We start from the raw sequence: 144,179 nt of genomic DNA, 5'->3' as shown, positions 1-144,179 counted from the left end.
GCACCTAGCAATCCCAAGAGCCTTTTCACCAACCTTTGAGGCCTGTGGAGAATAGAGTTTGAGAAAGGAGGTTTGGAGGAAGTGATTGTGGTAAAGTTTGGTGGTCTGGTAAAAAAAAAAAAAAATCAAAGGGTTTCTCAAGGGTTCCCACAGTTTTTTAGAGAGTGTTTGCAGGCTTTTCCAGTGGTGTTTCAAATATTCATGGTTTCATATAAATTGGAAGTTGCCTGTATATAGAAATTCCTCTTCTGTGCCCACCACATGTCCATTTTGTGTGACTTCACAGAGAGCTGAACTAGAGAGACTCATGCTCAAGATGGAGGCCACCTGTGCACAATATCGAACTGTTATTGTCAATCATGGTAGGAAGAGAACTAGGAGGAAGGGGACACTGCTAATGGTGGAAAGTCCAATCAGCTCAAAAGGACAAAGCTGCCTCAAAGCTCTAGACGGCAGCGAGAGGCTAACTGCATCTGAAACACAAAATGGAGGTCACTGTTCTCTGCCCTCTCTCCTAGTCACATGGGACACAGCGTTCTACCTCAGCAGGTTCCACACATTGAGACTGCATCCTACGCTCCTCCAGACCACAGCTGACAGTCAGCTGCCGATGTTGTAGTTTGTTTTTGACAAGCCCCAGACCACGCATAAGTGATTTTTCCATCATTGAATTCATTGGAAAGAGGGATTCATAAAATCTGCATAGCCCACAGCCTTCGCCACATTGGCACAATAACAGGAAGGATCACAGGATATTATGGAACTTCCTCCCTTCTTAAAACATTGCTCTGGGCAAGAGAGGCAAAAAGCAGTCGTCACAGTCAGAATTTGCTTCTGGTCTATCAGGAAGTCCCCATTGAACCCAATTCTTTGATCAAAGTTGTATGTCTGAATAAAAAAGGGTGTGTGAGATCCTCAACAGGCTCATCACATAATGCCCCCAGTCGCCCTGAAGTCAACAGGGGGATTAAATTGTTAAATTGTTTTACAATTAAATTGTTTACCAGAGCTGAGTTAAAATTTGTATTATAGTATGCCAATCCAGTGAGATAGATATATATATATATATATATATATATATATATATATATATATATATATATTGCAGCCAAGGAAATCCAAACATACACAGAGATTTACATCATTTGCAAGGGCTTCCAGTTTCACTTCAGTACAGGATCTGGGCGCTTATCTCTGTATATTGACTTAGCAAATCTTCTAGTGGAGGTAGTCTGGATCAGAGCACATATCTACCTATACTAGACTTGAACATAGTATCACATGCTAATAGAAATGAAGATGATTTTCATCAGTTGCCCCTCTCTCCTCCAGCCTTTTCCGCCCTTAATAATCCAGATGGAGTCCAGAGAGAATGAAGACTGATGATACTTTACTGGGTAAATTGAACAAAAACAGTACACAATATGAGGAGAGCCTAGTTCATAGAAAGAGGACACTACACTTAAAACGGGAGAAACTCCCTCAAACTATACAGCCAGTCAGAGCACAGGTTACCTAAGCATGCCACTCTGATTGGTAGCTAGGCAACACCTCCACCACCCTTCTTGATTGGCTGACTGTTAACAGAGTTAACCCTTAGGTTGCTGATTGAATAGTCCCTGCTGTTCTACTTCCAACATGGAAAACCTCTGGAATAGAAGGAAAGGAAAGAAAATTTGTAAAAAAAAAAAAAAAAGTCCTTTTGTTAAGCAGGAGCCTGCACTAGGTCAAAGGTCCTTCCATGAAAAGAAAAAGAAGGCATATGTCAATCCAACCAATTTATATTAAGTTTCTCTTCTTTTTTACACCATACTTCTTCCCATCCCAAAGACTGCCGTGTCTACTTTCAATGTCTTAGGCAACTACAGAGGCAAACAACAAGAACAATAAATTGTCCACACAAGAAACAAAGAGAAAACACCAGCTCTTGCCTGCTGTTGCCAAGAAAATATTGAAAGCAGAGCGACAGCACAAACTAAGGGCTCTGGGAATCAAAATAGAAAAAGACTAAAAATCACGATACTTTTTGAACATCTCATATTTTAAAAATATGTGGAGCTGGTAATTCTACTTATCTTCAGTTCCATATGTAGGCCTGTCTGCACTTCACTGGCTCTTTACTTTAAATGTATAATCCAGTATCTGGCACAGAATTTGGCATTTTGAGAATTTTATCACCCTACCCCTTTTCTCTTTTATAAAATCAAAATAAAATGTTGATTAAAGTGTTGGCTCTGTTTTCTGTTGAAAGCTCATAAGCCAGCAGAGGTTTGGGGCAGATAATTCAGCTGTCAGGTGAGTTGTTGTCTGGCCTGTAACAACATTTTCTTCTTTTCCCCAAGACAACAAGCTTTTATCTTCTATCTCCCTCTATCCATTTGCAACCCATCTTTCTTCTCTTTCCCTCTCGCATCATGGATTCTGAGAGGAGAATGTGAACTTCCTTTATCAATGTTGCCAATGTTTGCAACTCACTGTTTCAGAATAATAATCACAGCCACCTATAATGGCTGTCTCCCAGCTTAGTAATAATTACGATAGTATAGGGTACCACCCCATTTTTGGGTTGCTATTTTTGTGCTGCTTTTCTCAATATATAAAATAAAGTACCCAGACATGTACGATGCTGCTGTATGCGTTAATCTGTTTTTATATCTGATATTAATATTTTTTAAAAAAAATATTTCAAATAGTTGTTTTTAACAATCTTTAACAATTTTTTGGGTTGCTTTATACTTTTTGTAAACTACTTTAAGGGTTGTTGGTTTTTTACAGTCAAGCAGTGTATAAATTTTCTTAAATAAGAAAGAGATGACTACTGGAACCTCAATTTTTAAGCAACCCTCTCAAACAAATCAAAACAATGATAATAATTATGAATTAAGATCCCATTACACTTCCCTAATAAAGCTCCTTTTTTATATTCTGGATTTATTGTTCATTCCTAACAGAAAAGCATTCACAGGTGTGTATTCTCTTATTATTTTCTTCCCACCCCCTGCCCCCACTGGTCCATTTTCTCACCAGAAAAGTGTTTCTGGTTTGTTTGTTTGTTTGTTTGTTTGTTTGTTTGTTTGTTTGTTTGTTTACAGATCTCATTAGTTTCAACAGGATATTCCAGTCTTACAAGAGATTATGTCTATGACAGCCATATGCCAAGTATGGTGGGAAACCTTCACTGATGTGAAGAAATTGGATGCTTGGCACTCTTGCTCTCTTCTTACCCATGAAACAGATTTAAAAGATTTCTATCTCCCTGTAAATGGCAAAGAAAGCAGAAGGAGCAAAGAGTGTTGATAAACTATGGGTAACAAAAAAACAGCCAATATACCACTAGATAGATCTACTATCACATATTTTTTAAGGATCCAAGAGAAAACATCGGCAATTTGAAATAACTGGGCCTTGCTATAACTCACTGTCGCCAATAATTGATTTTACACTTGCCAATTTTGCCTGCAGACAGAGGTGGAGCAGGGAAGGAAGCCACAATGATGGAATAATAATAATAATAATAATAATAATAATAATAATAATAATAATAATATAATTTATTATTTATACCCTGCCCATCTGGCCGGACCTCCCCAGCCACTCTGGACAGCTCCCAACAAAATATTAAAATACAGTAATGCATCAAACATTAAAAGCTTCCCTAAACAGGGCTGCCTTCAGATGTCTTCTAAAAGTCTGGTAGTTGTTGTTCTCTTTGAAATCTGGTGGGAGGGCTATATTGGGTACAGCTTGCAAGTAGCATGGTGCGGCATTCAAGCAAGAGAGTCCTGTTTCTGCCAACCCAAATGCTGTCAGAATGGCATTGCTCAGCCTGCCTGCTGGGTGTGTGTTGGAAGATGGGAAGAAGCAGCCACTGACTGCTGGAGCCCTGGACCCAGTCATGCATTGCTTGGAGGATGGAATACTGGCACTCTTACCAAAAAAAATATATAATAGTGGGGAACACATGACCCTCATTCCCATCAGCCCCAGCCAGCATACCCAAAGATCAGGAATGATGACTGAGCAACATCTGTAGGGCCACACATTCCCCACTCCTCCAACTCTACTTGAATACCTCCAAACTTACTCAAAGAAGAACTGTGCATTTACTCAACAGCCTCATAATTGTTAGGTTGTGGGTGAACATATCAGACGACACAGCGATTCTTCAAACAGCTCTTGTTTATTCACAGGCCAGAACAGAACAGAACTGAAGGGTTCAGCCAGCCTGCTTATATAGAGCTCCAGTACAACGTAACTGTAACAACTTTCTGAAACTATCCAATCACTGAATGTCACTTTCAATCCTTTATTTGCATATGTGGACCTGAGTGAAAACTATCTACAGTATCCCCCTGCGGGCCCAGGGTGAGAACTTCAGTACATAACAATAATTATCTTGCACTGTCTCTGATATAACAGGTTTCTGGCAAGCTCAGCACAATGACCAGGCAACATTGCCTTTCCCTGTGATGGAGGAAACTGATAGGACCATTTCATACGTACCTAAAGTATGGAGTTTTATTGTGTGCACCCAGAAATGTAAAGTGAGGCATGCTCAGCCAGGAGAAGTGACTGGCAGCAGAGCCCAACAGAATGTGCACTCAGAGGCAAACTTATGTTTACCTCTGTGCCATGTGTGAAATAGCTCCTAGGGTCTGCCAGATCAAGTGAAGACCATCTGTGCACTTTCCTGTGGATTCAGAGCAAAGATGGAGTCTGTACCAAACTGCCTTAAGAATCCTGTTTTGAGAAACTGTGCTATTTATCAAATTAATTAACGTGTTTTGAAGCCTCATAATCAGCAAACAATGTTTATTCAGCAGACAGATAATGAGAACAGAGAAAGATTTCAATTAACTTAGAGACATTAATGCTATCTCTGTTGTTCCTTCCTCTCACCTCATTTTCCAGAGTAGTTCTTTAGAAAGAAACATTCTGCCACTTTTGGAACCTGATAAAACTCTCTCGTTCCTTTAACATATCTGACATATTTTGCAATTGCTTCCTCTGAAGCAGATTCTCAATCCATTTGTCCCCTGGCTAGTTGTTAAAATTATGTAAACTTCAGTAGCTTCTAATACTAGCTGGCTGGCTGAGGCTACAATGCAAGTTAGAGCATTGGAAAAAGAACAAAAATGCTCCAGTTCTTCAACAGTTGCATTCGATTCACTTATTCAAGAACTGTTTCATTTGATTCCCTGGGAAGGCTTTTCTAATCTGCAGGGAGACTAGCAAACTCTTTGAAATGCCAGAAGGCCTATCAGTCCCTTCCCTTCCCTGACATTCTAAGTCTAAAATAATAATAAAGTACCATAGCAGTAAAAGCTGACATAACATTTCCCCAGCTCTTTTTTTTTTTTAAAGACAGTATTCCAATACTCAAATGATTCAGAAAGTGAGAGAAGGCTGTTCTTAATGATATGAACCTTGTCCATGCCAAGCAGCACTCAATAAATGCTCTCGCCATGCTACATTATGAACCCTTTGAAGACTGGTATCCTAAACCCACTGGCAGGGTTTGGTAATTTACAAACTTACGCAGAGGTAATAGTTGAATACAGCATTCCTCACTTCTAGTCAGGCAAGCTGTGTATCAAAATGTTCATACACTGACAGGCATGGTCAACGTAGGGTAATAAGATGATTGTCTATAGCAGGGGTGCTAGTTTCATGATAGCTTTATGGAATGCTTATGTGGAATGTTCTTATGTGATTTGATGGTATATGTAAGTAATGTGCTCCATTATAAATCTAATCGGTCAATCAATGTGTGCAGTGGAACTACCAGGACCAGGCAAGTGGGTGCAGTTCCAGAGCTCTACAGCACCCAGAAGGCCCTGAGAAACCCAGCACCATGGGACACTCTCCTTCAGTGTCAACACCCTCTGCCCTCTCACACGTTTATAGTAAGGGGTGAGTGGAGAACACCAGGAAGGTCACAGGTTCCTCACCCCGGCTTCATAATGTTGACCTTTATAAGGCAGAGGGTGGAGCAGAAGGTCTCAAACTGGGTCTTCCAGTCGTCTCCTGCCCCAACCAACACCTTCATATCTACCACAAGTCCTGTCAGACTGAACTCTGTGGTTCAAGGCTGAACTTCCCTGAGCATTAACAGCTGGTCCCAAAGGCCAATCTTTGCCCACCAGGTGCTATGAAGCCCTACCATCGGTCTTGCCAGTTTCTCTTGGGTGTGAGGATGCTCCAGTTTCCTAATCATTGGCTGACATCTTGATCTCTACTGGGTTTTGACCAAATCTGTCCCCTTTGATCCTTGTTTGCTGTTCGGATGTTCTTCAGAAGATGCTCCTGTCCATACACTCAGTCTATAGCACTGAGGGTTGTTCCTCTACACTTCCTATGGTATTTTGCTTTCCTCTTGCACTTCTTTGCTGAACAACTGAATTCAATAACTGTCCTACTAATTAAGAGTCCTTGCCCATTCTTTTCTTTTTCTCTTCAGTCCTTTAATAACTATACATTGTCTTAAGAAATGCTCTCTTTTGTGGCAGAGTGTGAGCTCTTGATCATATGGTGACTCACCGCAGGATGAACTAATGATTCACTACCAGGCATTCTAGGAGCTAAAAGTGAAAGAAAGAAAAAGCGAGGTTTGCCAGCTCCCTGGCAGTGTAGGGTAGCATTCATGTCGTGATAATTACTGCCTTCAATATAAGCAGACATTCTCTTGGAAATGAAAGAAGCCCAGCTTCCGTTTTCATCTCAGAATAATTCATATTGTTCCAGGTTTTGTGCTTGTTGAACAAGCTCCTTTCTGTTTTTAATTGGACTGTAATAAAGTGAGTTCCCAGGAAAACAAAATGATTTTGGGTGTATTGTCTTTACAGAGTTACCATTGCAATGCTCATTAGCTCTGCCATGCTAAATGCATAGTGTTACAGGTTACTTTAAAACATGAGGGAGTGAAAGAATGTTTCAGGCTCGTCCTAATTCTGTCACCACCAGGATGACAAACTTTTTTTATTTTTATTACCGCCAGTCAAAACTTTTTAACCAAGCATGTCTCTTAGAATAAGATACTATTTATTGGCCCTACCATTTGGTAAAGTGGGTGTCATAAAAGTGAGGCAAATTGCTTGCTATTCAATTTATTTGTGCTGTGTTTTTCCTTCCAGCAAGAGGCAGAGGCACTTGTGGGATTTTCTCCCTGTTGCCAAAATAACTTGATCAGCCTTACATAATCATCACCTTACCTGGGAAGGGGATGCCTTTTGTTCCTATGCCTCAGACAACAAAATGTCTTAGGCCAACGCTGACTGTTTATTAACCCAAATTACAAGCCATAGAAGACAACCAAGAACCGTAATCAAAGAGACACACAGAATCCAGTTTTAGAAGTGATGTGGATGTGATGAAATACTGATCTATAAAACTAAACAGGAACTAGAAAACAGTTGAAAGGATGCTGAAAAAATGACTTAGGCCCAGCATCATATCATAACCCAATTTCATTTTGGGCAACAACAATGACAACACATTATTGTTCTTACGGGTTGGTTGGTTGGTTGGTTGGTTGGTTAGTTGGCTTGCTTGCATGCAGCATTATTATTATTATTATTATTATTATTATTATTATTCTCATCATCATCATCATCATCATCATCATCATCATCATCATTTTACTCATCGGCCAAAACTGGCTCCCAGAATGGTTTGCAAATATCAATACTAAGACAGGCCCTGCCTTCAGGCTTACAATCCAAAAGATACAACAAAAGAGGAAAGGGGATTGGAAGGAAGAGGGTGGAGAGAAGTAAACTCAGATGCTAGTTCCTAGTTACATATTTGGTTAGCTCCCAAACTTGAGGAACCATCTCAAAAGTCACTGCAATGCAGCTAGATGCTGATGTTAAGGTGTAGATCCTCAGCCTTCTTGGGTTTATCGGACAAGTACAGCCATCTTTTCAGTTCCTCCAAGGAAAATAAGAGAGGGTTCAGGTGAAACTGCCACTCCAGAGCAGATGGCACCAACTGAAGCTTTCCTCCAATACACATAACGGTATTGGGAGCATGGGGGGAGGGTTAGACTTCTCTTCCCTATCTACTGTATTGCCAATCCTGCATAGGTTCTGTCATCAAGGCTATTTGCATTTCACAAAACATCCATGCAACAAATGCATTTAATGTCTTGTTTAGTTTGACCTTCAGGTCCTTGATGCATGGTTGATATGCAGAGGTGATAAAAAAAAATAACCGATCAAAATCAACAGACCTAAGTTTGGCTGGGTTGTGCCTTGCCTGTTTTTCTTTCATAGCAAATGTTTTGATTTGTGAATTAGAATGCTTGTGGTGTATAAAGCTGAATCTACTGTAGCAAATGTCAAGCAGTAGGAGCTAACAACATTTTGGGAAGCAAGAGTATGCCAACATATTGACAGGTTCTCACTTTTTCTTCCCCTCAGTATCTCTGAATATCTTCCCCCCCCCCCCAAACACACAAAAATCCCAGACAGATCTGCTACATACTAATATGCCAAGTCACTTTCAGAGAAGCAGACAGATAGATAATCTGCAGACAGAATGCATGTAGAGTTCTTCAAATATATCACACCCTGATTCATAGCACCAGAAGCCTGCATTATTTGCTTGTTGCAAAAACCCATGACTTCATAAACCACCCCTGTGACAGTAAAGGTTATTTACCATAGTACGGAATACTATGTACACCCCACAAAGACATAACATATGAGCAGATTGTTTGATTATCTTTCACTGCAGATGGGTGTTCTTTCATTTTAGGCTGAAGAACTGGAATTATGCTCACCCCAGCTTTAAATACTTGAAGCTCTGACTGACTCAGGTTTTTATAAGTCAATCACTTCTGCATGAACATTCCAAGGTAACGGCATGCACTCTGAATATATGTCTTTCCCCTCTCTCCTGCAGTTAATTATAGTGAAAATATTGATAGGAAAGCAACTTCCGACACCTAATTATATTTTTCATTTTATAACTGTATGTTAACTTTGCTGGCTTTCATTCGCTGGTCATTTATCTAGATAGCAGTTTTACTGTTCTTGTGTTGATAGATAGATAGATAGATAGATAGATAGATAGATAGATGATAGATAGATAGATATAGATGATAGATAGATGATAGATAGATAGATAGATATAGATAGATGATAGACAGACAGATAGATGACAGACAGGCGATAGAGGATAGATGATGAATAGATAGACAGATAGATAGACAGATAGATTAGATAGATAGATAGATAGATAGATAGATAGATAGATAGATAGATAGATATAGATGATAGATAGATAGATAGATGATAGATGATAGATGATAGATAGATAGATAGATAGAGATGATAGATAGATGATAGATAGATTAGATAGATGATAGATATAGATAGATGATAGATAGATAGATAGATAGATAGATAGATAGATAGATAGATAGATAGATAGATATAGATAGATAGATGATACATAGATAGATGGATAGATGATAGATAGATAGATGATAGATAGATAGATAGATAGATAGATAGATAGATAGATAGATAGAGATAGATAGATGATAGATATAGATGATAGATATAGATAGATAGACAGACAGACAGACAGATAAATAGATGATAGACAAACAGACAGATGACAGACGAAAGATGATAGATAGATAGATAGATAGATAGATAGATAGATAGATAGATAGATGATAGATAGATGATAGATAGATAGATGATAGATAGATATAGATAGATAGATAGATAGATATAGATATAGATAGATGATAGATAGATATAGATGATGATTGATTGATTGATAGATAGATGATAGATTAGATAGATAGATAGATAGATAGATATAGATAGATAGATGATAGATAGATAGATATAGACAGACAGATAGATGACAGACAGATGATAGATGATGATGATAGATAGATGATAGATAGATAGATAGATAGATAGATAGATGATAGATATAGATAGATTGACGATGATGATGATAGATGATAGATAGATAGATAGATAGATAGATAGATAGATATAGATAGATAGATATAGATGATAGATAGATAGATAGATGATAGATAGATAGATAGATAGATAGATAGATAGATAGATGATATAGATGATAGATAGATAGATAGATAGATATAGATAGATAAAGATAGATAGAATCCTTATTGTCGTTAACTTCCTTGGGGAGCCTTTGGAGAGGATAGTCCAAAAGGCAGCAAATACACATTTCTTTAAATGACTAAAACAGTTGCAGCAGCAGCAACAGCTCTTCCTACACCAAGAAATAATAGAACATTCATAATTCCCAGATTTCACTGTGTTGGTAGGTAAGGAAAATGGGACATATAGAATCCCGTCCGGTGAGTCTTCTGCAGCATTTCACTATCCACTTATATTCAGAACAGCAGCAAATTCAATAAGAAGCAAATGTTCTATGAAAAACAAATGTCACTGGCTACATATAAATTAATATACTCACTTGGAGTCCTATAATGCTTAATGCCAGAGAAGATGCAGTTAGTGGTAAGGTACAGAAGGATGATGACAGCTGGGAGTAAAGAGATTTTGTACCTTATGTTCTCAGGAAGATAAGTGAGGCAATGGGGATGAAAACAGGGCATGTGAAACCCTTGAGTGAAATTATAAATCTATACAGCAAGCAGGTAGGGAGGTAATGGAGTGTTACATTTTATTTTGCATCCTGCTCCTAAATGGGGCAATTTATTTAAGGGAGTATAATACAATATTATAGCCAAATAGAAATGTAGAGAGAAAATCCAAGGAATTGTTATTTAAAGCCACACACCTCACGTTCTGAAGTGTCCATTCTCCATAGATTCAGGTTGTTTTCAGCTCATCCCCTATTCATAGTTGTTTAAAAAAAGTAAAGGCACCAAATTTGTCTTTTTCCATAGATATGGGTATGCTAAACTGCTTTTGTGTGATATCCTCTATACAAAAATCACAACATCCTTTTCAAACAGCTCTTTTCTCCAGACTACAATGGGTCACAAATCTGAAGGTGTGTTGAACCATTTGCAGAACAAGTTCAGCGCAACCAAATCACCATCACTTTAAACTATGTTGATGTTATGTACTGAAGTTCTCACCCTGGGCCAGCAGGGGGATACTGTAGATAGTTATGCAAATGAAGGATCGAAAGTGACGTTCAGTGATTGGATAGTTTTAGAAAGTTGCAACAGTTACATTGTTCTGGAGCTCTATATAAGCAGGCTGACTGAGCTCCTCAGTTCAGTTCTGTTCCAGCTTACAAATAAAGAGCTGCTTTGGAAGAATCGCTGTGTCGTCTGATATGTTCGCCCACAACTTAACAGTTGACTTCCTCACAAATATACACTGGCAAGTGTACGGGTTGTTGCAGTGCTGTGAAAGCCATATAGTGTCGAAGGAGATAACATTTGGGGTTCAGCCAGGGTGGCATTTGTGGCCTCATCCAAAACTAAGAGAGTTGAAAGTGTTAAATATCATGCTTCACATTGCATGAAGCATCCACATAATATTATTATGGATATTATTTCAGTTAACTGAATTTGCAGTGTGAAATGGAGATGGGGGGATCTCTTAAAGTATGCCCTAAAGTGACTTTTCTAGAAAGAAGAATTTTCCTTTGAAGTTACCTTCTCTGGCTCATTTCATTCCATGCAACTTGTGGCCAATGAAGGTTTGTGAGTTTTTGTTTTTTGTTGCTCATCACTGCTAGTGATATCCAATGGATAGAGCAATTTTGGAAGGACAAAATTGCTGCTGTTGCATCTTGGCACAGCTACACTCCCTAATCACCCACATTATGTGGCTAATTGTCCTTATTAGTTAATTTCCTCTGTGAATTCTGCTATGCCAAACACACCAACTAAGCCCAATAGCTTAGAGCCATACAGAGCAATCCTAACAGTGTCTACTCAGAAGTAAGTCTTATTGAATTCAATGCAATTTACTATCAGGTAAGTGGAGTTAGGATTGTAGTCATAATTGATAACTACAGATTATTAAAAAATATTATGAAATGCAATTAAATGAAAAGTTACGTTTTGTGCAAGTTTGTCATGAAGCACCACTTCCTGAACAGAAAAGCAGCTTTAGGAGAGATCAGTTTTAAGTGCAGAAGAAACAGAGGGGGGTGCTTTCCCTGTTGACAGCTTTTCTGTTCAAAATAATAATAATTTAATAATAATTTATTTTTATACCCCACCCATCTGGCTGGGTTTCCCTAGGCACTCTGGGCAGCTCCCAACAGAATATAAAAAATATGGTCAAACATTCAAAAACTTCCCTAAACAGGGCTGCCTTCAGGTGTCTTCTAAAAGTCAGATAGTTTATTTCCATGACATCTGATGGGAGGGCGTTTCACAGGGTGGGTGCCACCACCAAGAAGCCCCTCTGCCTGGTTCCCTATAACCTCTCTTCTTGTAGTGAGGGGACCGCCAGAAGGCCCTCCACGCTGAACCTCACTTTGATTTGTTTTCAAAAATGTACTGTAAATCTCCCCTCCCATTGCTTTTCTCCAATGGGCAAGAAAATGGCAATGTTCCGCTGCAATTTCCACTACAGTGGTACCTTGGGTTACGAACTTAAATTCGCTCCAGAGATCCGTTCTTAACCTGAAACCGTTCTTAATCTGAGGTGCACTTTCGCTAATGGGGCCTCCCACTGTTGCCACGCGATTTCCATTCTCATCCTGGGGCAAAGTTCTCAACCAAAGGTACTATTTCCGGGTTAGTGGAGTTTGTAACCCAAAGCATTTGTAATCCAAGGTACCACTGTACTCCCTGGACGATTGTACAATCTAGTCAGGATTTTGTGCTGCCCATTTCCCCAACAGCCTCTGGAGTACTGGAGTTGTGGGACCAAACTAGATGCCATGTCGGAAATCTTTGAATGGTATCTTACATTAACAACAACAATCAATTCCAGAGGCATTTGAATTATGACCACAGAGTTTAAAGGAGGGAGGTTAACTTCCCCGCCTCCACCCAGTCATGTTCCTAACTTAAATCCACCCCCAAGCCACTGGTTTCCCCTCTTGTTGGAAATGAGACATAGGTCACTGTTAACCAGGAATCAGGTGTTTTGCTTGGGTGAAGCCAGGAGACAGAGCCAAGTATCAGGAGGCCAGACATAACGCAACAGAGCCAGAAAGACCACTGTGGCCCAGGCAAGGTCCCAGACTAAGCAGGAATACTTTTATAGTTCTCCCTACTAAGGAAACCAACTTGCTAGCCTGGATGGTAAGAGCCCCTCTAATATATGGGAACTTTTTTTCACTGGCCTGCCTGTATGAACAAAGACCATATACAGAGATCTTTTTTTGCCCAAATACTGTCCTGATGGCTCACCAGCTGTCTATGGGTTCTACATACCCTCCAACATTTCTCTGATGAAAATGGGGACGTCCTATTCAGTTAATAAATTATTATTATTATTATTATTAGCCAAAATCAAGCACCCTGACATTTTGCAGAATTTGCACTGCCTTTAAAATTCTTGCTTCTTAATCATTTCACTACCAATGAATTATAAGCAATTATAAACACTGCTGTGTTTACACAGCAGTAGATTTATAGCATGTTATCCCCAGGCTGTGTTGACATGGTTTTCTAACAGTATTTAAAGTCTTGTGGGTGCTGTTCAGCAGCACTGTATTGAACAAATTTTTACACAATGATACACACACACATTCATAGAAACCAGGTGGCAAATGGGCATATCTGGTTTGTGATCACTTTTCTGCTGCTTAATTATATAAATCAATTAAAGGGAAAATTCTACAGCTGGAGCAATGGAGGCTTAGTAAACAATTTTAAACACAGCAAACAGGACTTTTATTCACTGGGGACACCAAACTGAGAAGGTAGAACACATATATGCATCGGTTTTCAGCGAATGTAATTTTTGTTACCTGATTGAAACTCTCCACATGTATTTGTGTGAAGAAGTGTCATCCATCAACTCTAAAACTCATCTCTAGCATCTCTCTCTCTCTCTCTCTCTCTCTCTCTCTCTCTCTCTCTGGAAAATATATTTGGTCAGATCAGATATCAACCATAATTTCTTACGTTAATAATACTGGTGATGTTTTGAGCAAATATAGCCTGTCCACCAACCTTGCTGCTGTTGACAGCTGTACCATCTATAAAAATTTCAGGTGGGAATGGAGAGGAACAAATGTTAATGTCCTACAACCAGAGCCTTGACTTAGTTCAGAAAATCCCAGCTTCCACCAACCTGTTGTCCTCAAGATGTTGTGGACTGCAACCCCAGTCAGCAGATTGGCGAAGGCTGGATCAGCCCTTTCATTCTCGCCATCTGGGTTCACATCCCCCCAAACTTTCCTTCTCTTACTGCAACTCAATGCCTCTCCTAATGTGAGGTTTTCTTCAGGGCTCCTTTCTCTTTAGCTCAGCTCATTTTCTGATTCTGTGCCTCCTCTGTCCTTTTGTCCTTAGGACAACTGCCCTCCTCTTTTCTTGCATACTTCACTTCACAATGAAAAAGCACTGTAGGGCTAAAATGAGAGGTTTGATGGTGTTACTACTCAGCCGTGGAAGCTGTTGCAGAAGAACCAGAGGAAAGGGGAGTGTTTAGGTGGAGAAGACCTCAGTCAGCAGCATACAGGTGCTCAATTCCTGACTAGTCACCCCTGCTGTCATCAGAAGCTGCACACAATCCCCTTTTTACCCATCACAGACTCTCCTTGTGTCCCTGTTTTCCAGGGACAGTTCCAGATTAACAGACGCCATCCCAGTTTCTGATTTGATCCTGAAATGTCCCATTTTCCCCTAGGATATCCCTATTTTCATCGGAGAAATGTTGGAGGGTATAGAGTTATGTGGTGCCTGAGCTAAAGAGATAATTAACTATACAACCTTTAGAAGACATTTGAAGGCCTGCACAGGAAGGATTTGTATTAATGTTTAATGTTTAATGTTTTATTATGTTTTTATGTAAGTTGGGAGCTGTCAAAGTGGCTGGGGCAACCCAGTCAGATGGGTGGGATATAAATAAATTATTATTATTATTATTATTATTATTATTATTATTATTATTATTGAATAGGACATCCCTACTTGCATTGGCGAAATGTTGAAGGGTAGGCCATCATGCCAGTGATTCATTCTAGTGAACCACAGTTCCCTTTGTTATGGGGCTAAGACAAGAGCTTTAAAGGTTCCTTGTTGCTTATCATCAGAATGAAATACTCATTCGTTCCCACTTTGACCCATAGAGTTTAATGGGGCCGATGAGAGCTGATCCAACAAAGAAAATGAGGGGTGGAAATCTGACGCCTCTCCCAACTCAAATGGCACCCCTCAGTTCATGACACCCCTCATTTTAACCTTCTTTGCTTTCTCCCATACGAGTGACTCCCTGCTATTCACCTCTGTGGAGGAAAGCAAACTGCACATGAAGGGACATGTTGATATTTTGTTGTGTTATGAAAGCAAAAAATATACTCCATCAGTGATACTGTGCAACCTGGCCTCCACTGACAGGAATTCTGCATTGGGTTTAGGTGTTTGGGTAAGCGTGCAGAGATCCACTAAATCTGCACACACTCATAACTGGTCTTTCTCCGGTTACTCATAAAAGGAATTACAGTGATTTGCTTTTTCAGCTTTTCCCACAAACACTCCTATCTGAATTGCTTTTTTGTGCACATACAACAAAAAACTGTGAAACCTCACACCAGATGGCCTAACCTTTCCCCTCATACACCTTCCTGAGGGATTTCAGTTCAGACCAATGGAAGTTCAGCAGAGATGGGGATCTAAGAGAGGTGAAGTTGAGACAACTCAACAGCCTCTGAGCTTTGACCTACTCTTGCTACAGCTCGTGTTGTCATGTCTGAAGTAGGGAACAGAAGATGAATGGCAGAGCTGAGTGAATGACAGGCATATGGCAAAGTAGTGCTCCTATTTCCGGAAGTCAGCTCAAACCCTAAAGCAGGCATTTGACTCTATCTGCCCTTGACAATTTCCAGCATTACCTTCTACCTTCAGGTATATTTGACAGGAGGAAATGATGAAGTGGAGTCTGAGTGTGTGAGGAGATGCACAGGCAAATTCTCGAGCTCCATCTCTTCCCACAGCAGTTGTCAACTATAGACAGACTGTCCTCCGCAGGACAAGTATGCTGGCTGTCACCAGTCACTTCAGGCTAACAACAAGGCTGGCTGAACTGTGCGTAAAATGTTCTATTAATTCTTTGCCCGTGGCTCTATAAATCCTGCTGCACTGGTAAATCTGCCAAGGCATTTCTAAAGATTAGGCACTTTGTAGAATTTCCTTTTGATGACTGGCATCTGGGGAAAAAAAGTCTTATGAAGTAAGGTGGAATCATTACTCTTTGTTTGAAAGCCAACGTATATTTGTTCCTAAATATACCTCTCCATTTTGACTTTCATCTGTACTGAGGAATTGAGGAGGTTGCTACATCAGCCTCGGCCCAGTATACCTGAAGGAGTGTCTCCACCCCCATTGTTCTGCCCGGACACTGAGGTCCAGCTCCGAGGGCCATCTGGTGGTTCCCTCCCTGCAAGAAGTGAGGTTACAGGGAACCAGGCAGAGGGCCTTCTTGGTAGTGGTGCCCACCCTGTGGAACGCCCTTCCTTCAGATGTCAAGGAAATAGGACTTCCGGTCGGCGCCAGCGATTAATGGCGGACTTCTCCCGGAGCTCCGAGAGAAGTCTGCTCCGCGGGTTCGGGTCCGGCCGCTACGGCAAAGCGGGGACCCTCAGAAATCGCAGGCAGTGAAGCCTGCGAACAAGGAGGCTCGGCGGGTGCCTTAGGGGTCTCCCCAAACCGCGAAGGAGCCTTTTTAAAGGCTTCGGAACGGCGCGGGGGGAGCGCGGCACTGAGAGCTGTCACCCAGTCCGTGGAGCGAAGCCGCATCACCATTATCGGAGAGCGCTGATTTCTTCCTGCAAACTGGATCTAAAAACAACTACTCGTGAGTAGGACTAAAAAGCTTAGTTGGACTTAAGAACTTTATAAATTCCGTCACGGGAAAAGGTACAAAAAGGAAGTCTGCCTTTTCCGATCTGTAGATACAGCAAAGCAAAGAGACTGCTAAACTGTAACCTTTGAAGACTGCTTTCGGTTAAGTGTAACCCATTGATAAAAAATAAGAACCAACCCCCCACCTAGCCAGCAGGAGCGGTGGGGAGAATTTCCATTGACAGTTTATTTCCTGCATGAAGGGAGAAAAGAAATTACATCCATTGTCTTTGCATCCTGAGGGAGGACTGCCCTGAAAGAAACAAAGACCTCTTAATTTTGGAAGAAGTTTAGGAACTTTACTGAACTTTATTGAACTTTATTGTAAGTTACTGTATCTGAGACTGTTTCTTAAAAACTGTTACATATCTGCAACAAAAGGTGGAATTAAGGCTTTTCTCTTTCCATTAAGAAGAATTAGGGGGGGACCTATAAAAAGTATCTTTATTTTAAAAGACTCTGTAACTAAGCTGAGAACTTCCCCCCCTAGAGGAGACTTTGTTACTTCTGAAATAACTAAACTACTAGAAGCCCAGCCAGTGGAAATTTCCTACTCAAAACAAACTACTAAGTGTGGGACTGACCTTGACTGGGCATGATAGTGGCATGGCAGATGGTAAAGAAAAGATAGAATCACTTCAGGAGAAAAGCCTAAGATCCGGTAAACATTACAGAAGGGCCTCATTGTCAGGAACAGCTGTAGCCTCACAAAAAAAATCTAAAGCTATGTCATCAGAAGATGTTTTGGCCAAAGCACTGGAAAAAATAAATCAGTCTTTGGAACTTCTCACGAAGCAAGGGAATGATACAAGCAAACAAGTTGCAGAGACAAATAAAAATGTAGCTGAGATCTCAGCAAAACTTGATTTGAATACTTCAAGTATAAAAGAATTGGGAACACAAGTTAACGCAAATGCTCAAAATATAGAGAAACTTTTAGAGGAATCAGCAACTACTAGGAAAATTGCCGAGGAGGCAAAGGAGCTTGCAACTGCAACACAAGAGAGAATACCACCAGTTGTTAAGAAACTGGCGGACCATGACTTGTCCTTTGCTATGTTGGATTTACAAAGGAAAGAACGCAATTTAAGATTGAGACTTGTACCAGAAAAAGAACAGGACAATTTGGTGGACTTCCTTACTAAAGAATTTCATGATTTCTGGCAAGAGGGCCTAGAAGAGGGTGAAGTAAAGATTGTGAGTGCATTTAGACTTGGAATAAGACAAAAAAGGAATAAGGCAAGAGACTGTTTGATTACTTTGAGATCAAAGGAAGAAATAAACAAAATTTTGAATTTGCACTATCAAAAAACACCGGAAATTGAAGATTCTTTTGTGGAGATTTATAAAGATATCCCTAAGCCTATTTTAGATGCAAGAGGTGACTATAGAGAGTTAGTCATACTATTGAAGAAAAGCAGAATCTTCTTTAGATGGGAATTTCCTCAAGGCCTGTCTTTTAAATACAGAGGGAAAAAAATAAGAATTAAGACACCGAGCGACAAAGACAATTTTTTGAGAGACCACAAAGAAGACCTTGTGAAGGAGGCGGAAGCTGGAGAGGAACCAACACCATCGGGAAAAGGAATCTTGGGCTTAGCAAACTTATCGTTTGGATTGCAGCTACCAACAGAAGAGGAACAACAAGTAGGAGCTATTGGAGGAGTAAGTAAATAACCCCATCATGGCTTTGCGACTTCTGAGTTGGAACTGTAATGGTTTGAACATCCCTCGGAAGAGAAAGAATGTATTTCATATACTAAACAAGCAACAATTGGACTTGATTTGTTTACAAGAGACACATGTGATGAGAACTCATAGAAGATTACTTATTAACAAAAAATTAGGACAAGAATTTGTCTCACCTGATAGAGTGAAAAAAAGAGGAGTTGTTATATATGCAAAAGACAAATTGATGCCGAAATTGATCTTTAAAGATGAACAAGGAAGATATTTGGCAATTGAAATTCAAATTCAAGGACAGAAATTCTTGATTGTAGGGGTTTATGCACCGAATGAAGGTAAATCTGAATTCTTTAAGAAGTTGCTCGAAATCTTATTGGACTTTTTAGAATGGAATGTAATTTTGATGGGAGATATGAATGGAGTTGTTTCCACAAACATGGATAAAGCGCAAAGACAAGTAATATCGAAGGATGGAAGACTCCCCAAAACTTTTTTTGAATTGACTGACAATATGGATTTGGTTGACATTTGGAGAACAAAGAATCCCCTTGAAAGAGAGGGAACCTTCTTTTCTGAAGCCAAGATGACCTGGACTAGGATTGACCAAATATGGGTTACTAGAGGACTGGCACCAAAGATAAAAAAAGCGGAAATCTGCCCAAAAACATGCTCTGACCATAACGCCGTGAAGATGGAAATGAACCAAACAACAGCTGGCACCTTCAGATGGAGAATGAATGACACCCTATTCAGAGACAAAGAATTCTGCAAAAAGGCCCAAAAAATATTGAGAGACTATTTTGAGATTAACCTGAAGACTAATGTTGAAAAAAGAGTAATCTGGGACGCAAGCAAAGCTGTTATGAGAGGGTTTTTGATACAACAAAATGCAATAAAAAAGAGAAGCCAGAATGCGAAAAAGGATAAGATTTTGGAAAAGATAAAAGAAGGAGAAAAGAAATTAAGATTAAAACCAAAGTCTCAGGAGATCTTGAGAGAAATTAAATTATATCAGGTTCAATACATGGAATTGATGAACCAAGAAATAGAATGGAAAATTAAACAAATGAGACAGAAGACCTTTGAATCCGCCGATAAATGTGGTAAATTTCTGGCTTGGCAATTGAAGAAGAGACAAAAACTGAATACAGTGACAAATTTGGAAGTGGATGGAAAGAACATCTATAACCCAACTGAAATCAGAAGCTGTTTCCAGAGATATTTTAAACAATTGTATTCACAAGGGCCACAAAAAGACTCCGATATAGAACAATTCTTGGAGAAAAATGGATTGAAGGAAATTTCGAGTGAAGGTAAAGTACTTTTGAATCAGAAAATAACAGAACAAGAAATAGAGAGTGCCATTCAAAGTATGCAACTGGGCAAATCTCCGGGGCCTGATGGACTGACTTCCAAATATTACAAAGTTTTAAAGGAATGGATACTACAACCTTTAAAGGAAGTCTGTAATGAGATCCTTGAGGGGAAAAAGGCACCTGATACGTGGAAAGAGGCCTACATCACGCTTATACCGAAGACAGAGACTGAGAAGACCCAACTTAAGAACTACCGCCCAATTTCTTTACCAAACGTGGATTACAAAATCTTTGCTGACATTTTAGCTAGAAGATTGAAAAAGGTATTGATGGGGGAGATTCATAGTGACCAAGCAGGCTTTCTCCCGAGAAGACATTTATCAGATAATGTAAGGAATATTATAGACATTTTGGAGATGTTAGAAGTTAATATAAATACAAAAGCTGTTTTGATATTTGTGGACGCAGAGAAAGCCTTTGACAATATTTCTTGGACCTTTATGAAGAAGAATCTCCATGGTATGGGGGTAGGCCAAGGGTTTGAAAACGGTATAGGCGCAATATATTCTGAACAAAAGGCTAAGCTTATAGTGAACAATGTGATTACGGAAGAACTGATGCAAGAATTTGGTCAAATGGCAGGGTTTAAATTAAATAAGTTAAAAACTAAGGTATTAGAGAAAAATTTAACAGATATTGAAAAAGAGAAGTTTCAGAATGAGACAGGTTTAACTGTGGTTAAGAGTGTAAAATATTTGGGGATCAACATGACAGCTAAAAATATGAATTTATTTAAAGATAACTATGAGAAATGTTGGAAACAAGTGAAAAAAGATTTAGAAATCTGGTCAAACTTAAAGCTTTCCTTGTCTGGTCGAATAGCAATTATAAAGATGAATGTATTGCCTAGAATGTGGTTTTTGTTTCAAACTTTGCAAATTGTGGACAAAATGGACTGTTTCAAGGGTTGGCAGCAAGACATTTCTAAATTTATCTGGCAGGGCAAAAAACCCAGGATAAAATTTAAGATTTTAACTGATGCAAAGGAAAGAGGGGGATTTGCCCTGCCGGATTTGAAACTTTATTATGAATCAGCAGCTTTCTGCTGGTTAAAGGACTGGCTGCTTCTCGAGAATACAGACACTTTGGACTTGGAAGGATTTAATAATTTTTTTGGTTGGCATGCATATTTGTGGTATGACAAGGTTAAGGTGCATAAGGGTTTTAAAAACCACATTGTCAGGAAAGCATTATACAATGTCTGGATGAAATATAAAGATTTGCTGGAGAACAAAACTCCAAGGTGGCTGTCACCAATGGAGGCAAAAGCTTTGAAAAAACTTAATATGGAGGCTAAATGGCCAAAATATTGTGAAATTCTAGAACAGGAGGGTGATAAATGGAAGCTGCAGAGTTTTGAAAATCTAAAAGATAAAGTCCGAGACTGGCTTCATTATTACCAAATATTGGAGGTCTATAAGTTGGACAGGAAAATGGGCTTTCAGGTGGAAAAATCAAAATTGGAAAAAGAGTTGCTAGAATCCAATACCAAGAATTTGTCAAAAATGTATAACTTGCTGTTGAAATGGAATACACAGGATGAAACAGTAAAATCAGTTATGATTAAGTGGGCTCAAGATATTGGTCATAACATTATGTTTGCTGACTGGGAAAGGTTGTGGACCACCGGCATGAAATTCACGGCATGTAATGCCTTGAGAGAGAATATTATGAAAATGATCTATAGGTGGTACATGACCCCAGTCAAGCTTGCAAAAATTTACCACTTACCAGATAACAAATGTTGGAAATGTAAAGAAAATGAAGGTATTGGAAGACACCAGATCTACCCACTCTGGAAGAATGGCAGATGAAGATGACAGAATACATGGGACTGGCAGAGATGACGGGCAGAATCCGAGATCAGGACATAGAGACAGTGGAAGAAGATTGGAAGAAGTTTAAAGACTATCTTAATAAATATTATAAAATTAATGAAGGCTAAAAAGATATGGGTTTAAAAATTAGTGGTTTACAGGGGAATTGATCTAAGGAAAAAGAATAGAATTAATAAAAACTACGGGAAATGTGGGAATGGATTTGCTGATAAGATAAATGAGATTAGAATACAGAAGGGGGAGGTGTGAGGAGGTCGGTGAAACTAGGATCAGAAATTATGGTTTGAACTTATACCTGTTTTTTATTTGTTTGTTTGTTTGTTCGTGTATTTATTGTTTTTTGTGTTTATATGTGTTATTTGAAACTTTAATATCATTTAAAAAAAAAACAGATGTCAAGGAAATAAACAACTATCTGACTTTTAGAAGACATCTGAAGGCAGCCCTGTTTAGGGAAGTTTTTTATGTTTGATTTTTTATTGTGTTTTTAATATCCTGTTGGAAGCCACTCAGAGTGGGGGTAGAGGCCCAGCCAGATGGGTGGGGTATAATAAGTAATAAATTATTATTATTATTATTATTATTATTATTATTATTATTATTATTATTATTAATAATCTTCAACCCCCAATAAAACATCTGCCCTGGCCAGAGCAAACAGCAGGACTTGGGATACAGTACAATGGTTGCTTCTCCGCTCTCAAAGTGGAGTTTAGGATTGCTCCACTATGGTCCTAGTTGTTGAGCATAGATTTCAGGAAATCTAGCAGATAATATTAGAGTAGAGGATATAGTATAACCCAGGGATCAGCAAACTTTTCAGCAGGGAGCCAGTCCACTGTCCCTCAGACCTTGTGGGGGGCTGGACTATATTCTGGGGGGAAAGAAATGAACGAATTCCTATGCCCTACAAATAACCCAGAGATGCATTTTAAATAAAAGCACACATTCTACTCATGTAAAAACATGCTTATTCCTGGACTGTCCATGGGCCGGGTTTAGAAAGCGATTGGGCCGAATCCGGCCCCTGGGCCTTAGTTTGCCTACCCATGGTATAATCTGAAGATTTAATTTTATTAATGATACTCAAATGCATTTGTTGTAGGCAAAACCATTTACTGCCTGAACCCATTGACCCAATATGGTCTACCTGTAAAACGTTCTAAACTGCATTGTGATTTGTTATTGTGAAAAATTTAATCAGAGAGTTAGGTTTGCATACCTCAAAGTATTGGACAGCACGGTGGCGTTGTGGGTAAAACCTCCGTGCCTAGGACTTGCCAATCGTATGGTCGGCGGTTCGAATCCCCGCGGCGGGGTGAGCTCCCATCTTTCGGTCCCAGCTCCTGCCCACCTAGCAGTTCAAAAGCACCCCTGGGTGCAAGTAGATAAATAGGTACCACTTTATAGTGGGAAGGTAAACAGCGTTTCCGTGTGCTGCGCTGGTGCTGGCTCACCAAAGCAGCTTCGTCACGCTGGCCACATGACCCGGAAGTGTCTCTGGACAGCGCTGGCTCCTGGCCTCTTAAGTGAGATGGGCGCACAACCCTAGAGTCAGACACGACTGGACCGTACAGGCAGGGGTACCTTTACCTTTTACCTCAAAGTATTATTATTATTATTATTATTATTATTATTATTATTATTATTATTATTAAATCTGCTTAGAACCTCTTTAATTAATGTTGACAAACTTGCTGATGCATCAAAAGACATCTCATTCTCTACCTCTAGCAGAAATGCCAAAATGATTTTTCAATTTATATGCGCTGTTACTTCTGCAGAATAATGTCTTCTTCGTTAATAACATGCGTACATTAGATACCAATCGTTTAAGCGCTCATTCTCAGGTGCTCTATAGGCACTTTGATCTGCTGCAGAGAATACTAAGTGTTGCCAGCTAACAGGTTTTGAAGTTTTGCTGTTGTTCATAGCCTTTTAAAATATACACAAGGGAATGACCCCTTCTATTTCCACCCCCCGGAAGAAAGATTGTTTCTCATTTAAGAGTTGTAACCCAGCCTTCAAATGCCTGGTTAGAAGCCACATCCTTTTCCTTCACTAAACTCTTGAGAAAAGAATCCAGAGAATACCTAAAGCTAAACTCGAATCTGAATGAAAAAACTGACAACCTTATTACCAAACCCCGCTCAATCTAACACCCATAATTCCAGAAAGGATGCAGCACATGTGTACAGAGAACAAAAATATTTGCTCTGAGTCAACACAAAACAAAAATGGAATGAAATAGAAATGTGGTTCAAAGCCTGATAAATAATAAGATTGCAGTCCCAGCCACAGTGCTTCGCCCAGCTTAATACTATGTAAGGTGTGACAGTGCAAACTCAGGTGGAAAACAATCTGTATTGAAAATAGCCACATTTATTGATTACAGGTGTAGGTGGAACTTTGGCGTAGGCATTGGGTGTATATCTAGTCCAGCCTCCTGGTGGAGGGCTAGAATCACTTTAGAGTCAAGCCAAAGATTTGGCCTCCCCAAGATGCCAATCTACTGGGTGGCTGTCCTAAGACTGCCACTGGAAGCCCTATGACCCGTCGGCACCCATGCTTGGCATATGGATAGGGATAACCCTCTGAGACCTCTCTAAAGGGATACCCAGAATACACCACTGCTTCAGTACTGGTTGTTGCGCCAGGGATAAGGGTGGTGCTTTGTTCTAAACCACTGAGCCTCTTGAGCTTGCCAATTGGAAGGTCGGCGGTTCGAATCCCCGTGACCGAGTGAGCTCCCATTGCTCTGTCCCTAGCAGTTCGAAAGCACTCCAGTACAAGTAGATAAATAGATACCACTGTGGCAGGAAGGTAAAACAGAATTTCCATGTGCTCCATCATGATGCTCCATTGTGCCAGAAGCGGTTTAGTCATGCTGGCTATATGACCTGGAAAGCTATCTGTGGACAAACGCCAGCTCCCTTGGCCTGAGAGCGAGATGAGCGCTGCAACCCTACAGTCACCTTTGACTGGACTTAACTCTCCAGGGGTCCTTTAGTTTTACCTTTTTACTGGTTGATGCACCACTTCACCCAACACCTGAAGACTAGGATTCCACCCAGTGCCTTAACCACCAAAAGTTGTGGCATTTTGCTATGGAAAAAGCAAAACCTCTAGACCAGCCAATTTGTCTGTAGGGAAATTCCTTCCTGGCTCTGAATATGGCAACCATAGCAAGGTGAAGAACCACTGAGTGTTTTTACTGAATAAAACCTAGGGAGGAAAGGAAGGTTAGAGAATAACCTGAAAAGAAAAGAAAAATCTAACTTCAGGAGGGAAAGAAGCCAGCAAGCTACCTTCCTTTTTCCTATGACATCCTTTCCCATTCCACTTTACTATGAAGTGGCTTCTGCAATGGGCATACAGAGTGATATTTCCCATAAGGCACCATAAGAATTCCCACAGCCCTACTAGTACATCTGCCATTCAACAGTAAGCATCTTGGGAGTCCACTTTTAAACCTAGACAACCTTGTCAGAAGAAGAGACAAAAACAGAGCGGCTTTTTCCTCCACAGAACTTCAGCTAGATATGTAGGTATAGGTGAGAAAAACGAGATATCATAACTGTCAATACAATACATTTGTATAGGGAAGGTTTTTGATGTGTAAAGATTTATTATGTTTTTATATATGTTGGAAGCCACCCATAGTGGCTGGGGCAACCCAGTCAGGTGAGCAGGGTACAAATGACAAAATGATTATTATTAAATTATTATTTGAAGTAATATAACTCATGGTATTAGGGTAAGCCCACCCCACTAGAATGAGGTGGCTGCCTCAGGTAGCTAATTCCATACCCCACAAGAATCCTGGGAAAATCAGAGCATGGAGACCATTTTGGGTGCTGTGATCTCATGCTGAGACCTCACACACACCCCAAGTGCTTTTTGGGGATGCAATCTCATTGTTGTTGTTGTTTAGTCATTTAGGTCCGACTCTTCGTGACCCCATGGACCACAGCACACCAGGCACTCCTGTCTTCCACTGCCTCCCACAGTTTGGTCAAGCTCATGTGGGCAGCTTTGAGAACACTGTCCAACCATCTCGTCCTCTGTCGTCCCCTTCTCCTTGTGCCCTCCATCTTTCCCAACATCAGGGTCTTGTCCAGGGAGTCTTCTCTTCTCATGAGGTGGCCAAAGTATTGGAGCCTCAGCTTCAGGATCTGTCCTTCCAGTGAGCACTCAGGGCTGGTTTCCTTAAGAATGAATAGGTTGGATCTTCTTGCAGTCCATGGGACTCTCAAGAGTCTCCTCCAACACCATAATTCAAAAGCATCAATTCTTTGGCGATCAGCCTTCTTTATGGCCCAGCTCTCACTTCCATACATCACTACTGGGAAAACCATAGCTTTAATTATATGGACCTTTGTTGGCAAGGTGATGTCTCTGTTTTTTAAGATCACTGCCTTGCCGTGGCGAAGGGGCTTGAATAACTCAGAGAAGCTATGAGTTATGCCGTGCAGGGACACCCAAGATGGACAGGTAACAGTGGAGAGTTTTGACCAAATGTGATCCATCTGGAGCAGGAACCGGCAAGCCATTCCAGTATCCCTGCCAAGAAAGCTCCATGGACAAAGACAACAGGCATGCAATATCATACGGTGCCCCAAAACACATATTTTTTTCAGCACTGTGAGAGCACATTCCCAATAAAACTGTCTTTCGGGCCCCATAAGCTCACATGGATCATGTAACTTCTGCAGAAGCACAGATAGGAAGGCACACGTCCCAGTTTTGGGACCCAACATGTTGATGGGTATGTAATTTTGGGTGTCACGAAAGGACAATGAATTTTAGAAGTACAAAATTATTTTCTCAGCTGCTCCAAAACAGCAGAATGATGACCGAGTTTGCTCAGAAGCCACAGAATGTAGAGTGACTATTGGAAAAGGAAAATGGAAACTCAGCAATGGGGAAAATGGGATGCCCTGTTCAAAAGGGATGAGTGGCTGGCTGGAACCTTGAAAAGGAACATTCCTTTTACAAGGGAGGATGTATTGCAACAATTTGTTCCCCAGTCCTTTGTTACAGGACTGTTTGAAGTTCAGGAGTCTCTTTTATTACACTAATGCTAGACCTACAAAGGGGGCAAACGACAAGTATGAAGTGCCCAACTATGTTTCCCAAACTTGGGTTGCCACCTGTTTTCTGGACTACAACTCCCATCATCCCTAGCTAGCAAGACCAGTGGTCATGGATGATGGGAACTGCAGTCCAAAAACAGCTGGAGACCAAGTTTGGGAAACAATGGCCCAACTCTATGGGATTCCCTCTCAATAGATACCAAGCAGGCTTTATCCCTGGCAAGTGCTTTTTCCTAGAAAAATAGGTACTGGTACCCACCATGAAGTTGTTAAAGTAAGTGCCACACTTTTTAACAACAAAAAGAGGTGCCGGTACTGAGTACCCATGAGTACCCCTTAAAACCTGCACTGGTCAAAACCATTTTATTTTAGGAGGCCTTTGCACCGTGAATGCTGCCCTTATTGTTCTTATTTTCTGATGTTTTAATCTATGTTTTAAATTTTTTTCTTTGTAAGAATCTTTGAGACACATGTAGAAATAAAATATTAAGTTTCCCACGCATCTTTCACAGAATGATTATTTTTTTAAAAAAAGCTTTCCAACGTCTTCCATTTGTCATGTACTCCAACAAAATAATGAAGGCCAGTCAATAGCAATCATCGGCAACATATGCAGAATCATTCCAAGCTGATTCTGCCCCTTCTTGTGGCTAATGGTAGCTGATCCAGAAACAGCGAATTCATTGTGTACACAGTCCAGGTCTGGCTATGGCTGATACATTTGATAAACAGCTTCAGCTGCAGGACTGCCAGTTACAGCCAGGAAGGCAGATGTTGTCACTGAAATTGCCAGTTAATAAGGTGCAAGCCAGGCTGAGAAGCCAGATAGCCTTTACTCTCAGAGCACCGGCCAGCGGCAGGCGAGAAACGATAGCATGAATCACCAGCCACAGAAACAAACATTATCTGTAGAAAGCGAGGCACTAAGCTTCAACTCTGATTAGAAACTACATTTTCCGACCTGGAAGCTCTACTGCCAAATCCTAGGTGATTGAGGACCAAACGAGCCACAATATTAAACACATCACCTGAAGTGCTGCATTGGCTTATTATTAGCTGCCACAGAGACAGGAGAGGGCAAGGCTCTTTGGGACAAAGGCATGGAAGGAGGAACACGGAAGCGTTGCCTCCTGGCGCAGCCCCAACAAAAACCACCCATCCCCTGTTATGTACTAAGCTTGGATCCTAGAACAATAGGCAGGTAGGATCCTAGAATGCAACAACTGATTGGCTTGCAGGAGAAGACCAATCAGGTGCCAGGAGGAAGTTAATCGCCTATTAGGCTGGTAGGTTCGTAGAATGCAACAACTGATTGGCCTGCAGGAGAAGACCAATCAGGCTCTAGGATGGAAGCAGAATCAGCCAATCAGACGGGACTCATTGTGTAAATAATGTATATAAAAGCCTGAGGTTTGGGGGGAAATATGATCACTGTTTCACAAGCTGCAATAAAGAGCATGAAATCACTGCAGGACTCTGAGTATATTTCACTCCCCATCCCCTGTGGCAACTAATAGCATTATAAGCTCAGGGATATCTCAGATGGTAGAGCATGAGACTCCTAATCTCAGTAGTGTGGGTTCAAGCCCCACATTGGGCAAAAGATTCCTGCATTGCAGGCAGTTGGGCTAGATCAGGGGTCACCAACCTAAGGCCTGAGGACTGGATCTGGCCCAATCGCCTTCTCAGTCCGGCCCGCAGACGGTCCAGGAATCAGCGTGTTTTTACATGAGTAGAATGTGTGCTTTTATTTAAAATGCATCTCTGGGTTAGTTGTGGGGCCTGCCTGGTGTTTTTACATGAGTAGAATGTGTGCTTTTATTTAAAATGCATCTCTGGGTTATTTGTGGGGCATAGGAATTTGTTCATTTCCCCCTGCAAAATATAGTCCGGCCCCACCACATGATCTGAGGGACAGTGGACTGGCCCATGGCTGAAAAAGGCTGCTGACCCCCAGACTAGATGATCCTTGTGGTCCCTTCCAACTCTATGATTATACAATAAAGTAAACTTTCATAGGTGCCTATGGAAGCTTCTAGGATTTATTATAGCCACCATAGTGGCAGACTGACATTCATCAATGGCATGTGATGGACAGCTGGTGGGGTGGGTCAGCACAGTATACTTGGTCTCCCATCAGCCACGTCATTGTGCTTGCTGCATACCCTTTCAAGTGTCCCTATTTTCCAGGGACAGTCCTGGAATTACAAAAGCCATTGTGAATTCTGATTTGATCCCGGAATGTCCCTGTTTGCTGCTGCCAAGTTCAGGGAAGAGGATGAGCCACTGCCTGTCCTTGGCAGTGGCGGCAGCGAAGGAGCATCTCATTGCCTCTCCATGGCTGCCATTGCCAGCCTCCTCCCTCCGGCAGCTCATAGCAGCTGCTGGAGAGTGGGCAAGGTGGATGAGAGGGTGTCGCTGCCAAGACCCAGGCTCGTGTGACATGTTGATTCTGAGGTGCAGACTGAGGGCAGGGCCACCATGGGCAGGAAGAAAGGGGGAGCGGAGTACAATGTTTAATCCATTTATTCTAGCAGTTCACTCATCGTAGCCTTCCCCAACACCTCCAGGTGTTGTTAGACAATAATGTCCATCAGCCCAAGCCACCGTGAAGGCCATTTGATCTTCTGTGGCAGAAGTGGCTAATCTGGGTCCATGCAGATTTTCTTAGACTCCAACTTCCATCAGTCCCAGTCAGTGTGGCCAACGGTCAAGAGATGATGGAGTTGTAATCCGACAGGTTTGCCACTTCTACTCCATGGTGAAGGAATGATCGCCAGGTGTTGAGCACACTACCACCCGTTGGGTGTGGAGCACACTTCCACCTGCAGACAGGCCTCAGCTGTCTGAACATCACGCCATCTATCTAACCTTTGCTCACTTAGTGGTCTGCTGTGCCCTGTCTGTGACCTTTGTCTCTTTCGTCATACATTGTTCAAGGGGAAAATGACGTGGTAGAAACAGGTGCCAAAATAACTATGTACCACCCCACGATCGCGGGATTGGAAGATGTGTAAAGATCACAGTCCAAAATATATCTGACTGGTTTTGCATATTGTGCTAATAAAAAGAGCCTCTACAGAGCTAGCAGGCAGCTTGTCTTGGAGCATGCTTGCCAGCGTGCTTCTGCACAGCTCACCTGCATCCAACCCCCTGTCGTCCTCTGTTATTCCTACACCACGGAGTACTCAAAGTACAAAAGCCCTCTAAGAATTTACATTCTCAGGCAACCACTGAGAAATGGTGAAAAACTAGGAAGTAATATGGAAGGGGTGGGAGGAGAGACTGTAGAGTTTGAAATTTTACGTAAATAATGTGAGGAAAGAAGGGCGCACTATGTGTGAGGAGCATCGCAAGTGAAGAAAGAGAAGGGGGAGCACCTGGGAAATAGAAAAGTTTTTGACAAAGTGCACAAGTTTGCTAATAAGCCACAAATAAAAGCAAAAGGCTAGGCAATCCTTGGAAAGTGCGTGCCCCACTGCTGAGGCTACAGCAGCCACACGGCGCCAAAGTTCATTCGAGATGCTCGCCTTTAAATTAAATGTGCCACAAAATTCCCTTGCTCACCCAACTTCACTCGAGTCATTATTCTTGGATGTCAGCTACATATCAAATTGAATGCTGAATACATCTGTAGAGATTCAGGCAAGATGAGGGAGGTTTGCTCTTTCTGTTGCCCTTTTTTCGTTCTTTTTTTTTATAGATGAGCAAAGGAAGCTTCAGTTTAATTCCTCTTCTTTCCCCCATGGAGCTCTGGAGAATGAGACAAGCTGGATACCTGGCTTCTCACTTGATGCAATTTGAAGTTTCTCTGTAGACCAACGAACCGTTGAGAAAAGTTGTGGGGCAGAACCTTTTTCTAAAAAGGGGTTAGTTCAAATTAATATTGAGGATTTCTGCTGACCACACTCAGGGGAGCTAACACTTCCAATACCTTTGTGATTCTGTTAAGATTCTCTGAAGAATTTCAATAGATGCAAGTTGAGAAGGGAAAGGATACACAAAAACATACTGAAACTGAAAATGAGCTGGAATGTGGGGAGAGGGAGGACAGTAAATAGGAAGCAGCTGTAGGAGAGAAATTTGATTCAGTGGGTATTTAAGTCTCTTTAGGTATCTAAGTCTCTTTAGGTTGCCTTGGGCTAGATAATGCAACTAACAAATTTACTAATAATAATGGTGAACCCTCATTCACACTTTCCTAAATGATATGCAAACCAAAACAGCTATCCTTCTTTGTGCTGCAGTTTGTCAGAAAAGTAATAAAGGAAGCTGCCTGGGAGGTGGGAGGTAAAAGCACATGGATCCACAGGATTTTTGCATTGGGTCACTCCAAATTCACCATCAGATCATATAGCATGTCCATGGCTATAGTCTGCATCAAAAAACCCTACATCCACTGTTTCGTGGGGCCGCAATGGCACAAAAACGTAGTTACAAAGCACAGATCCACATGGATCCTCAGGATTTTTGCTACCCCAAACTCACCATCAAATCACATATCATGTCTGTGGCCACAGCATGAACCACAAAAATAATACATCCACTGTTTCATTCAGAATATTATTATTATTTTATTTTATTTTTGCTTCCCTCCTCTAAAAACTAGGTGCGTCTTGTGGTCAGGTGCGTCTTATGGAGCGAAAAATATGGGTGTGTACAAAAATGCATATAGTACTGACAATAACATCCAAAATATATGTTTTATTAGGGGATTTGCATTGCAAAAATATGTATCTTAGGTGTGTATCCTCTATCAACCAACCTGCTGCAGGTTTATAATTATTTGGCAGGGTTAACCATGGTTAAGAATCTCACATCAAATCAGGGTGACCCCTCCAAGATCACCATTTTGGGTGTGCTACGGCTCATCAGCCCTGTCTGGGCATCCGGACAGAAGTACCTCCCCCTGAATCGTTTGAACAGAATATCCTGGTTCCTTGGACTGGGTGGTAGGGGCTTCTGCCTCCTGCCTCCCCCCGCAATTCCATGTTGACTAAGAATCCAACCCAATGCCTTAACTGCTATCAAGTTGCAAAAATTGCTACGAAGTACGCAAAACCCCTAGACAGGCCCAATCTTGTCTGAAGGATAATTCTCTCTGGCCCTGAATACTGCACCCAAAGATTCCCAAATAGAAGATATTTGGCAAGACCTGCCTAATTACCTCTGGGCAGGTCTTCAGCATAATGCTTAGGGTAGGTGGGTGGAGAATCCAGTGCCAACTGAGGCCAAGTGCAGGGTGCAGCTGGCATAAATAGTCATGGAGTGGACCAGAGGGAAGACGTTTTCCCTCTGGTCTGGTCCCAGAGCCATGCCCTCCTCCAACTTGCCCACAATTTGCTGTAATCACAGGTGAGCCCCAGCAGGCAGTGTGGTCTGTAAGGAGGAAGTAGCATCTTCCCCCAGCCTGTGCCAAAACCAGAAATCTGCCTGGCACCACCATGGCCATGGCAGACCACAACCACCAGTCACCTCTAGCAGCCACTGAGTGGTCCTTTCCTTTTATATTCCAAATGTACCGTTAAAGGATTGTTGCGACTGTCTTTCAGGCCACCCATATCTGTGGAATTGTACAGTCATTCCTCTTTCTATTCTTTTATCATTTCATTTTTTTAAATGATTTATTATTCTTTCTGAATCCTCGCAAGACCCTTCAACTTCCAGTCATATTTCTGTTAGATTTAACAGGACCCTCTTTCTGAAGCGGGAATGTTTTCCGCTAATTACAAAGCCTTCATTCTTGTAACAGTACAGGATATATATATATATATATATATATATATATATATATATATATATATAATATCAACATGTGTATTACATTACAACAGATTTTCCTCAGTACTTCACTATGAATGTGGCAGCATTCTTGTCAGCTAACGGCTCCTGTGAAGAACAATGGCAGGCTATCAATGACAAAGAAGAACTGTCTAATTAGTCTACATTTTTCAAAGAATAATTGCCTGTCAAGTGGTTAAACCATCTTTCTGGAAACACATTTCCCAAAGCTGCAATTGAAATTACAGGTATGCTCATGTGGATCCTTGGTAATATAAATCTTTCTAAAGAAGCTGTCCCACTTCTATTGTTTCATACAAAAATATATTTCCACTGTTATTTTATGTTGGAACTACAGACCATAAAATTAAGCGGGGGCAGGGGGGGTATATTTAAAGGGCATTCAGATCTCCAGAAGCTGTTCCATGCAAACAGTGTGCAGTAGCTCATTCCAAATAACAAGGCCAACAACTTGTTTTACGTTTCATGGCAAGCATTCCCCATTTAGAATGGTCTAAAACACAGCTATTAGAGCCCACCTCCCTTTCCCCCAGCCCCACTAGATGCCATTGGCATGAATACAATACAGTCGGGTTGAAGACTAAGGCTCTGAATATTAATACTGACACACAAGGTAAAATGGGAGCTATTTTTAGCGTCTCCTGTTCAGTTGTGCTCAGAACAGTAATTTATTCATTATCAGCCTCCGTAGGGAATTTTGCTCAGTAAAACTTACTCAATCTGCAGTGTAACAGGGTTTTTTTTTAAAAAAAAAAAAAGACTACCCCGGAAATCATAAAGCACATTTCAATAAATATTAGTATCTTTAGCAACACTCAAAGGAGATATTTTCCAATACCTCATTATGTCTGGTGCCTGCTGGTTCTAATGGTAATTACACACTAGGGGAGGGCCAGATCTGAAATCAGGATAAACAACTAAATTAGAGTTGCTATTTGCCTATTGTGTTCCACCTGTATCGCTGCCCCAGAAACTGAAGCTGAAAGAGATAAAACAAATAAAACACTTACTGTGGAACGCTCTGCAGACATTCCTGGCGACTTTCTTTTTGCTTCTTCTTTTTCAAACTGCAATAAGAAGAATTTGTCAAATCAGCTAATATCCTGTATTCAAAAGCAAGAGGTTTCACAATGCAGAACACCTTAATGCAAGTATATATTTATTAGATCAAAAATATAATTTATGTATCATCTCAACATTCATCCACTATATAGTGCAATATTATGTATATTATTTCATGTTGAGAGTATATAAGTATATTTACATGCTCAGTACAAGAAACATAAACAGCATCTAGAATAACTAAAAACCTAGGAACTGATAAAATGCATAACCAGTATTCTTGTTTATTCTTTTTCTCCCCTCCCAGGACAGATATGTCTGTGGCATAATTTAGCCAAGCATCGACACCAGTTCCTCTTGTTATTCACATTATATTGCTCATCTTGTGTTTGGGAGCTTCAATATTTATTTGATCGGGGTGATGAATGATGATTTATTCATAAACCTTTGCAAAGAATTAGGGATTTTTTTTGTGGAAAGAAGTTCTGTTCTCAAGAAAGGATTGCAGCCAGGTATTCATTCATTGTGCCTGAATAAGACTCCGGCAGGGAGCAGCCATCCAGGCACCGAAGCAAGCACCCAGCACCCTGAAGATGCTGTGGTCAGGAGGGAGGACGGAGACAAGACAGCCAAGCATTGGACCCAGCTCCACCTGAGATCCCTTCCACCCCACCCCAAAATTCACCAGCCACACCTAGCATTCAACGTAATGAAGGCAACTACCCATTCATTACGCCCAGGTAGATGTTGTCCTTTCAGATGCAGTTTGGGACCATTGGCCATGTTGCCTGTGGCTAAAAGGAGGAGGCATCAAAGAAGATCTGAAAGGCCACAGGTTTCCTGAAATATACCCAGAGTCGAGTGTGGATTTCATGCACTTTATTCAGCTCATAGTAGGGAGGAATGAAAGTTCCCCCAGAATGTCTGCTTTATATACAGTGGTGCCCCGCAAGACGAACGCCTCGCAAGACGGAAAACTCGCTAGATGAAAGGGTTTTCCGTTTTGGAGGCGCTTCGCAAAACGAATTTCCCTATGGGCTTGCTTCGCAAGACGAAATGTCTTGCGAGTTCCTGCGGGTTCCCCCCCCCTTTTTCCCCCTTTTCCTAAGCCGCTAAGCTGCTTATCAGCTGATCCACTGATAAGCCGCTAAACCGCTAATCCGCTAAGCTGTCAATGGGCTTGCTTCGCAAGACGAAAAAACCGCTATACGAAGAGCCTCACGGAACGGATTAATTTCGTCTTGCGAGGCACCACTGTACATTATTTACGCAATGGGCCGTACGTGATTGCCTAATTCCAGGATTCTCCTGTAGGCCAATCAGGTTGTGGATTCACTTCCACCTGGAGCTGGATTGAGTGGCTCCTGTGGACCAATCAGACTGCTGCATTCTGAATCCTATTGTTCTAGGACCAATCCGACTGCTGCATTTTGGATCCTATTCAACTCAGTACATAACATTTCTCATCCCTGCTTCACAGCAACAAATGATTACTCTGGATGAGGCCCGTACATGACCTCCCAACAGACTGCGGTACGCCAGCCATACATGGGAGCCTAGCTTTTCCACTACCTACTTTTGACTGCACAAACCAATGACCTACCGGGTATTTGTTAGGCCACAATACATGAGTGGTGTTCAGCTCTGTGGATAATAAGCATGCAAGGCCGTGGCACACCACACAATAAAATGATGCACCCTGAGCACACCGTGGAAGGGCTCACAGCATTAATACTCTGGCAGATCTGAGCTCCTGGAGGCCTCAACCTGCCCAACCACCACTGCTGGGTCTGATTTTCATCATCCCTGAACACTGGCCATACTGACTGAGGTGGATGCAAGTTGGAACCCAACAACTACTTGAGAGCCACAGGTTTCTCACAAAAAATGAGTTCTAGAAATGATAGCTTACGCCTCACAGAACTGTGGTTCACTGCACACTGACTCATTGTGTCTTCTCTTCCCTGTGGAACAGTCAAGGCTACCTATAAATTATTCTTCCTGTACAGTGGTACCTCAGGTTAAGTATTTAATTCGTTCTGGAGGTCCGTTCTTAACCTGAAACTGTTCTTAACCTGAAGCACCACTTTAGCTAATGGGGCCTCCTGCTGCTGTCGTGCCGCCGGAGCACAATTTCTGTTATCATCTTGAAGCAAAGTTCTTAACCCGAGGTACTATTTCTGGGTTAGTGGCGTCTGTAACCTGAAGCGTATGTAACCTGAAGCATATGTAACCCGAGGTACCACTGTATTAACTCCCCAAAGAAAGAAGCCCCTGAGCCTCTAAAAGTAGCTTGTTTCCTGGTGACTCTACATCTGATCATTGGCTTTTGCTTCATTACATAGCTTAATTCAGGGAAAGCTACACCATGGACCCCAATTTAGACCTGATTGTGTGAGTTACGACTACAGTGGTCATGTTGTTGTATCATGATTTAAAGTACACAGACGGAAACAGTGGTACACTATGTGGCATTCCCAGCCTCTCACGGCATGATGCTGATATATTATTCAGTTTCTGTACGTTTTGACATATTTACAATATTCAGCTGCCAATAAAAGCAAATGCAATTCAACAGAAGCAAGGCCCCCTTCCAGCTCCTTACATTTTAATGTGTCCTTGAAGAATAAAATTCTCTCCCACAATCGAGCAGCAGAAGCCCAGTCAAAAATCCATGCCTTTTTGCATGCCACATTATAGACTTCAAAAACAATAAAACTGCAGCCTACATATCTCACAGTAACCATGCTAATGTTAATTAAGAGTAAAGGCAGAAGTGCACACATTATGCAGTATGTAGTTTCTGCAATTCTCTCCTCTGCTCCAATCTGTATTTTATTAGCTGCAGGTGACTTCATGTGGAGAAAAAGATTGGAGATGGGAGGAGTTAAATTTTAACCCTTTCTTTTCTAGCTTTTTTTAAAAAAAAATTATTCAGACAAGGATTTATCCATATTAGGAAAATAAGAAGGATAAAGAGTTTGAAATTTATAAGGAAATATCAGCAGCAGAGGCAGCAACCTGAGAAAAATAACATTAGAGGAAGGGACAAGGCACAGGACATGGGTAGGCAACCTAAGGCCCAAGGGCCGGATCCGGCCCAATCGCCTTCCAAATCCAGCCCACGGACAATCCGGGAATCAGCGTGTTTTTACATGAGTAGAATGTGTGCTTTTATTTAAAATGCATCTCTGGATTATTTGTGGGGCATAGGAATTCGTTCAATTTTTTTTCCCCAAAATATAGTCCCGGCCCCCTACAAGGTATGAGGAACAGTGGACCAGCACCATGCTGAAAAAGTTTGCTGGACCCTGGCACAGGAGGTTCCTCTGGCAATACAGCAAGACTCATATGCTTCACAGGGGGATACAAGAAAACGTCGCTGTTTTTAAAAAGTGTTTTGTGTCATTTTAACATGCAAACAAATAAGCAAAGTGCATATACATAGTACATATACATCCATTTCCAGTAGTGCAGGGCCATGCATCAGTTACAAGCCATGTGAGTACTATTTCAACCCTTGCCACATAGTTTTTGGGAAGAAGGTCTTCCCAGAAGACTATAATGGTAGGCCAGCCCTACTGTTAGGCAGAGAGAGGTGACCGTCTCAGGTGCTTCTCCAGAGCCCAATAGTCATACGTGTATTGGAGAATAGAGTTGTGTGCCGTGTGACCTGCCCCCCATCCCCCACAGTTAGCTGGCTTCCCACTGCCATTACTGAAATAAGATTCAGTTTTTAGTTCAGTTGGCTTCTGCACATAGAATGGTGAGAGAACCTTGTTCTTCACCTCAGGCATTTATGGTATCTGTGAGAGCTATGAAGGGAAACTAAACACCTACAAAACAACCTGGCTTCACCAGTGCTCAGTATACCTGAAATATACAGTGGTACCTTGGGTTAAGTACTTAATTCGTTCTGGAGGTCCGTACTTAACCTGAAACTGTTCTTAACCTGAAGCACCACTTTAGCTAATGGGGCCTCCTGCTGCTGCCGCGCCACAGGAGCACAATTTCTGTTCTCATCCTGAAGCAAAGTTCTTAACCTGAAGCACTATTTCTGGGTTAGCAGAGTCTGTAACCTGAAGCGTATGTAACCTGAAGCGTATGTAACCCAAGGTACCACTGTACTTGGAGTCGAGTGTGAATTTCATGCTCTTTATTCAGCTCGTAGTAGCACTGAATGAAACTTTCCCCAAAATGTCTACCTATATATACATTATTTACACAATGGGCCCCGCGTGATTGGCTAATTCCGGGCTGCTCCTGCAGGCCAATCAGGTCACTGACTCACTTCCACCTGGAGCTGGATTGGGTGGCTCCTGCGGACCAATCAGACTGCTGCATTCTGGATCCTATTGTTCTAGGATTCAGCTCAGTACATAACAATACCCTATTTGGCTGCGTTCACTTCACTGGCAAGGCCAATTTCCACACTTTATCAAGCCAGTCTCCTTGCATAAAAGAGGATGAGGATCTCCAAAACTGTGTTCTCTACATCCATGCTGCTACACACATAATACAGTGGTACCTCGGGTTAAGTACTTAATTCGTTCCGGAGGTCCATTCTTAATCTGAAACTGTTCTTAACCTGAAGCACCACTTTAGCTAATGGGGCCTCCTGCTGCTGCCGCACAGCCGGAGCACGATTTCTGTTCTCATCCTGAAGCAAAGTTCTTAACCCGAGGTACTATTTCTGGGCTAGCGGAGTCTGTGACCTGAAGTGTATGTAACCTGAAGCATATGTAACCCGAGGTACCACTGTAAAGGTAAATGTAAAGGACCCCTGGATGGTTAAGCCCAGTCAAAGGCAACTATGGAGTTTCGGCACTGAACTCGCTTTCAAGGCTGAGGGAGCCAGCATTTGTCCACAGACAGCTTTCTGGGTCATGTGGCCAGCATGACTAAACCGCTTCTGGCACAATGGAACAGAAACGCCATTTACCTTCCTGCCACAGTGGTACCTATTTATCTACTTGCATGGGCATGCTTTCGAACTGCTAGGTTGACAGGAGCTGGGACAGAGCAATGAGAGCTCACCCCATCGTGGGGATTCGAACTGCTGACCTTCCAATCGGCAAGCCCAAGAAGCTCAGTGGTTTAGACCACAGTGCCACCCATGCTGCCCACATAATAAACCCCGTTTGGCCACTCAGTCTCCTTCCCCACCCCCATCACTTTCTCCAGAAGAGATCCCAAGATTCATTTCTCAAGAAGATTGAGGTAAGAATGCAATTTCGAGTGGACATTTGGAAGGAAAGTTTTAAACCTCTCTGCCCCCACCCACCCACCTGCTCTTCCAATGGATAATCAGTTGCTTCGCCTTATTTTCTTCAAAAACCTCGGAAAGAGGAGACAGAACTTCTCATAACATACGGTATTTCCCATCCAATGAGTCTGGAAAATTGCTGTCTGCAAATGAAAAAAACAACTACTGTATTTATCATTTTATTACGTTTGGGATAGAAAAAGCAAAAATTTACCTAGGTGTTTTAGTAATCACTCTTTTCCTTTAGGTGATAGCATAAAATGCCTTTCTTGGCTGCTTCTTTATTTTGTGATACCCATAAACTCCCAATAATACCTCATCTCACAAATGGACCAAAGAAGGTGCACAGCTAGAGGCATTAGGAAAATGGTTACTTTCCAAAACACATCAAGTGATTAATAATTGAGGGGTGAACACTTAACATTACTTTCTACCTGTTAGCAAAACATGTATGGTGGGATTTTTTAGCTGCTTCCAAATCAACATATTGCAAGAATTGTTGCTACTGAACCATCTGCCAAAGGGAGCTGTCTTTTGCCAGAGTGTGGTCTATTCTACATTAATGAATAGTGTTTCATTAATACAACTTACGTACTAAAAACCAGTGTGATGTAGTTGTGAATGGGGTCGTGAATGCTTCTCATTATGAGGAAGCCTTCCCAGACCTGCTGAAAGAGGCCGTTATCAAACCGCTTCTTTAAAAAACCATCTTTAGATGCGGCCAATATGACCAACTGTTGCTCAGTCTCAAATCTTCCATTCTTGGGCAAGGTGATTAAGTGAGTGGTTGCTGAACAACTCCAGGCACACCTGGAAGAAGCGGACCATTTGGATCCCTTCCAGTCGGGATTCAGGCCTCATCATGGGACTGAAAGTGCCTTGGTCGCACTGGTTGATGATCTCCAGCAGGCTAGGGACAAAGGTGAGAGCTGTCATTTTGGACTCACAGCTGTCCATGGAGGTGCAGGTCAATTCTATGTCCAGGGCAGCTGTTTACCAGTTCCATCTGGTATGCAGGCTGAGATCCTATCTGCCTGCGGACTGTCTCACCAGAGTGGTGCATGCTCTAGTTATCTCTCGCTTGGACTACTGCAATGCGCTCTACGTGGGGCTACCTTTGAAGATGACCCGGAAAGTACAACTAATACAGAATGCGACAGCTAGACTGGTGACTGGGAGTGGCCGCCGAGACCACATAACAGCGGTCTTGAAAGACCTACATTGGCTCCCAGTACGTTTCCAAGCATAATTCAAAGTGTTGGTGCTGACCTTTAAAGCCCTAAACGGCCTTAGTCCAGTATACCTGAAGGAGCGTCTCCACCCCCATCATTCTGCCTGGACACTGAGGCCCAGTGCCAAGGGCCTTCTGGCGGTTCCCTTGCTGCAAGAAGCCAAGTTACAGGGAACCAGGCAGAGCGCCTTCTCAGTAGTGGCACCCGCCCTGTGGAAGGCCCTCCCAACAGATGTCAAAGAGAAAAACAACTACAAGACATCTGAAGGCAGCCCTGTTTAGGGAAGACATCTGAAGGCAGCCCTGTTTAGGGAAGCTTTTAATGTTTAACAAACTATTGTATTTTAATATTTTGTTGGAAGCTGCCCAGAGTGGCTGGGGAAGCCCAGCCAGATGGGCGGGGTATTAATTAATTAATTATTATTATCTGCACAACCAGTTCTATTTTTCCAGAAAAAGTGGTGCCAGAACTCACCATGAACTCTTCCTTCATTCTCTTATAATGGCAATGGTATCCATGGTGCTGAAAATGAGTTCCGGCTGGAAAAAAAAAGCCCTGGGCACAACCCAGATGAAAGTTCCCATTTATTTCAAGGGGAGAGCTAAACACACACTTAGGCCTGTCCAGTGAAATCAATGGATCTCAGAAGTGATTCACTTTCTCTAGATTATATCCAGGTTTCTTGGGCTATGGATGTTAAGCAGTTTTTAGACTGAAACCTATTTGGAAGTAAGGTTCATAGAGATCAACTGAGCTTTCGTCTGATCCTAAGCTCATTAGCCCTGAGAGCCACACTTTCATGTGTCACGCAGCCTTTCCTATCTTTCTGTTCTTGACAACTGTTGCCAAGGGCCTCATGCCATGGCTGAGGAGAGGTTGTCATTCTGACAGGGTGGACTTATCTCAGGCATTCTATCTGACCCAGCTAATTCATAATAAAATGAGCTTTCAAGTTTTTAGGTTGTTCGTCTGCATTCCCTATTAGAAAATATAGTTAATTGGCTCTTATGGTATTGACATGAATGTCATAATTTCAGGAAATTTCTTCATGCCCGATAGCATGACTTTTAATGCAACCAAAATACTTCCAACCTTTCTTACCTGTTTGTGTTAAGGATAAGTTTATACAATCAATTCTGAAGAAAAAGCATCAACCTGAGGTGACATTTTCCTTTCCTTTTCCATAAGTCATCAGTTCTTTTTAAAAATGCTCTTATCAGCCTCATAGATCCTCGGGACTTGAGGGTGAATTGAGACGCAATAAAAATGCAAGGGTTGTGTTTTTGTTGCATTTATGTGGTTGTAAATGTGCTGTTTGTACATCTGCAATTATAACTAACGAAGATAAATAGGAATGCCCTTCACATTGTAAAGGTCTTTGTCCATAAAATCTAACTTTTCCAACCCTGCCTCTTTCTTCTCATGCCTTATATTTATGCTTTCCTGATTGGAAGTGTTCTCTAATCCAAATTCTTATTGTAGAACACATGTCACTGAAGTTTTAACATGCTTTGACATTATTTTTGAGGACAGACCCTAGGTATCATTAGACGCTTTGTTCTAATGTAGATTCTCTGGCTCTTCTATCCAATACTAAAGAGCCCATGTCATGCAACTCCAGCTGAATTCAATATATGTGGAATCTACTTTGTCAAAGTGAAGTGCTCATTACTATAGTGAAGTTAGCAATCCATATTCTCAACAAAGACATTATAAATCCTCAGATAATGCCAAATCTTAAAGGTCACCCAGGGTTTCTTTGAGGAATCAATTCAGACCCTCACAGAGTCACCATCAGAGTTTAATTTCTAATAATAATCCTTCAGGCAACTGGAGACTACAGTGAAAAACAAGAAGCCACTAAACAGATTTCAAGTGACAGAAGAAGAAAAGCACTCAGAAAGTATATGAAGCACTGCAGCCATCCACTTTTCTATGGCAGAACCCCATAGAGCTATTTTATGTAATAGCTGAGTGGTGGTGGGTGGTGTTTTTTAAAAAATGCAGCCAAGTTTCCCCAAAGGGAGTGACTATTCATTACATATACAGATAGGTAGCCGTGTTGGTCTGCCATAGTCAAAACAAAACAAATTCCTTCCAGTAGCACCTTAAAGACCAACTAAGTCAGTTCTTGGTATGAGCTTTCGTGTGCATGCACACTTCTTCAGATACGGACTTCCATTTCATGCGGCTCAATGTGGTGCCTTCCATAGTTCCAGTTACATTACATTTGGTGACTATTCATTACATAGTCACCAAACAGAAATGTTTTTGTGGGCTGAAGTGGTTATATCTACAGGATTTTTTTATTCCTTGCTGATATTGTTGCACGCCACCTGTAATGATCTCCGGCAGGGAAGCAAGCTCTGATAGCAATGTGTCTCTGGCAGTTTTTATGTACATTTCTTTACAATTTACATCCAGAGAGTGGCTCCGGCTCTGCCGCCATCAGCTATGTGTTGGTCACTCTGAGTCTCCACCCCTCTCACAGCATGAAGGGCATCAAAGTCCCACCCTTCCTCTTTTACTCTTCCATTGCATTTTATCCCTTTCAGCTCTTCTGGTTCAAGGAGAAGGTGGGTGAACTCCACCCCGCCCCCTTTATCAAATGAAAATTCCTCTAAACGCTGCCTGCCTCCCTGTTGCGTAGCAACCCCCTCAATGTCATCTCAATGTCCCTCTGCCTGTGAGCTTTCTGAGTCTGGGAACCCTTGGTGAAGGGGGGCCAGACTTGCACACTCCTGATCTGGCTGTGGCTGCCAATTCCTTGTCTCCTGGGTCAGCCTCTGTCTCCCTTTGTACCTTCATCTCCAGAGTCTGACCCTTCCCAGGCATTCTATTCAGCCACGTCCCGGACACGACCCCAATCTCCAAGTGGTGCAAGATTGGGGAGTTCCAGACACTTACTCAGGGTCCATGTTTCCTTTTGGAAATGAGGCATGGCAGAGACTGTGATGTCTTTATGGCATATGGTTTACTGTCAAATATATATGTAGTATGCTGGCTTAACAGCCACGGACAGAAATGTTGGTTTCTATTTCCCTCACTGAGCAGCAACTACAGTCACAAGACATTGTTTTGCATTCCACAGTCAGAGTTACTGTTGGATTCCCACGGGAATGGGAGACTGGATGTGACGTTCACTGGTTTCCTGTTTTTCACTGTTCTCTCAGTGTTCTTTGTTTTCCGAGAGGTGTTGCTTCTCTGCTCTCACAGAGGCAAGATGCATGTTTGTACTCTCTCAGCATAGAGTGTAAATAAAAATTAAGAATGTAGCACATACTGCTTATCCTTCTGCTGTGTGACGACGCTCTGCTTGGGCTCAAGATAAGACGAGCCTATATCAGCTTAAGATGGGCTGAAGCTGGTCAAAATCTCACAAGAAAGTCTCTACAGAGGGTGGTGAATACAGCACATGATATCATGGGCTGTCCCTTGACTCCGCTAGATGACATCGCAAGGGATCGTTGTCTTAGGAGAGCGAGAAAAATTCTCAGGGATGACTCACACCCCGGCCATCACCTCTTTAATCTTCTACCCTCGGGCAGGGGATATAGAAGTATAATCAGCCGTAACAACAGGCTAAAAAATAGCTTCTATCCATGGGCTGTTAGGCTGTTGAATGGAAAATAACACAGCGCAACTGACTTGTGAGGTGGTGTGTTGTGCGATAAGCACAGAGAGTGCAATGAGATTGAGTGTTTGGGTGGTGGGGGAGGGAGGCTCATTTAATTTCATTGTACACAGGTTGTACATTGACAAGGTATTATTATTATTATTATTATTATTATTATTATTTACAACCCGAGCTTGCAATGGGGGGGGGCTCACAGCATCAACACTCCAAGTGGGTCTTGTTTCTCCTTTAGTGGCAGCCTTGGATTTAAACAAATCCAAAACTGAGCCCTGCCTCTCTGCCATTCCAGCCTGCCAGTGTTCTGCTAGGTGACATTACACAAATTCTGCCCTGTCTGAACTCAGGCCTTGTCTTAACTAAGAGCTGGAGGATAAGCTGCATCCATAGGGCAACTGGCACAGAGCCCCCCTCTCCTTTGTTGTCTTAATGACCCATCACGTTTCCTTTGTTCTCTTAATGGCACATTACCCCAAGCAATTACCTTAACAAAGGAAGTTAGCCTGGCTTCTATTTTAACACTTGCTAGAATTATAGGTGTCTAGCAACCCACAAACTCATAACAATATCCTTATGTCCTGGTGTTGAGATCAGTGTTGTGCAAGGTGCAAATGGAACCACAGGGTTCATCACATTTGTTTCAAGGTAGTTGGTGGTGAGGGAAACAAATCCATTTGTTCATTGAAAAATAAAAATTCTAAGCAAAATAAGAAAACAGAAAAACTCTCCTGGAAATAGGAACATCTGTGTAGTACTGAGCGCTGAATCTATTATGCCTCCACTGAGGCCACATGTTAAACACTTATAGCTCCCAGAACTAATTGAAAATGTTTATCTTCCCAGAAAGAACTTAGGCAGTCTTCGCTGAATGACTCTGTAGAGCACTTCCAGCCATTTTCTCCTCTACTCATTCTTGGCAGCTGTCCAATAGATCATATATAAGTGAAGTACTGTAGGCCATTCACTGGAACTGGAGAGCTTACCACTTTTGCACGAAACAGATGATGTAATGGAAAGGCTAAGGCACACCCAAACACTTCCTGCTCTGAGCCTGCTCAAGCTGAGGAATCACAACCCTCCTCCCAGAGCTAGCGAGCCCCACTTGGCCAGCTAGGGAACTGGGCTGTGGGCCCTTGCCTGTTTCAGCCTCCTGGAGCACCCTTCCTGCTCCCTGCGCCTCAGAGCCCATCGTGTTTGTGGAGACAGGGGCTCCTCTCTCTGGTGATGGGTCCTGCTGCTCTGGTTCCCATGCACTGACCCTCATTACCACTCACCATCCTCCGTCACCCTGTGAGTACTTCCTGTTAGGATATTTCCGTTCCACCTTAAAAGGGAGCAGGATGTTTGTGTCACAGCCTGCGTATTTCCTGTTCACAGGTTGTTTCTGTTGTGTCTCTGCTTTCGTTTTTCTCTCTCTGTGCCTGAACATGCAAACAGGCAGTCATGTTTTTTCCTTTGTTCTGACCAACGCTGAATAAACTTCTAAATAATGCTCTCCTGCGTGCATCTTTCGCTGTACGAATTCTGCTGATAGAGCGTGCATCAGCTCTGGAATGTGGCAAGCTATTTTCTGGAGCTTGTGTCGCTAATTGTTGATACTGTATCTACAGGAGATCGATGGATCGTCCGGCGGCGATGTGGGGGCCATGATGGGCTTTATCTCCCTGGCAGTATCCCAACACTTCCTTCCTCGTCCCCAGCTTGCCCTGCTGTGTCCCAGTCCCGGCTACACCCCGCAATGGGATCCTCTTCCTCCTCTCCGTCATCCTGCCCATTCATGACAGAGAGGGAAACTGCTGACTATGGAAGGAAATATTTTTTAAAAAATTATCTGAAAGTAAGGTAAGGTAAAGGTAAAGTACCCATGGATGGTTAAGTCCAGTCAAAGGTGACTGTAGCGTTGCAGCGCTCATCTCACTTTCAGGCCAAGAGAACCGGCTTTTGTCCAGAGACAGCTTTCTGGGTCATGTGGCTAACATGAGTAAACCACTTCTGGCACAATGGGACACCGTGACGGAAACCAGAACACATGGAAATGCCGTTTACCTTCCTGCCACAGTGGTACCTATTTATTTACTTACACTGGTGTGCTTTTGAACTGCTAGGTTGGCAGGAGTTGGGACAGAGCAACAGGAGCTCACTCCGTCACGGGGATTCAAACCGCCGACCTTCTAATTGGCCAGCCCAAGAGGCTCAGTGGTTTAGACCAAAGCTCCACCCTTATCTGAAAGTAACCATCTTGTGACTGAGTGGAATCCAATGAAATTCCCAGGCCTCGCTTGAATCAGAGTTTATCTAAGTATGTCTTCATTTGTTCTTCTAGAAGTACAAGTGGGAAAGATACATAGGAGGGGGAAGAGAATAACACCCTCTCAGACCAAAAAGTGCAGCCAGGCCAAATAATAGGAAATTGCATGATTCCCTCTTCCTCCTCCACCCCACATGTCCTTGTCAAGATCTGTGTGTGAAGCTATCACTACCTTTCATTACCTTAACGAACACTGACAGGTCCAGTTATGATGCTGTGTACTGTAATATGAAACAGAGTGTACTTGCAGCACAGACTATGATAGTCAATAACCTTCCCTGTGGTAATCTGAGAAAATCAAAAACATCATAGAAGGCGGATCAGCAAAATCCATAAATCTAACCAAGATATCTGCATTAGTCTTTTCTCATGTAGGAGAGACAAGGCAGGCTGCAGCCAGCAGTTGTCATATATTTAATTTCTGGCAGTTTTCCTGTTAGAGTACATCAAGTAGTAGATAGTAGCCACTAAACCCTCAGTTTTGTAAGGTAATAAAAGTGAGTAAGAATGAATGTTCAGGATAAAAATAGAAGCATCAGAGCTGGACATAATACAAGAAGCAAAATCTCTCAAAATCACTTGGAAATGTATGGCCATCTAATATAATCAAAGATGTTTTTATGGTGCTTCACTTATCAAATAAATTGACTGCCTGCAGTATAGCATAGTGCAATATGACTCAAAGAAGCACATGCACAATAATCTGGCTGCCCTTCTAGTGAACCTTTCCTCTTGGAATCAACATATGTTTCTTGAGCTTTAACAACAACTTGCAGTATTTAACCTTGTTTACTGGGGACAGAACATGTTCCGCTTAGTTCTTCCTCTTGGTTTTGAACCGTTTAGAAAGGATGTGCAGTGCTTCTAAAACTCAGGTCCTTGTCAAACCTAATTTATTACTGATTTATTTCATTCCATCGCTTCTCGTGAAATATCTCAAAGTGATTTCACAGTAATTTCACCAGCAATAAAAACAAGTTCATATGTAAAAAAAATCCCAAACAACTAAAATCATTCCATATATAAACAATTTAGAACAGTGTTTCCCAACCTTGGGTCTCCAGCTGCTGTTGGACTACAATTCCCATCATCCCTGACTATTGGTCTTGCTAGCAAGGGATGACGGGAGTTGTAGTCCAAAAACAGCTGGAAACCCAAGGTTGGGAAACACTGATTTAAAAGAATCTCATATATGAGAACAATACTGAATCCAATACACATAGGTGTAAGGACCTTCTGCCATCCCAGCAAATGGAGAAAGATGATAAACCAAAGGTCCCAGAGCTTACCAAGGTGACACCAATCAAAATTCAGTCTGTTGGATCCAATGGAAAACTAACATCTCACCCTGATTTCAGTGAGTCTACGCTGTATAACTGACACCGTCTCGTTCCAGTCTGCTAAACTGAATTAACTTGCTTTTGCCAGCTTTATACTATATTAACTATCCTGGTTTTATCAAAGAATCCTGTAGGAAACTGGTGTCAGGGAGCTGTTTAGAATTATTTCCCACAGAACTACAATTCCCACAGTTCCCAAGAAAAAGAGAATTAGAGTTAGAGCGGTTGAGATCAGCAGCATGGACATTCCACAGTTATTTAACTATGGAAACAAAGACTTTGCCTGCTCCCAAACCTACCAGGACGCAGGTGGCTCTGTGGGTTAAACCACAAAGCCTAGGGCTTGCTGATCAGAAGATTGGTGGTTCAAATCCCCACGACGGGGTGAGCTCCCGTTGCTCGGTCCCTGCTCCTGCCAACCTAGCAGTTCGAAAGCACGTCAAAGTGCAAGTAGATAAATAGGTACCGCTCCGGCAAGAAGGTAAACGGCGTTTCCGTGCACTGCTCTGGTTCACCAGAAGTGGCTTAGTCACGCTGGCCACATGACCCAGAAGCAGTATGCTGGCTCTCTCGGCCAATAAAGCAAGATGAGTGCCGCAACCCCAGAGTCGGCCACGACTGGACCTAATGGTCAGGGGTGCCTTTACCTTTAAACCTACCAGGACACAACTTCTGGGGAACGGAAGTTTTATTAGGAATACCATGTGTCCTCCTTTACAGAGGACTTCAACAAATAAAAATGTCCCACCATTTGTGGCAAGCACAAAATGCAAAGTACCCCCCCCCAAAAAAAATTAAAACTGCATCACTGAAGGCTCAGGCCAGCAAATCCTTGTTAATTAACAGCCTCCAGAGAGTTTGGACACTGACGTATGTGGAGTGAGAATTCAGACTGGTAAGGAAAGCCGTAGTTTGAAGACACAAGACTACAGTGCAGCAGTGTTTCAAAAAGTAGATCTTGCTTGGAGCAACTCAGTGGCAAAGTACTCCTCTCCAAGCCGGCAGGCAACCATCCAATAAGAAGTGCTGAGGACTACTTAAACACTCCCCCCCTCCCGCATATTGATTCATTCAACACAACATCATACAAGTCAGCACAAATATTTGCATCAGCTATGATAATGTGATATTATTGGTACAAATTGAGCAAGCGCAGACAGATGAGAAGTTACATTTACATTTTTGCTGCTTCGGCAGATTCAACCAATATTTACTTCGCTGTGCCTTAGCATTAATATGAACTGCAAAGAGATTTCAGTTCCTCAAAATGCTTTGTCTCTTTCGGAAACCAGAATGATGGATGTAAGATGACAACACTGCAATTAATCCAGAATAGGGCAGCTAGACTGGTGACCGCCGAGTGGCCGCCGAGACCATATAACACTGGACGTGAAAGATCTTCATTGGCTTCCAGTACGTTTCCAAGCACAATTCAAACTTTGGTGCTGACCTTTAAAGCCCTAAACGGCCTCAGTCCTGTATACCTGAAGGAGCATCTCCACCCCCATCACCCAGCCCTGAGGTCCAGCACCAAGGGCCTTCTGGCAGTTCCCTCGCTGCAAGAAGTGAGGTTACAGGGAACCAGGGAAAGGGCCTTCTCGGTAGTGGCACCTGCCCTGTGGAAGGCCCTCCAAACAGATGTCAAAGAGAAAAACAACTACCAGACTTTTAGAAGACAACTGAAGGCAGCCCTGTTTAGGGAAGTTTTTAATGTCTGATGCTGTATTGTTTTTAATATTCAGTAGGAAGCCGCCCAGAGTGGCCGGAGAAACCCAGGCAGAAGGGTGGGGTATAAATAATAAATTATATTATTATTATTACTATGCACCAGTGTCTACGAAGAGCCAGAGGCAGAGCAGAGCAGTGAAAGCATGGGGAAGTAGCAATGTGAGCCCATTCTCTCAACCATGGAGAAAGCCTGTCATGTGAACTAGGCCCTTCACACGACTGCCCATTTAAAATTATCTACATCTGCTTTTTTTAGTAGAAAGGATGGCATGAGCCAGCCCTCCATACAGTTGGGCATTCGTGTGGCCCTTCTCACTCCACAGGCTGGCTGCATTGTAGAGGCTCACAACATCCCTCTTGCAATAAACTGCAGCCTTTCCTCACTAAATGTATAAACCAGAGCTGAGAGGAAGGGGCATGTAATGCAATTACAAGTAATTTTGCCATTTTCATGCCTCTTAGTAGTGCACCTGCTGGATTTTCTTTAGAAGCAGCAATTATTCTCCAGCAATAATGTGTTTAGATCTTGCCCAATCGCGTTTTTCAAAAGGGAACAAACAGGAGGAGAGGCCCAACTTCAACAATTCCGTCCCCTTGCTGGAAGAAAAAGTTAAGAGCTTAACCATTATTTCTGAAGCAAGCAGTATACTGTATTTTTCTGTGTATAAGACTAGCTTTTCCCCCTTTAAAATAATGTAAAAAATCTGGGGGCATCTTATACACAGATATAATTCCCCCCCTCATGGGGGCATCTTATAGACAGAAAAATACAGTAATTTCTTTCTTTCTTTCTTTCTTTCTTTCTTTCTTTCTTTCTTTCTTTCTTTCTTTCTGCAATATGGATACATGTCATAGCAGGGCATCATCCTAGAAAAGACATTCCTCCATGAGAGAAAAGTGGGGGAATATGTCTTTTTAAGACACTGCTTGGTACATGCAGTTTTTATAAACACATATATTGCACCAGGGGCTATGGCCACTGCTTGCTCTGCTCGCCAATCTCACTGCTGCCAATTCCCTTTGCCCCCTTTTCTCCCCACCTGTTCACCTCCTTCCTTTAACACATGGCCAGCCCTGCCACCCCTCACTCATCCCAACCTGTGCAGCTTGCTCCAACTGCTCCTCTGCTCCACATACCCCAGCCCCACTGTTCTCTCCCAGCTCACCCAAACCCCCACTCCATTCCCACACATCTTGCCCCAAGTACACAACCCCATCCCTCACAGCTTGCCCCCAACCCATTCCTCACAGCTCATTAAATGCCGCTCTCTGAAGCACCTCTTATCTTCCTTTAAATGTTGCGCCTTCCTCAACAGCTTGCCAGGGCTGCCTGCCACCTGCACCTCTTGCTCGCTTGTTGTTCTGTTGTCACACTGCAGTCAGCATGGCCACCTAATGGTGTGAACTGCAGAACAATGACAATTATGCCTATATAGAGAAATATAAGGTAAAGGTAAAGGGACCCCTGACCGTTAGGTCCAGTCGTGGACGACTCTGGGGTTGCAGCGCTCATCTCACTTTATTGGCCAAGGGAGCCGGCGTACAGCTTCTGGGTCATGTCGCCAGCATGACTAAGCTGCTTCTGGCGAACCATAGCAGTGCACGGAAACGCCGTTTACCTTCCTGTCGGAGCAGTACCTATTTATCTACTTGCACTTTGACATGCTTTCAAACTGCTAGGTTGGCAGGAGCAGGGACCGAGCAACGGGAGCTCACCCCGTCACAGGGATTCGAACTGCTGACCTTCTGATCGTCAAGCCCTAGGCTCTGTGGTTTAACCCACAGCACCACCTGTGTCCCATAGAGAAATATAGTATAGAGCAATATCCATATAATAAAGATACATGACTGTTGCCATGATGTAGTTTTTGTGCTGGCAGACAGATGGCGCTGCAAACTACTATATCAGGCTTCCTCAAACTCGGCCCGCCAGATGTTTTGAGACTACAATTCCCATCATCCCTGACCACTGGTCCTGTTAGCTAGGGATCATGGGAGTTGTAGGCCAAAAACATCTGAAGGGCTGAGTTTGAGGAAGCCTGCCATATGTTATGACAGGCACTGGATGGGGGGCCCTGGTGAGCTGCAGAGGGACAGCCAGGACAGGCTGCAGCAGCCTGGTTCCTCCCCATGCCAACCCTAGGCCTTAATCCTCTGGCAACGGAGGAGGAAATGAGAAGCTCCCACTGGGAGCTGAGCTGAGTTGTAGGGACAAAGGTGATGGGATGCGGTTGATGAGCAGAAGCAGGAAGGGCTCTGCCGTTACATACAAACATATGTATTATGCATACACATGCATATATGTATTTAAATGCTACCCAAATAATTGGTGGCACCAATTTGAATTTGTTCGTCTTATTGTTTAATCTATCAAACACTACCGCAGCAGTATCCCACAACTTGAAGTTTCTGTTCTAAGGTAGTACGACTGGAGTAACATGAACCTCTACACCATGCCATAACATAGGTATAATTAGAATTGGTGTCCTGGGCAAGAAACATCTGATGCCTTCTTCTCTGCTTTCAACAGTTTTTTCTTGTAGAGCAAGAATCTGTTCCATCATACCTTTCTTTCCAACATGCACAGATGCAAATTTCTTGCTCTACTTTTGCAAAGTTTCCAGTAACCCAGTTCCATAAGTTTAATCCTGAGCTATGATGGGATTTTGACCTCAACAATTCATGTCTTCCAAATTACGACTGTGTGTGGTCCAGACACATATGTTGAAAGTGCATGATTTTGCATATTCTTGAGAATGCATGACTATTAAATTTATATATGGGTTGAAATTGGCTGTATCAGCTCTCCATTCATCAAAAGCAGGTATATTTTGCATGTACATAGATAAAATCTATAGAGGCAGCTAAATGCCCCTGAAAGAACTCAATTCAATCCCAGCTAACATACCAAATGATAGACTGCTATTGAGCTTTAGCTATTGAGAAGGTGCGCTATGTCATAATTATTGAAGTATGTTTGTTTGGAGTTGGGCAGCTCAGACTTATTAGCCATTTCCAAGATTGTGTATTGCTTGTTGTGGGTTTCTCTCCGAGGTTGTGCCAAAATTATGCCAAGCTAAGCAACCTAATTAATCTTGCTTTATGATTGGTTAGTTTGGTTTACTGTAATTATTTACATATGCTTGGCAGTATGACTGGTATATATATAAACTTTAAACATGGAAAAAATAGCCATTAGTCTGCCCCTTGATTAATATGTAGTCCTAGTTATAATGGCACAATGTCTTCGGTTCCCAGCAATCCTTTAGCTTGTCGGTCAGGTGCAAATAATTCCTGCATATTTTTGAGTTAAGATTCCTGCCGAGGTTCAAATGAAGTATGGGGGAGAACTGTTCAGAACAAACAGCATGGCTGCTGAGCATGCATAATGTAATAGCTCCTAATAAGGCAAAACAAGCAGGCTAATGGGAACTTCTGTAGTGCAATATTATATATCTAATAGGTGTGTTCAGCCTGAATAATGAGGCAAATAGGGGTGATTTGAGTGAGTTTTTCGGATGAGCAAATTGGATTGTGTCATTAACAAGCCATATCAACTTGGAACAGTGACTCCCTAAAGTCCCAAGTCACACCCTTAAAAAAAAAATGGCATTAAAGATAAAGTGACCAGTGTGGTGTAGGGGTTAGTGTCAGACTAAGACCTGGGTTCAAATCACCATTTGGCCATGAATCTCACTGAGTGACCTTGGGCCAGTCACTCACTCTTAGCCCAAACTAACTAAAATGTGATTTTAGGTTGTGAACCACCCTGAGACCTATGGGTATAGGGCGGTATGCAAATTTTAATACTACTACTACTACTACTAATAATAATAATAATAATAATAATAAGGTAAAGGTAAGGTGAAGGATCCCTGGATGATTAAGTCCAGTCAAAGGCGACTATGGGGTTGCAGCGCTCATCTCGCTTTCAGGCTGAGGGAGCCGGCGTTTGTCCACAAACAGCTTGTGGTCAGCATGAATAACCGTCTTCTGGCGCAACAGGACACCATGACGGAAATCAGCACACAGAAACTCCATTTACCTTCCTGCCACAGTGGTACCTATTTATCTACTTGCACTGGCATGCTTTCGAACTGCTAGGTTGGCAGAAACTGGGACAGAGCAATGGGAGCTCACCCCGTCACGGGGATTTGAACTGCTGACCTTCTGATCGGCAAGCCCAAGAGGCTCAGTGGGTTAGACAACAGCGCCATCCATGTCCCCTGAATAATAATAATAAGAGGAGGAGAACCATGTTTGCTACCTTGAGCTCCTTAGAGGAACAGTGGTATATAAGTGGGGAGGGGGGAACCAATTGCCTTTCCACGGAAAACAAGGGTTTTCCTGGAGAAATCACCAAGACCAAAGAAAGAAAGAAAGAAAGAAAGAAAGAAAGAAAGAAAGAAAGAAAGAACTGCTTGGACACAGATCTGGAAAGCCCAGACCTGTGCCTAGAAGCACAGATCAAATGTGGGTGAGCCCTAAGTCTCAATGAAATTTTCAGTGTCATCCAGTGGGGCAGAACTTGGATGGGTTCTTCGCAGATTTGCAAATTCAGATCTCCCACTCTAACTATTATTATTATTATCACCATCAGGAATTCATTTACCCTATGAGAACTTATTTATTCAATGCTACTCATACGACTTGGGACTTACTCATCAAGCCGTCCGGGCACATAGTGGTTATAGGTAAAGAATTTGCTTGAAACTGCCTGCCAGCGAATTGGCTGGGAGTTGTGCATCTCAAGCACTGCTTGGCAGGGTTTGAGTTTTGGCACACCTTTTCTATGAAAGAAAAAGCACAAAAGAAACGTTTTAAAGAAGAAGAAGAGTTTGGATTTGATATCCTGCTTTATCACTACCCGAAGGAGTCTCAAAGCGGCTAACATTCTCCTTTCCCTTCCTCCCCCACAACAAACATTCTGTGAGGTGAGTGGGGCTGGGAGACTTCAGAGAAGTGTGACTAGCCCAAGGTCACCCAGCAGCTGCATGTGGAGGAGCAGAGACGCGAACCCGGTTCCCCAGATTACAAATCTACCACTCTTAACCACTACACCACACTCCATCTCTGCATGACCATTAACTGATCTCATTCACGGCCGCCTCCCTAATGTTTTAAAGACCATTGTCTACTGAAGTCATAACACAGTAATCAACACTTTTTTAAAAAAACACAACTTTAGAAGAACTCACCTTTAAAGGAAGCCTCCTTTAATCCATTTTCCTGTATCCATAACTTGATTAATGATGCCATGTCTTAACAGAGCATTTGGTTAAATGGCAAAAATACTGCTGAGTCCAGGAATTGTCCCTAATTTTGATCAGCTGTTCTGTTACCATCATCAGAACATTTAAATATCTTACTGTTCATTCCCTCATTTTCTGTCACTTATGATAGATAAGGCACTCTAATAGTGTTAAAGATGTTCCCAATGGTTTCTTCACTAATGGCCGTCTACCAGCATGAATATCTGCCATAAATAACGCTCTTTTATACTCTCTTGCTAATTTTAATATACTGTTTCTTTTCATGCAGTCCCAGCAACTACATTTTACAAGAAAATAGTTTATGTAACTTTTTAAATGAAATAGCCTTCATTTATCTTTTATCAGCTCAAACAGAAAATGTGTTTTCACAAATCTTTTCATCCAATCAAGGATATCAATGTAGCTTCTGATCTCACGGTCGGCTGTGTAGATGATGCTCAGTTATTGACATCATACTGAGACTGGGGGCAGATAGCCCAATTTCATGAATCATAGAATTGTTGAGTTGGAAGAAACCCCAAGGATCATAGAGTCCAACCTCCCACAATGCAGGAATATGCAGCTGTCCCATACAGAGATCGAACCTGCAACCTTGGCATCATTAGCACCATGCTCTAGCCAACTGAGCTATCCAGGCTGAAGTTATGGATCATCTGTGTCATGGTTCGGTTCACGGGCGATTGAAGTCCTGGCTGGGGACGTCGGGACCGGGGGCAAGATGGCGGAGTGGGAGCAGGAATGGAAGTCCAGAAGCCAGGAGTCAGGAAGCCAAGAGTCTGAGGGTCAGGAAACCAGGAGTCAAGAAGTCCAGGGTCCGAGGATCAAGAAGCAAGGAGTCGCGAAGTCAAGGATACGAGGATCAAGAAGCAAGGAGTCATGAAGTCAAGGATCCGAGGATCAGGAAGCAAGGAGTCAAGGAGCCCAAGGCAGGAAACGTGTTGCTGTGGCAAAGAGCCAAGGGGAAATGCTGACCTTATATCCCTTATATCTTCTTGCCACCAGGTGCTGGGAGTTACCATTCGGCCTCACCTGTGAGGCCTTGCCTTGCCTCTTCAGAACAAACTTAGGAAGGCCCCAGTCCTGCAGCCCTTCAAACAGAGCAGACATTCCAAGTGTCCCTGTTTTCCAGGTACAGTCCTGGATTTACAGAAGCCCTCCCATGAGTCCCTCTAATGAGTCCCATTAGTTATCATGGATAAATATGTTACCTCAAAATTCCTCAAAGGTTTCAAATCCAGACAACACCCACTTAATGGAAACTACGATTGCTCCTATCCTTTTTCATTTCTTATTCTGCATTTCCAACCCCACCACCTACCCATGCTGCTTTCTTTCTCAAACAGTAATTTAAAATAATAATAATAATAATGGCTGCATTTTGCTTACAGAATGCGACTAGAGCTATTTAAATAAGAGCTGATGTGTAATTTTTCATGAAAGGGTGGCATGATGAAAGTAGCATTTTATGCATAGACTCAAGAGACTATAAACACAATAAGAAAAATTGCATGCCACGTTGAAAGTGTAAGCACCAGCAATATTTGAATTTTATTAACAAAGAGCCATTTTAATAAATACAATAGCAAATAATTAATAATTAAACTGGAAAAAAGTTGTTATTGCGTTCAGCACAATGGTGCATTTGAAGGAGACGATATGAATGTAGCCAAATCCAAATGGGTTTAGGTTAAATGCCAACAGAAATGTCAGCACTACCTAACAGTATGTACGTGGTGTTTCAAAGACTCCATAATACACCAGAGATACAGTCTTTTTACTTTCAAAGTTCCCAGTGGGGAACTTAATCCTGTCTTCTTACACAATGACTGTTTTCTCTTAGGAAAATAGTAAAAAAATAACTTCAGCTATATGGGAATGCTATCACTGAACAAGTTGTTTGCAGCCAAATCCTGCTCAGAGACCATTGACATAGTTTGCGATGTTTATTCACTTCAGTGAGTATACTCAGAGTAGGACTAAACTGAATACCACCCATTGGGACAAAACAAAAAGCTTTTTTATATGACACCTTTCTCTTCAGGGAACACATGGAGAGGGGAGGCAGGATCATGCCCAGTAGATTCTCCCCAGCCTCCACACAGGCAGCTGAATGCCTTCATAGATCACACACACACATATACACATACAGAACTTTCTGCACAGTCACAAACCCTGGAAAAGCCAAGATTCCAGTTGCATAAACACCCCATGTGGGTATTAAATGTGGGCATTCGAAAGAAGTTAAGAGCAGGATGTTGAAAAGGTCTATATTTCCACATTTTACATTTCTGCATGTTTTGTGATTTTTAATCTCTCCTGGGGCTTTCTCGCCAAAGAGTACTTGCCCCCAAACCTGGATCTAGGCACTGAGGGAATCCTCCATTCCTTTTACCATATTTAGTATTTCCCCCTCTAATCCAACCAACCAACCAACCAAACAAACAAACAAACAAAAAAACCCCAAACACTTACAATGAGCATGCTAGAGACCATATGAAGCTTCTGGGTTTAACCTGAAAACCTTAATTTCACACAGTCTCATATCTTGCTTCTTTGCCTTTGCTAGTACCTCAGTGTTGTGAATTGAAGTTAATATATAGCTGTTTTTACTTTAAGACAGAAGAATATACTTGCCTTCTGCAGATAACTATAGAGCTATTTTTCCTCATACATTTGTTTGCCATGCATAATAATGCAAAAACTTTTGACACGCTTTCTTTGACAGCTTCTTTCCATAAATAATAGCAATCCGATCCCTGTGAAGCAGCCCATGGTGATCAGTGTTTTTTGTTCTGTTTAATCTTTCTAGCTCTCCTTCTTACATTCTCTCTTCTCACATTATTGGATACCTCTGTGCTCTCCCTTTCCTCTCACCAGCTGCTCTGAGTGCAGTTTCTTACATTCCTGCATTGTTTTCCACCTCCCTAACTATGATGGTCTTTCAGCCTTTTTTTCCTAGTAGACCGTGCCTGTCAAGCGCTGGCAAAAACAAAATCAACATTCTCCTCAAACTGACATGTTCATAGTGTCAACAAGATAAATTGAATCATTTATAACCTGTATTTTCCCTACATTCTCATTTATGGTCTAGGACATTTGCATAATTTCTGTTCACATCATAGTAATATTAGTTTATCTCTTTTGTTCTACCCGTAATGCCAATCACAGAGTTTTGAATTCTGAATTGCCTTCTGTCCTCATAAAAACATTAACAGAGAAGGAATTAATTGTTTATCTTGTGTCTCCACCCAGTAAAACCCTCGCTGGGAAATGAACTCATTTCTTCATACTTTAAATAAAACACACACACCCTGAAAAAAACCCCACACACCTCCTTTTCTGCCATCACTACAGATTTCAGAGACCATCAGTGATTTTCTTCCTAGTCTACAAAGTGAAGCATACTCTGTGGACATTTTGTATCGGGCGATCTCAGTCAACATGATGTACGCTATAATAACGAGAACTGATCTAAGCAGTTTGTCTGTGATGTTAAGATTAGCCAGTCATTTTGGCAGGACATAGTACACACGTAATACATTTTGTGCTCAAAATGTAAGCTAAAAATGTACATCCCTTGTTCTTAACTGATTGGGGTTTTTTAAAACAAACAGTGATGGACTGTATAGATAGGAAAAACTGCACCACTTCTGATTTGAGAAGCTAGATTTCAACAAGACACATTAAAATCTGGTCCATCCCAGACACCAATATTTACAACATGGTTCAAGGGATGCATCACTGCCACCATTTCTCTAAAGTATTTTTCTATCATTTAAAAACCGGCAATCCAGCTGCCCATAGCCTCAAGCAGCTGGTGCCCAGGGCTTCTTCATGTCACATGTGAATACAGCAGGTCCCTCTGGGAGCAATGACACTTGATGTTGCTTCTGTAGCTGAAGAAAAGCCACAGTTGCCACCATGTAAACCACAAATGCATAGTAAACCCATACAGAGATGAAGCTAATCCAAGCACTCCTCTACTCCTCTTGCTGAATACTCCAGGGGCTAATGGGAGTTGTAGTCCTAAACATCTGGAGGGCATCAGGTGGCAAAGGCTGCTTTAGGGAATCTCACCCAAATCTACTTTTCAAACAGCACACCTCTCCACAGCCTGTCATATTGTGGATAGAGATGGGCACACCCATTGCATTCTGGTCTGCCCCAATTCTGCAGGGGGCGGGGCTGTTTCTGTGTGAATTTTAAAATAAAAGTACTTATGAGGTCTAAGGGACATGGGTGCTGTGAGTTAAACCACAGAGCCTAGGACTTGATGATCAGAAGGTTGGCAGTTCGAATCCCCGCGACAGGGTGAGCTCCCATTGCTCGGTCCCAGCTCCTGCCAACCTAGCAGTTCGAAAGCATGTCAAAGTGCAAGTAGATAAATAGGTACTGCTCCGACAGGAAGGTAAACGGCGTTTCCGTGTGCTGCTCTGGTTCACCAGAAGTGGCTTAGTCATGCTGGCCACATGACCCGGAAGCTGTACGCCGGCTCCCTTGGCCAATAAAGCAAGATGAGCACCGCAACCCCAGAGTTGGTCACGACTGGACCTAATGGTCAGGGGTCCCTTTACATTTTTACTTATGAGGTAGTGCAAGGACTCCAGTGTTGCCTTTTTGATTTTTGTTTTACAAAGCTCCAAAAAGAGTCACCCAGCCATTCACAACCTAGAGTGGCCAGTGCCCAGGTCTTCTTGCCACGAATACTTTTAATAGACAAGAGTACAAAGGCCTCTGTATGTTGGGTTTGTTGCTTTTTATGCTTTCTCCACTAACCGGAGTCCTCACAACTGGATCTGTGGGACTGCAGATTCTAAAATGGTGTCATTATCCAATAAGGTCTGCCTAGTTTGAATCAGATGAGTCCAGTTTGGAACCCAAGTTCTGCAGATACCTCCTCCTTTACTGTGGATGATCTCATGCCATTCAATGCCCATCTAAGAACTGAACTCCCCTTTTCCTTTCAGCATCCTGAGAAACAGGAGTGAGAGCCAGGGACCTCACAGGAACACACCAAAGCCCAGAAAACCTTTGCTTGAAGCCCAGCCCAAATAGCAAGTCCTTTATAGCCCTTTCTGTCTTGGGCAACCCAATCTCAGCCTAGGTAGCTGGAACCAGACTAAAGCCTTGACGGTGTTTCACTTTCAAGAAGTTCCAAGGCAGCTGGACACAGACCCAAAGTTTGCTGCCTCTGGCCCTTGCAGCTTCTAGTGGTAAAACGCAGAAATAACCAGCATGTGTCACAGTGATATAGGGCATAGTCTTGCACAGTCTGTTTTGAGGACCACATCCTTAATCCTGCTCATGTTTGTGATGCCTGTGCTCCTAAAGAAACCTCTTTTATAACACTGTATAGATAATGTTTGTGTGAGCAAGAATTCCTCAATGAAGAAACAACCGCAAGCACCATAAATCTTCCCCGTAATAACAAGCACATCTTCGAAAGGAAGTCCTTGCCCTCACTCACAGTTGGTTTAAAATAAACAAAAAGCTGTGACTACATATAAGTACCTACAGAATCACGAAATAAAAACAAACTTTTAAAAATGGAAATTGCTTTTTTTATATGCAGTCAGAAGTAATTGTAGCGGAGCATTTTTCTGATGAATATAAGAGGTTTGTCATGGAGGGGGCAATAAGATGAACACAAGAGTAAAATTAGTATACTTTTTCGGGGACTTTCAGGGATATGACTTATCACATATGAAGCGACTGGTGAGGAAGAAGAAAACATTCAGGAAATTATACTGTGTTTCATTTGCTATCCATCAGTACTGGGCACATGTTCATGCTATGCTCTGGTATTTTTAAGTAAAATGAGCTGGGTTGTTCTTTACAACTCCATTAAGAGTTTCAGAATACTTAACAACTTCCACTGAGACAATCTGAACAAAAATTTGTTCATCTAAATGAATAGCCTGAATCCCCACCAATATTGGCAACTCTTTATTTGCTTAGATCATGGGTAGGCAAACTAAGGCCTGGAGGCCGGATCTAGCCCAATCGCCTTCTAAATCCAGCCCACACACAGCCGGTCCAGGAATCAGCATGTTTTTACATGAGTAGAATGTGTCCTTTTATTTAAAATGCATCTCTGGGTTATTTGTGGGGCATAGGAATTCATTCATTTATTTTTTTTCAAGATATAGTCCGGCCCCCCAACAAGGTCTGTGGGACAGTGGACCGGCCCCCTGCTGAAAAGGTTTGCTGACCCCTGGCTTAGATCTTTTTTGTTTTAACAGTGCTTGTGTTACTGCAATCTTTGAACACATTATCTCTTGCAGGAAGACCACCATCTTTTAGATATCAATGTCTCTTGATTTCATAGCTGCTAAAATGCTTTTGGGCACATCTCCATAGCATCGAACCAAAGGCATTCCTCATCACTGATTCTTGCTAACTCCTCTTGTGTTAGGATTTTTAATGCTCAAATGCGTCAGTGACTGTAATGGTTCTAGGGGTTGCTCGTGCGTAAACTGGCGCCACACCTGGCTGGTTGCCTGAGTGAACCTTTTCCGTCCGGACAGCCACTCGCCAGTGGCTGTCTCAATCGCTGGCAGAATCCGTCAGTGGGCGTTTCTTGAACTTCTTCCAGCAAAGAAGCTCTTTGACGCCTAGTCTCCGCCTACTCTCCCTGCGCGGAAGCCTTCTGCGCAAGGAGGGTGTGGGCAGCGGAGGACCCGTGCTCTCCCTGCTGGTCCCCGACGAGGAGTCATGGGACCGCCTCGCCAATTCCCCCATCTGCCCCCCTTCTCCACTGGTGCTATGCTGATTTCCTTCCCCAGAAGATGGGCTGCTTCTCCCCATCCCGGGACGCTCTCCGGAATCCCTCTGGAGCCCTCTCTCTCCCTCTGGCTCCGATGGCAGTTCCCTGACAGTGACCATAGTATTTTTTTTTTCTGTGGTGACCCCAGCAGCGCTTCTCAGTAATGAGGATAGCTCTGGTTTCCATGCCCAGTTTCTCCATGGTGTTTAAGATGGAATATTAGCTTTGATAATTTCAAAGTTTTTGTTTTTATTAACTCTGTGTGTGAAGGATGAAAGGAATACTATTCTATTTCTATACATAGCCAAAGTATCATATTTTTCCATCTATAAGACGCCCTCATGTATAAGATGCCCCCTATTTTGGGGGCTCAGATTTAAGAAAATGGCCTCAGCACTATCTGTGTGTAAGACGCCCCTTAATTTTTGACATAATTTATTAGGGAAAAAACATAGTCTTATACACGGAAAAATGTGGTTACAGTGGTACCTTGGGTTAAGAACTTAATTCGTTCCGGAGGTCTGTTCTTAACCTAAAACTGTTCTTAACCTGAGATACCACTTTAACTAATGGGGCCTCCCGCTGCTGCCGCACTGCCGCCACACGATTTCTGTTCTCATCCTGAAGCAAAGTTCTTAACACAAGGTACTATTTCTGGGTTAGCTGAGTCTGGGTTACCCTTAAGCATCTATAACCTGAAGCATCTGTAACCTGAGGTACCACTGTACTTCATATCTAAATTATGTACCTATTTGGTATACATAAATAGGCATGCACAATGATTCTGAGGATTATAGCAGTAGGTCCTGATGGCATCACCCACAAGTTTAGAAAGATCTCAAATATGAAATTGCTAACAAAATTATTTATCTTTTCCCTAAGATCTGCCCTCACTGTGGAAGAGCAGAATGAGGAGAGCTATTGACACAATTGTTCCAGAGCGCCTACACTGGCACTGTGGAGCTCACTGTATTTCTTGGTTTTTCTCAGGGTCCTATATTAGGGCTTAGCCACACTTCCTCTTTCCCACCGCGTTTCCATCAGGGAAAACTGCTCTTTAGTGCTCGATTGGAGTAAATGGAAATTGGGGTTTTTTTGTTTGTTTTTGCCAATTTCTGTTTGTTCTTATTAGAGCTAAAAGAGTGGGTTTTCCCTAGTAAAGGAAAATGATAACCTCTCAGACCCTGCTTGGTTGAGCCCTCCATGTTTAACTATTCCAACGTTCTCAGGTGATCTTTAATGCAGTTATCTCTTTCACAACAGCTGTCTGGTGCCAAGCATCTTTTAGAATTGCTTACCAATCCAGATGGTGAACTGATCCTGCTTCAGACTGCAAACAAAACAGATACTCTGTGCATGATATCCAAAATTAATAATACTTAGATTGAGAGTTTATTCTATGTATCACTAACATTGACTGTCTCTCCTTGTTTTGTATACTTTGGAAGAAATATGGTTACTGTGCTATTGGGGCAGGGGACGACAACAAGGATGGTCTTGATAAAATTGTGTGGAGTTTGAAAGTTATGCTGTAGCTTTTGCAGCTGAACATTTTGTACATACTTGGATGGTCTCTTACTACAAATATGGTTTATGCTGCAATATTCTCTGCATTTTCCCATTTTTATTATCTGTAGTTATAGATAACTATATACTCAGCTAAAAATAACACGTCAGATGGTTCCAGCATCAATCCCTAAGTTCTTTCTCTGATGTCTAGAGTTTACTGCTGATCATTTCAGACAGAACAAAGACAGAAAAACTCTGAAGTCCGTAAAATGAACAGAACAGCAGGGTACAAAGCCCACACTGCCCTCAGAGGCAGGAAATGCAATAATTAAAGTAGACTCTTGAAAAGGTATTAAAGTTAATGGACTGTCCTGCAGTTTCTTGGAAAAGAAGATACAGTACTTTAGACTTCTTTTCAACAAAGTAACTAACTTTCCTCAAAGCCAATTCAGTTAACAACATATTTTACCAACTCTTCCTCCGTTCTCTATTCACCCCTATCGATTGCCATTAAGAAAAGAAATTGTTTACTTGGTTTGCCAGAGGTATGGCAACTTTTAACCCATGTTCTTGATATTGCTAATGGGAGATCTAATACAGTGATACCTCAGGTTAAGTACTTAATTCGTTCCGGAGGTCCATTCTCAATCTGAAACTGTTCTTAACCTAAAGCACCACTTTAGCTAATGGGGCCTCCTGCTGCTGCCGCACCGCCGGAGCCCAATTTCTGTTCTTATCCTGAAACAAAGTTCTTAACCTGAAGCACTATTTCTGGGTTAGCGGAGTCTGCAACCTGAAGCGTATGTAACCTGAAGTGTATGTAACCCGAGGTACCACTGTCTGTATCTGCAAAATGGGGGGGGGGGGTAAGTGGCCACTAAACGTAACCATAAATTGAGCTATAGTGTATTCATAGCAAAAATAAATAAATACAGAAGACTGTTCATTGGTATGCCAGGGAATCATGCTATCGAAAATAATGACTGAAATCAGGGAAACCATTGACAAGATTAAGATGCAGGACTTGAGATGAGAAAAGGCTTTGCTGTCCTGTATTCATAAACAGTGGCCCTTGACACCAGGGCAGGTTCCTGATACTAATCACGATGTACAGCTCAGCTCCCTTGCTGGCTTGATAGGATGACCATACTACTTTAATGTTCTCATCCTCCCAGGGATGTGGGTGGTGCTGTGGTCTAAACAACTGAGCTTCTTCAGGTTGCCAGTCGGAAGGTTGGCTGTTCAAATCCCTGCAACGGGGTGAGCTCTCATTGATCTGTCCCACCTGCTGCCAACCTAGCAGTTTGAAAACACACCAGTGCAAGTAGATAAATAGGTACCGCTGTGGCGGGAAGGTAAACAGTGTTTCCATGCGCTCTGGTTTCCGTCACGGTGTCCCATTGCACCAGAAGCGGTTTAGTCATGAAGGCCACATGACCCAGAAAACTGTCTGTGGACAAATGTCGGCTCCCTATGCCTGAAAGCGAGATGAGCGCCGCAACCCCATAGTTGCCTTTGACTGGATTTAACTGGCCAAGGGTCCTTTACCTTTTTACCTTACATCCTCCCAGGACTGGGCCCCTTAATGGTGACAGGATAACATGGGGATCATAATAATGTGTTGAAATCTAGCCACCTCCTCCACTCTAAAATATACCCCACCACTTTGCCTACGTATGATGGCCATAGAAGGTATATTGCAGATAATTTTAAAATAGGTATACATTATGTACCTATTTTTTTTCCCTTGCCACCAAAAAGGAATTGAACTTGGAACCTTTTGCATGCAAAGTAGATGGTCTACCATTGATCTAGTGCCATGTCTACCTGTCTGGGTGCCTACTGAGACCTTCTCAGAATACTGCCATTATTTCAACAAGTGGGACTCCAGTTGTTGAACTCTCTTCCCAAGAAAGTCATCCGGCATCCAATTTGTGATTGTTCAGGTGCCAAGGGAAAACAGTTTCATTCTTGCAGACATTTAGTACTTCACTCTGCTGTTGGGATTATTATTTTAAAATTGATTGGATTGTTTTAAATTGAGTGTGCAAGACGTATTGTTGATTATATAATGTGTTTGCATGATTATCGTTGATTTAAGAATTTTGTGGATCCCTCTGTGATACGTTTTGTGAGGAACTGTGTATAAATATGTAATAAATAAATTATCAAACAGTTTTTGGCAGAAGAATGACAGGAGCACCTGTAGAAATGGAGAGATGCCAGTATTTACATACCAGGGATACGACTACTAGGTACTGAATAGGGTTCTTTGTAAAATAATTGTCACCATTTATGCTCTACTCATCGGTATGGAAAATGATTTATGCCCTCACTAAATCTTCATATTCCATTTTGTATTCCCACCAAAGGGGGGGGGGGATTGTGATTAGCAGCTGAAGGCAGAAATCATGTCCAGTTCTAATTTCCTTGTTAGTAGTGAGAAATGGATTGAAATGTAATAGCATTCACTGAAGTTCACAACATGAACCAGCTGCAACAGCAAATGTCCAGGAATAGAGTGGTACCTGCAGACAAAATCAAGTAGTGCACCTGGTCTTTTTCATGCCAAATGAAGAAAAGGTTTTTAAACAGCGTTTTGGGCATTATCCATAAAAAATTCTCTTGATTTCTGCTATTCCAGTGGTACCTTGGGTTACAAACGCTTCGGGTTACAAACACTTCAGGTTACAGACTCCACTAACCCCGAAGTAGTATCTCGGGTTAAGAACTTTACCTCAGGATGAGAACAGAAATTGCCCGCTGGCGGCGCAGTGGCAGCAGGAGACCCTATTAGCTAAAGTGGTACCTCAAGTTAAGAACAGTTTCAGGTTAAGAATGGACCTCCGGAACAAATTAAGTTCTTAACCCGAGATACCACTGTATTGTTATTATTTTATATTTATGTTTATACCCACTTTTTCCTCCCCTGACAGAGACTCAAGGCAGCTTTAATGGCAGTATACTATAATGAAGAAATCATAAGGCATGAAAGAAGAAAGATTTGTCTGTGATAAACAACCACAGAACAACAGGTGCGAAGTCATATATGTAACTGATGAACTACTAGGACAACTGTGGCATATTTCCAGATCTATCATGCCATGTGCTGCTTCAGGCATTTTCAATATAAAAGTGGGATGCAAATAATGATAGTGCATTGCTATTACAGTGGTACCTTGGTTTACGAACTTAATCCGTTCCGGAAGTCCGTTCTTAAACCAAGGCACACTTTCTCACGGCAGCGGGGAACTCAATTTACAAATGGAACACACTCAACAGGAAGAGAAACATGTTCTTATTCCAAGGCAAAGATCACAAACCAAAACACCTACTTCTGGTTTTGCAGCGTTCTTAATCCAAGTTGTTCATAAACTGAGCTGTTCTTAAACCAAGGTACCACTGTATTCCTGTTATTCTTATATTGAAATGCATGGCCCACTGAGGGACAGGATAAGCTTCGAAACACTAATGCCTAGCATCAATTGCCTGGACTCCATGGAGCGAAGACTTGAAAGACAAGAACTGGTATAAAAGATCTAAAGTATTTTAACTATTACTTACAATATTCAGCAGTTAAACACAATCAAGTTTTCTGCTGTAGGCATGTAACTCTTTAGAGTCCAGAGTGGGTAGATAAGCAAATGGCCCCTCTATGGGGCAACTCCGCCCTAGCTTGAAGCCCCAGGAATAGGCTGGTGCGCAGCTTTATTGCCAGCTCACTGTGAAGATGTACTGAGGAGGCACTTGCGAACGGTTCAGCATTAGTTACAGGTAGGTAGCCATGTTGGTCTGCTGTAGTCGAAACAAAATAAAAAAATTCCTTCCTGTAGCACCTTAGGGACCAACTAAGTTATTGGTATGAGCTTTCGTGTGCATGCACACTTCTTCAGATACACAGTCTCTAAGGAAGGAATTGTGTGTTTTTTTGGTTCGTGTTCAGCATTAGGCATTGTAAACCCATCAGGTCCTAAGAAGATCAAGTCAAGTCATCCTTTTCCCTGCACACACACACCTCATGCTGGAAGCAATGGGTGGTGGGTGGTGCGACGCTCTTCACGCCAGAATGCCTCAGAAGTAGCCAAGGTATTTTACCTGACTGCCAGCACTAAAGCTGTGACAGAAATAGCGAGGAGCACTTTAGTGGGCATGGTGAGCACTTAAGTGGGCTAAATAGGCACTTAAGTGGGCATGGTGGGGACTTAAGTGGGGACTTAAGTGGGCTAAGTGGGGAATTAAGTTAGCTAAGTGTGAACTTAGCCAACTTAAAGCAGCGCCTGGAAGCCCTGGAAGTCATGTCAGAGGCCTCGCAAAGGCCTCAGAGGTCATGCTTCACGAGGACCCAGAACACTACATCTTTTAACAGCAATTGGCAATGCTCAAAAGCAGGGAAGGGAGAGAAAACACTGCATTCATGCTCTATAGTGAAATGGCTTTTTAGTGTGTAGGTGTCACCATATCCCTAGCCTTGAGCTGTGGCCTAGAGGCTGACTCTGAGAACAAGTCACCAGAAGGCTGTGCTCTGCAGCCTACAAAGGAACAGGGTATACTATATCAGATGCAGGCACAATTTCCAAATTAGCAAAGAAACTACAGGTAATACCATCATCTGTGCCTTTATGAGATATTATAGTTTTTTATGTCACTGTAACTAAGCACAATATTTGATCATATTAATGCTTTGCAGCTAATTTGGAGATTCAGCTGGGAAGACTACTAGCCCTGCCTTTTTATAATATAAATGTACTCCAGTAAATGGCTCGTTGCATCTGAATTAGCCATTATCAGTACAGGGAGAGGGAATACATACATTTAAGTGGTACTGGAAATGATACCTCTAGACATCAGCCCAATGCAGTCTACAGAGGGAAACACAAGTATTTCAGAAGCTCAAAATTTTGCCGCATTGCTTATTAAAATATAAATTGGTTTGGTTGGTTTGCTTTGACTTTAAGGAAATAATATTTGTCAGTGTCACAAAAAAATCACAACACATAGTATTTCAAGGGTGTAAAACACTATGTTTCTGCCAGTAGGTGGCAATAAATATCTACACCACATATAATAGCAATTCAGATTCTCAACTAAAACTTTTAAAGGCATTGTCAGGAGGCAAATAAAATTAACAAATCACTCCTTGAAATAAATAATCAGATTCATGCTCATTCCTTACTTCTCACTCAAGCTCTTTAAAGAAGAATCTGTTTTCTTGGGTTAATTTTCCAAAATGACATGCTTATATATATATATATATATATGCATTTAAATTCAACCCCCACCCCCACCCCCAAAAAAACCAAAGAGATCCACTCAGTTGTCTCATTTTACAGCAAAGTTAAAACTGAGGCATTGGTTAGACTATAATTTACCCTTTTTTAATATACCACAGAACAGTTAAAAGTATCATTCATATCAGGCATGTTTTGAAAGCATTTTGACTTTTTTATGGCTCTTTACTTGTGGCTCTGTAGCTTTTGGGCTACATGACAGCTCCTTAACCATAGCTGAGCAGGAGGTCCAGGTTCAGATATAATGCTAAGCTATGGTTAATATTAAGTATAAACCACCTACAAATTTTGATTAACCATCAACCTTAAGCTACTGGACTGGGTTCACACACAATACAAAGCCATGGTTTAGTTTCATAAACCATGGTTTAGGATTACATGTGAACCAGGCCAATATGAGTTTATAGCAGATTACACCTCCTTAGAAGGATGTACCAAAACAGCACCCAGGTTGACTTAATCAGTATTTATTTTATTAAGCTAGATTTTTACCTTGCTTTTTTAATACAAGATATTAAAAAAACAGCTACAAAACAGTAAAACATATCCAATAAAAAATAGATGGCATAGCAAAACATGCAGAAGAGACACAGAGACTTCAGAAACATCAACAGGTCGCATTCAAGTCAGCAACAAAATCTCATTTGGAATAAAGGTTCTATAGTTGCCTTTTGAAAAGCTAACAGCACAGCAGTAAAATCACTAGGGTTTCTGTAATCTAGATGCCACTACAAAGTGGGCAGCTTTGAAAGTATGGGTTAGCTGGTCAAGTGCCAACCTATTTCTGCCATCTGTCCTCAACCTCCTGGCAGACAAGGAAAACTTTCTGGAAGCCAACCTGATCCACACTTTCAAATACAGTCATACCTTGGAAGTCGAGTGGAATCTGTTCCAGAAGTCTGTTCGATTTCTAAAACATTTGGAAACCAAGGCGTAGCTTTGAGTCTGCAGGAGCTGAGTCTGCAGGAGCTGAGTCGGACGTTCAGGCTCCAAAGAACGTTCGCAAACCAGAACACTCAATTCCAGGTTTGCGGCATTCAGGAGTCAAAACATTTGATTCGCAAAGCGTTCGACTTCTGAGGTACGACTGTACATCTCTTCCTTTTCAGGCTCAGAGCTGGACAGCTTCCCGCCTAAGAAAAGCAGAGGGGAAGTTGGGAGAAAAGCAAAGGGTGGAGCTGGCATGGCAGCAACTTAGTGGCCTCAATGTGCTCCTTTCACCCCACCCTCCAATCCCATGCTCTGCACATGTTGTTGTTGTTGTTGTTTAGTTGTTTAGTTGTGTCTGACTCTTCGTGACCCCATGGACCAGAGCACGCCAGGCACTCCTGTCTTCCACTGCCTCCCACAGTTTGGTCAAACTCATGCTGGTAGCTTCAAGAACACTGTCCAACCATCTCGTCCTCTGCCGTCCCCTTCTCCTTGTGCCCTCCATCTTTCCCAACATCAGGGTCTTTTCCAGGGAGTCTTCTCTTCTCATGAGGTGGCCAAAGTATTAGAGTCTCAGCTTCAGGATCTGTCCTTCCAGTGAGCACTCAGGGCTGATTTCCTTCAGAATGGATGCGTTTGATCTTCTTGCAGTCCATGGGACTCTCAAGAGTCTCCTCCAGCACCATAATTCAAAAGCATCAATTCTTCGGCGATCAGCCTTCTTTATGGTCCAGCTCTCACTTCCATGCATAAGTACATACAAAGGCAGTCTGAATTCCCTTTTCTGGGGCTCTATCTACCTTTCACTCTTTTAAAAAAAGAGAATTTCTACTTTTCTGCAAATGTCAGCATTCCCATGTGGATGTGCCATTTTCACTCCATAAACAACAGCACTCACCACATGAACAGTGGAAACAGAGGTTGGTGGTAATATTATGATTATTTCAATTCATAGTTCCAGGTCAGGTTAAAAACACTACGGTGAGCACAGCTAATATGTTAAATACGGAGATTTTTAAAAAGCTGTGCATTAACAAGTGGAAACTTCACCATGTACAGAATAACAAAACTATTATAAAAGCTACAAATTCTGCTAAGGCTTAACACAAACATCCTGTCTCCATCACTTCCCACTCTGTGGAGTCAAAACATATACCCTCAGGAGATAGACAACAATCCCATGACTGCAATCATGGAGCAGGAATTCTAACACCTCCCCCCCCCAAAAAAAAACCCGGGATGATGAGCCCAGCCACCTTTTATTCACAGTCGCATAAGCACTACACTACAGCATGGCCTTAAACCTGTACGTTAAACCACTGAAATACACACCCAATATGTAGCAATGGAGATTTATGTTACTGCTTTATGAACGAACACTGTGTTTTATGAGTGGACTGTATTTTTGGAATTACCTAAGAGCCACCAATAGGGAGCTCTAGAATCTGACAGCTAACCAACTGGGTACTACCAAACAGCGACCCCTATTGCTGAAAGCAGGTAACCAGCAGGAAACGCTTCAGCTCAGCCTTTCCACTGTTGACTGAACACCCTCTGCTGTGCACATAATGGAGAAAGCTCATAAATTGTATCCCTTCTTTCATCCTGGCCAACTCTATTACACTGGTGTAAACCCTGGTGCACCAGGAGCCCAGAATAACAGCAAAGAAAATCTGCTCTTATGTCAGCGACTGATAAGACTTGTCAACCTGTTATTCCAAAGTCTTCCTAGATCATAAAGCTCCAAAATACAGGCCAAAAGAGAGCAGGTCTGGAAAGAGTGAGCCATACAGTGGGCACCACCAGTGAAAAGGCCCTGTTCTGTGTAGCTCCTGCCTTGTCATTTGATAGGGTGCCCACTTGCCCTCCTTCTTGACCTGGAATGGTCTCTATTAGATCTCCAGGTCCAATATAAAGACCATAAGAAGGGAGAGCAGGGACCTTGAAGTTCCCCACAGCAGTTAATCAAGCAAGCAAGCAAGCACACAGGTCACCTTTGTCACAGGACACCTATGTCCTGGCCAGGCCTGCACCCAATCTTGTTTCTGTACACTCTTGTTTGTTCTCAGTAACAAAAATCATATTATCAACATATACAAGGAGAAAAGTTTTTTTCCTTCATTTGCAAGGAATCGTACAAAACAAAGTGGCATTAATAAAAGTTCCAGGGTGGCAACAGAAAGCAAACTAAAAATGCTTTTGCAGTTCATCAGAACTATCCAGCAATATCAAGTTATAGGAAAACTGGTGCTATTAACAGTAACCGTAGTTGGTTAATTGATTTGGCAACTTCCATGCACATAAGGTCTGATGCTAATTCCCCCCCCCCAAGAGTTAAATGATAATTCATCAGAGGCAGCTACAGTTGCAAATGGGAACAAAATATCTATGATAGGAAGAGGAGCAGGTTTGTTCAAGTATATTGCAGGTAGAAATACTGTTTGTAATGAAGTGAGAGCAGTAGCTGATTGAATAAACAAATAAGAAAGTTTTGAGAATTCACATGTGAGATTAAAATTCATTTTAATGACCTGTCAGGTGATTAACTCATCTGTCAGGAGAGCTATGAGATTCAGGTGAGGGTCATATGGCTTGTCAGTCCCTGCAGGTATATAACAGGAAGGCCGATGGCCTGCCCAGGCCATACCCGTCATCAGCCTTGGCTTCACTCAATTTTGTTTATAACACTCTTCCATTTTCTTCTAGTTGTGAGGGTGGGGAGGGGCCTCACAATTGGAGTAGCCTAGGGCCTCTCTTCATCTAAATCTGGCCCTACTCCTGAGTCTCACAGGGGTGTCGCAGAAAGACTGTAGCCGGTTAAGGGAGCCATGGTCTCAAAAACATTGAGAACCTCAGCTATAGCAAAACGTACTACATCATTTTTCCCACTAGATGTCATAGTAATGTAGCTGTAGAAATGTTATCTTAAGAAGCTAGGCTGATTTTCATGGGTAACGCTAATAACAGGATTGCAGGTGTGCAACTTCAAGACCGAGCAATAAGTCAAGGGGATGCTTAATGTTTCTCCTGCCTTCACCTTCTCCTGCAATCTCACTGCTTTCCCCACGGTGGGTTTTTATGTGTCAGTATCAAGAGCATTACCTACAGTGAGGACTTTCATTAATAATTTGGTGTAATAATTTGGCTCCTACACATTGTGGAACTATCAAAACCTGATTCTTTTTTCTGGTTCTCATAGCACACTAGGAAGTATTGGGTTGAAATTAAATAAAGAATGGACATCTACGAACGGGGCAACTCATATTTATATTTTAAACTGCTGCCTGGTCCCTCCTTCTTTCCCACTACACATAGTGTACGAACACATCGTTTTCAAAAATTGAGCCATATCATAAGTATGCTCCCAAGATACCTCTGATATATATAATCCGTGAGCAAAACAATGAACAAAAGGCAAGCAAGGTTCAAAGCAGCATAATAGGGCAAAGGCAGCCAGGATGAAAGCATGTTTGAACCATTATAATGTGGCCATTCTGGGAGATTGATTCAGGAGAGTTAAACGGACACATTTTTGCATGGATGCTATATTTACGCTACTTATCTGCACATGTAGTCCAAACAGGAACAGAGGCAGCCCTGTACTCACCTTCACCTCAGAGTAAGCCTTGTGTAAAAGTTCTGCATTGCTTAAGCTTCATTAAAGCTCCACATTAAGATCTTAAGTAGAGATAATACTTTGGCCACCTCATGAGAGAAGAAGACTCTCTGGAAAAGACCCAGATGTTGGGAAAGATTGAGGGCACAAGGAGAAGGGGACGACAGAGGACGAGATGGTTGGACAGTGTTCTCGAAGCTACCAGCATGAGTTTGACCAAACTACGGGAGGCAGTGGAAGACAGAAGTGCCTGGCGTGCTCTGGTCCATGGTGTCACGAAGAGTTGGACATGAATGAATGACTAAACAACAACAGAAGTGATATATAGATCACTTTAAGCTTTGTCAAAATTCACCATTATAATAATGTTGTCAACCTAAATCCACATACTTCTTGATGTCTCTCTCTGTGTGTGTTCAGAGCAAAGTCATCACAGGTAAGTTCCCAAAGGAGACCCCAGGTGACAGATGGGGTCTTCTATATCAATTCTGGACTTCCCACTAGGTCCATTGCTGTCTTTGCTCTCAAGGCACTGAAGGGAGAGAACTGGGGATCAAGGGCTTGGTTCAATGTGTAACTGAGAGGGCTTGGGTGAGACACCCATGAGCCTCGACATGTCAGGCCGCCTTGGGACTTTTGTGGGTTCTTCCAGATCTTTAGTTTTAGTGGGAGTTCTCTATGGGCCTCTTCCTCAGCTGAGGTCTCCCTGGGATCCTGATAAATGCTCCCCAAAGCACCTGAGATTAATCAGAATCAGAAGAATCTTTATTTGAATCAGCCACTAGCCATAGCAATAAAATGTACTGAAGTTAGAGGTAAAAAAACTTAACTATAGAAAATACATTTTGGGGGTTTACATTAATAATAAAATAATAGATCTTATTCTAATTGCCCCCGGTTAAAAACCTTGCAGTTTTTGCTGTCACCTTGTTATGTACTGAGTTGAATAGGATCCAAAATGCAGCAGTCTGATTGGTCCTAGAACAATAGGATTCAGAATGCAGCAGTCTGACTGGTCCTAGAACAATAGGATTCAGAATGAAGCAGTCTGATTGGTCTTAGAATAGGATCCAGAATGCAGCAGTCTGATTGGTCCACAGGAGCCACCCAATCCAGCTCCAGGTGGAAGTGAATCCGCAACCTGATTGGCCTACAGGAGAATCCCGGAATTAGCCAATCACGTGGGGCCCACTGTGTAAATAACGTATATAAAGCAGACGTTCTGGGGGAACTTTCATTCTTCCTCACCACTATGAGCTGAATAAAGAGCATGAAATCCACTCTCGACTCTGAGTACATTTCACTGGCGATGAGGATGGGATCCCGCTGAGCTGACTGCCACACACAGCACCGCCACCTGCCGCACCGCTGCCTCACAAGGCTTCAGCAATACACAGCAGTACAGTGGTACCTCGGGTTAAGTACTTAATTCGTTCCAGAGCTCCATTCTTAACCTGAAACTGTTCTTAACCTGAAACTGTTCTTAACCTGAAACTGTTCTTAACCTAAAGCACCACTTTAGCTAATGGGGTCTCCTGCTGCCGCCCTGCTGCCGGAGCATGATTTCTGTTCTCATCCTGAAGCAAAGTTCTTAACCTGAAGCAATATTTCTGGATTAGCGGAGTCTGTAACCTGAAGCATCTGTAACCTGAAGCGTATGTAACCCGAGGTACCCTTCCCCCACCCACACCCATCTTCCCCCCTTCCACCCCCCTTTTTTCTCCCCCTAATGTCTCAACAAATGAAACGGATTTGTAAAAATGTTATATGGAAAAAATACGAGAGACATTACACATACTTCTGTAAAACAAGAAAATCTTTAATTAAAAAAAAATACTCAAAATGGGGAAACGTTGACAGCTATGGGGCACAGTAGTGTGAAACCAAAGTACATGAAATAAAGTCACAGAGAGTTTTTGCCACGCGTGCAGTCCTCCTCATTTAACCCTGGGGCAAACCGAGGCTTCGCACGCAACTCACGTGGCAACCCAGCCACGCGCACTGAAGATCGGCTGGGAGGAAGAGAACCCGAGGAACTTTCAAGCGCAGCCGCGCATGCGCCACTTTAAAAGGAAGCGACCTCGCTGCCGGAAAGCCTTTCTCTTCGAGCGCATGCGTAGCTGCGCCCCGAGGAAAAAGCCGTTGCCTTGGCTGCGAGCCGCGCCTTCCTCGCCCCGCCCACCGTCGCGGTTCTGAGGCGGCGGTTGGCGGCTCGCGCGGACGGCCTTCTCCTCCCACCCCAATCCCCAGTTTAGCCAATGGGCCGTTGAATGTCTGTCAGGGGCCGCTTTCGTTTCCCGGCGAGAGGGAGTCCAGTCGGCCGGCGGCTGCGCCCCCCGAGAGCCCCGCCGCCGCCGCCGCTGCCCCGCTTCCCTTCCCCCGGCCTCCGCCGACAGGGATGAAGAGGCTGAAGGGGATCTTGAGGCTCAAGAAGAGGCGGGCGGCGGAGCAGCAGCCGGCGGCGGCGGCGGCGTCTAGCGAAGCGGTCGGCGAGGTTGTCGTGTCCGCCTGCGCCTCGTGCCTCGCCAGCGATGGCGCCTACGTGGTGCGGAAGAAAGAGTTGGGCCAGCTGCACCGGGCAGCGGCCGAAGGGTGCCTGGGCGACGTGCAGCGGCTCGTACAGAGGCACGACATCAACGAGCCGGATAAGGACTCCAGGTGATGAGGGAGAGCCGCGGCAAAGGCACCCCCTACCCGAATCTGAGGCGGAGGAGGCTTCTTGGCATATTATTATTGTTGTTGTTGTTGTTGTTGTTTCGGGAATATAGACCTCCTCCTCCTCCTCCACGGTTTGGCTCTCAGCTTGGCCTGCTGCTGCTTCCTTTGAAGATCCAGTAGTACCTCGGGTTACAGACGCTTCAGGTTACAGACGCTCCACTAACCCAGATATAGTACCTTGGGTTAAGAACTTTGCTTCAGGCCGAGAACAGAAATTGGGTGGCGGCGTGGCAGCAGTGGGAGGCCCCATTAGCTAAAGTGGTACCTCAGGTTAAGAGCAATTTCAGGTTAAGAACAGACCTTCAGAATGAATTAAGTTCTTAACCCGAGGTACCACTGTATTCAGAAGCTGCAGCTAGTACTGCATATGGATCCCCATGTTTTTGACTTGGGAGAACCACAGTTATCTTACAAGTGCTGCACAAACTTCTCTCTCTCTTTCCAAGTACAGTGGTACCTCGGGTTACATACACTTCAGGTTACATATGCTTCAGGTTACAGACTCCGCTAACCCAGAAATAGTGGGTACAGCGGGAGGCCCCATTAGCTAAAATGCTTCAGGTTAAGAATGGACCTCCAGAACGAATTAAGTACTTAACCCGAGGTACCACTGTACAGTCACTCCACTGTATCTTCACAGTAGCCCTGTGAGGTATGCCAAGTCGAGAGTGAGTGAGTGAGTGACAGTATCCCAAAGCAAGGAATTCAGTCCCCTCCTTGGTCGGTGGCCCTGAACCCTCTGCATTCTCATCCTGAATGCCGGAGATTGCTTTTTCAGTGGTTCAAAGATCCATAATAATAATTTATTATTTGTACCCCGCCCATCTGGCTGGGTTTCCCCAGCCACTCTGGGTGGCTTCCAACAAAGACCAAAAATACACTAAAATGTCACACATTAAAAACTTCCCTGAACAGGGCTGCCTTCAGATGTCTTCTGAATGTCAGGTAGTTATTTATCTCTTTGACATCTGATGGGAGGGCCTTCCACAGGGCGGGCGCCACTACCAAGAAGGCCCTCTGCCTGGTTCCTTGTAGCTTTGCTTCTCGCAGTGAGAGAACCGCCAGAAGGCTCTTGGCGCTGGACCTCAGCGTCCGGGCAGAATGATGGGGGTGGAGACGCTCCTTCAGGTATACTGGGCCGAGGCCGTTTAGGGCTTTAAAGGTCAACACCAACACTTTAAATTGTGCTCGGAAACGTACTGGAGCCAGCTCCTAGAGGTTGAGGTCACTTTGGCCTCCCCCCCCCCTTAAAATATTTGAGGGGGCCATTCCTCATCTCCCCAATACTTGATTCAAGTTGGCACCAATTGAAGGAGTGCCAGGTGATCTATGCAACAGTCACTGTATTTTCACAGTAGCCCTATGAGGTAGGCCATGTCGAGAGAGAGAGTGATAGTACCCCCTAAGCAAGGAATTCATTCAATCCCCTCCTTGCTCGGTGCCTGGCTCTGAACCCTCTGCATCCGAATCCTGGATGCCGGAGCACTTTTTCAGTCGTTCAAAGATCTGTAGGAGCCAACTCCTAGGGGCTGAGGTCACTTTGCCCCCCCCTAAAACATTTGAGGGGGCCAGCCCCCACCCCCCAAGTTGCTGGGCATGGCTATTCAAGTGATGTGTGTGCACCATGTCTTGTTGATTGATTATGCGGGGTGGGGCTTACCTGTTATCGTCCAATATTTTATTCAAGTTGGCACCCCTGGAAGAAGGGCAGGGTGATATACGCAGCAGTCACTCCGCTGTATCTTCACAGTAGCCCGGTGAGGTAGGCTAAGTTGAGGGGGGGCAGTACCCCTAAACAACGAATTCGGGCACCACCTTGGTTGGTTCCTGACCCTGAACCCACTGCATCCTGGACGCCAGAGCACTTTTTCAGTGGTGCACTTGTGTCCAAAGATCCATAGGCGCCAACTCCTAGGGGCCAAGGTCCATTCAGGCCATCCCCAATAAAATATTTGAGAGGGCCACCCCCCAAGTTGAGGGGCATTGCCATTCAAATGTGTATGTGTGCTGCACCATGTGATCTGTTATGCGGGGCACAGCTTTCCTCCCCCCCCCCAATATTTTATTTAAGTTGGCACCCCTGCAAAGATCACATAACGCCTTTGAATGCTTAACATCTGGATTTAGGGTGGGTCGGGCAGTTCCCTCGCACAGGGTGCTGAACTGAGGGGGTGCAAAATTGAGAAGTTTTGTGATTGGGAATATTTATTAGGGGGTGCCAAATTTTGGGCTCACACAGGAGGCCATATTATGAAAGATTACCAAAGTCTACCCCTAACATTACATGAATAGGAGCATAGCTAAACTATGTGTCTTAAAAAGAAGCAGCTAAAGATGCTTCTGAGTAGGAAATAATTGGTCATTTGCATGATGTTTCCCTTACAGGGTAGAATGCAGGGATTGTGTAAAGCAGTCTTGGAGTCTTCAGCCCCTTCAGTACAGTGGTACCTCGGGTTACATACGCTTCAGGTTACATACGCTTCAGGTTACACACTCTGCTAACCCAGAAATAGTGCTTCAGGTTAAGAACTTTGCTTCAGGATGAGAACAGAAATCGTGCTCCGGCAACGCAGTGGCAGCAGGAGGCCCCATTAGCTAAAGTGGTGCTTCAGGTTAAGAACAGTTTCAGGTTAAGTACAGACCTCCAGAACAAATTAAGTACTTAACCCGAGGTACAACTGTACATTCCTTGGGGTTGTTCTTGCCTCACTATTTTCAGGCACCTGTTAACTTCTTGCAACTTTTTACTTAATAAAAAAATAATGTAAATAATGCACTAATATTGACCACGAGAAACAGTAGGTGTGGGGAGTCTTTATTAAGTTGTGTCCATACTTGTCCTGTGAAGTTTAATAACTGTGTCAATCAATAATCTCTCAGGCTTTACTTTTAGGGTTGTTGTGAGGGGGAAATGGGCAAAACCAAAAGTGTAAGATAACAAATATTAAGTCAAATAACACATAGGAAAAACTCTTGCAGTTCTGAGTGATGTATTGATTGTACTTAATGGTATGCCTTCCAGAACACCTTTGCATCTTGCCTGTGCTGGTGGATATACAGATATTGTTGCTTTCTTGGTAGGCAACAAATGCCAACTAAATTTCCGTGATAATGAAGGGAAGACTCCATTAATGAAGGTATGTATGAAGCAGTAATACAATACCACATTCTATAAATGCCATATCTAGTTGAAAATGCCAGTTTAGTACCACTTTTTTTGTTAATGACAACCATCAACAAGTTAATTATTATAAAGTTAAAGTTATTTCTTCATGTTTCATTAAATTCTGACAGCATTAAATATTTGTTTGTATTAACATAATTTGTGGGCCTAATTTCCTTTCTTTAATTGTTGCAGGCTGTACAATGCCAGCAGGAATTTTGTGCAATTTATCTGCTTGAGAACGGAGCAGACCCTAATATTGTGGATGCTCACAGTAATACTGCCCTCCACTTTGCTGCTGCTAATTCTGGTATAGCTGTTACAAAACATCTCCTTAAATATAATGCTGATATTGAAGCACAGAATGAGGTAAAGTAAATTAGCTGAATACCATAAAATAATTTTTACTTCTGAATGCTCTTTTGAATGTTAAAATAGTTTATTGAATAAAAATAATTTTGCTTATGTTGTCAACTTGCATGCAACTTGTCTTTTGTGGCAAGAGAACATTGTAATGAGTAACTTTTGTATATTACCCACCCAGCCCCAATCAACAAGTGCAACATGTACAATTTACCAAGCATTCATGTGAAAGCATAGCATGCTGGTTCTGGGTTGAGTGCGATATTATTCAAATTATTCCCCCTCTGTGGGAACAGGAAGGAGAAGAGAGAGACCTACTCAGAGTAATTAGGGGGTGGCACTGCCCTGTCCTGCCGGTGGTTACTGAAGTGGGAAGAGAGTAATTCAAAGAAGCCTGAAGCCATCCTATGTGCTTTTAGCACCTTGTATAGTACTAGTTTGGGTGCACAAAGCCCTAGAGGCCTTTCTTAAGGCAGTATTCTTCAATGAGACCTGTGAGTATAGGGTGGTATATAAATTTTAATTATAATATAATATAATATAACATAGCTGGGAACCTTATATTATTATTATATTATTATATTATATTAATTATTATATTATATTATATTATATTATATTATATTATATTATATTATATTATATTATATTATATTATATTATATTATAGGGTTCCCAGCTGTGTTGGACTTCAATTTCGGTCATCCCTAGACAGCTTAGCAAGCTGTTGGGGATGGTGGGGTTTTTGTTCAACAATATCTGAGAACTCTGGATTGAAGAACACTGTCTAAAGGAGCTCCCCTCACCTTCAGACTTGGAGTTCTCCCACCTTACTTTGTGCAAGCTCTGTTGGAGGCAGACAACTTTGGTCCACACACAAATGTCCTCAAGTTCTATGGAAAACAGTAAATATGTGTGTATTGCAAATTTTGTCTGCTAATTCAGTTTTATGCTTACAGGATGGGAATACTCCTCTAATTGTTGCTGTCACAGAAAACAATCGAGAAATTGTAGAGTTTCTTTTGGAAGAAGGAGCTTCTGTAAATGCCACAGATAATTCAGGAAGGTACAGTCTGGCTCATTTATCTGATCTAAAGACTTAAAGACTAGTGGGGTGACGAGTGGGATGCCACAGGGTTCTGTCTTGGGCCGGGTCTTATTCAACATCTTTATCAACGACTTGGATGATGGACTCAAGGGCATCCTGATCAAATTTGCAGATGACACCAAACTGGGAGGGGTGGCTAACACCCCAGAGGACAGGATCACACTTCAAAACGACCTTGACAGATTAGAGAACTGGGCCAAAACAAACAAGATGAATTTTAACAGGGAGAAATGTAAAGTATTGCACTTGGGCAAAAAAAATGAGAGGCACAAATACAAGATGGGTGACACCTGACTTGAGAGCAGTACATGTGAAAAGGATCTAGGAGTCTTGGTTGACCACAAACTTGACATGAGCCAACAGTGTGACGCGGCAGCTAAAAAAGCCAATGCAGTTCTGGGCTGCATCAATAGGAGTATAGCATCTAGATCAAGGGAAGTAATAGTGCCACTGTATTCTGCTCTGGTCAGACCTCACCTGGAGTACTGTGTCCAGTTCTGGGCACCACAGTTCAAGAAGGACACTGACAAACTGGAACATGTCCAGAGGAGGGCAACCAAAATGGTCAAAGGCCTGGAAACGATGCCTTATGAGGAACGGCTAAGGGAGCTGGGCATGTTTCGCCTGGAGAAGAGGACGTTAAGGGGTGATATGATAGCCATGTTCAAATATATAAAAGGATGTCACATAGAGGAGGGAGAAAGGTTGTTTTCTGCTGCTCCAGAGAAGCGGACACGGAGCAATGGATCCAAACTACAAGAAAGAAGATTCCACCTAAACATTAGGAAGAACTTCCTGACAGTAAGAGCTGTTCGACAGTGGAATTTGCTGCCAAGGAGTGTGGTGGAGTCTCCTTCTTTGGAGGTCTTTAAGCAGAGGCTTGACAACCATATGTCAGCAGTGCTCTGATGGTGTTACCTGCTTGGCAGGGGGTTGGACTTGATGGCCCTTGTGGTCTCTTCCAACTCTATGATTCTATGATTTCTAAAGAAAACTGTTGCAGTTTCTGTCCCATGAATTGTAATATATGAAGAGACTATGGGTTGTATGCAAGAAAGTAATTGCACTTGCAGAACTACTTCTACTCTTGCAACAAAAGTTCTTGCACGTGCCCTGTAGACCCCCCAGCAATCTGCTTTGAAGGTTCCTCCAACCCTTTGGAGTGGATTGAGGTAGGGTCTGTTCTTAATAATTGCCAGCTCTCCATGTTTTTATTCTCGCAGTAGAATTTCACAACCTTTAACTAGTATGCTAATGTGGACAAAGGCTGCTGCAGTGAATAGACTTTGAATCTCATTCTGAAATGTTGCTTTGCTGGTGTACCAATATAGTAGCCTAATCTTGACCTAATCTTGACCAAAAAAAGAGAATATCTGCATGCAATTTCCTTCCTGTGCTGCCCACCCTTTCATGTCCCTGCTTTCTTCTTGACTCTCATTTCCATGCTTCCTACTCCGTCCTTTTTGGCAACCTGCTTTACACCTCCATTTACACCTTCACTCCAGTCTTGTAATGTGCTCTATGTGGGGCTTCCCTTGTACCTGATTCAGAAGCTGCATTTAGTGCAGAATGGTGCAGCACAGTTGCTGATAGGCGTGAGACCTTGTCAGTATATAACACCTGTGCTCAGATTCACACTGGTTGCTGATTTCTTCAAGCTGTTACTATTAGTATATAAAGCCCTTAGGAACTTGGGACCAATTCACCTGCAAGATCGCCTTACCTCATATATGCCCACTTGACCAGTTTGATCGGCGGAATCAGCACTAATACAGGTGCCACATAATACATGTGCCACATTTGTAAAATCAGTCTTTTGGTGTGGCAGCATCTGCACTTTGGAACTCCCTGCCTATTGATATCAGGCAGGCGCCCACCCCAAAACACCAGATTCTGTGAGTATACCCTGACTACTAGTGGCAGGGATTCCACTAGTGGTAGCTTACACTTGTGCTGGATTTAGATAGGCACAGTTGAGAATTCTGCAACACTGGTCCCACACACTACTGGCAGAGTTTGACAAAGCTGGGTGGAGGGATGCCTTGCCTTATCTACATTATTTTCAGTGTAGCAGATCTTGGTTTGTATTGTTCTGTTAACCAGCAGTGGGTAGAAGATCTAAGTTAAATTCATCAATAAAATTCAGCCGTTCTTGCCCTTTCTGTTTCAGAACTCCACTGTTGACTGCTGCTTCTGAAAAAAACCGTGATTTAACAAACATTCTTCTTCGACATGGCTCAGATGTTTTTCATAGAGATGGAAGTGGATGGTCAACAAAGGATTATGCTCTGAATAGCGGAGATCCCATGTAAGCTTTTATTTCTAACATTTAAGATTATTCATTGACCATAAAATAAATAGGTTGAATTTCTTCAATCATTGCTGGAATGAAAATATCTAATTATCTAGCTACTTGCGCACGCACGCACGCACGCACGCACGCACAAATAAATAAATGGATCAACTGTTATGTGAGAGTGGATCTTTAGAAAGTCAAAGACCCTTGCAAAAGTTAGGGTTTTACTCCTTGAGTTGATGTAAAACTGTTCTTCTGGTTTGAGGTATGTTCTTATTCCCTTCTGAAGAATCAATTGTTTGTATTGTCATGATTTGTAAATATTATCTCCCTTCTACCCCTTAGTCTTCTGCAATATGTATCTGAATTTTCGAACTACAAAAATAAAGAACAGAGCTCTGGAGATAAAAAAGTATTAACTTTATTGAGCAGCCCAGAAAAACCTGGATATTCTGGCATGTTGGGCGCACCAGCTACAAACAAAGAAGGTACGATTTTATATACTAAAAATTTTATATACTAAAACAAGAGAATCTCTCCTTGTTCCGACATGGAATCTATGCAACTGAAGTGATCAGGCAAACTGAAGCTACCCTTTCTATGTTTCAAGTACCCAACTTGGAACTAATAATATTCACAAAATGATGAGAGTTGGAAGGGAATTTGAAGGTCAGTTTAAACCCTTGTTCATTGCAGAGTAGTAGGGGTTGTTGAGTTTTCATCCTGAAACAAGCCTGTACAGTATGTTAATATAGTGCAGAATGAGTGTGTGTGCATCTAAGGATTTCTTAAAGTTTATGGCACCTGAAGAATTCAGGCTTTAGGCTACAGAATTACACTGTAGCTATATGCAAACTTAGTTAAAGGTATGCCATATTTGAGGGGCTAGAATAGAACAGCTTCTATAATATTGCAGTTACTTTGTGTCGCTGGCTGCTTAGTAAAAAATATCGCATTTAAGCATTTAAGTTTATACACACACTTTATAGAAGTAATTAATAAGTATTTGTCCTCTTAAACCCTCATTGTAATCCTGAACTTAATCATAATATCTCCCCCAATGGGGAAAGGGGGTGGGGTGGGACTTGGGAAGGGGTGGTCAGTTTGGAGAGAAGCAAATTCCATGACAAGGGACAAGAATCAAAACAGCAGTACACTAGGATTACTTTTTTTATTCTTTGTGGGGTGTCTGCTTATTAAAATAAAAAGAAGTTCAGAATCTTGCAAGGAAGGTTCACTCTTTGATCTGCAAACTTAGTGCATGTGTATATTTACAGAGCTAGGCCCTGATACGAAAAATGATTGCCACAATGCTGCTTTGAAACATTATATACCTACCTTCATGTGAGACATCATGCTGCAACTAGTGCAACACATCCTGCCTCTTCACTTATTTAATGGGTTAAAAGGAAAGATGAATTACAAGGTCACTTCTAGCTCTGTCATTCTGTGTGGAGGGTATTGCTTGCAAGTTCAGTAGCTTTGGTTGCATGATAGATTCAGTTGCATTTTCTGGTGTACAGAGAAGTCTGGGGCTTAAGTCTACCCCCCTGCCACTGAAAGCTTTAAGGTAGTGGTGAAACTTCAGCTAACCAAAACATATGATACCATGCCATATTCATATTGCCTAAATAAAACATTGCTAAGGATGTGGCCCTTAGCAGCTGTAACTTCCCAGCATTTTGGAGCTTAAGTGACCATGGAAATCCCTAAACATAGCATGTTAAACTGAAAGGGGTGCTTTTTTGGGTGGGACATCGAAACTTTGCTTCAGCCAGCATTTCATCTCATATCTTTGTGCTGTCACTTCTGCAGTAGAAACCTAAGAGTCGTGGTTATTGACTTCTAGTAATATTGTAAATTGCTGCAGGATCCCTCATGGGAAGTGATTCATATATTAAATGATGATGATGATGATGATGATGATGATGATAGTAATAACGTCTCTGAATGCACTGTGGAATGAGAGATGGCAGCTTAATTTCTGGCTGCATATCAAGCTTGCCAACAGCATTCAATTTGAACAACAGCCCTGGGTTCTCAATAGTGGTATCAAAACAGCCAAATGAACAGTGCTCATAGAAAGTAGCTATAAGCTGGTGGAATCTAGGTTGGATACGTATTTCTTTAACCATAATTATCATAGTGTAAACCAGGGGTAGAAAATCTTTTCGGGTCCAAGGGTTGCGTTTTCTAACGTCTAAGCTGCCAGGGGCTGCATATCAGCCATGGTCAGGACTAACATAAAAAAGTGGCAGTTACAGATAGGTAGCCGTGTTGGTCTGCCATAGTCAAAACAAAACAAATTCCTTCCAGTAGCACCTTAAAGACCAACTAAGTCAGTTCTTGGTATGAGCTTTCGTGTGCATGCACACTTCTTCAGATACACAGTATCTGAAGAAGTGTGCATGCACACGAAAGCTCATACCAAGAACTGACTTAGTTGGTCTTTAAGGTGCTACTGGAAGGAATTTGTTTTATTAAAAAGTGGATGAGTCTCCTAGCGCACATATGCAAATTGCTGCATATTCACAAGTAACATGTTTATAACACTCAGTCATGCCCACAGCCCTTATACACCGAGAGAGACATGCACATACACATGTAGACTTACTGTCAACACCCTCTTTACAGTTAGTTAATCTTTCCCTCCAAATCTGTAATCTCAACAAGGATCCTCACACCCTTGCACAGTAATTGGGCTTAAAAATGCTGTTTTGTTGGAGCCATTGAGATACTTCCCCGCCCCCACCAAGCCTAATTAAGTGCTGCATGGGATGAATATTTGATGGCATTGCAGTACATGTGGAGGGTTAAGTTTTTCCTCCTCGGCTCTCCTTTTGCTGCACATCTTCCCCTCCCTCCTCAGCAGTTGGGCTTATTTTTTAAAAAAACCTTCTGTTGCTCCTAATGTCACAAGCTCAATTGTTGTGCAGGGGGCTGTTGGGGGGCAGACATTTGTTTCTGCATCCTACTGTCCAGGGATCCTTTACATTTACCCTTTTTACATATATGTATGTGTGTGTGTGTGTGTGTATGCCTCATGTGCCCCTTAATCCTGTTTTAACTGCTTAGTTTGGTGTTTTCCAACTGTTAAAATTTCATTTTCATTTCTTAGGAAACACTGATACAATGTAAGTCTTTCCTTCAACATTGTCCCTTTTTTTTAAAAAAAAAAAAAAGGAATGATCAGGAAGCTTCCTGCTTGTGTATATAACAAAAGTGAATACTAATGTTTCTCTTCTTAATTGGTGTTTATAAATTGCTCTAGAGTAAGTTTGTAGCATGAGAGAATTTATTTTGGTTGTTGTAACATACCCTAATGCTGGAAGGTTCAGGAGGATTAGATAGGCCCATCCGCTTTGTATCCTGAGAAGCTGCAATCCTATACTCATTTAACTGGAAGTGAGCCCCATGTATCTCAGCTGGACTTATACTGCTATCTTAGAAGTGCCTCCTGAGAAATAAGACAAGAATGTTAGCATATTCATCTCAATACATTAATATATGTAATCTACCAAAATATGTAAGGAGAAAAAATGTGCTTTCACACTTGTTAAGACCAGCTCCAGATTCACCAGCAAATAATGCTAAATGGAATGGAAAACTTTCATGCCCTGTATTGGTAACGTCTATTTAGAAGGCGGGGGAATCATATCTATTAATGTAGTGATCAGATACAGTATTCCCAAGCAGAGAACTAAATGTATCAGCTACATCTTTCCAAACTACATTTTTTATCTCTAGTTGTGTCTTTGATCTTTTATGAGAAGTGGAGAAATCCAAATATCTGAGTGTGGGAGAGCGTTGGATGATTTGCCTTTCTTGAACTTGAATTGGTGGTTTGTTTTTCATTGCAGCATACTCATTACATTGAATGACTTGTTAGTTTATATGTGTATTTGTGTTTCTATATTTGTAATTGTTTTATGAATTCACTGTTTTTATCTATTCCTTCCATGCCTTGGCCTAAATAGATAGACAAGTGCACCTGACACTCAGTCACACAGAAGGAGATTCAGGGAAAGGTATAACAGTCTCCAAGGGTCAAATATGTAATGATTCATTTAGATTTAGATTTTTAATTCAGATTCCCTGCTTTGGTTTGTGCTTACTGCTTTTAGAAAATCCGTAGTATATAGTTCAATTGTAGCAAGCTGATGTGGAAATAACGGCCAAACTAGATGATGGATTTGTGTGTGTCAGGATTGAGAAATACGGCAACCAAGGATGGATGCTTAAATCCTCTCCCCCTGCCATAGTTGTCATTCCCCCCGCCCCCCAATGCTTTTCCTCCTGGGAAAGAAGTTGCTATAAACATCAGTTTTATCTTTCATGGACATGGGTCTGATCAACATCCCCATATCTGCAATTTGTTTTAAAATGCAGAAATGCGAAATGCAATTTTTCATTTTACCTATCATCTAATTTAGCCCTTAGTATCTTGTTCTCTTCAAGAGTGAATGATTTAGAAGCAATTGTTGCTGTTCTGTGCTACTTGGATCCACTGTATGCTAGAGCTCCCATTGTGCACATGATGGCATTGTCTAAGCTTCACAGAGAATGTTCCTCAGGCAGTGAGGAACTTCTCATCCATAGGGTAATGGCCTTGCTTAACTAGAGCTCACAGTGTTACATGTCAGCAGAGGTAATTTGGATGAGTGAATTGTATCTTTGGTCTCTGAAAGTTGTTTCTCCATGCACTATCCAGTGTTAGGATGTGGGCTGTTTCTTCTGTGTAGCTTCTCATTCCTTTTCAGCCTGTTATGGGAAGTGATGTTCTTCAATCTCCTTGAATTATCTATTGGGAGGGGGGGAGAGAATTTCCAGAGTTCTCTTGCATGATGAACAGGCTCAGAAGCTTCCTTTGCAGAGAGCTGGAAATTTAGGAAAAGTACTTTGCATTTCCTACTCACCCCTGCCCCTGAAACAAGTAATTTTGGAAGACAATAGAGCTGACAATGGTAGAACTTCCATAAACCAGAAGTTTTTGAGCTTTGGATAACTCTTGGGGGAAAGCCCTGATTTCTTTTCCCTCAGAATTTCCCAACTGAGATAGTGTGAGTGCTCAGAATTACTCCCAACATGGAAAGTGGCTTGTGTGCTTGTTTTATTGATTGATTTTTAAAAAAAAAAAAAAATCTGACCTGCCTTTCAACAAGGCTCCAAATACATATTAAGGCATCTCTGAATGTGAAACTTTCTTGTACTTTGGCTTTAAAGACAACTTCACAATTAAAATAAAGATATGCCTATGGAGCCATTTTTCTACATTGATGCAGTCAAAAAGCCACGACTTGAAAAGGAGTTGTGTTTACATAGATCCTTCTATTCATGCACACTTGTATCCATGTATATTGTTGATTATGGATTTGTATGCTAAATGGTCATGCATTTCCACCATTCCCAATACCATAGGGAGCGATAAGCTTTACAATGGGGGGATCTTAGATCCGTGCTTGCTGTTTTTTATTTAGCTAGTGAACATGTACAAAAGTGCACAAGACAGTTATTTTCAGATTTTTAAAGATAATTTATCTTTGTACCTTCATATCTTTAGAGATTTGTACAGTTTAAAACATTTTAACTGAAATTGTTCCTTAAAGTTTGTTCATTGTCTTGATTTTTATGTTTTTATTGTGCATGCTTTTTAAACAGTTATTGATGACCATTCCTTTGGAGATTCATTCAGGTAAGATTTTACATCTGCTCTTTGATAAAATTAGTTCTACAAAACTGGATTTTTATTCTGATTTTTAAATGTTCATTTCAGAGATTCTGGAAAAGCAGATAATGACAGCTGGATTTCTTCAGAAGAAGAAGATTTCAGTCCTAAGGTATGTTATAACTTGCAGAAGTCAGTTGAACCATAACCTGTTAGACTTGGGTCCACCACCTGCTATTTTTACTACACCATACCTCAACCATGCGCTGCTCTGGTTCGCCAGTAGCAGCTTAGTCATGCTGGCCACATGACCCGGAAGCTATACGCTGGCTCCCTCAGCCAAGAAAGCGAGATGAGCGCCGCAACCCCAGAGTCGGTCACGACTGGACCTAATGGTCAGGGGTCCTTTTACCTTTATCTATACCGCAACCAGTGTGATCAGTGTTTTCTGTTCGCTTGCGAGTTTTCCCCTGTTTGCAAACTCTAACTCCAGCGATGTACATATTTTAAGTACACTTAATTAATATATTGATTATTAAACCCCAGATCGATCGTTTTTATTGTTTATGTAGAAAATTATGCAGAAATTATGGTTTAAATAGGCTGGCTGTTTGCCATAATAAACACTGGTTGATTGATCCATTGATTGATAACTCCAGTGATGGATCATTATGTAAATGTCTTGGAGCTTTCTTCACCCACTGCTGAGAAAGAAACAACATAATGTCGCCTTGTTAAAAATATAATATATGAAGTGTTAGTTCAGCTAAATCTTAATGTGCTTAAATTTTGTTTCCAGAAACCAGAGAAACCAAGTTTGGCTCAGATAATGAATCTTTCCCAGCAAATCAAGAAAAATGGTAAGTTGCCTGTAAAACAGGTTTAGCATAACTTGCTTGAGCAATTTTTTAAAATAATTATTTCTCCTGTGTTTAATTTTTTGTGTGTGTTTGTATTTTGATGTAGTAGATGAGAAAAGTAGCATTATCAGAGCAGAACCTATAGCCATTTCACAACAGAATAAATCAGATTCTGAAGCTGAAGATCTGAGAAAGTCCCTTCCTAAGCCTTTGTTCCAAGTTCAATCCTTTCCTCATCCTGTTCTGTCCTCACCCGGCTCCTTTTCAAAGTGTTCCCAGATGACTCCCAAACTGGACCCTAAGCAGGTAAAAAAAATAATTTACAAGTTTCAATCTATCATTTGTTTATCATCTGTATTTTTATACCCACTTATGTTTGTATAAAGACAATGAAAATAATCAATCATCAAAAGAAAATATACAAGCAGTATCCATTAATTCCCCAAAGCAAGAATTGAATGATCCAAATGATTCTTCAATCATTGAAGAGGAAGAATGTGAGGAGGAGGAGGAGGAGGAGGAAGACGAGGAAGAAGAGGAGGAGGAGGAGGAGGAAGAAGAGGAGGAAGAGGAGGAGGAGGAGGAAGAGGAAGAAGACATGGAAGAGGAGGAAGAAGAGGAAGGAGAGGAGGAGGATGAAGAGGGGATAAAAGCAGAAATGGAAGATAACTTCAGTGAAGAAAAGGAGAATAATTTTAGTGAAGAAAACATAGAAGAAAGTTTGGGCAAGGTAGAAAATGTGAAAGGGGAATATTTTGAAAAACCAGAAGGAAGAAAATCTATTGCATCCAGTGAGCTTAAGCAGGAGGGAAATGCTTCTAATACTAATAGTGAAATAGATTTACAAAACGAAGGACTGAAAGAATCTGTTGGTGTCCCTGTGTCTTTTATTGATGGGCAATATGAACGTTCAGATGAAAATAGAGCTATTAACAGTGTAAATAATGAACTGTCCAATTGCTCATTTGAAAAAGAAAAAAGTTCTAAATATGGAGACCAATTCCAAGAAAATGAGAAAAACACCAATATTTCACATGAGAGCCCCAAAAAAGTTTTTCCTTCATCTGAGATTTTTGAAGCAACCAAAGATTGTACAAAAGATGCATTTTCATCTCCCTCAAGCAGTTGCCGTGATAACGGGGTAGATTCAAACATGGGTGATGACATTGAAAATGTTGATGATCCTGGGTCTGAGACAGAACTTGAAAAACACAAATCTAGAAAACAGAATTCCAAGGATGCTGATCTTTTGGATAATCAGAATATTGGAGAAGAACAGTACATGGATTCAGAAGAACTGGAAGAAGCAGTATGTGAACCACTAGTTCAGAAAAGTGAGAATATTGAGGAAGAAAATCAAAAAGCTTTTCAACCTAGTACCAAAGTAAGTGAATATAATATGATGGAAAAAATCATGTAGTAAAGCAAAAAATGAAAGGTAAAGATGAACTTCAGCGAAGGAATCTGCATTGTGAATTAAAGGTAAAATCTATAGTTTCATATTAGCCACCCTGTCATTTTTTGTATAACTGCCATTGGATCACTGCAGGGATAGTCAGCATGGCTAACAGCTAGGGGTGAAGGGAGCTGTAGTGCAAAACAGATTTAAGACGGCTCATTAGCTACCTCTGAACTAGTATAATGCATTTTATAAATGACTGCCCTTAAAAATTACTTGGGAACTGCAGTTGGTTCAGAACATAGCAGTGTAATGGTTAACCAGTAAGTGCTAGCTTTATTGTATTTCATCAGTGCTACAAAATCTGCATAGGCTACCTATGCAGAGGCTACCTATGCATAGGCTACCTGCATAGGGACTAGGATACAAGAAGGACAGCTATGAGCATGCACAGTCTTTAAGAACTGCCTCAGAAATCCGTCTTAGGGTGTCTACTCTTTTATAGTTGGTAATTACTTTTTTAATTGCGAACTGCTTTCATGAGTCCATAGAAGAAAAGCACATAGAATTACAACGATAACAGATCAGTAATGATTTATGGTTAATAAAATAATGGAACTGTAGTTAAAAATAAGTAAACTATGACAACAGTGGGGAATCGCTAGCATACGGGCCTATAATTAAGCCCAGCAGGTTTCCCCAAACCATGCCAACCTGCAACACACCTCATATTATATCTGATGTCTGGTGCAGGCAGGTAAAGGTGTGGCTTCAAATGAACAATCGAGTTCTTAATTGTTCCTTGGCAAGTAGGGCTCACTGAGAACACCAATCAGCTGACTGGTTTCTGAGAGAACCCTCTTCAGAGTTCTTAGTGATTGACAGATTAATGGACATTTCTCCCCCTGTAATGCATTGGCAGCAGACTGAAGCAAGATGTTTCAGATAAAAAGCCATTCTTAGTGTTTCCCACAAGAGGACCCTTGAGTGGTATTTTTAGGTATTTTTAACTTTTCAACACAATCCTATATGTACATACTCAGAAGTAAGTATCATTTTGTTCAGTGGAGCTTACTCCCAGGTAAGTAGTACAGGACTTCCGCCTTAAATCTTACAAAATTTATTTGTATGTAGATTAAACAATAAGTGGGAAGTTTAATTTTTAAATTAGTACATTCTTTGCATTAGGGAGAATCTTCAGAGGAAGATGCTGAGAAAGAAGATGACGAAGAGAAAGATGGGAGGAAATCAGATGTTATTGATAAAAAAAGGATACATATCAGTAGCCCTCAGAATGCCCTACAAGATGGTGCTGTTAAAAAGGGTACAAAACTCAAATTTTCTTTATCTATATCACAGATTATAATGTTAATATCATTTTGGAATTTAATTTCGGTCAGTCGCATATTTAAAATCTGAAATACAGTGACATGTTGCAAGCATTGGTCTCAGTCTGCCCTCAGACAGCCTTTACCTGTGTACCTGTCTACCTCTAACCCCGTGGTTCCCAATGTGGGGCACAGGGGGTCAATTTAGAAGCTTGTTTAGACCAAGTTAATGGCCTTTTAGGCTTCCTCCACATGAATAGGAGTTCACTTTTTGAATAAGAAGAATTATATGTGACGGAGGGGGGGGGGTGCATGGCCAAAAAAAGGTTGGGCAACACTGCTCTAACCTGTCCAGGGGATGGCACTGGCCGTCAGCTTCTGCCACCTTGTGTTGCTCTTGTAGAACTCAGCAGAAAGGAGAATGGGAACACAATAAGAATTAGTTGATTTAGTTCCACTGACTGTTGGTCGACCTGTCCATTGCCCAACCAGCCACTACTGGTTGCAAGTATCAGCAAGTCAGCAGAAAAGCATATTTATTCGTGTGCTAATGCTACTATAACAGCATAATCCTATGCATGTTCTTCTCTAAGGCAGTGCACTTCAGCTCAACCATCTTGGTCAGCTCAGAGTGTTCCAGCATCAAAATAAGGAAACCTAGACATGGTGACACTCTCCAAATGTCTTTGGCATATGTATTTTATCCTAAAATGCTATGACCACCCCCCTTGTCTATCATATGGCCATGCACTCTCAATGTTCACCCACTTAGATCATAAACATTTCCCTACTCATCCCTGATTTGTTCTGAACCAGGTGCTGCTTATTTCCTGTCTTTCCTGCTTCAATCCATTTAAAAATTGCTCTGCCTTCTTTTTAATTTTAAGTCTTAACTGTCTGGTTCCATCCTGGTTCAGGTAGAGTTTTCTCCTTTTGGGCAGACCCAGTTTGTCCCAAAATTTTCCCTGGTGCTAAACAAATCCAAAACCCTTTCTTCCAACACCACTGTCTCATCTGCATGGTTCACCAATTAAAGCCCATTTTGGACAAATATAACTTGCCATGGTACTCCAATCTCTGGTGACTTCCAAATTGCATTATCCCAATGTATTCTATGCGGGGCTGCCCTAGAATCTACTCAGAAGCTTCAAAATGCAGCAGTCAGGTTACTGGCTGGGGTTCCCTTTAGAATTCGTATAACCCCAGTTTTAAAGGAGCAGTATTGGTTGCCAGTTTGTTTCCAGACCCAATTAAAGGTGCTCACATTAGTTTTTAAAGTTGCTTAGGCCGCAAATATCAGAAAGAGTGTCACAATGCAGTTAAACCGATACTGTGATGAAATGAATACTAGTACTTTCTCTATCCAAGCAAATGCTCAACTCAGCTTTGCTGCTTTGTCACTTGCTGTGATGGTTTGTCAGCTGGGGCTGCCCTCTTGCTTATGGCGGAAAATTTCTTTTATAGAGAAAAATCAGTTGATCTTTTATTTTGTAGCTGCATTGACATTTGGAATGTATGAAGAAGAGGAAGAGGAAGAATCTTCATGGACTTCAAAGGTAGGCTACTTTGCACTACTGACGAGGCTTTCAAAGAAACATTGCTCTTTTGAGCCTCTTCTTGATTTCCTTATATATTATCCCATATGGGGATTGAACTTGCAATCTTGACATTATCAGCACCACACTCTAACCAACTCAGTATGTTCTATACTTTACATACTTACCAAATCGTAGTGCGTATATGTGAGGGAACAGATCATAGGTAAGCTTTGGAAGTGTAACATTGAATAGCAGAATATGCTTTTTTTAAAAAAAAAAATAAAATATTAAAGTTTTCTTGGTTTACAAAGGTATGCGCAATGTCTCTTTTTTCAAGTTACATTTTCCATAAACTAGTTTCATTTGTTGAGACATGGTAGATGAGTTGCAACCAATGTATCATGGAGAAGCTGCCATACTGAGGTCACCAATAATGGTCCTAGGAAATGTTTGGCTGCAAGCATTTGACCCTGCTTGAGTGAATTTTATTGTATGAGAACAATGGGAGATATGTTAATTTCTATATGTAGTATCTGGCATTCAGTCACAAACCTGCTTTACACCATTAAAATTATTGGTCCAGCAAACTTCCCACAGTGGAAGAGGTGGTCGTCTCACACGAATCTAATTACTTCAGTTAATCATCATAGCTAACAGTCCAATTCAGATGTTTCATCTTTCTTTTTTGGATTATCTTTGTTGCAGCCAAAGTCTGATAAAGCTACCTTCAAACATGATGCTGATCCTCAGAGGGCAGAAAGCAAAGAAAAGCAAAAATCAGGTAATGCGTTCTATGATAAATTATTTGGAGGAAAATACACATTTTGTTTACTACAGTCATACCTTGGGTTACAGATGCTTCAGGTTGTGTGTTTTCGGGTTGTGCACTGCGTCAAACTCGGAAGTACCTGAACAGGTTACTTCCGGCGCATGCACAGAATCGCCGAATTGTGACCCGCGCATGCGCAGACGCAGCGCTGTGGGTTGCGAACATGCCTCCCGTACAGATGACGTTCGCAACCCGGGCGTCCACTGTATCATTTTCAGCTGACATACTTTGTATTTTTTCTTCTTTCAGATTTACTGGAAGAACTTGGACTAGACGCTGCAGATGATCTTGAAGGTTCTTAGTTATTTTTATTTGTGTCATGCACTGAAAATACAACAATAAACTATCCTATGCTTCTGAAGGAAGAACTTAAGGCCACCATATATTAGCTTAGTCTCTCTCAGGGCAGGTGTCAGGATCAGGTCAGCAATAATTCACAAGGTGTCAATGAAGTTAACTCTTTATTCAAAGAAACAAAACAGCTCAGGCCTGGTGAGCACAGGAATACTTCCCAGCAGGTCTTGCCCTGATGAGGCAGTTGCAAGGATTGAAGATCCCTGCCTTCTCATAGCTTCCTAAGTCTCCTCCTTTCCCGGGTCCTCCTCAAGCAATCTGAGGCTCCTTTGTCTTGCCCGTCTTTGCTCTGCCTGCTTCATACCTCTCCAGTTCTGGGAGACCAGGGAGGGGGAGAGCTGGTCACAGCGGGAGACTCCCAGGCTTCTTCAGCATCCTGCTTCATCTCTGCCTCTTGCCCCCCCCCTCCAGCCTGCTTCTGCTTCTGCTTCTGGTCTGTTCTCTGTCTCGGACTCTTCCTGCTCACTAAACCATGTTACCTATTCAGCTTCTGACACCTTCTCCTCTCCCTCTGACCGCTCATCGTTTTCCCACCAACAATCCCCAGGCTCTAAGCCTTCTTCCCTTGCGATTTCCCCAGCTGGTTCCTTTCACCACTCCTCTGCATCTAGCTAGTCCATGACACACTGTCAAAAATAAGAGAGGGATTCCCACCATTAAGTTTTTGAGAAAAGGCAGAAAATGTGGCCTTGGTACATTCTATGCTTCCATATACAGATGACCGTGTTTCTCTTGTGAGATGCATGAGCAAGTATTATAAACAGAAGATCCTTGCATAGAGGGCTACCACTGAAATTCCTAAAGAAGAGCTGTGGTCATCCATTTTGCAGAGATGAGAATTTCAACTCTACGGAGCTTTCCTTTGTTCATAATAGGCCATAGATCTTTCTACCCATAAATTGAAAACATATTAGGTAATTTTGGTCTGTTTTCTAGAACAAGGAAATGTGTCATGGCGTTTACTTAAATACAATGCATTTTGAACTTTCTAAAACTATTCTGACTTTATCAGATACATCTGACTGGGATTCTACCAGTAATTCATTGAGGACTGTTCCTTCTGCTAAACCGTTTAGCTCTCTGATGCAAGATGATGCATCTCTACTACAATTAACTAAAAATGATGCTGCAAGCAATACCGGTGTTGCTGGAAGAGCAGAAGAGTTATCTGATGTTCGAACAAGAATTGCTTCAAAAGGTAGTTGGTTTCATTCTTTGCAATATTAAGATCTGCTTATATACCAAAGAGCAGAGAAAATGCCTTACAATTCTATTCACAACTCATTTGATATTTAGTGGGCCCACTTAACAGAGTTGTGGATTGCAAGGTTTGAAACTGGGTTAGTTGTTTTAGTTAGTTCTGGTTCTAATCTATGTTGAAGAATTAATTTTAGTGCGAGTTGGTATTTGGAGGGACGTCCTAACCACATTTTCCTCCCATTTTTTGGATTACTGCTGGAAATATTCTGTCAGTGCTGAGTGCCCTGGAATGTTATTTGATTACTTGCATTGGAAGTCTGAATACTTCTCAGTTTAGTATAGCTAACTTGTTAGGTTTTTTTATTAAAAAAACCAACAACTATCAGAAGTGTTTATACTATCTGGGTTTTCTGTGGAGTACAGTGAAACATAGAAATTATAATAGTTAACACACATTTTCATGTAATATTTTACAGATCAATGTAATGAACAAAAAGGCATGAAAGAATTAGAAAAAGATGAGAACAAGGTAAGTATTTGAAAACAGTACACAAGTACAAATGAAAACATTTGAATACTGAAACTGAATATTGTTTCTTATGTAACTGCAATAATCCTTAAGATTATTATTTTTTAGTTTTTCAGTGATTTTGAAGGTAAATTGATGAATTTGATACCTTCATCATCTCTGCTTCCAAACTCTATGTTTTTTCCTACTTGTTAATTTCAGCCAGATTTCTCATCACTGCCCATTCTCTATTTCTAGAAATGTATTGTGTTTATTTGAATGGGAACTCCCTTAAGGCTCTTGGTTTCTTTGGTCTCAACACATTTATAGATCCTTTCCTCTATGAATGAATAAATGAAAGAGGTAGGGTAAATACAATTATTTTTGAAAATATGGACTGCTGCATGTCAAATGTTGAGCAAAGGAAAGAATTAAAAGCTATGCCACTGATAGAAAAGTATATTTAGAAACACTTTTATCAGCAAAATGGCAATTACTGAGGAATTCAAAATAATGGGCAGACCTTTGCAGTAGTCTAGCAAATCAATGTTTGTATCATTCTTTCACATGGAATTACTTGGGCGTATTATTTCTTGGGGTCGCTGAAAACCACAGCCCCACCAAGAGAGATTCCCCACCCTACATTTTACCACAGAAGCACTTAAACATACTGTGTCAAAATTTCTCCAGTAATATTCAAGTATCTTGTAGTTTCGCAAGGCAGGAAGATATGTATTTAGAATAGATACTGAGCACCCTCCAGTGATAGCAAGAAAAAAATTACAGCTCCAATGAATTTCAGTACCCCTTCCTCCTTTGGGAGCCAGATCCAAAAGTGGAGATGTCTCAACCCTCTGTGGACCTGTCTTTGGATCATAACGGTTCTTATTTGTTGTGTGTATTTGTCTTTCTATCCTTCCCTTTGTTGACCATGTGGGAAGTCATTCGATTCTGTGGTTTGTCGGGTTCCCTTCGCCCGCTGTTCTGCCCGACACTTGGTTCTTCTCCCAATCATTCCCATGTCTTTTCTAGGGTCTGATTCTTCCTGTCTTCAGTGTTTCATCCACTTGTTCGTTTCCTCCTTGTGTTCTCCCCTTGTTTGAGGTTTTTGTATCATTGTTTCCTTAAGGTTTTTCCATGGGTGGGGATAGATGCTTGTTTCACATGAGTGTTCACAGAGCTGAGCACAGTGTCTTAAGAACTGAACCTTGTCTGAGTTCAACCGTTGCCTCATAATGGGAAAGGCTCTTCAAAAGTCTTGTTTTTCCCATAAACATAGATCGGATCATTCCCTTTACCTGTCTGCTTCTTTGGAAGCTGCACCAGCCCTTCAGCCACAACTAATGCAGTCATTGTTTTGCATTGTTTTGCAAGTGGCTATGTGTGGCTTGCACAGATTCCCTGTGATAACCACCAGTGCCAGTCCATGCAAGTGGTGACAATTGCTGAAGTGGGAAGTGTAACAATGGTGTGTGAGGCCTCAGCTTGGGAAGAAGTTGTGACCTGTTGAGTATTCCTATCTATCTGAATACATTAGATTTGCTGAGTTCTAATGGTTTTGAGAGCAGTGAATTCTCAAAAGATTCACAGCTCTTCTCCAGCTTCCTCAGTTATTCTTGCTACACAATAATTGAAAATCTGTACAGGGAATACTTAATATTAGTACTTGGATTTTTTATTTTACTTTATAAATCTGTCCAAAGTGATGAGTTTAGTAAATTACACACACACACACGTGCACGAAAGGAAGAAATATATTTCATTTATTATGATGCTGCAGTCCCAACATTTTTGTTAAAAAATAAAAGGCCAACACTAAATTCCTTCTTATAATATTTGTAGCATAATTATTGGTTATCATTTGCTAATTCTTCTTTGTCCATACTTGCTTGCATAAGGATATAAATATAATAGGCACATCCAACTCTATAGAGAAACCACCACCTGAAAATCAGACTGAGAAGGCAGAAATTGCACATAGTTGTGATGAAAAGAAAACGGAAGCAGCTGTTTACAATGCAGAATCAAACAATAAATACAATCATTTGTATTCAACACTCTGGGAAGAAAGATATGAAAAAATGTGGGTTGCAAGTGAGAAAAGGGAAGTCAAAACACATTTTAAGAGCATTACAGCAGAACTAAAGCAGATGTTCGGCGAAGTTAATGGAAATGAGAAAATATGCAATACTACTAAGGAAGGAATATCACAAGATGGCTTCAGTGGTGTATTAGAGGGTACGAAAGAATCACCGTCACCTCATCTGTCTAAAGGTACGATTGGTATACATGGAAAGAGTGATGGAGAGTCAAACTCTGTGATCACAGAAATGGAATTCAGTACTGAAAACACAATTTTATATCCCCAAAATTCCATTTCTCAGAAGCCTCGTTTTAAACTGTGTAAGAATGAAAATCAGAATATTGAGCAGCATTGGAACACATATGATGAGGCATTGTCCAATAATACAGGAGGTACAAAAGTGAACCTAGGTGAAGAAAGGAGTGACAATACAGTTGAACACTTGGAAAGAAATAAGAGTGGAAAGACCTCAGCTCCAATAACAAGTCCCAATTATTCACCATTGCATACTTGTAAAGACAGTGTTTCAGATGCAACTTTTAAGACTGCAGGTATCAAACAAACGATCATGACGGATGATTCAAACTTACATTTTGATGTAGCAAATGAAACAAGTAGAAAAACTCTACATAGTTTTAAGACTGTTGTAAGCGGTTGTAAAGATACCGATACTGAGATTGGAAATAAAGTGAGAAACTCCGAACAAAGCTTCCATCAAGCATCAAAAAAAGAACTGGATAAAGAATTGGAACGTGATGTCGCAAGGTTTAAAAATGAGGTAGGAATGCTGCAGATAGTGTTCCTGGCTTTGGAGAACGAAAAAGCCCAACTGCAAAAAGAGGTAGAGGTGTACCTGCTGCTTTTCATTCTTTGATCTTTCTTGCACTTCAACCATCCTGTTCATTTTAGCTCTTCAGCATTTATCGGAAAGCCCTCTTTTTAAGCTTCACACAATTATTCTTAAGCGGATCACGAAGGAAGAGATATATGCTTTCATTCCATTAGACGATGATTTTAACAATTAATTCACCAATTTGTTTTTATCATGTATTTTTTGTTTTTGTTTTTTGTATTTCTATGCTGTGAACCACCTTGAGATCTACGAATCAAGGGCAGTTTACGAATTTAATAAATAAATGAATAAATTTAATAGTTGACTATACTAACATGAAAAGGCTGTAAATAGGTGCAATGGCCTAACAAATTCACTGCACCCATTTTAAGCAGGGTAAGAATTTGGGCCAAAATGTGAAAGTGGCTTCTGAACAGGGTATTGATCAATATTTCCATTTACTGTCATTCTTGCTTCGCACTCTTCACTTTTGCTGTGTGAAATGTTACTCTTGTAAGATTCATTTTCCTCATTCATAGTATTGTTGGTCACTTTTCTAAATAATATTTTATCTGCTTTCACTTAAATATTGTGTGTTTTTTTCTGTCACTAATACACGTATTCTTTCATTACTACTTGTTATGCAATACAAATTCTTATTAACTTGCAAGCTTAGTAGTGTGTGTTTTCTTTTCAAGGGTGAAATGGTTGTTTTCCTGGAGTGTTGAGCAAAAAAAAAAAAAGAGAACAATTAAAATTAATTGGCTTTCTACTTGCATTCTGACAAATATATTGACTTGTTTGTTTTAGGTTGAAGAGGAAAAAAGAAAGCAGAAATGGGAGGATATGGAGGTCATTGGAAAAAAAGAAACTGCAAATGTTGGGGAAAAACTGGCTATGAATATTGAACAAAGGGATCTAAAGCCCTCAGAAAATGAAGGTGAAATGATGGAAGAAAGTCAATTAATGAGCAAAATTTCCTCAGACAGAAAGGGATTACTTACAGTAACTTTTAAGAAGTGAGTATGAATAATAATATACACATCTGTACTCATATGAATGTACTTAATGAGTTTGCACAAGGAGATAATTAACTATACAACCATCTGATGTAGACTATATTTACATCTCCTTCCTGGACATGTGAGAGCATAGTTCATCATTTTGAATTGAAATAGTCATACTGTTGTAGTTGGTAGCATTTAGTTCTAATTTTCCTCAAAGAGTCCCAAAAATCATCTGCCAATAATTTTTCCATCTTTAAGTATGTTATGGTTTCATTTTTGTTTTTTCTTAAATACTGTAATTTTTTCTGCATTTGAGGGAAAATCCTATTGCCAAGGTGAAGGATGTAGAAAAAACTGAAAATAAAAAATGGATTTCAAAGCAGAAAACCAGTCAGGAGATTATTGAAAATCTACATGAACTTCATGATGACAGCAGTTTAAGTGAAGCATCTTTGGAAGAAGAGAGGTACTAAAAGCCATAATGTTGTTTGTTTACAGGGGGCAGCAAACTTTTTCAGCAGGGGGCCGGTCCACTGTCCCTCGGACCTTGTGGGGGGGGGTCGGACTATAATATTTTTTGGGGGGTGGGGGGAGAACGAATTCCTATGCCCCACAAATAACCCAGAGATGCATTTTAAATAAAAGGACACATTCTACTCATGTAAAAACACACTGATTCCCGGTCCGTCCACGGGCCGGATTGAGAAGGCGATTGGGCCGGATCCAGTCCCCGGGTCTTAGTTTGCCTACCCATGGTTTAGAACATTAGAATCATAGAATTGTAGAGGGTCATCTAGTCCAACCCCCTGCAATCCAGGATATCAACGTGAGACTTGAACCCACAACTCTGAAATCAAGAGTATTAAGCTCTACAGACAGAGCTTATCCCACCATTGAATGCGTGTTACTTGTTTGGTGGGTGTAAAAAGCTCTGTTATTTGGAATAATGGCAGTGATATATTTAGCCAAGTATCACATCTCCAGATTTACCAGAGCCTTCCAAGTTCTCCTAAAGAAGCCTTTGCAATTATGTGTTCATGCTGCCATTTTGCATTTGGTTTAATTTTGAATTTCCCAGAGCTGTGCATCAGTTCTCTGTGTATCCTGAATTATCAGGTGATTCAGGATGTGTTCTTATATTTTTGAATCTGTGCCTCTAACAAAGTGTCTCACAGAGACTCCGTAAGATTCCAAGTGTCTCTGTAGTCTCAACTCAAACGCCTCATTATTTCAGGAAGCTGACTCAGGAAATACCCAGAGCTTAAGAGGTGTGGGGATCATTTGTTTAGACCAGTATTCAACAAACTTGGGTACCAGCAGTTGTTGGACTACAATTCCCATCATCCCTGACCGCTCTTCCTGTTAGGTAGGGATAATGGGAGTTGTAGTCCAACAACAGCAGGGGCCCCAGGTTTGAGAAACACTGGTTTAGACACACAGGTCTAACTTTTAATGACAGTTAATTATTTCCTGACAGGGATGCGGGTGGTGCCGTGGGTTAAACCACATAGCCTAGGACTTGCCGATCAGAAGGTCGGCGGTTCGAATCCCCGCGACGCAGTGAGCTCCTGTTGCTTGGTACCTGCTCCTGCCAACCTAGTAGTTTGAAAGCACATCAAAGTGCAAGCAGATGAATAGGTACCGCTCTGGCGGGAAGGTAAACGGCGTTTCCGTGCGCTGCTCTGGTTCGCCAGAAGCGGCTTAGTCATGCTGGCCACATGACATGGAAGCTGTACGCCGGCTCCCTCGGCCAATAAAGTGAGATTAGCGCCGCAACCCCAGAGTCGGCCACGACTGGACCGAATGGTCAGGGGTCCCTTTACCTAATTATTTCCCAGGGCACTCCAATCACAGTGATCTGTTGTGGGACAATTAAAAGCTGTGTTTTTAATGTGGATCTATGTCTGTCCTTATGCAAGTCAATAGGGACATCTCAGTTGTATCCCCACAAACTCAGGGAAGGGATGTCTAGCAGCCTCCTCCCCTTTTTACTACTACTACCCTGAACCATTAGAGTAGCAGGATCATTGCGTGTAAGAAGGTGACATTTCCTCTACCCTAATTTCTTGGAGTTCCATACTCACACCTTGCCCCTATGCTTCCTATTGTACCCACCAAAAAACAGTCAAGGGGATGACCATGTCTGCAAATTGTATCTGGTTCTGAGAGAAAAATGAAAAAGTTACATACTTTTCTTTCAATTAAAACATCAGACTTTAAAAGTGCCTTGCATGCACCCTCACACTGGGTTTATCTGCCTAAAATTTGACAGGCTTCTGCACTTTGTTGGGGCTGCTACAGGGGCTGCTAATTTCATCCACTTAAGTTAAAATATATGTACTCTTTTTAGATTCCTCATTATAGTGAATGATGGGGAAACAGTTTCATTTTTAACAGATCTAATGTAGTTCTAGATAAAGAGCCTAATTAGAAACACACAAAGTGGCTCCAAAACAGACTGAGCTGCTGCCCAAAGACACAGATAACAAAATTTGTGTACATTTTTAAAGTTAAATGTAGTTTACTTGCAACACTTTCATACTGAAAAGTGTTATGTTTGTTTTCTAGACATCAAGCCCGAAATGTGAATGAAACAAAAAAGGTACTGTAAAATAGGCTGTCTAAATTTTACCTTAACTTCTAAACATTTGTACAGAACTATAAGTGGCAAGGGTATTTTCACCAATTTTTGAGGAAGAAAGAGTGGCCACACTGATCCAAGGTTTAGGATAATGTGCAAAAGCAGGAATGAGTTATAGCAAGCCTTGGACATGCATATTCCCTGGATGTGTGAAGAGATCTCTGCGTGAGGAAAATCTGCACTTGGTGGTTGATAGCAAAATAACTCTTGCAGTTAGACACTCATAATCTGTCACTTTCAGGAATTCAGTTTAATGATTCAGTCACACCAATGGAACTTTTTATGACTTCTTTTAATACAGAACTGGATGTGAGCTATAATAAAGTTGTGAATGAGGGGGAAATTATGCCAATATTCTGGTCATGGCTATATAGGACTGTTAAAGAAATTGGGAGAGAAGAAGTGTGGGTACCAGCACCTGGAGAGTTAGAAATCAGCAGCACTATTAGGAAAGCTAAGAGCTGTTTGAAAGTTGTTAAGTAGGCAAGTTCTCAGCTAGCCTTCCGCCTAGGGAGAGCCAGCTAATGACAATATAGGTGTACTGCTATTATGCATTCAACTAAACAAGGTAAAATGCTTTGGCATAAAATCCAGAGACTGTTTGGAAGTGGGTGAGCTGACAGAGAATGTGGCACAGGGGCATCATGTGGTACCCTCCATGTGTTATTAGACTAAAACTCCCATCAGCCTCAGACAGCATAGCAAATGGTCAGTTTCAATGGGAGTTATAATCCAATATTTGGAAGGCACCATGTTGGCTACCCTGGATGTAGGGCAAAGATGAGTTTGTGTAACAAGCTAAACCCTGGTTTGCTTGCATATTGGACATCAGGCCATTGTTTAGGACCAAACTGTAGATCTGTTCGCATGTGGACAAGAGGGGAGGATCAGGGCACCAAGGTCAAGGACAGTCATACTTCTCAAGTGTTTTGTAGTGAAATAACCAGCATGTGAACTGATCATGGTTTGATTTGACTGAATTGTGCTGAACTGAGCTATTGCTATATTCTTGAAACACTATTTATGGCCTGATAGTTAAAAAGAAATGGGCTGATTTGTTATGATGTTTTACTCTATTTGATTATGTATTTATTACTTATAGATCTATAGAGCAATGGGAGTTGCCAATGATTTTGATGACTTAACTCCGTCTTCAGATACACCTACAGATGATATTGAGTTACCTACTTCATTCTATAGAGAAGCTATGATGTTGATAGAAAAACTTAGTTTGGATAGTAAAGGTAAGCACAGTGCTATTGTTACCCATAATATTCAGAACAAAACAAATTTAACACCCAACAGTGTCAACCTGCTCGCACAGCTTTTGCTCTTGTAAACAAGACTTCCTCTCCCTCTATTTTACCCTGTATGCCCCTAAATCTAATTGGCAGGGTAAGGGTGGGGCCATCTGAATATGTTTGTATGTCCTCCTTTGGGTGATTTGCAGTAGATCAACAAGGATTTTTAACTCCTAGCAATAGCAGCAGCAACAAAGCAACCACTCATCAGGGAATTTGGACCAAACAACTAGCAGTATGTTGATGACATTCAGCTCTGTCTCTCCCTTCTATAAGTGTTAGAAGAGGCAGTGCAGGTCCTGAATTACTACCTGGAGACAGTAATGTGGATCAATGAGTTGAACCTTAATTCAAACAAGACTGTGGTCCTGTGGGTGGGTAATTCTCATGTCTGAGATTTGGTGGAACAGCTTGTTCTGGAAAAGGCTGCACTCCCCTTGAAGGAGCAAGTTTATAATCTGGGAGTGTTCCTAAAGCCATCATTGTCACTTGAGGCCCAGATTCTTGGAAGCGCAAGTGCATTTACAATACATGTGCAGCACAGCCCTCAATACTGCAGTGAATTTGGAACCCTAAACTTACCAGGAATTCCTTGTGTGAATCACACCTCAAGAGTACACTCAATATGTGTGTTTTTTTCCAAGCACATTTTTCCAGGGTATTGACATAAAGCTATACATCACTCCCTTTTTCTTGTTGTTATGAATTAAAATTTTGAACAAGTAAGTTAATACTACACTGTTTCCCCTAAAGCAGATTCTGTGAGTCTCCTGAAAATTCAAAATATATGTCATGAATATGAAAGTTTAATTGAACGTGAAAGAGGATGTTCTATTCATCTTCGAGGAAAAGTAAAAAAAATTGAGAATGAGAAAAAAGAGCAACAGAGAATACTGGAAGAAATGACAGAAATGAAATCTACACTGGATCATAAAAAAGTTGAATGGGAAAGTACTATCAGCAGTCTCAAGTAAGCTGTCATAAAAAAATTCAATTCTGATGATCTAAAAAAAAATAAAAATGGAATCAGTTTTATTAGATACTTCTGCTGCAAAAAGTTGAAGACTTCCTAGGACGGAGTCAGCATTGTTAAGCTAAGGTTTGATTAGAGTAGCCTGTTCTTAAACTGGAACAACATACAGAAATGACATCACTTGATGTCTGCACATTGTCACATTTCCACAGGGACCTATGTGCTTAAGTCCAAAATGTGTAGGCCGAATGTTGCTATCAGTGTACATATGTTTTATTACTTAGCTTCTGTTTTTGTGTTGTAAACTGCCCTGAGATCTATGGATGAAGGACTGTAAACAAATTTAATAAAAATAAAAATACTACAAAGGTCACTGTAGTGTTGCTGGAGCAGGGGCAAACAAGCACAGCTCCCTCATGCACATAGCCTCAAACATCTCTTAAAGAGGTATTTTAACCTAACATTAAATGCCCGCCTCTGTATTCATACACGTCTTTCAAAATGGTTATTTGCCAGATTTTCTTTGAAACAAGAAAAAGAAAAGAGGACAAGTGCTGAAAGGTTGTACGAGGAAAACCAAGAACAGTTAAGGAAGAAAGAGGAGCAGTACTATAAACAAACAGAAGAAAAACAACAACTTGAGTTAATGCTGAGAAGTCTGGAAATGGAATTTAGAACACTGAAAAACCACTTGAAACAGGTTAGATTAATTTGGAAACATTAAACTGTAGAGTTGGAAAGAACCCAAAGGATTTTTAGTGCAAACCATTGCAATGCAGGAATCACAGCTAAAGGCAATGGAGAAATAAAGTAAAAATGCCTATGAAAGTACTGAAAACTTTTTTAACAGCTTGGATTTGTAGTAAGCATTTGTCTGAGACTACAAATTTAACTATTGTACTCTCGTGTTATATTTGGTTGTTTACAAAGAATATGAACAGAAATCAGTTTTTTTGTGGTAGGAAGTTCTTACTCATATTCCATTACCTCTGAGTCTAACATAAATTGGTTTACAGGGTGATCCTAATTATGTTTACTCATGATAAAGTCCCATTTATTTCAATAATATTTACAGTGGTGCCTCGCAAGACGAAATTAATCCGTTCCGCGATTCTCTTCGTCTAGCGGTTTTTTCGTCTTGCGAAGCAAGCCCATTGACAGCTTAGCGGATTAGCGCTATTAGCGGTCTAGCAGCTTTTAGCGATCAGCTGAGAAGCGGCTTATCAGCGGAACAGCTGATAAGCGGCTTAGCGCTTAGGGAAAGGGCGGAAAAAAGCGTGGGGGGACGCGGGAACTCGCAAGATTTTTTTGTCTTGCGAAGCAACCCCATAGAGAAATTCGTTTAGCGAAGCGCCTCCAAAACGGAAAACCCTTTCGTCTAGCGGGTTTTTCGTCTTGCGAGGCGTTCGTCTTGCGGGGCACCACTGTACTTTGGGCTAAATATAGTTAGAACTACTGTCTTAGAAACAGGCATTAATTCTGAACATTAAATTTGGCCTGGGATCAGTGCTTGAAATACAGCTCACCATCACCACCAATCTTAGCTCCTTAGCTCCTGTCTTAGAAAGCTCCAGAGATGACTTAATTTGTCTCCATACTTCTATTCAGGGACCTCCCATGCCTCCCTACCATAAGCTACCTTACTGTGCTGGCTAGTATCAAACCATCTATCCTGTGATTCATTCGTGCAGATCCCAGGCAAGATCTCACTTTAACTAGTTGCTTGCCTGCCTGTCCTTGCTCTGGGTTTTGTCAGCTGATTCCAGACACACTCAAAATTCCGGCTACCTTAGAATCTAGGTACATTTTCTGGTCTAGGCAAGTGGGAACAGCTTTGCTAACTTGGGCTATGTCTGAATCCAAAATAACCCTGACTCCAGAAACAGCACATTCTTGGACTCCTCCCTGTCTTGTCTTCCTTAATTCCTTGCTGCAATTTAACTCTGGCACACAGAAGGGATGCTTTCTGTCTTGTTGGGGTGGAACTTGCAGGTCTAGGGGCAAATGGTGAACTTCTGCTGCTGAGAAAATGCATAGCCTTAGCCAGCTCCTTTGTGAAGATCCAGATTGGATAAAATCAGTGTATAGATTTCTGAAAGAAGTTATGTAGAGTTGAAGGGGTGTTGAGAATACATTCCCATGCAAAACAAGGCAAACCGATGTGAATATTATTTTGTCCACAGTGGGAACACAGACTAGTACAGAGAGGTTGCTGGCCAAAGGGATATTGACTAATGAAAGCAATAATTCACTGTGCATCACTAATAAGCTGTAGCAGATGATTCTGTTTCGGGAAGGTTTTCTGTTTGGTGAGCTTAGCATAGGAGGGAGGGCTGAACAGAGATTGTCTCTCCCTTTCCGGAGAACTAGTGAGTGCAAAAAAATTGAAGATTTTTCAGATCTATGCTTTGTTTTGCAACAGGTACCAATAAATAATGCTCATGAGAAAGTAGACCTAGTTATTCTATTTCAGCAATAGGGACTGTGTCTTATGAGGACCAATAAGAGACAGTGAAATTGGAAGTCAGGCAGGAGGTGGAGCTTATGGGTCCACTTCATGAGCATTATGGACCCCTTTACTCCCCCACTTCATAATTCAAGTGTTGATTTTTCTCTTATTTGATTTCTCCATTTAGCTAAGAACATTGACCTACCTTTTTAAAATGTCAAACTATTCCAGGTACTGAGCAAAATAGGGATGGGCTCCACATTCATGTCTTGGGTTAAGCTGATGTATTCTAAACCTACTGTCTAAATATATGTAAACAAAGTTCCACTAGAAACCTATAGGTTAAAAAGAGTGCTTGCTAGGACTGCCCATTCTCTCCCTTATTATTTAATCTATTTATCGAACTCTTGGATGAAATCATCCAACCAAAATTTAGGAGTAAGTATCTAAAATTAATTTTCTATGCAGAAGTATTGCAATGATTGCCAACCGTTTGGGGACTTAGGGGGACATTTGTGATTTTGAGAAGATGCTGAAGGGACCAGTCAGAAAATGGCTAAACTCCTGCCATATCCAAAAGAGCAGAAAAGGAACATAAAATGTTTCAAGTGTGGGAAAATCTGTTTGTTTTATTTTAAATAGAAATGCAGAATCTTTAACTAGGTGGCCTATGTGCCAGCTTACTCATACTGATGGTGGGCAGTTCAAGACGGCTGCTCACCCTTCTTCTGATTTATAAAGAATCACCTTGGACTGGACAACCCTTTAAATAGGAGACACTTTCAAATAAAGAACTGTCCACTTTAAATAAGAGACATGTATAAGCGGTGTACATGTCTACTTAGAAATAAATGAGAAATACATTTTGAATAAGGTTTACCCTCTGGTAGGTGTGTATACGTCAAAGGGAGTGTAAGCTGAGCAGTCAATGTACACAACAACCAGCCCATGGTCAAAATTCTAAATAGTATATGCAGTCTTGCTACTTTAGCTTCTGTTAAATGAATGAAATGAATGAAAAAATATGACTTCAGGTCCAGAAAGGCTGCATAAGGCCTATTTTATGACAATGTTTGATCTCCTGAATACCAACCTGATAGATATAAATATTAAATCCCCTAATTTACGTAAACGTAATAACTGATAATCAGTAAGCATGTTTTGCTTAATTAGATCTTACTATTTCTGTTGCATTTAGCTTAAATGTTTTAGGGAGCAAAAGGAAAATAGACTTTTAAAAAGTTTAGTGACCTCATAATTAACTAGATAGGCCAAGTGTTTTGTGATGTCAGCTGAAGCTCAGAAGGAGAAATGGCTATGTCAGTTCTGTAATAGACAGCTTTACAGTGCTCATCCATATTTTAATGTTTACACTGTTTAAAACAGTATGCATTCTCCTCGTTTGAGTTCAGTTTTAAGGATTTTTGCCCCTTTCCGTTTCCTTTTGATACTGAAGAAGCAGCAGACTTAAGGACTTTTTTGTTATTCCTTATTTGCTTGATACCTTGAGTCTGAATTTCCTTTCACGAATAGTTTTATGCTTCTAGGTGGTATGTTAAACTGAACAAAATGTTTTAGTAGAGTGAGAAAATGCAAAATACTTAGATGACATTGAAAATGTTTGGTCATCTGCCAAATCTGATTACTGAAAATTGGTCATTACCAGCATTCAGAATATGTAGAAGTATTTTTATCTGGTGCCTATGAAGGCTGGGGTAAGCTACCAGCTGTATTCTGATTTTAATAGAATGAAGAAAATTGACCAACCTAATCATGAGTGGATTTCCTCATTTCCTAATTATCCTCGGGGCAACTCTAGCACTTACCTATTGGGCAGAAAATTTACATCTGGTAGATATCAAGGAAGCTTGCTTCCTAGTCTTTCCTTTTCTATTCCTCCTGTGAGAGAAAGCATTTTAGAGAGGATCAATTCCTCATCAAATGCATTAGATTTGAGTTTCAAGGAAACGCCTCAGGCAATGCAAGACCTTGTGAATGCTGTTCGACAAATGGTAAGCTTGTTCAGAAATATGAGAAACTCAAAATTAATATGCAAGCTCTAGGTTTTTTCACAGTTTACGTATTTTGAAAAAAAGGTAACATGTACTTTCTGTTCTTACAACAATAGTATGTACTTTGAACTCCTTTCTTATCAAATAAAAGAAGATGCTTCAAAAAATTTAAACTAAGACTCTTTGGGAAATATGAGAAATTGAGAATTTCACCTTAATTTCTGTTAATCCCAGAAACAGAATAAATGCATGGAAAAACAATTATTACGTATAACATTCAGTGCAGTGACTTCTGTTTTTACTAAAAGTTTTCACTTTTAGTGTATTTTTTAAGGACAGCTGTGTTCTGAATTCAAATGTGTGTTTTTTTAAAAATTGTATATCGTTCTTTTAGATATCTTTAAATGCATTTTTGTAGATTGAAGAAGAACGCAATGAAGCCCAGCAACAGCTGTCACAAGAAAAGTCTGCCAGAGCTCTGCAAGAGGGTATTTTAAACACTCACCTCTGGAGGCAGAAGGAATTAGAGGAAGAGTTGAAAAAAACAGCAGCTATACAGTCAGAGGTATCCATTTTATCAAATCCTTAAAAGTGTAAGAGAGTTAAGCACAAATATTTTTCCAAGACACACTAGCACAGAACACTTCCATAAACTTAGGTAAAGACTGGACCATTAGGTCCAATCGTGACCGACTCTGGGGTTGTGGCGCTCATTTCGCTTCATTGGCCGAGGGAGCTGGCATACCGCTTCTGGGTCATGTGGCCAGCATGACTAAGCCGCTTCTGGCAAACCAGAGCAGCACACAGAAACGCCGTTTACCTTCCCGCCAGAGCAGTACCTATTTATCTACTTGCACTTTGACGTGCTTTCGAACTGCTAGGTTGGCAGGAGCAGGGACCGAGCAACGGGAGCTCACCCCATCACAGGGATTTGAACTACCAACCTTCTGATCGGCAAGTCCTAGGCTCTGTGGTTTAACCCACAGTGGGACAGTAAATTTTTGCTTTGAGTTCACTTTTACTACACCGGGATTTCTTGCAGAAAATTTCTAAAGTGTGAGTATGCATTCTTGCACTCCTAGATATACTGTATTGGCCTGAATATAAGCTGCACCTTTAAAATTGGGAGGGAGGGAGAGAGAAAATACCCAAATATAAGCCGCTCCATTCGTTGCTGCTCCTGGATGCATACTGTGCTGCATTGCTGACGGCCTTTCTCCTTCCTTGCTTGCTCCCTTCCTGGCTTTGTGGGAGAGGATGGGGGGGGGTGGTACGCGTGGGACAGGCGCTGCTTTGCCACGCTCCTGGCTGTATACCGTAAGGTCACAAATATAAGCCGCATTTTAACTTTTCACAGTCAGAATTTGGGGGGAAAGTGAGGCTTATATTCAGGCCAATACGGTATGTCAAAGGGCTCACTATGTTCTAGTTATGGTTTCTTGGTATGTTTAAAGACCTTCATTTGTCACACTTTCATGTGGATTGTATTGTTTGTGCATAAGCTTTAGTTAAACATGATTAATATCTGTATGCAAGATATTTCCAGTTGTACAATAGGCGATGGGAATTGGGGGATTGGGAAGCAATTCGAAGAGGTTCAGATTCCAGAGAGGTCTCTCCTGAACCAATGTTCAGATCAGATTATGGCCTGCTTCTGGAATCTGCACTCCACCAAATTCTTTTAGTCTTTTTTCTTCCTCTTTCTTTAACAAGCACTGCATAGGAAAGAAAACATGGACCTATAAGAGCAGCCATGTTTCTTTCCATATGCTGTTCTTGAAGGTGGCTGTTATCACCAGTTCTCTCAAGGTAATTGCAGCCCCTTTTACATCTTGCATGGCAACAACTATGCTTCCTGTCTGTTCTAGCTGGTAGATATCAAAGATGTCAGCTGCCCTGTGGCTTCCTGTTTGTGGAATGCCCTCTCCAGGGAGGCTTGCCTGGTGCCATCATTACATATCTTTAGGAGCCAGGCAAAGGCATTCCTCTTCTTCCAGGCCTTTAGCTATTTAAAGCTGGTGGGGGTATTTTTGTTTTGTTTTGTTTTATTATGCTATTTATTTTTTGAGGTTTATTTTTGAGGTTTTATGCCCTGTGATCCTCAAATGAAGGGTGGTATATAAATCAAATAAATAAGTATATAAATCCATGATAATGATGAGGAAAATAAAAGAATTTGGGAAGATTTTTAAATTAACTTTACCTTATGTTTATAAATCATTCAGATGACTGATAATCATGCCCAAGAAAAGGAACTGTTAAATAAAAATCGAGTGCTCGAAGATGAACTAACGGTGTTAAGATTAGAGCTTGAACACATAAGGGTCAAGCACCAGGAAGAGGAAACTAGATATTTGGAAGAAAATGAAGCTTTGAAAGAAAAAATAGAAGAACTTAAAAAGGAGCTGAAAGTAAATGAAGAAACGTTGACTCAAACAATGTTTCAGTACAATGGACAAATCAATTTATCAAAAACAGAAGTTGCAATCCTAACATCCAAATTAGAGCATTTTAAAGAAAATAAAGAAAGATTGGAGGGAGAACTTGACTCGTTTCGTTCCCGCTCAACTTCTGCTGCTCAGGAACTTGAACGATGCCAGATATTGAAAAATGATCTTGAACGAACGCTGCAACGAGAGTGCGATGAATGGCTTCGCTTGAAAGAGAAACTGAACCATGATCTATGTCATCTGCGAGAAACAAACAATGGCATGTCTGAGCAGTTAAGAAAAGCTGAAAGTAAAGCTAATAGTCTCGAACACGAACTTCATCAGGTAACACATAGTCTTAGAGAAAAAAGCATGCAATTAGAAAGCGTTCAAAGGGATTTAAATCAGGCACACTGTCTAGTGAAGGAACTTGAGAATACGCGGCAAGTTGACAAGGAGCAAATGAACAAATATGTAGTAAAACAGGAATCTATGCAGGAACGATTAGCGCAGCTCCAAAGTGAAAATCTTCTACTCCGGCAGCAATTTGAAGATTTTCAAAACAAGGGTATTATCAAAGAAAAAGTAGTGAGTGATGTTCAAGATCGATTCAATGATATTTTCAATAAACTCAGAGCTGATACCGAAAAACAAGTGCAGATGAAGGAAGAGGTAAATAAGGAATTAATTGCAAAATGCAATAATTTGAAGGAGGAAGTCTTGAAATATGAAGCAGAAAAAGCAGATAGAGAGGTAAGTGTGATATATTCAATCAGTGCATCTCTAAACATTAAAATACAAGTGATGCAATCCTCTTAGCCACTAGCAAAAGTCTGATTGCATTAACAAATCTCTGTTTGTACCTAGCAGTACTATGGTTTGACATAGAGAGTTTTCTGCAATTGTCTTCTGAATGAGCCTTATCCTGAGATGTTAAAATTGCACACCATATAATACTGTGGGATATACTACAAAGGGGAACTGCATTTACAACCAGTTTGTGTATTTAAAACACTTTGATAGGTCCTTTTTTAAATCTTTACATTCAGAATAAATAGGAATGAGTGCTAGCTAGAAGCAATCGTGTGCTGTCCGAGGTTTCAGTTGGTATTTAGTAAGAAAGAAAATATATTGCCAGCTGCAAGAGTTTTGTATGAATCATGACTTGAGAACTAAAGTGGGGCTATTTCAGAGAGATTCAGGGCTTCTTGGCTTCAAAGCAGGATCTCACTGAATCACCCTGAACAGAAACAGGATCCTCTGAAGCACTTTGGGATACTTTGGAGATTTTATGAAACACTGCAGATGGTATTCTGCAAAAAAAATCTCTACAAGCTATAGGCATTTAAATCACTTTTTCTTTTCTTAGGGTACAATAAGACAACTTAAACAAGAACTTGCAGATTCTCTTAAAAAACAGTCCATGTCCGAAGCTTCACTGGAAGTTTCTACACGTTATCGTATTGACCTAGAAGAGGATAAGCAACATCTTCAAAAGGAGATAGACAGGATGAAATTCAAGGTATGATTAAAGTAGTTTATTAAATGTTGACTAATATGTCTTCAGCCTATTATTCGCTTTTTAAAATGCTCATTTTGAGGCAGAATAGTGGCATGGGAGTGCCTGATCACCTCATCTGTCTCCTGAGAAATCTATATGTGGGACAAGAAGCTACAGTTAGAACTGGATATGGAACAACTGATTGGTTCAAAATTGGGAAAGGAGTACGGCAAGGCTGTATATTGTCTCCCTGCTTATTTAACTTATATGCAGAATTCATCATGCGAAAGGCTGGGCTGGATGAATCCCAAGCCGGAATTAAGATCGCCGGAAGAAATATCAACAACCTCAGATATGCAGATGACACAACCTTGATGGCAGAAAGTGAGGAGGAATTAAAGAACCTTTTAATGAGGGTGAAAGAGGAGAGTGCAAAATATGGTCTGAAGCTCAACATCAAAAAAACGAAGATCATGGCCACTGGGCCCATCACCTCCTGGCAAATAGAAGGAGAAGAAATGGAGGCAGTGAGAGATTTTACTTTCTTGGGCTCCATGATCACTGCAGATGGTGACAGCAGTCACGAAATTAAAAGACGCCTGCTCCTTGGGAGAAAGGCGATGGCAAACCTAGACAGCATCTTAAAAAGCAGAGACATCACCTTGCCAACAAAGGTCCGTATAGTTAAAGCCATGGTTTTCCCAGTAGTGATGTATGGAAGTGAGAGCCGGACCATAAAGAAGGCTGATCGCCAAAGAATTGATGCTTTTGAATTATGGTGCTGGAGGAGACTCTTGAGAGTCCCATGGACTGCAAGAAGATCAAACGCATCCATTCTTAAGGAAATCAGCCCTGAGTGGTCACTGGAAGGACAGATCATGAAGCTGAGGCTCCAATACTTTGGCCACCTCATGAGAAGAGAAGACTCCCTAGAAAAGACCCTGATGTTGGGAAAGATGGAGGGCACAAGGACAAGGGGGCGAGATGGTTGGACAGTGTTCTCGAAGCCACAAACATGAGTCTGACCAAACTGCGGGAGGCAGTGGAAGACAGGAGTGCCTGGCGTGCTCTGGTCCATGGGGTCATGAAGAGTCAGACACGACTAAACGACTAAACAACAACAGTGGCATGTATGAATGGAGGTGGATATAATTTCAACAATGTTTGTACCTTTATATAACCAATCTCCCTTGAAATAGAGATTCAAAAGGGTTGCGCCATAGAAATGAAGAGACTAGATTTCATTTCATTCCATCTGGTGTTCTTTCCATGTAGGTATTTTAAAGCTGATCTGTATAGCCAGGGGAGACATAGGGAAGCTGCAAACCTCTTGGTTCTCCTGGAGCTTCCAAGAGTATCCTCTTGGCATATCTGTTAGAATTGGAGATTAAGGGCACCACTTAGTGACTTTGGTAGACCTGACATGCAGAATTAATAAATAATTGTTGCTATTGGCTTCAGAGAAGAAATTACCTTCTTTCTCTCACTTCATAGCAACTTTGTTCTAGTTCTATAAAAGGTAAAGGGACCCCTGACCGTTAGGTCCAGTTGTGGCCGACTCTGGGGTTGCGGCGCTCATCTTGCTTTATTGGCCGAGGGAGCCGGCATACAGCTTCCAGGTCATGTGGCCAATATGACTTAAGCCGCTTCTGGCGAACCAGAGCAACACACGGAAATGCCATTTACCTTCCCGCTGGAGCGGTAACTATTTATCGACTTGCACTTTGATGTGCTTCGAACTGCTAGGTTGGCAGGAGCAGGGACCGAGCAACGGGAGCTCGCCCCGTCACAGGGATTCGAACCGCCAACCTTCTGATCGGCAAGTCCTAGGCTCTGTGGTTTAACCCACAGCGCCACCCGTGTCCCTCTAGTTCTATAGTCAACTGGAAACATGGTTATCATATTACCAAGCCCCTTTAGCCAATCATGTTCTGTTGCGGTTTCTTTCTTTTTACAGTTGCAGGAGTCAGAAGAGCAACATCTTCAGTCTGAAAGACACATTCATGAATTTAAAAATACTTTGAGTGACAAGGAACAAAAATTACAAGATCTGGTGGTAGAGTTAACAGGAACAATTAATTCTAAAAAACAATTAGAAGACCATATACAGAGGTAAAACATATCGCCACTGTGTGCACATTGTATTTTAAGCATGCGATGAAATGAAGAGCTGCTATGTATCAAATGATAATGTTATCAAATAGCAGTGTTTACTGAATTGTATTTGTTGTGAAAACTTACACTCAAACGTGTATATATATATATATATATATATAAAATGTGCTAGCTTGAGACTTTGGTTTTTATTTATTTATTCCCTTTAAGTCTTGAAATAGAAAATGCCAGACTGGAAGCCACAGCTGCTCAACAAGCTGGTCGAATTGAGATACTTCAAAAGGACCTGCAGAATAGTGTCTCTGTAAGTCATCAGTAGGATTGGGAAAGGAGAGGGTGACGGGTAGGAAGATTGTTTCTAGATGATTCCAGCAACTGTCAGTTTATTATTATTATTATAAATTAAATTTATTAGTCACTTTATCTTGCCCAGGGCAACCCAAAGCAACTTAAAAAGACAGAAAGCAAAAACTCCACATAGATACATTGAAACCAAGGGAGAAAAGAAATATAAAAATCCTAAAAGGCCCCACATAATTAAAGGCCAAAGGCCTGGTTATAGAGGAAAGCTTTTGCCTGGCACCTAAAGATATATATATTGGTGGTGGTAGGCGGACCTCACTGGGGAGAGCATTCCACAAACAGTAATTTGCTACAAATTATATAGGAGCAAAGTAATGTTATGAGAGCAACAAAGATCTGTTAATATTTTAAGTCACCTTCAGAAACTTTAATCAGGTTAATTCAATGTTACTGAAATGAATGTAGTAGCTTCGAGATATCTGGAGAGAACTATTTCAGTTTAGTTTAGTAATTTAATTGTTGGTTTCTTTTTTTAAAAAATAGATTCATAGTCGTCTTGAGGAATTGATAAATGGTTTACAAAGAGCAAAAGTCAATTTAGAGGAGCAACTAAAGCAACAGGTGCGGTAAAGATTTCTAATGTGCTGATGATTTGTCTGTGATTATACATGCTCATAGGATAGAAGTGAAATATGGGGGGTTTTCTGTTTTAAAATGATGAAAATTAGCATGCAGTAACTTGTGACTATCCAAAGGTGAGGGATAAATGTTGATCCTTGCACAGTCAAAATGGCACCACTTACACATAAGAGGAAGATATATCAGCAGGCTTGGGGGAACCATGAGATTTCTAGAAGAACTTAAGAAAGCAAAATCTTATGAAAGCAGAAAGACAATAACCCTAAACAGAAAAAAAGATGTGTCAGGTATGAAATCACTTAGCAGAAGAAAGGAAAGGAGCACATCTGTCCTTCCTCAAGTAGGGCAGGTTTCCTCTTCTGGAGTACCTCTCCACTTGAGAAGGGAAAGCTTTAAAGGCACAGATGAAGTCAACTGATAGCTGACCCAAGTTGTGCTTTCATGGGCTCAAAGATGTTCAACTGGGGATGTAGAGAAGGAAAGTGATTATACAGGTGACTCTCAGCTTCCATGGAGGTTATGTTCCAGGGATAGCGCGTAAAGCCAAAAGTGCATATAGTCAACATTCATTGGGTTCAAAGGCAAGTGAGATTGCCATAGTCATTTTTCCCAGACACCCGCACCCTTTCTACCCCCTTTTAAATTATATATATTTTTGCTAAGTGCATACAGCTCAATGGGCATAAGTTAAATGTGTGTAAGTTTCAGTCAGTGTCTTCTACATAGAATTCAAACAGGGAAAGTTTAAGAGTGACAGAAATCACTGGTGAATAATAAAGCTAGCTTTCAGGTGGTAGATTGAAGGCAAAGGGTGATAGCCAACCTTAATCATGCACAAAGCAGGCCCACTGAAATCAATGTATCAAGTCAATTGATTTTAATGGGTCTCCTCTGAGTTTGATTTTGTTGAATATCACTTCAAGTCTTTAAATATTCTGAAGATTAAACAGAATTTGGTTCAGAAGGCTGAAAATAATACTTGATTTCTTACTCCATCATCATCATCATAATTAAATAATAATTATGATTACATATAATTTTAATGTATAATTTTAATAATAATGTATATTTAAAATGTATGTAGCAAATTACTCTTCTCAGTTGTGATGCGTAAAGGGCTGATACAATTGTTTAAGTGGGTTTCAATTCCTGTTTTTGAGGGAAACTACAATTAGGGTTAACCACACTTTGCCTAATTCAAGCATTGTAGCAAATGGTAGCAAAGCAGGGAAACATTGGAGGAGGAGTATATGTACCAAGGGCTGGTGGGGATCGGGGAATTAAGAAGTGAGCAAGCAAGCCTGTGGTTACTACCCCTATCACCAAATTATGGCTTGGTAGTTGGCTCTGTGACAACCTAATGGAGTTTATATTTTTATATAAATGCCTGGGTGGCTTTTTCTGTGATAGTTCTCCATCAAAACACATTCTGATTGCTCCATAGGTCCAGAAGCAAAGCATATTTTCAGCAACAGCGCAAGATACTCAGAGTATGTGGGAAGAAGAAGTAAAGTCAAAATCAAAACTTGAAGCTCGCCTTTCTGAGCTTGAGAAGGAAAAGACAGAGCTAATGGCTCAGGTGAGTCCAGCATGAATGCAGTTAAACCTGTGTCAAACTGTTCTGTGTTTCTTTACACTCAGAGTAAACATTAGGTACCTCTCAAGTAATTTTATTTAGTTATTTATTAAATTTCATCCAATTACAATTAAAAATAATAATACTCCCAAAAATATTTTAAAGGCCATAGATTGTTTAACTAGCCAAAAGCCTAGAAGAAAAGGAATGTTTTTGCCTGGTGCCTAACAAATACACTTGAACCCTTGTAATCATCCATTATATCTTTTTGCGAATCATTGCAAGTAAGTTCACAAAAAATACAAACCTAAATATCATTTTTTGTAGCCAACCTCAAATGGAACTTGCAAGAATTTTTTGGGGGTGATCTCAAAGTAAAGGCTCTCAGTGAATAAACAAACATATATAACCAGCATCAGAGAACAGTTTTTTAACCTTTTCTGGCTGGCAATTGAGCAGTGAGGCCTGGACAGACCTGAAAAGGCTATATAAAAATTCCACTAATTCTCAATGTGTAGGTTTGCTGACCATCTGTGGTGGGCCTGGCATACACCCAAGAGCCCACCAGAGTCTGCAAAGCTATACTGAAGGTTTTCCAGGCTGTTGCTTTTTCAGCAGGTGCCGCACTGGATGTTGATAACACTTCTCACTCAGATTTAGCTATGGTAGGTTCTGTAGCAAGATCTTTGGTGGCACAGCTCTCCAGGAGTTGCTGGTTGAATCTAAAGATAAGAAGAAGGTGTTTTCATCAGCCTGAAAGAAGGATGATCAACATTCCTTTCAGAAGTATTTCCAGTGGTACCAGCCCCCGCCCCCAGTCCTTTCAGTTCCACCGCCTAAGACAAGTGGATGGAATTTTTGGTCCTCGCATCCCACTTGGTCTGAAAGGTGAAGTGAAGCCAAGAGACAGCAACAGTATCAAAGTTTGGTTAGCCCATCCTGTCAAAGACCTCTAGGAACCAGTTCTGATGCTTCCCTCCCTACCAGTAGGAAGCTGCCTAAACCAGGTAGTGGGACAGATGGTGGAATGTAACATCAGAACACGTCTCAGAAGTAGCTTTTACCCGGAACTGTATTTGTGGCCTCCCCACACCTTCTCCCTATCTCTGGGGTCCTCCTCTGAGAAAGAGGAACATGGTCTGCCTAGCAATCAAACATCTGGAGATTGGGGGAAATGGGAATTTTCCCAATCAGAGGAATATCTTTGCATTTTGTTTTCTGTTTCTCACATAGCACTTGAGCACAAGAGGCAAAACATTCTTTCCGTGATCAGAAGGGCACTTGCATGCCCAGCTTGATGTGTTTCTTTAATGTTAATGAACAGTGTTAGTGTAAAGATGTTATGCTTACTCTCTTGAAGTTGGAGCATGAAAAGAAAAAAGTGAAGAAGTTAGTGGAATTGAAGCGATCGGTGGAAGCACGGCTAGAAGAAGAAATGAAAAGAAACATAGAACTACAAAAAGAATGCAGCGGGTAAGGAAGTTTCTGTTCTTCTGCTAATAATAAATGGATGCTTTGGTTTTATAGAAATCCTGTTAGAAATACTTTTAACGTTACCCTGTTGAGAGTAATCATTCATTTAAAAGGCAGTTCCCTGCTTCTGTTGAGTAATTTGGTGATTTCAGGGTTGCCCGGGGTTACCCTAGTTTCAGATCTTGCTCTGAATAGTTGTCAGTCATTGATTTTTTAGGGCCAGGGAGGAATTTGTCCTGCAGGCAAATTGTCTAAATCTGAGGGTTTTGCCTATCTCATTGCAGTTGTCACAACTTTGAGGGCAGAAGAGACATTGCACTGAATCCTTAGTGACAGCAGGTTGGGGGTGGGATCTTGCAGGACAGCACTTCCTGTCCAGATCTCTGACTTGGGCGCTGGCCCTGCCAGCTTCTGGATTCACCAGAAGCAGTTTTCACCATTTGTCCATCCAACAGCAGACGGGCTGATTAGATACATGCCCAGTGCCTGCACCAAACCTGTTTTATCTGTAATCAGTTGTAGCCTAAACTGATCCCAATACATGTCCTCTTGTGTTTGTTTACTGTCTGCTCCCCCACCACTGCCTTACTGTGCCTGGGCCCACAGTGTGTGCAACATGAAGACCCTGTGGTGTCAAGGGATGAAATAGTTATTGTATCTCAGGGTAAGCAGTGACCAAAGATCCTGTGGCTGGGTGAAAGTAAAAGTGGCAGCACTACAGAAGACGGGGATCTGGAAAGGGAGTAATAATGTCTTCTGTGGCAGTGCTGTTGTCATTACCAAAGGCTGATTTGCCTGCACATCAAATGGATGTGCACGTTTGCTAAGTAGTTCATTTACCTATATTGTGAAATAACTAAGCCCATTTGAGTTTGCCTAATTTTGGAACTGAAATTGAGCCTACAAGCTTTGAAAGGAACAAACCATTCTACTTTCAGTTCTCTTGTATATTCAGCCATGAAGACTATGTTTCTGCTGGAGTAATGATAGAGAGAGAAAGCTCTATTGAGTATTTTAAGCAAAAACTATAATCTAGGTTTTCTCATCAGTGTTTAATGTGATTTCTATAATATTACTCTGTAGAGTTAAAAAGTTTCTAAAAACAGCTAAAAAGAAGATAAAAGAATATGAGAGTCTAGAGAGTTCGTCTCTTACTACTATACATGGAGAAATGAAGAACAGATTCACTGATGCTGAGATGGAAGTTAGCAACCTAAGAACCAAGGTATATTTCCCTCTTGCTTTAATACAATTAAAACTTTTCCTAAAGTAATCATTTTTCTTAAGTAATTGTATTAAATAGTATTTTCAAATGTTTTAATCCATTTGTTCAACAGTAATGCATTCCTTGTTAAAAGCACATAGTTTGTTTCCTCAACCTACATCTCCCTAGGTCTGTAACCAAATCCTCACTATATCATTTATTGCTACAGAGTTAAATGTCAGCACTATTCTTGTGCACTTATGTAAACTTTTCTTGATTTATTTTATTTTGAAGAAGTCTTAGTTCCCTGTTTGAGTTCTTGCTGAACTTTCTCAACAGTTGGAGGTTGAGTCAGCGAGACGTGTTCAGGTGGAATCTACAAATTGTGAACTACGTGATCAGTTGTCTTCCATGAAATTACTGGAGAGAAGCAAACAGCAGCTAGAAGAAGAAATAACTAATCTCAAACGCCATATACAGGACAATATGATGGACCTCAGTCAAATTGAACAATACAAGAGAGAGATTGAAGAAAGAGCTAGGCAAGATATAAGTCAAAAACTGGAACAGGTCAATTTGTTTTTGCAGGTAAATGTATCAACCATTTGTTGTAATTTCATAGACAACAGAACTTGCTAAATCTTTTTATCAAATATATGAACCTAGGTGATGTGGCAGCCAATAAGCACTCTGGCTAATCCTTGTTGTCTGTCTTTTGGGTTTCTTTAAAATATGGGTGTTATGAAGACAACTGTCTTAATATAAATCTTCTAAATTAATACTATGACACTTTGTGTCCCAGACACAGGCTGCTTCACAAGAAACAATGGAGCAGATGAGAGCTACTAATTATGCTTCCTTGAGAAATCAGCTGGAGAACAGAATAAAAGATCTAGAATGTGAGCTGGCTATACTGAGAAACAGACCGCAAGACAACAACTTACAAAGAGAGTCAGTGAATTCAGAATTGGAAAGATATAAAGCACTGTACTCAGAAGAACGAAAAATGAGAAAGTCTTTGGGAAGTAAATTGGATCGGTAATTCAGAAGTCTTCTGACAATTCTCTTCCTTGTGGCTTGTGCCAGGGAAACTTTAGGGAGAAGGATACATTAGGATGGGAAAGAAAATGCTTTTTCTTAACCTAATAGAATTTCCCTTTCAAGAACTAAAATGAAGGGACAGAACCAACCTCTCTCCCAAAATCCTCTCCCATATACAGCAGAGAGAAAAAGATAAGTAAGTACATCCAGCTAACCTACACAGTAGTACTCAGGTCTGAGATGAACATGAAGGTACTCATCTAGCCCCAGAGCTCAGTAGTCTTCCACTGCTGTACTGTAGAATATATTTCTAACTGTTCAAGTCCAGCCGCTATTTCCGCAAGGGCCACAGCTTATTGTGATACCACACTTGATTGACCCATGCTTATTAGCTGGGCAGGAAAACAGAACCAGAGAAGGTAATGATTTCTGCTTACCTGAGAACTTGACCAATTTTGCAAAACATGTATTTGTAGATTTAGAAGAAAATAATGGGTGACCCTAAAAACTAAGCATGTTTATTAACCTTCCGACCCCCATAAAAGGATGCAATTGTTCATGATGGCCTATCAATTAGCAGGTGATGGGAGGAAGAATCCTCCCTTTGCTATATAGAGAGGTTTTAAATGAGGAGAAAGGGGGCATCTCTTTCCTTGTCTTCAGAAACCACCCCTCCCCACAATCATGTTTGGGGCTGACAGCCAGGCTTGTACCCAGCCCTTAGTCTTATATAGCACAGTGGAGAACAGTTTCAGGATGGAGAAGAAAGGGGTGCCCTACTGACTAGCCCCATGAATCTGTACAAGGGCCCTTTTCCAGGCTAGCTTTAGCCCTGAACAGGAGCATTCCTGTTATGGGCTGGAAACAGCACTTTATCTAAAATCCCACTGCTACAAATGTTAAATGTTTCCACTCTTTTAAGACAAACTATTGCTTAACTTCTCACTTGCCTTTGATATTTTCACAGAGCTAATGAGAAATTAACAGAAGCCAGCACCAAACTCTTACATGAGCGCCACAAAAGCAAGTCTTTACTTGCCAACAGCTTTATGAGTGGCAGCTATTCTTCAAGTCCTGTCTTGGAAACAGTTCAGGTGGGGAGTCTTGGCAGCAACTTAGCATTAAGCAGATCTCCTAGCTTTGGAGGTGCATTCATGAACCCAACAGGAAGTACAGCATCCTCAAAAATGAGAGTGGAAGCTTACCTGGCAAAGGTGAGTAACATGAATGTCATTCTTAAGCTATCATTTCTGTAAGGCTGTAGCTTTAGATCATGTTCACATGAACAGTTCTTTCTGTTTAACAAACACTATTTAAAACAAAGACATTGACATTCTTTAGTTCTTTTGCTGATACTAGCAAGACAAGAAATAAAATGCTGATTGTAGAGTGCAGGTCAGTTCAAGGTGGTCCTTGAGGTATTGCAGTCCTCAGCAGTCCTCAGCTACTTAAGGCTTTATAGGTCAAATCCAGCACTTTCTGTTGGGCCCAGAAGCTGATGGGCAATTGGTGCAGTCAGGCCAGGGTTGGTGTCATGCTCAAACTGTCTTTTTCTGCTGAGCAATCTGGCCATTGAGTTTTGCCCCACATATAATGCATTGCGGTAATCTAACCTAGAGGTTACCAGAGCATAGACGACAGAAGTTAGGTTATTTCTGTTCAGATAGGAGCTCAGCTGGGCCAGCAGCTGAAGCTGATGGAAGGCACTCTGTGCCACTGAGGCCACCTCAGCCTCAAGTGAAAGCAAAGGATCCAGGCGAACCCCCAAGCTACATATCCTCCCCACCAGAAGGAGTGTAACTCCATCAAGAGCAGGCAACCTCCCAGCCCTCTGGTCTAAGGAACCACCTACTAACAGTGCTTCTGTCTTACCTGAATTAAGCTTCAGTTTGTTGGCTCTCACCTAGTTCATTACCAAGGCAAGAAGTAGGTGCAATATGATTCTTCTTGTTCAGCAGAAAGCATCTCTTAGAGGTAATATCATCTACACTGATGCCATTGGCATTCAATACTAGATCAGGGGTTCCCAAACTGGAGTCTGTGGCATATCTGTAAAACTACAATTAAAACTCATACCTTCTAGCACACCGCAATATAATTTGCTCCCAACAGGCAGAAAAATATTTAGGTGGTCTTCCAAGATCCTTAGCAAATTTCAAATGGAAAAAGTTTGGGAGCTCCTGTATTAGCTAGTTCTTAACAGTCTCCAGTTGAAACTGATCAGAGTAAAGCAGGGATAAGGAAACTGTGGCCGTTCAGTTGTTGCCGGACTGCAACTCCCATCATTCCTGCCCATTGTCCACATGGGCTGGGGCTGACACACTTGGAGCATAGCATCTGAAGGGCCACAGGTTCCCCAGCCCTAGGATAAGCTGTAAGGCGTGGGGGGAAAGAAAAAAGAAAAATATGGCAATTCCTACCTTAAGTGGCACCTTCATAGTCTTGTTTTCAGTGTAATGTCTTTGGTCCTTGCCTTCTTTCTCCTTCCTCCCAAAATTCATTTGCTTGTTTCTAATCCCTCCATCACAAGGATATTATAAAATTGAAATTATGAAAAAATGCATAAAATGGAGAGAACCTCTGCCTAAAACCCTGAAAAAAGGAAACATTAAAAAGTTGAAAATATATGCATTTGAAAAAGATGTTTACTGTAATGCCATGTCTTAGAGAGAACTAGAATTGACTGGCTATGGTATGCCCTTGCTCTTTCCTGCTGTTAGCTTCCCTGCCTTCCATTCCAGCAGTGCAAATGGGCACCAACTGTTATTAAATACTAACAGATTTTGTTATGGTGTAAGCTTTTGTGGACTAGAGTCGATTTCATCAGGTGCATTAAATATAATCCTCATATGGGTGGTGGAGAAGGCTTCTAAGCAGGGAGCCCAGTGAGAAATGCAATACAACAAGTACTAATAGTAACCATTCAGTTAAAGCTAGAATGCATGCAGAACAAAGCCATGACAGAATAGCTGTTCCTCTGGGAATTTGTGATCACAGCCTTTCTAATTACTAATTCTGGGCAGGACCCAGAGGAAGTCACACTTTAGTGCTAGGCATGAGTATCATGTCATTGATTTTCAATAGACTAAAACATGCCTAATTTCCTCTGGCTCCAACCCTGTTTCCAGGCTTGCAGCCAGCTGCTATGCATGTTTACTCAGAAGTAAAGCACACTGAGTTCAGTGTGGCTTACTCCGTAAGTGTAAGCATCCCCAGAGTAGATTAGAATTTTTTCATTGTAAAAGTTTCCCTTTTTCTCACACTTACAATTTGGTCATTTTCCTTTCTGCCTTCAAGACCTATACACTTATGGCTTGTTCTTTACTTCTTCAGCTCCTTGATCAAAAGTCTATTTCTTCCTTTTCTTCTCTACAGCCAGACACTTAACAAGGTGTGTACTCCGCATTGCTCAATGCCATGTGATTCCTTGTACTGCACAAAATTCAGTGACATTTTAGTTTAAAATTATGCATTACACTGCAGTAGACTAGCTAAAAAAAGCTAAGCTTTTGCTGCTACACTACATATTTAAACTTCTCAGATGGTTTTTAATATTTATTTTTCCCAAAAAAAATATGTATAGCATAATTTCAATACATTATACTTATTCCATTACCTTTTAGAACAAAGAAAAAGAAAAATAGAAATAATTAATGAAAACTATAGCCTTAGTCATATATGCCTCAATTAGTTCCTGATTTGGCTTCTCAATTAGAAATGCCCTTGTTTTACCTACATTGCCTTGCATTCACCTGAAAATGGAGATTCTAGCTGATATAATGGATACTAGTAAGTAGGGAAGATGGTAGGCATCTACACAGCATGTAGATCTGATTTCCAGTTTAGACATTGGATCCTATGCGAATATTCTGGAAGTAAAACCCAACAAACATAGCAGGGCTTACTTCTGAGTAAACATGCATAGGATTGCGCTGTGAGAGTCTCTGAACGATTCAAAGAACACGTGAACTACAATGAGTACTGTCTTCCTACATTAAAAGCCTTGACATGGGATTGTGGGTGATTGCTCTTAATTTACTCAGTTTGCTTAAGTAACTAATCAGAAAAAGAATAATTTAATTACCTTTGCCACTTTCACCCAAGGATGTTAAAAGTGATTGAAATTACCAGCTTCCTAGAACATGTACTGTATGTAGAATTCCTCTGAAAAGATTTTTAAAAATCTTTTTTAAAAAACTAAAAGCCTCATTTCTTCCTCTTTTTTCCTTGGCATATACTGTGGTAGTATCTAATATTTATGATCCACACTTTCAAACTATCCTTGACTTCTGATGTCACATTACCTCTCAGTTGCTCATTTTATCAAATACTCCAAGTTTTTTAAATAAAAAGTTAATTGTCTATAATTTGATTGAGGCTACCTGAAAACAGGGAGCTGAAAATTGGTATCAAAATAAGAGATGGAATATTTGATCCAACATGAAAGTTGCTCTGATGTTGACATTTCATAATGAATAATGTACATTTGCATCTATAATTTTATAGCTACTAAAATATCACATAATGTAATTTCAGATGCGGACAGAACTAGAAAAAACTATCGCCAAGGAATTAGAACAAGGTATGTTAACAAAACAGCATGCTAGCAATTTAAAAACTCATCCTGCTGTGAAATATCCATTACAAACTGATACCAGTATTCAGAGGTGGTATGCCAAAACACTGTTTTATTTTTGCAGTTTCCAAATTAGATAAATAAATAATAAAACCTTACTGAACGATTCTTTTCATGAACATTTTAATTGGTGTAAATTGTACATGATAGCTGCCTTTGGGCTTTATCACGACTGTTTCAGAATGTGCATTATAATTTTCTTTTACCAAAGATTCTCAGTAGCTGAATTGGTGTACTGATCCTCTAATGAGTAGCAATGATTTAGTGACATAAAGTGCAAGAAGGCTGGGCTTTCATTATTTTTTTCATGACATGTATTGCCAGTTCTCCATTGATGAGCTTGTTTGTCTTCAGTAATAAAGCTAGTAACTTCCACACATGGTTTTATACTTAGTCATAGATAGCTTAGTTGGTAGAGTGTGAGACTCTGAGCCTCAGAGTTGTGGGTTCAATCTGCATGTTAGGCAAAAGTTTCTGCATTGTAGGGGGTTGGACTAGATGACCCTCATGGTTTCTTCCAACTCTACAATTCTGTGATTCTATATGTAAAGTTTAAACAATGTGATTGAAAACCTAGCTTAAATCAAAGTATCCATTCACGTTGGCATGCACCATTTTTTTAAATGAAGGATTTTCGCAGATCTATATTTTTAAGCAAATGCTCAATACAAAGTGTTCATTTAATATAATAATAATAATAGCCTTGCTTTCCTTTGCATGAGAGACTAACAACCATATTAAGGTATGCCATGGGCTTATTGTATGGATGAACACCATAACAGTGTAAAGGATTATACAAATAATTAAGTATACAGTCTAGGGCTAAATAATTATATGGTTAGTTTTGTTTTTAATTCAGTAAGAGCATTTTAACATTAAAGAATCTCACTTTTTCTTGGAAAACTGCTTCAAAATGGATTTGTGAAATGAAATAAATTTGTCGCTAACCAGTAAGTTCCAACAGTGGAGACTGGGGAAGCAGGTCACTGCTCCTCTAACCTCCGCTGGCCCTGAGCTAGCTCCCACCTGCCTCCCTTCTTACTTACAACCAGTCCAAGGACAGAACTGTCCCATCAGGTTCTTCCCCCTTAGTTTCAGTGTTGTCCTTATAGAACTCAGCAAGGAGCAAAATGGGGACAAAAGTAGAATTACTGGGGAGTTCCATGGAGTTCCAACGTAGTGCCAGTAATAAGACTTCCACTTCCTCTGCTCCCCCAGCAGCACCCAGTGCTCCCAGCATCTTCTCAGGAGCATAGGAGGGCTCTTCCGTGCAGATTTTGTGGGTGCATGGGGGGGGGGGAGGGAAAGCCCCATTGGACAAACAGATTTCCACTGTGCTAGCAGGTAGACATTATTGGATGTCACCCGCAGCTACAAAGACGAATGTCCCCCCAATAGGCATTTAGTCCCTTGAAATCCACAGAAGGTAGTCATAACTACCTCATCCCTTTTGAAATCCATAGAACTAACAGATGTCTTACTTGGTATGACTCCAACTCAAGGTCATGCCCAAGTCCCTGCCTACATCCAGTGGTGAGGTAGGATCTGAACTTGGTCTGCCAAGTTGTGTAGCCATTTATCAATCCTGGCTGCTTCCAGACCACAGCGTTAATCTAGATCGTCGTCATTTTGTTCACTCCCTTTTTACTAGATCATCCAGCTGCAGCTATTGTTCTTTCATCGCTTCCCTGTTCTTTTGTTACTTAAATTCAGAAGAGCACAAACTCAGCTAGAGTAGATTATCTGTGCACTATAGTTTCTTTTTCTGCTTTAGATTTAAAGCCATGGTTTCCCCTCTCCTCATTCCCATATTGCACTGAAATGTGTGCTTAGACTCTGAGATGGGGGTGGGGAGCAAGGGGCAGGCCCTTCAAGTTGGAGGTGTTTGCAAAGCAATGAAATGCCTCACTGTTTTACTAAAGCTCTCTGCAGAACTGTGCCAGGAGGAGTGATTCCCTTTCCCCTTTTTTTACTTTCATGGCACCATTGAGCTTTTTAAAAAATTCAACATTTTATTCAAATACAAAGTCACAAGCCACACACATGCAAAGTAGAATAGATCTAGCAGTAGATTTTATCAATCTTAGCACTTTATGCTACTTTTAACGGTCAATGTAGTCATGTCTCTTCTTATTGCTTTCTGCAGATTGACTTACCGGTTTATACAATCAATCAAATTTTTATGAAGGACCGAATGTTATCCCCACTTTGTGCATCTTATACCAAGGTCCATATTTGAAGATACATAGGTGTTGGAGGATGTCAAAAATCTGCTCAGTTAGCAAATGTAATAAAACTTCAATACCACCCAGAAAGATTCCAGAGAGTCTAATCTTCTTATCACCCTTAACTGGTGTGTAAAATTTCTTGGCGATGGCAATATTCCAGACATATAGCAGGGGCTCAAATTTAGCTACTTTGAGGTCTTCTTCCAGTGCTGGACAGGCATGCTGCTGTTATGTAAAAATATACGCAAGGCGTTGGCCATGCCAGTGTAATGAATGGCAGGTGCATGCAGCTCTGTCTTGGCTGCATTGTATTTTCTGATGTCCCTATAAATGGAAAATGAGAAAAAATCTAGGAACACTTACGTAACTATTCTCTTATTTGGCATACCAAGGGGTACATTTGGACAGACAGGCAGAACTGTGATCAGCACAAATATTTTAAAATACAAGATTTCATGTGGCATGATGCCATCTCAAAGTCTAACAAACCAAGAGTGTCCAAAGAGAGGCCATGCATATCAATAACTTGTAGTATTTCCTGATTCCAAGATGGAATTGCTCTATTGTTAAGATTCAATGTCTGCCTGAAAGCAGAAAGTACTAAAATGGGCCCTATCCCCTTTTAAAATCTTAGTCAATACCTAAGGGCATGGATATGCACTGTAGCCTTCACTGAACAAAGACCAGCTTCCAAATGAAGAACGGAAGTCTCAGTTGCTTTGGGGAGCTCAAAAGTAACAGAAGGATATTTATTTTGGGGTATTTCCAGGTTCACTTTTTTGAAGAGATCCCCAAATTTGTGTGCCATAACAGATTTATGAGGTGATTTTGGCTTCATAAATTTTGAGGGCTGGGGGAATATCTCTAGCTCCCTTACACCATTAGAACCTTGATAAAGAGTTCACTGTATCAATAACCAGTATTTGTATATGAGAAGTGTTTATTCCAACTTCCAGATGAAGAAAAGCATAAACCTATATATTTAAAGATTTCGCCCACTCTTTGGGGTGCCCATCAATTTGCCACTTGTGTTTTTTAAACCTATCGGCAAAAACCAAAACTTTTATTTTCATAATTTTTAGTTTTTCTTGGACTGCCTGTTGATTAAAAGATTTCTTAACTCTTATTGTGCCTGAGACAACAAAATTGGGTCATTAGCATACGTAAGTACTGTAACTTTCTTGGTTCCCAGTACAGTGGTACCTCTGGTTACGTACTTAATTTGTTCCGGAGGTCTGTTCTTAACCTGAAACTGTTCTTAACCTGAAGCACCACTTTAGCTAATGGGTCCTCCTGCTGCTGCCGCGCCACCGCCACGCGATTTCTGTTCTCATCCTGAAGCAAAATTCTTAACCCGAGGTACTATTTCCGGATTAGCAGAGTCTGTAAGCTGAAGCGTATGTAACCCGAGGTACCACTGTATAGGGGGTACGTATGTAACCCGAGGTACCACTGTATAGGGGGTACGTATGTAACCCGAGGTACCACTGTAAAGGGGGTACATAATTATCATTGTTACTCAAATCATGAGTTAACGTAAATGTTAAACGATGTTGGTGCTAATAAGCATCCCTACTGGATACCCTGTGTAGCATGGATCAGATCTGAGAGCGAACCTGAAAGGGATACCCTAGTATCAGAATTAAGTTCCTAGATCAGCTTGTTACGAGGTTTCTGGCTGCTGTTCATGTACACTGCAAAACAAAGATCTCTATGGTATAATAGCAGATCTGGAAGGTTAAAGCTGTCTCCTGGGATTGGAAACTATAGTTCATGTAATGTACTTCCCAACCCACCATATGGTTTTGAGGTCTGTTGTGGACATAAGTGCAAACATTTGTTTAGCTGTGCATCTATCCATTTTTTTAAATGACATTTTTTCACCCAATATACCAGATTTGCACAAAAGAGCAGTCAGTAATTTTTTAAACCTTTGTGTTGCTTCAAGCCAGACAAGGATTTGAAGTCACTCCCGTGAAAGGCTGCCACTTCCTTTTATCCCTTTTCCGTTTCCCGTCCCCTGTAGCTGCAAGGGCAAATGTTACTGTTATAGCTGTTTTGCACAAGAGCATTTCTGTACAAAAGAGGTGTTTTGAAAATAAACATACCGGTACTGACAGCCAGTGGGAAAGGGCAGGCTGTATCCTTTCCTTTGCGCTGATGGAAGCAGAATGGAAGTCGGGTTTGGTGATAAGCACCCAGCAAAATGTCAGTGCACATGAAAAGAATCCCTCCCATACAATGAACTTCATTGCAACTGCGCTCGGGTAACATGATCTCCCCCCCCCCCCTTCCTTTATTGGATTATCTGCAGATTGGGAAGATCTGGGGGAACGTACATGTTGCTATTTGGAATAAGAGGATGTCATGTGGACACTGCAAAAAAAGAGAGGGGGTAGAAGACAAAGCAGGTTCAGATCCACTGCTATGTGGATAAGCCTTCAGTATCTAGTAATACAAGTACAGGTTCAGTGTTGTAGCGACACACTGTCACACTACTGACCAAATTTTGTGATAGCTTTAGTGAAGTGGAGGGATGCAGGTGGCGCTGTGGGTTAAACCACAGAGTCTAGTACTTGCTGATCAGAAGGTCGGAGGTTCGAATCCCTGTGACGGCGTGAGCTCCCATTGCTCAGTCCCTGCTCCTGCCAACCTAGCAGTTCGAAAGCACATCAAAGTGCAAGTAGATAAATAGGTACCTCTCTGGCGGGAAGGTAAACGGCGTTTCTGTGAGCTGCTCTGGTTCGCCAGAAGCGGCTTAGTCATACTGTCCACATGACCTGGAAGCTGTACGCCGGCGCCCTTGGCCAATAAAGCAAGATGAGCACCGCAGCCCCAGAGTCGGTCACGACTGGACCTAATGGTCAGGGGTCCCTTTACTTTACCTTTTAGTGAAGTGGTCCAGAAAACTTTCCATTTGTTTCAGTCCTAACACTACTTACATGAAACTAAGCCTCACAGATTTCAGGCATACTAAAACTAATAACCATTTTCAGTTACTTTTAAAAAAAACACACCCAACATTACATGCTTTGAAATATTTCCAAGTATTTCAGTAAAAATAATTTCAAGGTAAAGTCATGAATTGGTTTCAGTGTAACATTTTAATCAGACCCAGTGCACTTTTAATCTTACTTTTTTCCTCACACAGTATTTCATTTCAACTATTTTGGGGTGTTTGAAAAAAAATGTTTGTGATGCTTATAAAATTAACATGCATATACTTCTTTTGTACTAAATACAAATGAGCATGCAAAATCAGACTTGTCTATTTACAGTGCAGAAAATTATTAGATTTTAAAACCTCCAGAAAAATTACATCACTGAATTGTCTGATCAGTGGTTTCTATTACACTGCAATTTGCACTTAAGGCTCCAATATGACATTTTCTTTGAAGCTGAAATATAGAAGCGATCTAAGTGGAGCAAGATCAAATCATATGTGCATTTCATTGTTCACTAGCAAAATAAGCACTGTTTTCCAATAATAATTTTCCAATAATAATTCTGCATTTGTTCTGAGAAAGTCATCCACTGAATTATTATTTTTTAGTCACCCTGATGGGTAGTTTAATGCCATTTTTGAAACTAGTAGGAAACCATAAGCCTTTCTTGTTTTTCAGCTACAGTTGAACTTGATGCCGGACCTGTTAGAGTCTCCCCTATAGGATCAATTGATGAATCATCAAAACAAGATGAAGTGTCCAAGGCCAGAAAGGAGTATCTAGATGTTTTAAAGAAAAACTATATGATTTGAGTAAATTCTGATAATCTTGTAGGTGATGCTTTATAATATTAAATAAACAAAATGTAATTTTTTGTAGTTTGAAGTGTATTATAAATTATAAATATTTCAGGCATTTTGCACTTGTCTGGAAAAATGTTATATAGCTGTATAGCCATATGGTTCCTTCTTTCATTTGTTATGAAAGCTGTATTATTATTATTATTATTATTATTATTAGCAAAAACCCACACTAGCCTAGAGATGTTTTACAGAACTGTCCATGTCCCCTTGTCCTGTATATTTAAAACCAAAGTATTTCTTGACATGTTTAGTGTAATTTGCTACTTGAAATGTTGTGCAGGATTTGTCTGTCGTCAGGTAACAGTTAAAATGCTGGTCTGAAACATTTCCTGGGTACCTTTTCCTGCACTTTTCCTACATTTACTACTTTTGTCACTAGTGATTTTACATAGCTTAGGACTGCCATAAGACATTCAACAATACAGTGGACGCTCGGGTTGCAAACGTGATCCGTGCGGGAGGCACGTTCGTAACCCGCAGCATTCGCTACCCACAGCGCCGTGTCTGCAGGTGTGTCCATAACCCGAAAAAACGCAACCTGAAGCGCCTGTAACCCAAGGTATGACTGTAGTGACTTTACTGCAGTATTTAAATACTATACAGTGGTACCTCGGGTTAAGTACTTAATTCGTTCCGGAGGTCCGTACTTAACCTGAAACTGTTCTTAACCTGAAGACCACTTTAGCTAATGGGGCCTCCTGCTGCTGCCACACCGCCGGAGCACGATTTCTGTTCTCATCCTGAAGCAAAGTTCTTAACCTGAAGCACTATTTCTGGGTTAGCGGAGTCTGTAACCTGAAGCGTATTTAACCTGAAGCGTATGTAACCCGAGGTACCACTGTACTGACAGAAGTGCCAACAGACTTGTTATTTGTATTTTTAAATGGTACATAAAATGCACTGAAGTTTTTAATTGAATAAAAACTGGTCTTCTCGGAGTTCCTGATACTTGATTCCATCGGTAGTAGTGACATCTACCTCCAATTTTCTTACCATTTCCCAAGGTTGATGCTGTTAAATAAATGTAATTCATTGTCCTATTTCTCTACCATTTACTTCCCAAGGTGGGGAAAAGTGCAGAAGTGGCAGCTCAAAAACAAAGCATTGATGAATTCAGTCTGTAAATTTAGTGGGATATAAACCTACATAGGACTGCCTGCCACCTCTTAATGTTATTTTGTGTTGAGAGTTTATTTTGAAAAGTTTGTCCTTTGGACAATAAACTGAAAATGGGCAGTTTTTGTGCTGCTCTGTGTACATACAGTGGTTGACTATAAATTTGTTGTCTATCAGCAAAGAATTTGGAGTTGCCGTAAATAAGTAAATCTGATTTCTTGATATATTCAGGTATTCAAAAAGAAAACAATGAAAAATTAAAAGGAAAAGTTTGCACAAACAGCAAATAAAATTCATTTATATTGACAACTTCCTGATCTATTTATATTTATGCTGACAACTTCCTGATGAGTGCTCACATTTTACTTGATGATAAGTATCTCATTGTATCATTCATACTAACTTTGGTTAATTACTATTGGTATAGGCTTAACCAAAGGATAAAATATAGATGGATAGTTATTTGGAAACCAGCTTCTATCTGTCAGTAGATTGTCAAGCACATCACTGCCTCCTGTTGTGATGGTAGAGCTTTCTGTGTAGGAGCAAAGCTTCCTAAATCTGGTTCCACCGAACAACTCGGTGCAATTCAGCCCTTTTAAAACCCATCTAGTCCTTATGTAAGCTCAGACCCCCAAAACCTCTTTGGCTATTTGCTTTCAATAGAGCCACCCTCCTATAAAAAGAAGAAATGTTTCAATTATAAGACTTTACTGAATGGAAATCAGATGGGTCAAGATAATTCCTAAATTAGACTTCATATCTTTTGCACATAGCTATATTTGTTGTAAATGCATGCTGAGGATAAGACTAAAAGCAACTGAATTTCTGAAAAATCCAGTGCCTTTTTCCAGCTGGGAATCTTGTTCTGAATTCACTTCTATGCTGCTAAAAATATATCCTCGTGTGTCCAAAAAAAGCCTAGGCAGAGAACTAAGCTACATATTTAATCACTGCACCAGGATGAGGAAGGTTTTTTGAGGCTCACAGCCCCCTGAGGAAGTTGTGCTGTTCCTCTGCAGCAAGAGAGATTGTGCTTGAGGCAGGGAACAGTTTAGGAAAGAGCAAGACAGTGCCATAATTCAGTAGTTTCAACATGAAAATGACTTCTTTCCCCATAATAACTTAACTTACCTAAGTGTATTTCTTGCTCACTAATTTCACATCAACTATTCTCTATAATGAGGGTCAACAGGGAACTGAAATTCCCTGAATGACCGCCCCCCCGGCCAAAAAAAAAAATTAGTTATCCTATGGGGTTTCTAAATATTTCAGTTTCCACTGGTGTCAAAGCCAATCTCTACTACTAGGATGTGACTATAAGCACATAGGTCTGCTGCAGAACATTCTGGCATTCTGTGTCATGTACTTTGTGCGATGCTGGAACAATCATGCGGTAGAATGCTAATGGCCAATTTGGAATTAATGCAGCTGTAACAAACACCCTTAAAACGAGAGAGACAATCTGAAGGAGGTAGCAGCCTTTGAACACAATTTGCTTCTCCTAGAAACAAAAGCTGTCTGACAAGCAGTCCCCAGGAGTATTCTATTTATCCCCACAGGGCTTTAGTTGGCAAACACCTGACCTGAATTTGTTTCCTGCAATAGCAGTGACTGGAAAAGCAATTATTCAGACAGGATTCATTTTTTAAAAGTGTGTGTATATATGTGTGTGTGTAAATAAATAAATAAATCTAAGATGAGGGGTGATTTCTGGGTGCTTTATTTCACATCTGTGGGTGGTATCCAGCACAGCAATCTGCTTTTGGAACAGACTGCCACTTGCATAATTGAACATTAGCCCCTCTGCATACTCAAAATCTGCTCCAGAGGGTTAGAAGCAGCTTTTTGTGGGGGTGGGCAGTGAAAGAAGAGGTTGGGGAAGTCTCGGTGCATGAACGCAGCTTACACATTGTTAGGTACAACCTTGTATGTTCATTGTTTTCCTTTGATTTTCACTCATCTAGATATAGTGGTTTTATTTGATTGTGGTTATGGCTGGGGGTGTATGTGTCTGGCATCAACATGGTATTTCTAAGTAATGCTTCATATTGCCATTATAATGAAGAACTTGTGCAGATCCCCAAGGGGCGGATAACAGTGAAGACAACTTTGATAAACCTTAGAACAGATCTGGAAAGAAGAATAATATGGGACGCAAGTAAGGCTGTCATGCGTGGTTTTCTAATTCAACAAAATTCGATAAAAAGGAAACAACAAAACGAGAAGAAAGAAAAAATCTGGAATCAAATGAAAGAAGGAGAGAAGAAACTGAGGTCAAAACCAAAATCCCAGGAGATTTTAAGAGAAATAAAATATTACCAGACCCAATACATGGAACTGATGAACCAAGAAATAGAATGGAAAATAAAACAAATGAGGCAAAAAACTTTTGAATCAGCAGACAAATGTGGGAAATTGCTGTCATGGCAATTGAAAAAGAGGCAAAAGTTGAATACTGTGACGTCCCTTGAAGTAGAGGGGAAATTTGTAAATAAACCAAATGAAATCAGTAATTGTTTTCAAAGTTTCTTCAAGAAATTATACGCACAAGGGCCGAAAGACGAGCAAGAGATAGAAGAATTTATTAAAAAATATGGATTATCAAAGATCTCGGAAAAAAATAAAAGGACTTTAAATGAAAAAATCACGAACCAGGAAATTGAGGGTGCCATCCAGAATATGCAATTGGGAAAATCACCAGGGCCAGATGGACTGACGGCGAGATACTATAAAGCAATGAAGGAATGGTTAATACAACCATTGAAAGAAGTGTGTAACCAAATCTTGGAGGGGAAAAAGGCTCCCGAATCGTGGAAAGAAGCATTCATTTCACTTATACCGAAGACAGAAACTGAGAAACATCAAGTTAAGAACTACCGCCCTATATCACTCTTAAATGTGGATTATAAAATTTTTGCAGACATTTTAGCAAAAAGATTTAAAAAAGTGTTGGTAGAGGAGATTCAGAAAGACCAAACAGGCTTTCTCCCAGGGAGACATATGTCAGAGAATGTAAGGAATATTATAGACATTTTGGAACTATTGGAGACTGATTTAAATAGAAAAGCAGTATTGATTTTTGTGGACGCGGAGAAAGCCTTTGACAATATTTCTTGGAGTTTTATGAGGAAGAATCTCCATGGGATGGGGGTAGGCCAAAGTTTTGAAAACGGTATAGGTGCAATATATTCAGAGCAAAAAGCTAAATTAATTGTGAATGGTGTTGTTATGGATGAAATCTCAATAGAAAAAGGGACACGACAGGGTTGCCCAATATCCCCTCTATTATTCATATCCGTCCTGGAGGTTTTGTTGAATATGATTAGAAGGGATCAGCTGGTTGAAGGAATACACCTCGGAGCTAAACAATATAAGTTAAGAGCATTTGCAGACGACCTAGTTTTGACATTACAACAGCCAGAAGTCAGTACAAAAAGAGTTTTAGAATTAATTGAAATATTTGGTCAAGTGGCTGGTTTTAAACTAAATAAGCAAAAGACAAAGGTACTGGAAAAAAATCTAACGATGGGGGAAAAAGATAGCTTTCAAAGGGAAACTGGTTTGGAGATAACAAAAAAGGTGAAATATCTGGGGGTGAATTTAACATCCAAAAATATGAACCTGTTTAAAGACAATTATGAGAAATGTTGGTTAGAAGTGAAGAAAGATCTTGACACATGGTCTAGATTGAGATTATCCTTGTTAGGCCGAATTGCTGTTATTAAGATGAATGTATTGCCGAGATTGTTGTTTCTGTTTCAGACATTGCAAATTATAGACAAGATGGATTGTTTCAAGAAGTGGCAGAAAGATATATCTAAATTTGTCTGGCAGGGCAAAAAACCCAGAATAAAATTTAAGATTTTAACTGATGCAAAAGAAAGGGGGGGTTTTGCGCTGCCGGACTTAAGACTTTATTATGAAGCAGCAGCTTTTTGCTGGTTGAAGCAATGGCTACTTCTTGAAGACACAGATATTTTAGACTTGGAAGGGTATGATAACAATTTTGGCTGGCATGCATATCTATGGTATGACAAGGCAAAGATATACAAAGGTTTCAAAAATCATATTGTCAGGAAAGCTTTATATAATGTTTGGAATCGATATAAGGATTTGTTGGAAAATAAAACACCCAGATGGTTGTCACCAATGGAAGCTAGAGCGGTAAAAAAACTTAACATGGACTCTAATTGGCCAAAATACAGTGAAATTATAGAATATGATGGTGAAAAAGTTAAATTACAGAGCTTTGAGAAATTAAAATCCAAAGTTCGAGACTGGTTACATTACTATCAGATAAATGAAACTTTTAAGCAGGACAAGAAACTAGGATTTCAGAAAGAGAGGTCGAAATTGGAAACAGAACTGTTAGAGACCAATACTAAGAATTTGTCTAAAATGTATAACTTGTTGCTGAAATGGAATACACAGGATGAAACAGTTAAATCAGCAATGATTAAATGGGCACAAGACTTAGGTCATGATATTATGTTTACTGACTGGGAACAGTTATGGACCACAGGACTTAAATTTACGGCATGTAGTGCCTTGAAAGAAAACATAATGAAAATGATCTATAGATGGTACATGACTCCAGTCAAGCTTGCAAAGATATATCATTTGCCCAGTAACAAATGCTGGAAATGTAATGAATGTGAAGGAACTTTTTATCATCTTTGGTGGACCTGCCCAAAGGTTAAAGCCTACTGGGAAATGATCTATAATGAAATTAAGAAAGTCCTTAAGTGGACATTTGTAAAAAAACCGGAGGCTTTTCTCTTGGGCATGGTCGGCCAATTGGTACCAAAAAAAGATAAGATCTTTTTTATGTATGCAACTACAGCAGCAAGAATACTCCTAGCAAAGTATTGGAAGATGCAAGAACTACCTACTCTGGAAGAATGGCAGACGAAGGTGACTGAATTTATGGGACTGGCAGAGATGACCGGCAGAATCCGTGATCAGAGGAAGGAGACGGTGGAAGAGGATTGGAAAAAATTTAAATCATATCTTAAGAACTGTTGCAAAATTTCGGACTGATAAAATGTCAAGGGTTAAGAATTAGAGAATTATAGTTGGAAATATTTAAGTTAAGAAAATCATGAAGGAAATCAAATTTTGAAAAGGAATGAAGGATTGCTAAAAATTTTGGACACAGGAGTGCAGGGAAGGGGAGGCATGGGGAAGTCATGTATTATTTGTTTGTTTGTTTAATTTTGTGTTTTCTGTTTTATGAAAATTAATAAAAATTATTTAAAAAAAAAAAAAAAAGATAACAGTGAAGACAACTTTGGTCTTCATTTCACTGATGAACATCGTAAAGGTAAAGGTAAAGGGACCCCTGACCATTAGGTCCAGTCGTGACCGACTCTGGGGTTGCGGCGCTCATCTGGCTTTATTGGCCAAGGGAGCTGACATACAGCTTCCGGGTCATGTGGCCAGCATGACTAAGCCACTTCTGGCGAACCAGAGCAGCACACGGAAATGCCGTTTACCTTTCCGCTGGAGCGGTACCTATTTATCTACTTGCACTTCTTGGTGTGCTTTCGAACTGCTAGGTTGGCAGGAGCTGGGACCAAGCAACAGGAGCTCACCCTGTTGCAGGGATTCGAACCGCTGACCTTCTGATTGGCAAGTCCTAGGCTCTGGTTTAACCCACAGCGCCACCTGCATCCGCTGATGAACATCTTAAGTATGTTTTTTTAAGCAAGATCAACTTTACTTGCCTTGTGCTCTTAAAAAATTGACTAGCTTATAACACAATTCAAGTAGCTTTGCAAATCCTTAGTGTACTGTGGTGCAGCTCTCTGAAAGTCCTTGTGCTAGAAGCAGAGCTTATAAATAGAAAGTTGCTGTTAACCCAAACAGGCAAGTTCCAAAATGAGAACTGCTTGGAGCAATGGTATCACTTCTGTCAGTGACAGGCATGTTAATTGAGCATGCATGATGCCCTCAATAAAAGTAAGGATTGATTGCTGTTAGTCCAAAGGGACTGGCAGGTTCTGTGCAGTTAGGACCGTAGCCATTTGCCTGAGGAGTAATAGAAGCATTTGACTCCACCCATGTAGGTTGGCATTTCTGTGAAGGACTGCAAGTGACTTCTTCACAAGTGAGAGAGCAGCTGAAGTATCTCAAATACTTCACTAGCTGTTCATTATTGACTCACTTGACTATTATACTATTGATTAATGCTCAAGATGCTATTACTGCTTGAGTCTTAAATGGCCCTTTCAGAACCATCTAAATGAAGCTCTGGGGAAGGGGTAAAGCGTTGCCTTTCTGCTTGTCTCAACCCAATCAGCAATTGGCTAAATAACGATACTTCTGGGAGCCATCACAGCTCTTGTTTCTAACAATTGTTCATTGGAACAATCCTGAGGAAAGTGTAGGTGCCTTAATTGGAATACGGCGCCAGTCCTTAAACTACAGTGTGTTGTAATGGTTAGAGTGTTGGACTAGGACCTGAGAGGGTAGGGTTTGAATTCTTACTCAGCCATGAAAGTCACTTGGTGACCTTAAAGCAATATCGTCACTACTAGGCCACCCTGATACACACTATTCACTGCAAATTAGGAGGCCCCTCTACACACAGAACTCCCCAATCTTCTCCCATTGCACCACCACATCCTGTCTGAAGGTCTTCAGCTCCCCCTCCCCCAAAAACGCCACTCTTCCTTTCTCCTCCCCATGTTTGGAACTGCTTCTGAGAACAAGGTCAATGGGTGACCATCTCTTAGCCTGAGCTACCTCACAGGATTGCGAGAATGAAATGGGGAGAAGGAGAACCATGTAAGCCACCATGAGATCTTTGGAAGATAAAGCTGGTATATAAATGTAATAATACATAAAAAATACACTGCCTGTGGCGTTTGCCCTCCTAGGTGTGTGACATCATACTGGGTTCATAAGGAAAGGGTTAACTAATTGTAAAATGACTAACCTATAGGAACCCAAGGGGAGGAGTTAGAGTTGTTAAGAAGTCAGTCTGGAGTTAGAGAAGAGAGAGGGAGGATAAGTCTCTGGGTTGGGCTAGTCTGAGGTGAGAGAAACTGTTAAGTTGAGATAATCAGTTAGAAGGTATTAGGAAGATATAGGCCGGTAAAGAAACTAATGATAAGAAACTGACAAGAAAATTAACTGAGAAACCATACTTGTTAATGCTTACAAAATAAACTTGTTTATTTGATTTAATTTTAACAGCTGTCTGGACTCAGTGTTTTACCCGAGAGTAACGGGTTGGTGGCAGCGGGGAAGCGAGCACAGTGGTGGCACAGGGATCAATAGACCGTCAAATGTCCAGGGACCTTGTGTGATTGCCACACTGCCTTTATTGAACACAGTTCAAAGTGCCGAGGTTGACTTATAAAGTCTTCACAACTTGGCATCAGCCTACCTTTATACTAAGCTTGTTGTTGAGGGCACAGTGAATAAGCTAGGAGACAACAAGCATCCTGCTCTCTGGCCAAGCAGATGCCTGTTACAAGCCCACAAGCTGGACATGACTGCAACCTCATTCTCCTGACACATGCATTACAGCAGCGTGCCACCTCCAATAACTAGAAGTATTAAAGACCTAACATCAAAACCAGTAGGTTTTGACAGGCTTATCCAGTCAACTGGGTGGGAGACTCAAGACAGCATTTCCACTTGAGATATTATTAGCTTATTCACTTGTTTCAGACATGTTCTTGAACCTTGATTACACTGTGAGATTGAGGGGCAAACGCTGGAATAAAAAACAACTGTTTGTCTCAAATCTGGTTATTTCAAAGGGAAATTGTTCAAGGGTATATTAAACTCATTGTTAGAACGTTGGCTTCCTGGCAGCTGGGTTCATGAACTCAGAAATCTGTGACTGACAGCTTTGTCTGGAAAAAATTGGGAACACATCAAGCAAATAAAACTAGCTCTGAAACTGGTGTGTAAGGCACTCACACAATGCCTCTAGATAATTCTGTAATGACATGCATTTGCAGAAGAGGAGAAAATCATTCAAGGCCATGAAGGAAACTGGTGGCAATAAAGATAGCTTTTTAAAAAGGTATGCAAGCTGGTATAACATACAGTTTTCCCTTATACTATAACATGCAGTAAATTTTATATCCATATTCCAGTTGCTCCCATGTGTCTATATCTGTGTTATGACCTACATCAGTTGCTCAATGTATCATTGAAGATTTTCCTTATTTATCCTTTGTTTCCCATTCCAATAATATCTTATATATTTTGCACAGCACTTTAACATTATATTCCAACAGTTCTCTTTCCAAACATGATGATTGTTCTCCAAACCCTTGTTTCATATCTTTTTTAAATACTTTAGTCAAGTGGTGGTATTGCATCCATGTTGTTAACTCTTTAAATTATTTAAATTTATATTCTCCCTCCTCTCTTAATAAATTTCTATAAGTTACTCATCCTTCCATTATGTATTTTTTTCTTTATCACTATAGCTTCTAATGGTGAGAGCCAGACTGGTGTTTTCGTCTCCAATAGGTTTTTGTATTTATCCCAAACTCTATACAATTTTTTCCTGAGTATATGGTTTGCAAGTCCTTTCGCTTTTTCATTCCACAGATACGCATGCCAACCAAAATTATTATCATGACCTTCGAGATCTAAAATATACGGATTTTTCAACGTCAACCATTCCTTCAACTAGCACAGAAAAGATGCCTCATAATTGAATCTGCTGGAGGGCTGTTTTCATTCCATGGGCTGAAGGTTCCCCAACACTACTTCAGCAGGTTTATGAGTTTGTAGGATGCTAAACTTTGAGCTAAAGAATGCGGGTGGCGCTGTGGGTTAAACCACAGAGCCTAGGACTTGCCGATCAGAAGGTCGGCGGTTTGAATCCCCGCGACGGGGTGAGCTCCTGTTGCTCGGTCCCTGCTTCTACAAACCTAGCAGTTCGAAAGCACATCAAAGTGCAAGTAGATAAATAGGTACCACTCTGGCGGGAAGGTAAACAGTTTCCGTGCGCTGCTCTGGTTTGCCAGAAGCGGCTTAGTCATGCTGTCCACATGACCCAGAAGCTGTACACCGGCTCCCTCGGCCAATAAAGCGAGATGAGCGCCGCAACCCCAGAGTCGGTCACAACGACCTAATGGTCAGGGGTCCCTTTACCGTTACCTAAACTTTGAGCTATATGCGACACTGCAGCTCCACTGATGCAACAGATATCCAGACATGCAATGGGATTTTTCTCTCCCTTCCAGCCACCTACGTGCTCTCAAAATCAACTCTGGAGTATTTTGAGGATCATCTGCAGCAGATTTTGGAGGGAAAACGAGTTCTACTTGCATAGCATTGGATAGAACCCTTTTGGTACTTTCCTCATCAGTGATAGCTATGCACAGAACAAGGTTTGTGTTCGTTTGTGTCATAATCTGGCTGGATGACAGGGAGGAGGAAGAGGATCCCAGCGAGGACTGACACAGCAGGGCAAGCTGGGGATGAGGAAGGAGAGGTTGGTGACAGAGGATGACAAGGGGATGGGGGTCAGGGCACAGAAACCAGAGCAGAAGGACCCATCAGCAGAGCCAAAAGGGCCCCTGTCTCCATGAACACAGCAAGTTCTGAGGCATAGGGAGCAGCGGGAAGGGCATGCCAGCCAAGAGCCAGGTGGGGCTCGCTAACTCTGGGAGGAGGTGTGTGATTCCTCAGCTGGTGTAGGCTCAGAACAGGTGAAGGTCGCCTGCCTCATCAAGCCCAGATGCTGCAATCAGCACACAAAGTATAAAAGGGAAGCAGAACTGAGGTGCTGGGTCTGCTCAGCTGCCCATGTTGATACACTTCAGCTTGGGTGTTCCAGGATCTCTATGGGACTGTGCTTTGCTATGGACTTTGGACACGTGTTGAAGCAGTGATTCTTCAACATCAGCATCGTTGAACTGTGCGAATGCCTGATGATCGTCTTCCAAAGCAACTAGTCTATTCTGAACTTAAAAATGGTAAGCATAATGCTGGTGGTCAACAAAAGAGGTTCAAAGACTCTCTCAAGGCAAATTAAAAAAATGTAATATAAACACCGACAACTGGGAAACACTGGCCTGTGAGTGCTCCATTTGGAGAACAGCCTTTGCCAAAGGTGTCATGGGCTTTGAAGACGCTCAAACTCAGGATGAAAGGGAGAAACGTGCTAAGAGAAAGGCACGCTTGGCAAACCGTCACCATGATCACATCCTGCCCTGAAACCTATGCCCCCACTGTGGAAGGACGTGTGGATCCAGAATTGGCCTCCACAGTCACTTACGAACTCACTGTTAAGACTGTGTTCATGGAAGCCAATCTTACTTGGCTACGAGTGATCGCCAAATAATAATAATAATAAGGACACGTTGATCGATCCCGGACTGGGGACCTGACATACAGACTTGCTGTCAGGTAGGCCAGGGGTTCAGGACTGTTTGTTTAAAAGTAAGTTTCCTGAGCTTGTTTGGAGGTTCTAGCAGGGGAGCGCAGCTATTGTATACCCTTGACCAAAGAATGGTACACTCCTATCTGGGATGGTTGTCCTCTTCCACTGAGCACGCAGCTTTGGGGGGGATGCACATGGAGCGTTGAGGGAGGAAGGGGACACCCGCCTAGCCAGCCAGATCAGCCAGATCAACCCTGGCGATCAATGGGGTGACAGATGTTGCAGCCAGATTGCCCTAACCCTAACCATTAGAAAACTAAAAACTCTAAAATGAAGATGCGAATGCTCTATCTCCTGCCCAT

General features: G+C 41.2%; 1 protein-coding gene across 9 annotated transcripts; it reads left to right on the top strand.

Annotated features, from left to right (window-relative positions):
* The first annotated feature begins 74,926 nt into the window (after positions 1 to 74,926).
* ANKRD26 (ankyrin repeat domain containing 26) lies at positions 74,927 to 133,276 on the top strand. Of its 9 annotated transcripts, none has more exons than XR_014160503.1 (38): positions 74,929 to 75,416; positions 78,499 to 78,613; positions 78,835 to 79,008; positions 79,962 to 80,068; positions 82,281 to 82,418; positions 82,752 to 82,894; positions 88,065 to 88,098; positions 88,180 to 88,243; positions 88,871 to 88,931; positions 89,038 to 89,237; positions 91,519 to 91,654; positions 93,153 to 93,214; positions 93,902 to 93,977; positions 94,275 to 94,319; positions 95,392 to 95,577; positions 96,056 to 96,108; positions 97,986 to 99,011; positions 99,813 to 100,021; positions 100,326 to 100,475; positions 102,578 to 102,611; positions 103,753 to 103,894; positions 104,705 to 104,921; positions 105,441 to 105,624; positions 109,804 to 109,950; positions 111,611 to 112,567; positions 113,184 to 113,336; positions 115,273 to 115,427; positions 115,641 to 115,734; positions 116,277 to 116,354; positions 117,817 to 117,951; positions 119,309 to 119,421; positions 120,505 to 120,646; positions 120,965 to 121,213; positions 121,428 to 121,663; positions 122,634 to 122,880; positions 125,000 to 125,057; positions 126,203 to 126,248; positions 132,154 to 132,244. XR_014160503.1 is itself a non-coding variant. In XM_081877769.1 (37 exons), exons 1-37 carry the CDS (start codon positions 75,157 to 75,159, stop codon positions 132,285 to 132,287), a joined length of 7,500 nt encoding a protein of 2,499 aa, XP_081733895.1. In that variant the 5' UTR covers positions 74,927 to 75,156; the 3' UTR covers positions 132,288 to 133,276. The 9 variants fall into 9 exon arrangements, 7 of the variants coding, with proteins under 7 accessions (XP_081733895.1, XP_081733891.1, XP_081733892.1 ...); XR_014160504.1 differs by lacking the exon at positions 132,154 to 132,244 and adding an exon at positions 128,449 to 128,617; XM_081877769.1 differs by lacking the exons at positions 89,038 to 89,237; positions 125,000 to 125,057 and adding an exon at positions 89,318 to 90,315 and having other exon boundaries at positions 74,927 to 75,416; positions 132,154 to 133,276.
* Positions 133,277 to 144,179: the final 10,903 nt, after the last annotated feature.

Source organism: Podarcis erhardii, assembly GCF_964252035.2.
Source record: "Podarcis erhardii genome assembly, chromosome: 10".
Lineage (NCBI taxonomy): Eukaryota > Metazoa > Chordata > Lepidosauria > Squamata > Lacertidae > Podarcis > Podarcis erhardii.
Note: the sequence above shows the minus strand (reverse complement) of the source record. Positions and strands in the feature narration are given on the sequence as shown.

Excerpts from the sequence above, each read along its gene's own strand:
- ANKRD26 (XM_081877769.1), top strand. The coding sequence starts at position 75,157 with ATGAAGAGGCTGAAGGGGATCTTGAGGCTCAAGAAGAGGCGGGCGGCG. Across the intron at positions 104,922-105,440 it reads AGTACTATCAGCAGTCTCAA|ATTTTCTTTGAAACAAGAAA; the intron begins GTAAGCTGTCAT and ends GTTATTTGCCAG. Across the intron at positions 121,664-122,633 it reads TTGGGAAGTAAATTGGATCG|AGCTAATGAGAAATTAACAG; the intron begins GTAATTCAGAAG and ends ATATTTTCACAG.